The following is a 144,179-nucleotide window of genomic DNA, read 5'->3' as shown; positions in this document are numbered from 1 at the left end:
GCAACAAATATTTGCAAGTAAAGAAGTGGGCAAATGTGTATATAGTGGATGAAAGATGACACACAAGAGCTTCCACAGTGGGATTCCTTTTCTTTTTTCATTTATGGGGGAGTTGAAAGGACAGATGTTGGTATGAAGGGACAGGTATAGATGAGTGGGATTTGAGTGTGTAGTGTGAAATTCACAAAGAATTAATAAAAAGTGAAATAAAAAAAATCTTGAGAAGAGATCATCCTAATGGACAGGCTGATGAGCCTTAATCAGTAATAGTGCTATCAAAATGCTGCTGTGAGAAATCATGGTTACCATGGGGAATGCTATGCCTGTATTAGATGAAATCAACTCGAAGCAGTCTTATATTCCAAATCACCATCCCCCAGCTTCCTGTTCCCAACATCATAAGGAACCCACAGATTCTTTAACTCGAAATTTCAAAGGTGTTTTGACAAATAAAAACAAAAGCTAAATAATAGGGGATAGTAAACAAAATAATGATGTTTCCATGTTGTATAGATTAGCTTAAAAAGGAGTTTTATTAACATGGAAAATGCCCTTGATCTGAAATAAAATGTGGTTGAAAACATGATAACAATTGCATTAGTTGTCACTGGCCGCCAGAGAGAATATTGCATATGTGGTCTTCACAATTGTGGGGAATGGAAATTTAAAGTAAGGTTATTAGCAAATCTGGTTTTTGTTTAGGCTGCTGTCCAACCAACAGACATTGCCTCCGGGTTGCTCTGCATCAAGTAGACTCTCTTCTTTCTAGAAAGATGCCAGTCATGTCAAACTGGAGTTCTGGCTTAACAGTCGGTCTTGTCCTTCTTTTTGACTCTGTGATAAAATTCTGATTAAAAATGGCTTTGGGATGAAAGGTTTATTTTGTTTATAAAGTATAGTCTACAGTTAACAGAATTCAGGTCAAGAACTCAAGCAGGAACTGGAGACAGGCACTAAAGCAGAGACTAGAGAGTAAAAGGGCTTACTGCTTTGCTCACATGGCTTGCTCAACTATCTTTATTTTTTATTTTATATTTTTTGGATATTTTATGTATTTACATTGCAAGTGTCATTTGCTTTTCCCCCAAAGCAAACCTGCCTAGGGATAGTACCACCAACAGTGATGTGATCCTCACTATATCAGCAAGCAAGATCATGTCCCACAGATCTGTCCACACACCTGTGTAATGGATGCAATTCAAATTTCAGATAAAATTTTAGCCTCCCTAGTTTTACATTTGTCTCAAGTTGCAATAACTAACCAGGACTTATTTTAATTTAGCCATATCTTGAAAAAGAAAATGTATCAAAGACATCCTGATGGTCTGTGTTGGGATATCCAAATACGAATATAACATGGTATAGTTTGTTTTACTGGGATAATAATATGGAAAAAGGTATTTCTATGGCAGTGTATAAAAAGGATATCATAAAAGTTAACAAATAAGTGATAATATTAAGTAAGAATTTATAACAGAAGTAATGAATAAATTTTCAGCCTTGAAATCTTAAGGTTGAGAAAATACCATGTAAATAAAAGGAATTAGTTATTAAATTATACCAGTTATTATCTTTTTATTTTGTGGTTTTACTATAATCTATTTCATCATAACTTTTCTCTTATGACACAAACTATCAGCAAAAACAGAATTATTCTACTTAATAGAAAATTGTTTAACCTTGTAATTTGCAAGAATTGAGATACCCATAAATAAATTTCAAAGGGGAAGGAATATATATCTGAATCATATTTGAAATATAATATTTGCCATATTGTCTTCAACAGAACACATGTTCAATAACTGTATCTAAAGATGAAACACACAAATATCTCTAAGTCTTCCTCTGTATGAAGACAAAAGAAAGAACCCTCAGTTTAAGCCTGGGTAGCTCTATTCATCTCTAAGTAAGGTTTTCAGCTTATAGTTCTCTGCACTGGGTGTAAGCATGTGCTTATAATGCCAAAAAATAACTTTCTTAATATTTGTTTTGGGTACAAGAAGACATTCATTCTTCAGAAATTCTGACAGTCAGAGAGTCAAGAGAAGTTAAGATACTTAGGCCTACAGCCAAGACCAGCAATCAAAAGCAAATTGAAAGAAGAAAGAAAAAAAACACGAGTTTATTGGCATAAAATAGCTTTTTTTAAAAAATAATTTTATTTCTTATTATTGATATGGGAGTATGGAAAGAAAATGAAAAAGGAGAATCATGTAAAAAATAAGAGGAGAGAAGACATACTAGTGTGTAAATTTATGTGACCATAACAGGAGAATAACCCATGCATTTTAATATAAAACCTCAGTTTCTATAAACTACAACATTCTGTAAGTGTATGTAATGTTTCATTCTCTGTCAATTAGACAGAACAGTAAGAATTAGTAAAAGAAAGAAAGAATGGAGGTGGTGAGAAATTGTTCTCCCTCTGTCTCCATTGTCTATGTATCCAAGCTGTGCTCTAAACTATGTTCATATGCATACACATCATCCTCACTTTTGTAAGAGGGGTCAAAATATACTCCATAAGCATGTTACAGTACTCTATGTTACAATGCTGTTTACCTAAAGCCTTGACACACCCTTCTTACATAACTGAGTCTGTGTCTTTTTAGAATATTTGGTATTTCTTCTCCGCCCTGTCCTGATAAGCATTGTTCCTGACTCTCTCTTGTATAGTTGACTCTCACTTTATATTCCATACATAAGTGATATCATGTGTTATCAGTTTTCCTTCTGTGCCTTTTTCTCTTCCTTCTTTCTTCCACACTGTTATAAATGGGGATAACACATTTTTCAAAAACTGGATAGTTAATACCTGCCTCATAATTATGTATTATTTCATATTATGTATGTATTTATAGTATTTTATGTAATTAATTTATGTAATAGACTGCCATAGAATCAAAAATTTAGTTTTACAAAAACAAGAGCTATTGACATTTAAACAAGTGCATACACCCACAGATATCTGAAAATATATTCACTGGCAATTATAAATAATTCTGCAATGACTCTCAGAGCAGAGATCTATCTTCAGGGTAATGATTTTTCATTTCAGTTTTGTAAGAAAAAAACTAAAGGAAAGGTAAATAATGAGAAATTTTGGGATTTCAAGAAATAATTTTGCTAAAATTTCCTAACTATCCAAAATAATATAGTGTGTTAAACCTAATCTTTAGCAACATTGCAATGACTTTTTCTCACAAAAATAGGAAAAGTGATAGGAAAGTTCCTTAAAGTTTTCTGAATGGCAAAATAATCTTGAAAAGGGAAAAAAAAGTCAGAGGCACCATTACTCTCCAATTTCAAACACATTAAAATGTTGTAATTATCAAAACAGCATGGTTTGATCAAAGTTGATTACACAGACCAATGAATGAAGCACTCTGCACAGACTGAAAAAATACCCAAGCACACGTACTCAGATAACTTTTGGTAAGGCCACTGAGAAAGTAATAGGGAAAAGTCTGCCTTTCAGTGATTTTCAGAGAACTGAAAATCCACATGTAAATGATTGGAACTGATAATTGATAATGCTGTAGATATATAGGTAGATAGATAGATAGATAGATAGATAGATAGATAGATAGATAGATAGATAGATAGATAGATACCAGGACAAAACACTACCAGATAACAACATAAATGTAAGACAGACTCACAAAACACCTAATACAAAGCACAGAAGTGCTGTTTGCTCTTGTCCTTGGCAGTGACTTGTTGGTATTATAGGAAAAGCCCAGACAACTAAAAGAAACTCAATGAACAATAGCTACATTAAAACTAAATTTTCTCTTTTCTTTTCCAATATAAGCTTGCTATGACATAGAAGTTAGCTTTTAGCTCTTGATACTCCTGCTCTTGATCCTGAGTACCGGGGACGATAGCCATATGTAACTAAGGAAGATAACATAATGTAAAAAAGATAAATATCCTGTGGGCAGGGAGAGAATGTTGGAAATGATATCTGATATGATAATTCAAATAAATCAAAGAGAAAAAAACAATGAATTGTTTAAAATGGGAAAATTGAACTTCTCCTGTGACAGTTGCCTTCTGAGATGACTATCTCTTTTATGCTTACTTGAAGGAGTCTGTCTCTTGTAAAAGAGTCACAATCAGGAAATGGTTCTAACAGAAATCTAGTCACTTTCCTTTGTCCTATGTGACTATAACCTTCTAAAGGGCAGGTCTATTTAAATCTTACACTTCTTCAACTTTTCTAGTGGGCCGTATTTTTTATCCTAGTGCCTTAATTATGCTGAGACACCACTTGCCTTCCCACCCTCCTCCCAGCCTTCCCATGCCCTCAACCTCCTCATCTTACCCAGAGCTTGTCACTCTACCTGAGCTACCCTTTACATACCCACATAGTCATATTTTATAAGAATCCCTTAAAACAAAGATTCATGTGTTCTTTTTTCAATTGTTCTTTTTTGAATAGGTTTACAAACAGATGGCTTTTATACGTGTGCCATATTTGTGTTGGCCTTTCTCCTTCAACAGCCCTCATTTGTCTTGCTGTCTACTACTCTACTAGTGCCTTCCTGTCTGCTTGAGTCACCTATGTATTTCATTGCTTACTTTCACCCTTCTCGCTTAATGGTACTTTTCTAATACTCTCCCTAGTTTCATAAACGTACCACATCTATTTACACATGAACATCATGTGTAAAACTGAGAATTCATGGTACAGAGAACATGCTTTTATTAAGTCTGAGTTATAATGGCTTTTACTCACCACTTTCTAGGAAGTGGCATAGCTTCTATTGTCTTCCTGTGTGACTAACCTTTCCCTGTGTGCATGTATCACATTTGCTTTCATTTGTTCATCTGTTATCGACATCTAGACCAGGTACATTTCTTACCATTGTACCTGTTGTAAAGCAAGCAGAAGTAGGGATGTATGCGAAACTGTCTGGTAGGATGCAGAACACTTGCCTACATCCACTCAGCAGTGGTAAAACTGCTGTTCAATACTTATTTTTGAGAAAACTTTAATTTACACAGTTGCTACTCTAAATTTCACTTAAGTGTAATCTTCTTGAGCATAATTTTGGTTTTAAATAAAGAATTAAATATATATTTGGGGGTGTCGACATTATTATATTCGTATTGTTTTTAGTGTAATTTTTTAAGCCCAAGTAGTGTCTCCCTGTAAGCACATCGATCATCTACTGATACATGCTCAATCTTATATGGTCAACACCCCTAAAGAAGACAGACTCCCCCTGTCCTAGCATCCACCAGCTTTTAGTAGCACTTCAGCTAGGGATTGAGATGTACATGTTCCTCCTTAATCCTAAAATCTTGACAGACTTAATTGAAGCATGTATTTTGCCAATAACCACAGCTGATACAAGCTATGCAACTCCTGGGTCTCTACCCAAGAGACTATTTCCTACTACAGAGCAGCATGCACATCTGTGTTTATTCACTGCTATCTTCACAGAAGCCAGGAAATGAAAGATGCCCACATCTCTGAGTTGATGAAGGGACAATGAAAATGTGGTTAATGGAATGAAATTTTATTTAACAGCAATGAAAATGAAATTGTGAAATTAAAAGTAAATAGAAACATCCTGAGTGAGGCGATTCAAGTAACTCTTTCGTTCCATCAATTTCAGTATAGCACCTCTGAGGCTAGACCACCTCCTTCCCTAGGCTGCATAAGAACTGCATGGTAGGCCCAGGACTATCTGCTCCTCTGCATTTTACCCCAAATTACCTTCAAGCACAAGGATATTTTTAAATCTCTCTGATTAGTTCCATTTCTTGTGCGTGAACTAAAATAGATTGTAGAGTAACTTCAAACATTCAAGTGTTTCCTCTAATTCTTTCCCAGCAGAAGCTCGGGAGCTAAAGTGCTTCTTAAACAGATAAACGTGCATCATCAGAACAGTGAGTCAGCTCTGATTCAGGCTTAGTTCTTTCCAACACAAAGAGCTCTCCAGTCTGTTTTAGGCATTTGTGCATTATGCTACACTAAACATGTGCATAGTAAAATTCCACTCAGCTAAAATAATATCTGTAAGGAGGACACATTTCACATTAGACTGGATAGAAAAGTGCAATCACTCATTGATAAATCTTTATCAGGGAGATATCTTACAAAAAGAGTGACAGGAAAAGAGATTTTCTGACTGAAAATTGGGTTCAAAGTTGAGAAGCCTTTCCCTGCTGCCTTGCATCCCAAGAGGGCTCAGAACTCCAGCTCTGTGGAACATTGTTTGAAAAGCATTAGGACAATGTATTTTGCTCAGCATTGAACTCCAGGTTACATGTGACAATATAGCATGTAAATACCTTAATGACAGTTCAGATGATGCCTAATTTCATGACCCTATCCCTCATGATGCTAGTTCCTGGTAATAATTGTTTTACTCAGATTTTAGAAGGCAAAAAGGCTCATTTCTGCTAAATAGAATAAAATACACCAGCCATATCTGGCAGGCAGCAGCTTTTGCTAGAGTGTCATTACAAACCTTATATGTCCATTTTTTATATCCTGGCATCATCACTATGATCTAGATTTTAAAACAGTTATTGATACATTCTGCCTTTCTAGAATGAAATTCCAAATCTCTTATGCTATGTGCGCGCGCGCACACACACACACACACACACACACACACACACACACACACACCTGCCACGAAAATCTTTAGATAATCTTGTAATATAAAACGTCAGAATATTTTCAATCTCTGGTTACAAACTGACTATGTCAGAGCTAAGTGATCTCTCCATGCATGGGATATTGCTACATATATGCTTTATAAGGAATATTTTCTATTCCCATTGAACTATTCACTAAATATACTAAATGCAAATCATTCTTCACACCTAAATTAAATATCATGTATTTTGTAAAGTTTTTCTTAACACAAATATCACAAATATAAAGGCATTCTATTTCCATTAACATGATTATTTAGCATTTATTCTCCCTAGCAAACCCAGAGTACTGAAGGCAAGATTCATATTTTATTCATTTATGCCCAAAGTTTTATCACATAATATGTTAGTAAAAATAGATAATAATGACAGTGGTTATAAATGAAGTACTTCTTAAAATTATCTTGTAGGTAGCCATACTCAGGATATTTGATGATCAAGTGTTACTTGAATTTGTCAAAGACACAGAGGATGCATGCTTTTCAACCCTCCTCAACAACCAAATCCCATCTACCAGAGTGTTACCTATTTTACTTTTCCTTACAAACTGTTTATTGTAAAGCTAAGAATATAAAAATTGCATATCTAAAGTTTGGTTTGGATATCTTGTTTAGCCAAAATTTATTGACCACATTTGAGGCTTAAAATATGAAAACGATTACTTTCAAATTTTTCAAGGATATATATTTTCAAAAATTAAGGTATACATTATAGGTAATAACGTTCCATTTAGGTAATTTACTGTGAAACCTCTATGTTCAGTCCTAGAATGAAGAGTTGAGATTAATGTTATTAAGCACTACCAAACTATCATTAAGAATTTGATATAAGAAGAAAATATTACATAGTTTAACTATATACTATTTGAGTGCCCATATTTGAATCCACAATGTCTGCTCACTGATTAGTAATACTAGTTATAATTTAACCATTTGTTGCCAAAATCTCCTCATATTTCTTATGTGGATTAATAATAATAATATATGAACCCAACACTTCTTTTTTTTTTTTTAACTTTTAACTTTTTTTTTTTTATTAACTTGAGTATTTCTTATATACATTTCGAATGTTATTCCCTTTCCCGGTTTCAGGGCAAACATCCCCCTCCCCCCTCCCAACACTTCTAAGGTCCATGTAAAATGTTTATAACACATTATACATGCTTAATATGTTAGAAAATTATGGAGAAAAGGCTTTCCACCAACCTCTGTCCTCATATATCTTCATAAACATTTTTTCACTCAGTTAGCATTCACGGAAAACGTTCTCTGTGCCAGATGTGCGCTAATGAGATGGTTATGAATAAGACAGACTGTGCCATCATATTCTGTAAATGTTGGAGGTTTTTCTACACTTTGCCTTCTACTCAAATAATAACACAAAGACCTGTTATAAATTATTGTAACGTCAAGTATTATAGGCAGTCAGGGTTTTGAGCTATTCTATACTGACTATACTGCCTCATGGTGACTCCCTCCTGGCAATTCCTCCTGGAGACTCTCTCTTCAGGGACATGGAAGTTCTTCCTTATCAGCTCATTACTGACAATCACAAAATGGTGGAGAGCAGTGTTTTACACAACACTGAGTCAGGAAATGTTTCATAATAATAACAATATGAAGTCCTAACTGCACCCTTATCTCTGGGTACAGCAATCAGCATTTAAATACACAAAGCACAAAACATTCCCCAAATGTTCTAATTCCAATAAAATTCTATTGAATAGCTTATACTCTTTTTGAGGTAAAGTTGTTGGGCCAGGTGTTGAAAAAAAAGTTGGCTAGATGGGACTGGTGATGTCAATCCTCAGAGAATATTTTTAAAATTAGAATGCACGTGGTCCTTTTCGGGGAGAAAAGATGATTCAAAGATGATGCCTTGGTTAGTTGGCTAGAGCAATGAGCAAATGGTAATACTTTCATATAATGGAGGCCTAAAGAGTAGCCACTTTGAAAATTAAATATTATAATGTTTTTGCATATGCTAGTAATATATAGTTAGGCATTAGTGAATCTTGGATATCTTCACTAAATTGACTCACCTAGAAAAAAATATAATTGGACCAGGAGCAAATACTGTGTACACAGAGGATATCAACAAAATTTAGTGACTGGAAAAGGAGACAAAATTTCATAGATGTGTTAATTCTTGAAAAGCCACAGAATGTGTTTTCTTAGGAGGGTATTGAAAATTAAATATGACTACTGTGTTCTGCTGTGTCAAAATTTCCTTCTGCATAACAGTGCAATGAACTATGTATCACTAATATTAAGTGAATGTGTTTTTAATGATCTTACAATAAAACTAAAATCTTGAGAGAAGAGTGAAGCTGTCAAAATATAATTATTTCAAACTTGGAAAATAAACCAGTTACCGAAAATGCAATACTCATTGACTGATAAATGGTTAGTTTTCATATTAGAATTTGTATATAAGAACAGAGGAGAAGAAACCTTGGTAGAAAGCTCAGCTACCATTAGCCCTCATTTTAATCAGGAGCACCTGCTAGAGGGTTAGTTTGTCCTCTACTTAGAAGGAGATGAAGTCATTTAAATAACCAACAAAAGGGCATCTCCGTGAGATTGGAATGACTGTCCTCTAGAATCTTGTACCAATTGGCTCTTATACCAATCAAGCAGAGGGACAGCACCTGGTTTTGATCACACAACTTTAACAAATCTTCTGGAACCAAGAGTAAATTCTTTACCCAGAGAAGAATTAGGTATTAATCTTAAATTCATAGCCTACAAAGTAAATCATACCTAGAAATGGAGATGCATCTAGATGAAGATTAAGAAGTTAAAAATGAAGCTACTCTTTAATCCTCTCCAGTCACAGTTCATAAGAATAGAGCGAAAGCCATTCCAAACTCTACATGAGACGGTGACCATGAGGGGATTTATGAACACAACATTCTTGGGTTGGTGCTGATTTGATAAGAACAGTAAGAGTGATCCTGACATACCGTTAATAACCATACTGGATTGCTCCAATCTTCACACACACATACACACACACACACACACACACACACACACACACACACACACACACCACAGCACTCATGACTTCTGCCCTATAAACCTTCTCCTTTGATCTTGAATCCTTTCCCTGAGTCTATCACAGAAGATTATAGTCTACTAGACTTCACCATTTAAAACCTGCCTTAAACTGCTTCCCTGGGACGGTTGAGATATGCAGGCCGTGCAGTATCTCAAATTGTTCTGCCCTTCTAAGATCTCTTTGTTACAGTTCAACCAAATTAGTTGTATCTTAGTGAGGGGTCCAATGTTCAAATACAACTGAACCCAAATAAAGAAAACCCTGGTCAGAAGCAGAAATTAAGGGTGGCTACTGAGCCAAGAAACCTCACATCGCTCTCATTGTGTCTGTAGCCATGGCATTCCTATGACAGAGATGCCTCAGACCCAAAGAATCTCAAATGCCTCTTTGAAATCAGCCTGCTTTTCTGTAGTTATTATTCTTGGGTTTATAAGCGATTCTGGTTTAAGTTCTTATTTCCAATTTCTTCAGTGAGTATCTGTGTTTGAAGAAATTGTATATAATCTGAAAACCAGTCATAGAAACATATGCCAGATCCTGGGCCAAACTTGAACAGATTTCAGTGAATTGAAGATGAAGTATCTTCTATCTGTCCTTCTCTGAAGTCTAAGGTTACAGTGGAAAGATGCAAATCCAGCTCTCTTAACAATTCTGGACACCATGAATGTCAGAATACCGGCATAAAAATGAGACTCAGTGACCTGGGAACTCTAGGAAGGCATTTGAGATTTGAAGACAGAACCATTTTTCTTCAATTTTTTTAAAGGCTCCTTTTATATAAATCAAATTCAGGCATGCATGTGTTTCTCGAGCACTGAGTTTTCTTTCTAACATCTCACCAATGGAGGAAGCCTCAGTTTCCCAGAAGTCAGCTCAAACAGTATCTAATTGTATACATGTCATGGAAAGAATTGAAGCTTTGCCTTATGGGGACATGGCAGTGAGACAATATCTCAGACCATCTGGAAATCTTTGCCTTACTGCACTAAAATATATCATTTATATAAATATTATTTTATATTTGTTCTCTGTGTGAACCTGTGAACATTTCCAACATCATGAGTTTCAAAATACCCTAATATTGGAATACTCGTTTAAAACAAATATTTCATATCACAATGTTTTTAACACTGTAGAAGGGAAGTCTTTGCCAAGGCAAGTTGGACTTAGACATTAGCCCAAAGGCTAACCTTTTCAAAGATGTAGAATGTATTTCCAGATGTCTGAAGGAAAGAAATTTAATCTGAATAATGATAAGACTTTTGAGAATATTGTGCCTTTTTATAGATAGAAAAATTAAGGATATGGTTCATACAATAAACAGGTTGAATTATGTATAAAATTGTCTCAAAATGTGACTTGTATAAAAACTGGCTTTTATCACATATTTAAATCTACACTAGCTTCAATATCCATATGTTCTGACAAAAAAACAGCTAAAGTATTGAAAACAGTGCCATCATAAAAAAAATGACACATTATTTATTATCCTCTCTTTTTGTTTTGCCTAGTAACACAACCTTACTTCTATTCTGAGAATCCATGTACTCAATCACATGTCCATTTTCATTATATCTATATATAGTTATGCTCTTGCCAATAAAATGTAAGTGAAGTCTTGTATAAAAAAAGAGGAATATCAATCAGGTTAATCCTAATTGGGTCTTTTTATTGACCTTTTCTTGAAGCCAAAGACTAAGATATTAAAAGATAACCCAGACCTAAAAGGACATGCACGGTATGTACTCACTGATGATAGGTAATTAGTCATAAAGTTCAGGATACCAATGATACACTCCCCAGACCCAAAGAAGCTGAACAAGAAACAAAGCCCAAGCAAGGATGCTTGAATTTCATTTAGAAAGGGAAATAAAATAGTCATCAAAAGGAGGAGGAGGGAGGAATTTGGGTAGAAGAGGAGATGGGAGGGGGAGTCAGGATCAGGTGAGGAAGAGACAGTAGAGAGGGCCAGAGTGCTACAAGAATGAATGGAAATCTGCATCTGCAGGAAGGGGTTTGGGGTAGGAATCTCTAGGACATTCCAGGGACCTGGGAGAAGGGAGGCTTCCAGGAGTCAACGCAGGTGACCATTTCTAAGATACATAGCAGTGGAGATATGGAACCTGAAGAGGCTACCTCCTGAAGCCAGGCAGGACCCCCAGTAGAGGGATAAGGACATCAAGCTACCCACAAAACTTTGAACCCAAAATCTGTCCTGTCTAAAAGAAGTGCAGGGACAAAGATGAAGCAGAGTCTGAAGAAAAGGCCAAACAATTACTAGTCCAACTTGAGACCTATCTCAAGGGCAAGCACTTCTCCCTGATAATATCCAGGATACTCTTGTATGCTTTCAGACAGGAGCCTAGCAAAACAGTCTCTCAGAGGCTCCACCCAGCAGCTCTCTGAAACAGATACAGAGACTAACAGCCAAACACTGGACAGAGTTGGGGGACTTTTAGGGAAGAGTTGGGGAAAGCAGGTGTAGGAAATCATCAGGAAGACCAGGAGAATCAACTAACCTCAACCTTCGTGGGCTTGCAGAGACTGAACCATCAACCAAAGAGCATATATGGGCTTGAGTGAGGCCAAAGGCACATATGTAGCAGATGTACAACTCAGTATCCATGTGGGTCCCCAAGTCCTGGATCAGGTGTCATCTCTAAAGCTGTCACCTTTATGCGGAATCCATTCCCTAGCTGAAAAGCCTTGTCTGGCCACAGGGAGAGAAGGATGCACCTAACTTTCAAAGACTTGATGGGTCATGGTGGAAGGATACCAGGAGAGTGAGAGGCACCCTTTCAGAGGAGAGAGGAGCAGGATCTGACCAGAAGGGGTAGTGATCTGGGTGTAAAATGAATAGATAAATAAATGGTGAAAAAGTAAAGTATGGAAATCTTCACTATCTTGAGTGATAAAGAACCCATGAGAAGGAAAACACCATGTAAAATGTCACTGCCAAAGAAGTGCTTGACCACCTATTATCAGACTTAATTTCAACCCCGACTGGTTTATTACCTCATCATTTGCTGTCTCTTATGTGAATTAAGTCAAATTATAACTCACCCAATAGCCTAAGTTTAGTTTGTGGTTGTGGCACAGATCAAAGAAGGAAGTAAATGCTATAAATATTCCTGAAAAAATGATATGGGAAGCTAATGTCCTAACTGTGCCTTTAATTCTCACATTATCAGTCCAGAGCCTTTAACAATAACACAGAATGAGAAAGGTGGCTCAGTGAGTAAAGAGCAGTTGTTATGCAACCATGAGAATTTGAATTTCAATCCCCATTACCCAAAGGCAGGCTTGGGTTCCATTGTATCTGTAACCTAAAACTGGGAGAAGTAGAGACAGGTAGATTCCTAGGGCACATAGACTACCCAGTCTTCTTAAAATGATGAGACTCAGATTCAGTAAGACTATCAAGAGGAGAGCAATAGACAGAACACACAGCATCTTCCTCAGGCCTCAGGATGATGCACATTCAGGCAGGGGTATGGGCAAGTGCATGCATGGGTGCACACACACACGTGCGTACACACATACACACACACTCACACACTCATTCTGAGTGAGGTAACCCATACCCAAAGGGACAAGCATAGTATGTACTCACTAATAAGTCAATATTAACTAAATATTAAATAAATGAATTGTAATATTAAATAAATGAATTTTACAGAATACCGAGATACAGTCCACAGAGCTTAAAAAGGTCAACAAGATGAAGGACCCAAGTGAGGACACCTTGGGAGGGAGAAGAAAGCAACCATAAGGGGGAAAGAAGGAATGAATCTTGGAGGGAAAAATTATTTAAAAGTGTATGGGAAGAGGGGAACAAGATCTGGTATTGGGTTGGAGAAAAGGACTGAAGACCTGAGGGCCAGCAGAAAAAACTGTAACCAGGAAACCTCAGGAAGTAAGAGATCGGGTGGACCCTCCAGACTGTACCAGAGGAGGTGAGAGATTGCCTGGACTCAAAGGTGTGGTGGATCCTGATAAAATGCCCTACAGTGGGAAGAGAGCCCACCTCCAGCAGAGAGACAGGGCATCAAGTCAGTGATTGGGTTGCCATCCCACAGTCAAAACTGTGACCCGTATTTGTTCCTGTCTGAAAGAAGTGGAGGGTAGAAATGGAGAAGAGTCTGAGGAAAAGGACATCCAGCGACAGGTCCAAAGTGGGATTCAGCTCAAAGGGACGCCCCAAGGCCTGACACCATGGAGTGTTCAGAAAAAGGGAACTATCACGACTGCCCTCCAAAGGACCCACCATGCAGCTGAAAGAGTCAGATGCACATATTTGCACCCAACCAGTGGGTAGAAGCTGCTGACCCCTGTGGTCCAATGAGGGAAAAACTGAAAGAAACTGAGGAGGAGGGCAACCTTGTAGGAGGACTAGCAGTCTCGACTAACTTAGACCCTGAGATCTCTCAGACACTAGACCACAAAACAGGCAGCATACATCAGCTGAGATGAGGCCCCCAACACACATAGAGCAGAGGACTGCTGGGTCTGGGTTCAATCAGAGAAGATGCACTTACATTTCAAGAGACTGGAGGCCCTAGGGAGTTTAGAGGTCTGGTGGGATGGGGGTTAGAGGTAGGGAGTGGGGACATCCTGATGGAGAAAAGGGGCACGGGGAGGAGTATGGGATGTGGAATAGTTGGAGGGTAGACTGGGAGGGAAACAAAATCTGGAGTGGAAAAAAAAATAAATAAAAAGAAGGAATATATAAAAAGAGAGAGGGAGAAATTAACATTAAACATCAACTTCTCATTTATTTAAACATATATTAGCAGCTGTTAATTGAAGCAAGAGAAAAGACTACTTTTAATGAAAATTTTTAGAAAAGTTTATATAAATGTGTGTGTGTGTGTGTGTGTGTGTGTGTGTGTGTGTGTGTGTGTGTGTGTGTATGGAAGGTAAGCTCATCCCTTCCCTTTGCCACAAACAAGAGCACAGACACCTTTCAGAACTGTTTGCATCCACTGTGGTTGTATATTATACACATTGGAGAAAGAAGATTTATCAGTCAATTAATTCTTTTCATTTAAAAGATAACTGTCACCTAATGGAGACTGTTAAGAATATCCTCTCCTTTTCCGTAACTATGAAAGACATTTGCATTAAATGAGGAGGTTCTTTATTTCTTCAGGATTCATTTATGCCTGCTGGTTATTCCCCAGCTAAAGTCATAATCTTGTTTGCAACATCATAATCATTTACCCAGTGAACAATCAGTGTGTCACTAACAAAGAATTATGACTTTAGGTAAGGGATAAACTACAGGCACAGATGAACTCTTAGGAAATAAACATTGTTTTCATGCAAATGTGGCTAGTAATAAATAACTAGGGATGGAAATTATGATGAAATAGAATATCCTACAAAAACAAGGAGGTGGAAGCATGAGAGGAATGGTTTAAATTTTTTGATTTTTTAAAAATTATGGTGCACAAAGTGTTTATAAATTGCTGGCATCACTTTAGTACATAGCTTTAAAATATTAGATTATAAAATATGATAATATAAGGAATAATTGTTGATCATTTTTAATAAAGGTAGATCTGGAACTCTGTATCATTTAATCAAATTGCCATAGTAGATGAAAGTAGTTTTGATGGTGATTTTGTTTCCTTGTTCATACCAATTTGATCCTAGATTTACTAACAAGTTTATGATGGTGAGCTTTAATCATGAAACTAATATAATGTGGAACTATATGGAAAAAGTTGCAGTAAAGTATTATCTTTATTAGGTTGATTCATAGATGTATCTGTAGGGGATGTGTTAAATGTGTTAAGACATAGGCCACTGTGAACAGCACCATCTCCTAGATGGGATTCTCTTAGGATTAGAAAGATAGCATTTAGTTTAATGTTAGCTACTGGTTTGCTGTATTGGAAATCAGTCTGGAGGTTCCTCAGAAAATTGGACATTGCACCACCTGAGGACCCAGCTATACCTCTCTTGGACATATACCCAAAAGATGCCCCAACATATAACAAAGACACATGCTCCACTATGTTCATAGCAGCCTTATTTATAATAGCCAGAAGCTGGAAAGAACCCAGATGCTCTTCAACAGAGGAATGGATACAGAAAATGTGGTACATCTACACAATGGAATATTACTCAGCTATCAAAAACAATGGCTTTATGAAATTCATAGGCAAATGGATGGAACTGGAAAATATCATCCTGAGTGAGGTAACCCAATCACAGAAAAACACACATGGTATGCACTCATTGATAAGTGGCTATTAGCCCAAATGCTTGAATTACCCTAGATGCACAGAACATATGAAACTAAGAAGGATGACCAAAATGCGAATGCTTCACTCCTTCTTTAAAAGGGGAACAAGAAAACCCTTGGCAGGGAATAGGGAGGCAAAGTTTAGAACAGAGGCAGAAGGAACACCCATTCAGAGCCTGCCCCACATGTGGCCCATACATATACAGCCACCCAATTAGACAAGGTGGATGAAGCAAAGAAGTAGAGGCTGACAGGAAGCAGATGTAGATCTTTCCTGAGAGACACAGCCAGAATACAGCAAATACACAGGTGAAAGCCAGCAGCAATCCACTGAACTGAGAACTGGCCCCCGTTGAAGGAATCAGAGAAAGGTCTGGAAGAACTTGAAGGGGCTCAAGACCTCATATGAACAACAATGCCAACCAACCAGAGCTTCCAGGGACTAAGCCACTACCTAAAGACTATACATGGACTGACCCTGGACTCCAACCTCATAGGTAGCATTGAATATCCTAGTAAGATTACCAGTGGAAGGGGAAGCCCTGGGTCCTGCCAAGACTGAACCCCCAGTGAATGTGATTGTTGGGGGGAGGGTGGTAATGGGGGAGGATGGGGAGGAGAAGCCCATATAGAATGGGATGGGCAGGGGTTAGTGGAATGTTGGCCCGGCAAGGGGAATAATAATTGAAATGTAAATAAGAAATACTCAAGTTAATAAAGATAAGAAAAAAAGAAAGAAAGATAGCATTTCAACAAATGGTGCTGGTTCAACTGGAGGTCAGCATGTAGAAGAATGCAAATCGACCCATTCTCATCACCCTGTACAAAGCTTAAGTCCAATTGGATCAAGAATGTCCACATGAAGCCAGATACTCTCAAACTAATAGAAGAAAAAGTGAGGAAGAGTCTTGAGCACATGGGTATTGGGAAAATTTTTTAACAAAACACCAATGGCTTATGCTCTAGGATCAATAAATATGAATCCATAAATGTGTCCTCATAAAACTGCAAAGCTTCTGTAACATAAAGAAAGGACACTGTCATTAGGACAAAATGGCAACCAACAAATTGGGAAAAGATCTTTACCAATCCTACATGTGATAGAAGACCAATATCTAAAATATGCAAAGAACTCAAGAAGTTAAGACTCCAGAGAGGCAAATAACCCTATTAAAAATGGGGTACAGAGCTAAACAAAGAGTTCTCAGCTAAGGAATATTGAATGACTGAGTAGTACCTAAATAAATGTTCAACATCCTTAGTCATCGGGGAAATACAAGTCAAAGCAACCCTGAGATTCCACCTCACACGAGTCAGAATGGCTAAGATCAAAATGACAGGTGACAACAGATGCTGGGGCAGATGTGGAGAAAGAGAAACACTCATCAATCGTTGGTGGGATTGTAAACTGATACAACTATTCTGGAAATTATATTTCTGGAGGTTCCTCAGAAAATTGGATATTGCACTACCTGAGGACCCAGCTCCACCTCTCCTTGGCATATACCAAAAAGATACTCCAACATACAAAGACACATGCTCTACTATGTTCATGACAGCCTTATTTATAATAGCCAGAAGGTGGAAAGAACCCGGATGCCCATCAATAGAGGAATAGATACAAAAAGTTGTGGAATCTACACAATGGAGTACTACTCAGCTATCAAAACAATGACTTCATGAAATTCATAGGCAAATGGAATGAACTAGAAAGTACCATCCTAAGTGAGGTAACCCAACCACAGAAAAACACACATGGTATGCATTCATTGATAAGTGGATATTAGCCCAAAAGCTCAAATTACCCAAGATGCAATCTATAGATCTCATGAAGTTCAAGAAGGAGGACAAAAATTTGGATGCTTCAGTCCTTCTTAAAAGGGGGAACAAAAATATTCATAGTAGGGGATATGGAAACAAACCTGGAGCAGAGACTGAAGGAATCGTCATTCAGAGCCTGCTACACCTGAATAAACAGCCCATTTATATATAACCAACAAAATTAGATGATGAAGCCAAGACATGCATGCTGACAGGAACTTGATATAGCTGTCTCCTGAGAGGCTCAGCCAGAGCATGTCAAATACAGAGGCAAATGCTAGCAGCAAACCATTGAAGTGAGGGGAATTAGAGAAAGGATTGAAGGGGCTTGTAACCCCATAAGAACAACAATGCCAACAAACCAGAGCTCCCAAGGACTCAACCACTAGCCAAAGACCACACATGGACAGACCCATGGCTCCAGCTGTGTATGTAGCAGAGGATAGCCTTGTTGGGTACCAATGGGATGAGAAGCCCTTGGTCCTGCAAAGACTGGAGCCCCCAGTGCAGGGGAATGTCGGGGTAAGGGCAGGTGGTTGGATGGGGAGGAGAACACCTATATAGAATAAGGGGAGGGGGATGGGATAGGGGGCTTATGGTTGGGAAACTGGGAAAGTTAGTAAAAAAAATCCAACTTTAAAAAATAGATGGCAGCCCTGTGCTCACAGCCTCCTTGCTGCAACCCCCGCAATAGCTGCTGCTGCTCTGGCTGTCACTGCCTCCGAGAACATGGCTGTGCCTCCCACATATGCTGATCTTGGCAAGTCCGCCAGGGATGTCTTCACCAAGGGCTACGGCGGCTTTGGCTTAATAAAACTTGATTTGAAAACGAAGTCCGAGAATGGATTGGAATTTACTAGCTCAGGCTCTGCCAACACGGAGACCACCAAAGTGAAAGTCAGTCGAGAAACCAAGTACAGATGGACCGAGTATGGACTGAAGTTTACTAAGAAGTGAAACAGAGACAACACCCTGGGCACTGAGATCTCCATGGAAGACCAACTTGCTCGTGGATTGAAGCTGACCTTTGATTCACCTTTCTCACCTAACACTGGGGAAAAATGCTAAAATCAAGACAAGGTACAAGAGAGAGCATATCAACCTGGGCTGTGATGTGGACTTTGACATCGCTGGACCCTCAATCCGGGGTGCTCTGGTGCTTGGCTGTGAGGGTTGGCTGGCTGGCCACCAAATAAATTTTGAGACCTCAAAGTCCCAAGTGATCCACAGCAACTTCGAAATTGGCTACAAAATGGACAAATTCCAGCTTCATACTAATGTGAACGACAGGACAGAGTTTGTTGACTCCATTTACTAGAAGGTGAACAAGAAGTTGGAGACTGATGCCAATCTCGCCTGGACTGCAGGAAACAGTAACACTCACATTGGAATAGCAGCCAAGTATCAGGTTGACCCTATTTTGCAGCATAGCTACCTTCAGAGTTTAGTGTGCCTTTTAATGTTATATGTTGGGGGATGCAAGACTTGATAAATGCCACATTAGACCTCCAGGCTAAGGATGATTTGGCTTTAAGGCGTTTATCATTTCAGAGGCACAGCAGAAACTCCATTCCAGGAAGGGTCCGTTTTAGCTGTAGGCGTGGGTTGGGGAGGAGCTCCTCTAGAAATGCCAGGCTGCTAGTGGAAGCCAGGAATGTGTGGATCCTTTGTAAATCTGTATTCAGTCCACACATGAAGTTGTGACTTATTGAATATCGAATCCCGGTGTTCCGATCCATCTGAAGCATGTACACACCTACGTGAAAGGGACGTTTTTTTAGACAGATGGTCACGCCGTTCCCATCCTAGTCCATCAGTCACCTGTTTTAGTCTTTAGGGTGTGGTTAGATATTTCTTTTGTGACATTTTAGGGTGGAGAGGGTAGGCCTGATGGAGCCAGTCATTCAGGACTTAATTCTTCCTTGTGTTGTGATGTGATTTTCTTCCTTTATTTATTTATTTATTTATTTATTTATTTATTTATTTATTTTTCTTTCTTTCTTTCTTTCTTTCTCCCTTTCTTCTCCCTTTTCTTCTCCCTTCTTTTCTTCTCCCTTCTTTTCTTCTCCCTTCTTTTCTTCTCCCTTCTTTTCTTCTCCCTTCTTTTCTTCTCCCTTTTCTTCTCCCTTTTCTTCTCCCTTTTCTTCTCCTTCTCCTCCTTCTCCTCCTCCTCCTCCTTCTCCTTCTCCTTCTCCCTCTTTCTTTTTAATTCCCTTTATTTCGCCATTGCATCATAGTGTGAAATAGCTTCCGGGTTCTCCAACTCTGAGCTGAGTGGGTGATTGTGGTCACATCTTAGCACTAGGGATCTCAACTGACTCCTCTTGTAGCCTCACCTCTATTTTTACCAGTTTAACAGGTACATTATAGACTCTTCCATTTTCTGTGGAATTAGCTCCTCCCCTTCAAATGCTGTAATTAGAATCACTTAAAATAAAACTTGAATAAAATACTGAAAGTTCAAAAAATAGATGGCAAAAAAAAAAGAAAAAGAAAAAAGAAAAGGGAGCTGAGGACAGGGGACAGATAAGAAAGCAAGTGAACATATATGCACTCTCTGCTCTTGATGGCAGATGTGAGGTGATTAGCTATTTGAAGTCCTTACCTTACCTTCTATATGGTGACTGATATAATCTAGAAATATCCACTGAATCAAAACCCTCTTCCTCCTAAGTAAGGTAGTGTCTTACACAGCATAAACTGACCTGCAGATTTTCAGATACCATGAGCCTGTGCTCTGTACAGGACAGTACAGTGCATCTTGGTGGCCTTGTCACATTTAAACTATTGAATAAACTTTAATATCATTTTGTTTTTGTTATATAGAAGAGCAATATGATGATGCAATGTTGTTAAGGGTATTGCAATCCTAGACTTCTAGATCATAGTGTTTGAAATAAAGAGTTCGAGTCAAGTGTCCTTTTAGGGAAAACAAAAGCCTATAATAATGCTGAACATATAGTGGAAATCTGAGGTAATATCTCAAGCTGAAGGTAAAAGGTTAATATTTAAGATTTCTATGGGAGGGGTAGGCTTATACCAATAAGAAACAGGTTTGGTCTGCATGTGACAACTATGTGACTGAAATAGAAAATGGAATGCCAATGACTTGGGCTTTGGGACAGTGATCACACTTTGAGTCTGAGAGTGGAGCCTGGCTAACCTGTATTATGGCGGTAGCTTGAATGAGATACCACCACCCCCAAAGTCTCCTGCTTTTGAATGTTTTACCCCCAGTTGGTAGCTTTGTTTGGAGAGGCTTAGGGGTAGCCTTGTATATGGAACCATGTCACAGGAAGCATGGTTTGAGAATTTAAAGACTTACACCATTTATAGTTTTATCTCTGTGATCCTGCTTGAAGTTCATAATAGAAGCTCTCAGCTGCAGCTACAACTTTCACATCTGATGCCTCTGTTCTGCTGACATGATGTCTAACTCTCTGGAATCTCATGAGCTCCAATTAACTTTCTTCTGTAAGTCACCTTGGCCATGATCTTTTACCAAAGCAACAGAAAAGTAATAATAATCTGTAGTCTGTGGTGGTGGTTAGGCTGTCAATGATCAACATCCTCAGGAGGTAGAGGAGCATGGGTATTAGGTGTGTTGCTACCTTCTCTGCTTAGGATCTTGGTTTTACAAAATATAAGTCTGATAATAAAATTCCAAAGGCCAGTGTTTATGTGAAATCATTGGGGTACTTTCCTTACTGGATCTAGAAATACAATGTGATAACTGTCATATCACTTTTATGGTTGAAATGCCTCTGAAATATTAGGAGTCAACTCAGGTCTATAGTCAGAACTATGTGCAGTCCTTGAAAAGTAATTTTAAGCTTGAGCTTCAAAATGAGTGAATATATTCAATCTGCTACAGGCAAAAACTGGAATCTTACTGAGTTTTTATATTCTCATTAGTATAAAAGCCATAGAATTAAGGAACTTTGATAAGTGTGTGGATATGGAGAGCAAATGAAGGCATAAGAGAGTGTCTTCATAGTCACTCTTCAGTGTCTTGTCATGTCATATCATATTATGTTGTGGGTTTAAACACTCAGGACCCAATTGATAATAGAAGAGATTATAAAACTTTTAGAGCACAGGGCCTCCTTAGCAGTCATAGACTACTAGGGATGTGCTTTGAAACTTGTATAACTGGTTCTTATCTATCTTTGTTCCTGTCTGTACCATGAAGTGAGGAGAGTCCTGTTCATATACTCTCTACTCTGAATTCCACCATGAATTTTCAGTCATGACAGATAGTATACCCTGAAAGTGTGAACCAAAATAAAACGTCTTCTGTTTTAAGTGGTTTCTGTCAGGAATTTTCAGCAGAAATATGAAAAGTTGGGGGCCAAATTCTAATCTCTATATGACACATTCCATATTTCAGATTTTGACCAAAACTGCATTTATGATATTTAATACTTTAATTTTTTATTTATGTTTTGAGAGTTTCACTCTATTAGCAAGGCTATCCGTACAAAACCCATTACAGTGTTGCTTTTTACCTACAGATATAATACAATCACCTTCTTAGAGAAAGATTACCTTGTCCAAGAGGCCAGGATCTAGCTGGTCAGACTAGTACAATGATAGCTAGTTATATAGTAATGGCAACATATATTCTAGAAAGAGGGAGGAGAAGGTCCTAGGACCTTAACTTGGGATGAAATCATTTTGTCTCTTTGCTCTCTTCAACTACAAAAGTTCTTGAAATATGTTACTGTGTATACAGTATATCAGTTAAATAACTCCACTTTGACCCAAACAACCATCTTAGATGCTTGAAGCCAACTCTATCAGCAACTTGAGATGTTAAAACAATTCTAAGGACTGAATCTTATTAAAAAATTTTCAGGAAATGTTCAACATTAAAGCCCCTTTACCACTGTCCAGAAATGCATAACTGTTGTAAAATAATTAGCCACCTGCTTACTCTGGCTTCTGTAAATTTGCTTAGTTGCTGCGTGCAAAAGACTTGTGACTTTATCTCATGTCTGCAGAAGTGCATTTCTGCAGGAAAGTAATTTTTTGATTGTGGTTTTTGCCTTTAAAAGACCTTGCTAGTCCAGGAAAGAACAGGAATTCAAGGCCAGTACTTAAACAGAGTAAAAGTCATATATAGCAAACCAGTAGCTAATATTAAACTAAATGGAGAGAAACTTGAAGCAATCCTACTAAAATCAGGGACTAGACAAGGCTGCCTATTCTATCCCTACTTATTCAATATAGTTCTCAAAGGCCTTGCCAGAGCAGTCAGACAACAAAGGGAGATCAAAAGGATATGGATTGGAAAGGAAGAAGTCAAAATATCACAATTTGCAGATGATGTGATAGTATATTTAAGTGATCCAAAAGCTCCACCAGAGAACTACTAAACCTGATAAACACCTTCAGCAAAGTGGCTGGGTATAACATTAACTCAAATAAATCAGTAGCCTTTCTCTACACAAAAGAGAAACAAGCCAAGAAAGAAATTAGGAAAATGACACCCTTCATAATAGTCCCAAATACTATAAAATACTTCGGTGCAACTTTAACCAAGCAAGTGAAAGATCTGTATGATAAGAACTTCAAGCCTCGGAAGAAAGAAATTGAAGATCTCAGAAGATGGAAAGATCTCCCATGCTCATGGATTGGCAGGATTAATATAGTAAAAATGGCCATTATACCAAAAGGGATCTACAGATTCAATGCAATCCCCATCAAAATTCCAATCCAATTCTCCAGAGAATTAGACAGAAAAATTTGGAAATTCATTTGGAATAACAAAAAAACCAGGATAGCTAAAACTATCCTCAACAATAAAAAGACTTCCGGGAGAATCAGTATCCCTGAACTCAAGCAGTATTACAGAGCAATAGTGATAAAAAATTGCATACTATTGGTACAGAGCCAGGCAAATAGAACAGTGGAATAGAATTGAAGACCCAGAAATGAAGCCAAACACCTATGGTCACTTGATTATTGACAAAGGAGCCAAAACCATCCAATGGAAAAAAGAGAGCATTTTCAACAAAAGGAGCTGGTTAACTGGAGGTCAGCATGTAGAAGAATGCAGATCAATCCATTCTTATCACCCTGTACAAAGCTTAATTCCAAATGGATCAAGGACCTCCACATCAAACCAAATACACTCAAACTAAAAGAAGAAAAAGTGGGGCAGAATCTAGAATACATGGGCACTGGAGAAATTTTCCTGAAGAAAACACCAATGGCCTATGCTCTAAGATGAAGAATCGACAAATAGGATCCCATGTAACCACAAATCTTCTGTAAAGCAAAGGACTCTGTTGTTAGGACAAAACGGAAACCAACAGATTGTGAAAAGTTCTTCAACAATCCTACAACTGATAGAGGGCTCATATCCAAAATATGCAAAGCTCTAACTGCATAGGTAGCAATGAATAGCTTAGTAAAGAGCACCAGTAGAAGGGGAAGCCCATGGTCCTGCCAAGACTGAACCCCCAGTGAACTGGATTGTTGCAGGGAGGGCGGAAATGGAAGTAGGATGGTGAGGCAAACACCCATATAGAAGGGGAGGAGAAGGGGTTAGGGGGACGTTTGCCTGGAAACCGGGAAAGGGAATACAAATTGTAATGTAAATAATAAATATCCAATGAAATAAAGATGGAGGAAAAAATTTAAAAATGGGGTACAGAGATAAACAAAGAATTTACAGCAGAGGAATATCAAATGGCTCTGAAGCACCTAAAGAAATGTTCAACATCTTTAGTCATAAGGGAAATGCAAATCAAAACAACCCTGAGATTCCACCTCACAGCAGTCAGAATGGCTAAGAGCAAAAACTCAAGGGACAGCAGATGCTGGTGAGGATGTGGAGAAAGAGGAACTCTCCTCCATTGTTGGTGGGATTGCAGACTGGTACAACCATTCTGGAAATCGGTCTGGATGTTCCTCAGAAAATTGGACATTGCACTACCTGAGGACCCGGGTTTTCCTCTCCTGAGCATATACCCAAAAGATGCTACAACATATAACAAAGACACATGCTCCACTATGTTCATAGCAGACTTATTTATAATAGCTAGAAGCTGGAGAAAACCCAGTTGTCCTTCAACAGAGGGATGGACACAGAAAATGTGATTCATCTACACAATGGAGTACTACTCAGCCATCAAAAATAATGACTTCATGAAATTTATAGGGAAATGGAATGAACGAAGAAATATCTTCCTGAGTGAGGTAACCCAATCATAGAAAAACTCACATGGTATGTACTCATTGATAAGTGGATATTAGCCCAAATGCTTGAATTAACCAAGATGCACAGACCACATGAAGCTCAAGAAGGATGACCAAATTGTGGATGGTTTGCTCCTTCCTTAAAAGGGAAACAAAAATATCCATTGGAGGGGATAGGGAGACAAAGTTTAGAGCAGAGACTGAAGGAACAGTCATTCAGAGCCTGCCCCACATGTGGCCCATCCATACACAGCCACCAAAACTAGGTAAGATGGATGAAGCTAAGAAGTACTTCCTGGCAGGAACTGGATATAGATCTCTCTTGAGAGACACAGTCAGAACATGTCAACTAGAGAGTCAAATGCCAGCAGCAAACCACTGAACTGAGAACAGAACCCCCCGTTTGAGGAATTAGAGAAAGGATTGAAAGAGCTGAAGGTGCCCGCAACCCCATAAGAACAGCAATACCAATCAACAAGAGCTTACAGGGACTAAACCACTACCCAAAGACTATACATGGACTGACCCTGGGCTCCAACTGCATAGGTGGTACTGATTAATTGGTGCTTCGAAATTAGTGGTGGCTAAAAAGAAACCAGCATCACTGAGGTGAAATCATCCTGGGAAGTGTTTCGTTAGGATCATCGGAGAAACTGAGGACCAGAGGGAGATGTAAGACTTTCCCAGGGTACTGGTTTTGAAGGCATGAAGAGGTCATGGAGAGCAGCTAAGCCTTGACACTGTGAAGGACCAGAAGAGGATATCAGTAAAGGTATGATCTCAGGAGTAGTAGAAGTCCCTGGATTCACAGGGTCATGGAGAGAAGCTGAGAATTGGCACCATGTGGCAGGATCAGAGGCCTTGAAGGGAACCTAGGAAAGAATACTGGTAAAAGTGCCATACATGTGCATTGGAATTGGAGTGCAGTATTTTGGAAATGCCAGTGTAGTGAAATGGCTGTCGAGGATAGCAGCAATTATAAGGCGCTAATTCACCTTTCTAATGTGCAAATGTGCTGAGGTACACCATCTCAGAAGTCTGCACTGAACATTCTACTATTGGAGGACTTTGGTTTTGGTTTGCTCTGAATACGCCCTTGATCTTCCTTCTTGAAGTAAGACAGTATTTAATTTATTTTGTTGTTGTTGTTGTCATTGTTGTTGTTATTTTATAGGGACCCATGTTTAAGAGACTCAAGATATTTTTGAGAGTATTTATTTTATTTTAGAGCAGCTTAGAACTTTGAAAGTGACTTTGGATACTTTAAAGAGAACTTATAAAATGTTTGAATTTTTAAAGACATTGGGGCTTTTAATCCAGATTTCTCCCATCAAAAAAATAAATAAATAAATAAATAAAGGAACAAAGAGTGAAGCAGAGACTGAAGGAAACTGCCCCACCTAGGGATATATCCCATCTACTGACACCAAACCCAGACACAATTTCTGATTCTAAGAAGCACTTACTGACAGGAGCCTGGTATAGCTGTGCCCTGAGAAGCTCTGCCAGAGTCAGACCAGTACAGAGGCAGAAGTACACAGCCAAACATTGGATTGAGTGCAGGGACCCCAATGGGGAAATTAGGACAAGGTCTGTAGGAGCTGAAGGGTTTGCAACCTCATAGGAAGAACAACCCTATCAACCAACCAGAGACCCCCAGAACTCCCAGAGACTAAACCACCAAACAAAGAGTACACAGGGGTACTCATGACTCCAGCTGGATATGTAACAGAGGATTGCCTTATCTGGCTCACTGGGAAGGGAGCTTCTTGGTCTTGTGGAGGCTTGATGACCCAGGATAGGGGAATGCTAGGTTACTGAAGCAAGAGTGAGTGGGCAGATGGAGGAGCACCCTCATAGAGGCAGGGGGAGGGAAGAGGGGAAAGGGGACTTGTGGAGGGGAAACTTGGAGGGGGCATAACTTTGAAATGTAAATAAATAAAATAACCAATAAAAATTTAAAAATAAAAATAAATAAAATAAAAGAAAAAGATATCTTACATTTCATTGACCATCCCAAGGCAAGATGCTTTAAGATTTCTTTTCAAAAATGTACTGGAACTAGGGCCAATAGTTTATCTCCTTTATTTTAGGTTTTCCTTTTCCCTATTGCATCAACTTGACAGGTTTCCATATTTGCCATTATACAATGTCAAAAAGCACTGTAATTTTAAGCTCAGTTGGTGACACAGTGATGACATAGCCTTAGATAATACATGTTTTTGACCTAATCATGCCAAACATAATTGAGTAAGAAACATAAATAAGCCTATTCTGTCCTATGGTAAGTTTCATTGATATACATTTACCCATTACAGTGTAATCTGTAATATAGATGAGATTTTGGCATACAATATGCTATATGGAATTAAAGGACCTTAAGCTTATAAGATCACTAATCTTTATTGGTTTACAAGCTTAGAAACACCAGAGCCATTAATAATCTCCAATACCTGCAAAAGTTAATCACTCAGTTGTTTGGTTTATTTTGAGTACAGAATGGAAAGTAATGAACTGTTAAGCCCTCTTTGCCCATGGTAGTGTAATGACATTCTGCTTGTCAAGAAAATCTTCTTCTTCCTCATCTGTGCTGCAATCCTCAAGTGACAGCAAAGGCTGCATTTCATTATTTCTTCCAGGAGTGCTGAAATTACATTAGAAGATCAATACACAGCATATGGTACCAAGTTTCGGCTCTCATTTGTCTTATGATCTATACTACATATGTTGAAGTCATTGGAAGCAGGCTGAATGGGGCCATAAGTTTTGATGCTATTAGGATATACTAAACTTCGTCATGACAAGAAATTCTCATCATTTTCCTGCTTTTGAGAAACAAGGCTACAATTGTACCTAAGGGAGAGAACTTTTATGGGCTATAGTATTGTCCTTCCCTGATGATTTTCAAGGAACTTCTAAAACTTGGAGAGTCTTGGGTTATAGTTAAAATCATTCATCATGATATTGGGTGCTTAAAAGAATCCTAATGAACAGACATTCAATTAAATCATTGCTTAATGCACAGTAAATTAGGAGGATGGGGATAGTCACCCAAGATTAAAGAAAGTTAAAATTCAATGAGCCTAACTATTTGCCTTGAATTTTTGCTTAATAGTTTGTTCGTTTTGGATTTTATGTATAGGGAATCGGACCACCCAAAACTTTAATACATGCATATCTGTCAATGGTTGGGGGTGGATGGGGAGGGAACACCCTTATAGAAGGAGGGGAGGGGGGATAGGATAGGATAGGGGGCTTATGTCTGGGGAACCGGGAAATGTAAATAAAAAAATCCAATAAAAGAAAAAAATAAAAAAATAAATGTAGCTTGAATGAACAAAATTGTATATCATTCAGATATTTTGGTCCAATTGCCAGCTCATGTATATCAGAAAATATGAGCATGTTCACCCTGTGATGGGCATTACACTTTGATAGACTATTTTATCAAATCCAAAATAGCCCAAATCATCAATCCATAGGATTGTCTGTAAGTCATTTGGACAGAGAATACAAGTGCAAAGTGGGGTTAGGTGCTGTTCTTTTACTTGTGAATCCTGTTTTATATCATGTGTCCCCTTATGTTTTTAGTCCAAAAATTTTTTTGTGAAATGATGAGCACACATATTGAATTAGTAGAACTTTAGTAACTTTTAGAAAAAAGAGAAATTCCATAATATACTTCTTTTTAAAGTGTAAACAATTCAAGAGCTCAGGTAAATGATGCAACAGTGCAAATAATTCAAGAGCTCAGGCAAAAGATTTTCCCTTTCTGAAAGACTTTAGTTACATAATTTTAATTTCCTTTCAGCAAGAGACTTCAACCCAATCTGAGAGACTTAAAAATCGAGAGATTTTTATTTTGAATTTATTTTCTTATTTCTAAAAGGAGGAATCTTCCTTTAAACTTGCCAATGCCAACAATAGCCACATTTATTTCTTTGTTGAAGCGTTTGCCAATTTGAGCTACGTAGCTTTTAAATAAATACCCATATTCAAAGAAGTGCAAAATTGTGCAAATTAAAATGCTGGCAAAATTCTAGAATAAATTTTAAAGAAAAACCTTCTCAATGCTTTATTCTCTAACATTTACATTGGGTAAGAGTATACTTGTGTGAACTATGAAAATTTATCAGATTAATTAATTCAAGTAAGACAGCTGTCATTCAATATAATACTGGAGGATTATTATTTCCTTCCCTCTCTCCACACACAGTATATAGTAGAGAAATATCTTCTAAATAAAATAACATGCTTTTCTGGTTTTTACTAAATCACATTGTTAGGTCCAGACAAGATACAAACATTCTACAAAAAAATTGTCATAAACTCACATGTGAGAAAATTTCCTTTATATGATAAAGAAAAGAGATTGGAGCTCATCTACACCTGCTAGTCACCATCCTTCTGCAAAAAGCTGTAGGCTTAACTTACCTGGACTCAGTTCCAGAGGGCTCGCTCTCACATGGCATCTCAAGGAGGTCTTTGGACATCCGACTTAAAGTCAGGAAATTGTCATTGAATGCCTGAAACTGTTCTGAGGGTGTGCTGTGAGATTCTTCTGAAGGATCTGAAACATGTGATTCCATAGGTCACTACTGCATTCATTCAGGAAACAGGTGAACAGCCTATGATGCTGGAATTTGCCCAAACTGAATAAGCAACTTAGAGAGGTTCCACCCAGATTCGGCAACACACACTGTTGTTCTGCCATGGTTTTCTGCTTCCCTTGCTTAGGGGAACTGATGCTTTGTATTGAAAGAGTGGCCTGTGAACCTTAAGTCTCCCTTTTCATCAGCTGGCCTATGGGTCAGCACCTTAGGTGTAGACAAACAGTGCATGTAAAAGAAACAATATTTAGAAAACATTTATACAAACTACTCTAGATCAAAGTATGGAAATAAATACTCGTATGTTAGATCTCAAGGCATTTTTTTCTGACATTGATATAACTGTCTTTTTTCATATAGCTTCTCACATAGCCTAGATTGATAGAATATGTAGCCTGGGATGATTTTGAACTTTAGAGCCCTTTATCACTACAGCTGAATCTTGGAATTACAGATGTAAATCATTGTGCTCTGTTTATAATCTTCTGGAGCTTAAATCTAGAGTTTTGTGCATTTAGCACTCTAGCAACTGAACTATATCCCCAACCCATAAAGTCATCTAAATTATCATACTCTATACTGTGATGACTGTTTATGCTGTCACCATCACTGGGTGCTATGACAACTTTGACAAAAGCGTCAAATGAATAACTTCCTGGATGAAAGGAATAAACACTGACAGTATTCTCAAACTGGACTGAAAAACATTTAGATTTTGGTGGTTAATAGTAACTTACAGTTTTTCAGCAACCAGATTTCCCCACGGAAAGTAATTTACATTGTTCCCAATGAAAGACAGTCCTCAATATATTTACAGATTAAAACTTCCTTTAAATTATTTAGCTCAGTGATTTTCAAATTATGATACACTTAGATAAATTAAGTTTGAGATGAAGTTCTTTCCCCACAATCCCAAAGCAATTAGAGAGTCACCTAATCTCATTTATATTTGAGGACTCTTGATAAAATTTGCTATGAAACAAAAAAAATGCTAAAAGTTTGGGTTACATTAAAAAAATCACCACCCTCACTTGTTAGATAGGAAAAATGAAGACCCACAGAAAAGTAGTCGCACACCATACAATGAAAAATGATACTGGGGAAAATTCCTTTAGCTGCAAGTGGCTATGCTACAACTTCTAATTTTTACTTTTGTTCTGTTCTCTTCTCCTGCATTCAGACTTTAAGCTGAAAGAACACCACCAAATCCCAGAAGGCAGTACCAAATAAAAGACCAATATTACTGTAAAGTTGAGGGTTTTAGGTATACTTCATAGCTCAGGATGAGCACAAAATGCACAAAGTCAACACACAAAGATACAAAGTTGATACGTGACAGCCAAAAACAGAGGACCAAAGAATCAGAAGTATGATGCACTAATAAAGGAAAGATTAACCTAAATTCAAGTATTGCATTAGACATCTGTAATCCCATCACTAGGGTTTTGGAGGAAGAATGAGGAAGATCCTTAGTTTTAGGCATGGCTAGAGTGTGTAGCAATCTTCAGACCAAGCTGAACTATATGGCAAGACCTTGTCTCAATTACATTAATAATAATTAAAAAGGAATTGGCAGAAAACACACATTAAGATCAAAAATATTTCACAAGTCTCTTGACAACAAAAGAAGTAACTACAACAACAAAACTAATCTCAAAGATCCAAAATAAGAAACAAAATTAAATGACCACATATTCTTCAATTGGATCTTATCCCTTGTCCCCCCCAAAAAAAGGAGTGAGCTCTAATAAAAGCTTCAGGACAGTACTGTTAAACATGTCTTCTGGAATAGAGAAGCATCTTCATCATATTAACTGCCTTATTCTGAACACTGCAGCACATATGTGAGATGTGTTCTTGAACAGAGAGGTAGACATTGATGATTTCTGGCTAAGTCACAAAGTTTATAACTAACTTCCAAATGGATCAAAATATACAAGTGCACAAAAGGCATTCTTTGCACTGCTCTCCCTTTCCCCACCCTTTTCTTCCTTCACTCTCTCCTTTTCCATCTTTCCCTCTTTTCTGCTCTTTATCTTAGGACATATATACATCCAGGAATTGGTCACATTTTTCTTCCACACATTTTCTGAAAGTTTGAAGTTTCTTCAAAAAATTTGTCAATAATAGTGAAGGAAGAGTGAAAACCATATCATTAGAGAATTTGTCCTTGAAATCCTGACATAGATTTTGAGCTTTATAAACCGCATAATAAAAGCAGGTGGAAATAGAAAGCATGCAAAGCAACCCTGATGGCAATTCTTGGCTATCAACCTGCCTATATTTGGAATTAATCAAAATTCAAGTAGCTGGATACATTGGTAAGGGAATTTTCTTGATTGGATCATCTGAGATGGTAATATCTTCCTACCAACTGGGTCACATCTTCTAGTGGCAGCCTATATCAAGGAGAGGCTTTTGAATTTTTCTTGCTTGTCCACATGCTCAGTAGAAAATTTCTTTCTTCACTGGCATTAGAGCTCACTTCTTTCCAATTTTGGCCTATTCTGAAGACAAGCTTCAAGAACTGAACAACAATCAGAATTTTGGACTTTCTGTTGGGAGACTGTCATTGTGAGAACCCCAAATAATGCAATAACTAAAGGATATATTGGAAAGGTATTGTTAAAACAGGATCCAACTTAAAATAGGTTCCCATCAGGAGAAAACAGAATGTAACAGAATCCAATTCAAAGATACAAAAGCAGAGAATATTTTCTGAAAATGAAGAATTTATTCTACAGTCAGAAAGAACAGATTCCATTGTAAAAAAAAAAATCTCCCTGATCCTGTCACTAAGTATCCAAGAACCTAAGACAAGATAGGACATAAGCCTAGTTGAAATATGAACAAAATAAAATGTATAAAAAAACTTGAATAAATAAATAAAAGATATTCTCCCAGGATAGAAATGTGAGGAAAAAGTGGTGAAGTCACAAAATTAAGAGAACATAGAATTAAGTCACAGAAGAATGGAGAGCCAGGAATATTCCTGTAGATTTAAAAGAATCTGGAGTCACTTCAGTAACATATCCACAAAGCCTTCTCTGCAGGGAAAAGAAAAAACCAACTAGACTATTAGGCTCAACCAAACAATGCTAAAAACAGATGTCTATTATTTTATAAAGGAAAGAAAGTTCAGATCTACTAATTACGTACATTCAGGTCATTTATTATAATGGACATGTCTCCAGGACCTGGCAAGCTGGTTTCCCAGGCCAACCTCTTGCCCAGGAAGACTGGCAATGTGAGTTTGATCTGCAGAATCTTTGTAAAGGTATAATGAGGAATGTGGCTTGGCAAAGTTGTCCTCTGCATTCTGCCCTTGCCAGGTCATACTCACCCTCCTCCTTTCCTGCATATCGTCCGTAAACCCAGACACACACAATAGACAGAGAAATATTTCAAAGATATTTTAAAGACACATCATGTCAAAAATACCATTATCAAACTTTTAAGATGAATGAAAATGTTCTCGATCGGACTTAATCCACAGGAATTTTGAGCAAGAAAGAAACAGGAAGGTAAGCTTAAGATAAATTATGACTCACTGAGATGTATTTATTACTCTCTTGACTAGCATGTGTATTAGCTTTTCATGGCTCAAAATCTCCATGTCAAGATGCAGGTCAGAGGCCCGTATCTTCCAGTCTCAAGATATAGGTACCAGGTGTGCCTTCCATTTCTGGATTGTAGTTCATTCCAGATGTAGTCAAACTGACAACCAGAAATAGCCATTATGGCATACGATTCAAGAAAGTGAGTCTCAAATAAGGGATTCAAATAAATTAGTTTCATTGTTTGTTTTAGAGATGAATTAATCTGGTTTTTTTTTCAGTTTTCTTGAGTTTTAAGAAATAACACAAACTTTAGAATGAACTGTCAATATTTTACTGTTTTTTGACTAAAATGTGGCAATTTTCTATAGTTATCTTGGCAGCAGTATTCTGGTGAAAATACTTTGCAAACATCTATACTTTCATTCTATTAAGATTTTAAATATGCCCCTCTGATTACAATTTAAAAGTACTGTGCAAAGTAGCAGTAATCTGTTTTTAATGAAGTTACAATACACCTCCTTCCTTTTAATCTGTACCTCGATCTTTGGGAAGGTGTTTACTTCAAGATTGAAGCATTCCCTTTTGTAAGGAGGAGGGAAACTCAAAATGCTGGAAGATGATTATGTGCACTGTATATTCTGAAGCTGCTTTCTGTGCCCAGAGATCTAGTTGCAGTCTGGGCATTGTCTTTGTCATTATTACTGAAGTATCTCCTGTCTCAGTGTTTTGTAAAAAAATGTTCTCCTTCACCTCTAAGAGGATAATAAAGATCTGATCAGCCTATGGCTCTGCAGGAGAGTTAAGACAGAACTTCCTATCCAATGAGGGGGACCCAGGTGGAGGGGTCACCCTGGGGGTCATCATGAGGGAGTTGCTGTTAGGACAGGGATGGAGCAGGAGCAACCATGGTGAGATCAAGATGGAGGATAACAAGGCACATGGCCAAGGTGGCCAGGTTAGAATCGATGAGTATCTTGCCTAGCTATCGTGCCAAATGTTATTATGAACTATAATAGGTCTCAATATCATTATTCTGGAATAAGGGGGAGATAGAAAAGCCCCAAATAATACTTTTACATCAAAATAGATGAGAAGCTCACAAGACTCCTAAGAACTCTCCACACTTAACAGAAACAGTAAGGATTTTCAGTAGGAGTATGAGCAGACGACTTCCTCAGAGAAGCTGCCTGCAAGCTGAGCAGAGAATTACAGCAACAGAACTTGAATACGCATTCATTCACGCCAGGTTGGGCTTTATTGTGTACAGAAGTCACCCAGACTTCTTAAACCCAATTAATCTCCTTGTTTCTACAAGAAAAACATGAGTGGGACCACTTATATGGTCTGCCACTGACTTCTCTTGCTGGGGTGAGTATAAATATACCCCCTAGTTAGGGTGTTTTAAGAATAGTAAGATTTTCTGAGGGTATGGTGTTTTTGTTTGTTTGTTTGTTTTTTGTTGTTTGTTATCTTAGTGGGGTTTGTTGGATTTTGTTTGCTTTTGTTTTTTTTTTCTTATTGCCTGAAGTTTTCAAAATTGAGTTGGATCATGCTTAGAAAAGCAGCAGAGCTGTCTAAACTTAGTAAAGGAAAAAGAGGGCTACTAACATCAAAGAGACAGAATAGAAGGGTTGGGACAAGAGTGGCCTCTTCATGTAAAGTTGGTTTCAAACTGTGAATGACTTTAAGAAGTTTGCCTCCCTGATGTTTTGTTACTAGCAGACAGTAGCAGTGTTCAAGAATGCAGGAGCTATTTGTCACACTCTTTGAAGGTATTCAGGTTAGAAATAGAATGACCAAGTAGACTTCCATCCTAAACTGTGGTCTGTTACCCAGCAGCTTGGGCACTGGGGCATCATCTCAGTCCTTGGGCCCTTGTTAAATAATAGAGACATACTCAGTAAGCACATGGAGAAGATATCAATGGATCTGTCCACGTGTTCTAGATTGGGAACAGCTGCTTAAAAGTCACAACAGCTCAATTCCTACCCCCACCCCACCATAAAGGATTGGCAGAAGATTTCATAAAGCTGAAGATATTAAGCTTCCATTAAATTGAAAGAAAGATGAATAAAGAGCTTTTAAAATTATTTTTCATTATAGTTTTAATGTGTGTGTGTATTTGAATACACACACAAACACACACACACACACACACACACACACACCAGTGCATACATGAGGATGTCAGAGAAACAGGGAGAACTCAAACATATGTGTCCCTGTGAGTAATTTCTTCCTTCCTTTTTTTTTTGTTATTGGATTTTTTTGTTGGTATTGTTGGATTTTGTTTTGTATTTGTTTATTTTGTTTGGTTTGAGGTAGGGATTTCTTATACAGTCCTGGCTATCTTGGAATGCTGTAGACCTGACTAGCCTGGAATTCAGAGATTACCTGCCTCTGCCTCCCAACTGCTGAGATTAAAGTTATCTCCATCACCCTGCTGGGATAATATTCTAGTTGCCATATTTGACCAATTGGCTTTATACACTGAAACATCCTGCTGGCCCCAAACATGAAGGTTCTTATGTCACAACTTGTTTATGTGTTTAGGTTGAGGAGGACCACATACAATTACTTAAAATATGGGGTACTAAATGTTTTTGTGTGGTTTGGGGGATATCTAAGGAAATAAGTTATAGGGGAAGAGAATGCCTTTCTGTTTGTAGAGTAAGACATCAAAATGAGAAGGAGCCCACCCTTGAAATTGCCTAGAGGGCCAAATCCAAAATGCTCAATTGTACAGAGACCTAGAACCAAACATGACTGGTAAAAAAGGAAGGAAGGAAGGAAGGAAGGAAGGAAGGAAGGAAGGAAGGAAGGAAGGAAAAAAAGAAAAGAACCAACGGAAAAACAACAAAAATCAATCTATGTAATCATTTTAAATGACATTCTGCTGTACTCATAGACTGGTGTCTAGCCCGAGTCTGATCAGACAGGTTTCATCCAGAAACTGATACCAGATACACAAACCCATGGCCAAATATTAGTTGGATCTCTGAGAATTCTGCAGAAAAGACAATAACAATTTATGGAAATCCACAGAATCAACCGCTGTGGGCTCACAGGGCCTCACATAGACTGAACAGACAACCAGGGTGCTTGCCTAGGTCTGACCCAGGCCCTCTCATATATGTTACAGTTGTGGAGCTTGGTCTTCTTGTGGGTCTCCTAGCAGTAGAAACAGGGCTATCTTTCTCTCATTCTTTTGCTTCTTTTTATAACCATTTTCCACCACTGCTTACCTCATTCATCCTGATTAGGAGAATATGGGCCTAGTCTTATTGAAACTTGATGTGCCATGTTTGATTGATAACTATGGGAAGCATGACCTTTGCTGAAGAGAAACAGAAGTGTACTGGGCATGGAGAGGAGGTCAGAGAGCAAAGGACTGGGAGGGCAGAGGGGAAAGAAAACTGCAGTGTGCAGTTAGGAAGTAATATATGAGAGAAGAATAAATAAAATAGTAAAAAGAAAAGAACTGAATCAGAGTACAGAGCTAACATTTTACGAGCAAAATCTAACATTTACCTGCAGGGTTTCTCAGTATATTTAATTCTTTCTCCAAAGTGTCTAAAGCTTGTTGATCAACAGTGTTGCCTCCGAAAAGCTCATTCTGTTCAGTGACGTCAATGTATTCAATTTCTGAAATTTCAGAAGCAGCTCTGGATGGAAATTGAGGGTCTGCACTCTTTGATCGGGTATAAGAGGATAAAAGGCAGCTGGTGTCTTTTTGATCAGAGTTGGAAGCAGGAATATTTGCTGTTGATGGTCTCTGTGATTTCTGGCCTACAATAAGAAAAGAAAGTAAACAACTGCTTTCAGATCCCAAGTACAAATGAGGTAGGGTGGCACATGTCTTTAATCCCATAATCCCTCTGGAGGCAGAGGCAGGAGGATTTCTCTGCTTTGGAAGTCAGCCTTGGCTGGCAGACATGGCTACACAGAGCAATCCCATATTGAAGAAAAAAAAGAAAGAAAGAAAAATAAAGGAAAGGATAAAAGGAAGGAGGGAAGGAAGGAAGGAAGGAGATCCTACATGTGTGTGTGTGTGGGGGTTGTATACTTGTTTAATTTATAGTGTGCATACAGGTGCAAAGGTTTACACATAGGCACACATGTTAGTGGAGACAGGATTTCTCATGATCTGGAGCATCATCCAACTCCTTTGAGAGCAACTGTCTCTGTGGTCTACGTTTACCAATTAGACTCCACTGTTTAGCCACTGATCCCTAGTGTTCCTCCTAGACCCACCATCCCAGGAATGGGAACACAAGCACATATCATAGTGCCTGACATTTTACATGGGATCTGGGGATCAAACTCAGGTCCTGGTACTTAGAAGGCAAGCACTTTACAGACAGAATCATTCCCTGTGCCCCACCCAACATTGCACATTAACAATGCTAGTTACATCCCTGCTGAACACAAACCAATAGAGTGCATCAAACAATATTGGAAGGAAAGACAGGTTTTGATTGTCAGTTATTTGAGCTATCCACAATTAATTAATCTCAAATTACATCCATGGTGATAACTCCTCTGGAGCATTTTCTGCATTCAAGAAAAGAGAGCCTAATTTTAATAGCTGTTAAGACAAAATATTATATGACAAGTCAACTTCAGACTAGTGTAACACACACGCTCTATTCTTGTCTACCCAAAGCTGGATGCCCTTACCTGATCCTGAAATTCTAGGAAAATTCTACAGTCTGTCTTGAGAGGGAGAAAAGTTATATATACATGGTATGTTCATAAACAACTAATTTTACTTAACAGGATATTTATTTATTTATTTATTTATTTGTTTGTTTGTTTATTTATTACATTTGAAGATATATAGTCTAGTATTGAGGGCTAGGCCAAGTCAGGACTTTTCCTGAGGTCCCAATGCATGGAAAAGGAACTTAGTTCCCCAACTAAATCCAGATACAGGCTTGGCAATGCTTGGCATGTCCTGGGGCCAACACCTTGGGGAGCCGCAGTTATAGATCATGAACAATCAGCAATTCTCATTGTATGGATGAATTTGGCTGGCTTTGTCTCATTTTTCTTTTCAGAAGAACTGTATACAAGGTGTTATACTTTTTAAATATTTTACTGAAAATAGATTTTTCTCTTATATGATACATCCTAACCACAGTTTCCCTCTTTCCACTCTCCCTACTTACCCTGCCATCTCCCGGTTCTTCCCACTACCCCTCCATTTCTCTTGCAGAAAAGAGAAGTTTTCCAAAAGATGACCGCCAAACAGGACAAACCAAGATATAATGAGACAAGGAAAAAGTCCTCATTGTGAGGTTGGAAAAGTCATCACAACAGGAGAAAGGAATCCCAAGAGCAAGCAAGAGTCAGATACACCTTCTCCTGATGTTAGAAGTCCCCAAAAAGCGCCAATCTAGCAGCCATAACATATATGCAGAGGACCTGGAGTAGGCCCATGCAGGTCCCATGCTCACTGCTTCATTCTCTGAGAGCCCATATAAGCCCTGCTCAGTTGGTTCAGAGAACCATGTTCTCCTCACGTTCTCCATCCATTCTGCCTTCTCTAGTTGTTGCTTCCTCTCTTCTGTAGGGTTCTAGATAATTACTTGGTATAAGACATCAGCTTGTGCAAAAATGCTAACTGTAACTTCCCCATCTGCTTAATCTTTACATGCCTGGCCCTCCCATTTAGGAGCTTGTCACTGACAGGCTAGTATCTAAAAATATGGATTTAAAAAGAAAATGAGAGTTCATGTTGAAATTTTATAAATTTGAATTCATTCTCTAAAGCTACTGGCCCTTCTGTGACACGGTCCCAGAGCAGACACACTCAGGTTACTGTTCTTTCACGGTTCAGACAGAATTGTTTGCATTTCGGAGGTTGGCTCAGTTGGTTTCTTTAACATGCAATCTTCTGCTACAGAAAGAATGGGAAAATTTTAAATTCCATGGAGCATAAGTAATTCAAAATTTTCACTTTTTTGGCAAAAAATTCTTCAACAAAAGCTATGGGAATTTTGAAGAAGTATTAGAGTCAAAGATTCACTGAACATGTTTATCGCTTTGAGTTACCACCAGATTTATAGAAGTATTTCAAGTTAAACAAATAATTTAAAATGTAAATTTATAAGCTCTTAAAATGATCTTCATGTAAGTTTTGAGATATGCTGCTGTTATTCTTATAGAAATCATGATTGAACATTTCCTCAAAACATTGTGTCACAATGCAAACTCAAAAATTTAAATTAAAAAAAAATTGGTTATGAAGGTCACCCTATATAAAATAAAGAGTAACTTAGTCTCTTTTTCTTCCTTTTATTCTATGTTGAATGTAGTAGATATCCTCAGAAGCCCCCAGATGCAACATGTAAATAGTTAATTAAAACTCACTAAGAAAACACACAGAGGGTATGGATTGTGATGAACATTACAAAAACCAATTTTTAAATTACTTTGCTAAATGTAATTATGAATAAATTAAGTTTCTGACCCTTTTGTGACTGTGTGCAGAACAATTTCTGAAGAAAGGTAATCACCAGGCATTTGCCTGTGTATTGATTCTTGTTAAAAATGCCCTCATTATTTTGATGACCAAAATTGAAAGTGGTTTTCCTTTTATAGAATGTGGGAAGACGCCATATGCCATTCAAAGCCAAGAAGGAACAAGCCGCCACTCCTTCATCAGGTTCACCCCAGCAGAAAAACAGCTATTGCAGGAATTTTTTACAGAGCACAAATGTCCTGGATCTCTGGAAACATTTCTTTTTTCTGTGTCATGAAGCCTCATCAAATGCAAAATTTAAAAACATTTATGTTTCTCATTGAAACAGCAAATAAAAAGAAGGTGTTATTAGTAAGACCTGGGATTCTCACAACAACAACAACAACAACAAAACAGAAGTGAGAAAACAGTAAAATAACACAGAGGCCCTTCAGAAAACTCAGAGAGGACTCTAGTAGCTGCTGCTTTCAGCAGCATCTGGATTCCACTGAATTTGAAGCTAATTGATCCCAATTGAAAGAAATGTGCCCAAGGGATAGATCAGATATGCTAGCACAAAACAAAAGGCCATACAATCCCCCATGCTGGAAATGGACTCCACTATTGTTTGAAGTCACCAAGACACAGAGACTTTATTTATTTATTGCTCCTTCAGTTTCACATCTCATTTACTTCAGAATTTAATTTTCGAGTGCCAGTTGAAACCATCATCCCATACTAAGAGACACATGCAAACACACACACGCACACACACACACACACACACACACACACACACACACACACACACACACACCATCATTGAAAATGTAGTATCTGGGAAAGATTAATTTGATTGATTCCAGTCAGATTCTAGATATAACCAATTCCTTTTGATGATACCTTAAAAACACATGTTCTATACTTAGTACCGAAATTATGATAAATATTGAAAAGAAAAAATATGATGGTATTAATGAGCACAAAACCACTAATGAGATTATGACACATACATCAATCACCAACTAATAGTTAATGTAATTGTTACTACTATTCTATATATAACACAGTTATAAACATGAATCAATTATAGCATGTCACTTGCTACGGCACTTTTTTCTGTGCAGGTGTAGAGGTTGGTAGTCAGTATAGAATTCCTTCCTCCATCATTCATATTTTTTGAGACATTTCTCAAGGAACCTGGAATTCACTGATTCATCTTAGACTGGCTGGCCAAGCAGGCCCCAGGGATCTCTTTGTTTTTACTTCTCTAGTGTCTGGATGATGGCCATGCTCCACTGTCCCTGACTTTTATTTGAGCTCTGGGATCAAACTCAAGTCCCCTTGCAAGCATGGAAAGCAAATTCAAATTTTTCTACTGGGGCATTCTCCAGCCTTCTTGCGTAGCATCTTAGCAACAAGATTTTTATCAAAGGATCAAAGAGTTTGATCAATAAGTAAATTGGCAAAATATTAATTATTAGAATACTTGTTATCCTGCATGCTTTTAAGAATTACTGTTAAAAATGAAAATGTGTTCTCAAAGGCTTCTAGGAACACAAAGACCATTAGCTGAGCAGCATGGTTTTGTGGGTAAAGTGCTTAGCTGAGCAGCTAAGAACCTTATTACATGTTTGCACTGACTGAGAAAATCAGTTTGTGATCTGACGTATGATATAACCCACACCTCATCTTTAAAATTAGAATTTAAAATACAGAATTACACAGTGAAATGTCTTAAATTCCATCCAACTCTGAGAGCCTGTGAATTAATACCTCTTTCACTTCGATGATAAAAATAATTTGTTAACCTCTAAATCTATCAAATACTGTGCCACAATTAAAGTACTCAAAATGAATCAGACATCACCCTTGCTGTCAATTTGCACTCCAGAATACTAGAACCAGTCTCTATCTCTGAGGAGTATGCAAGTTCCTTCCTGCTTTCTAACAAATGAGCATGAGGAAATATAAGTTAAACATTAAGCTTATAGGAGAAAGAAATAACTGGGTGAAGGACCAGGGGAGCAACATTATTTAGAGTGGCCTCAAAGACCTAACTGAGGAGGTAGAATCTGATCTGAGATTGAAAGTAACCCCATGGAGCCTTAATGGGTTACAGAAGAAGGGTTGAGGAAGCTTCAGCCTGGCCAACCTTGATTATGATGACAGCAGGAATTAGCAACCTCCACCTTCCAACCTGGTCCAGCTCTCCCAACCTTAAGCAGGAATTTACAACCCTGACAGTGATCAGGCTTCACTACTTGTCTGAACTTATAGTTTTGTTTGTTTGTTTGAGGTTTTGTTTTGCTTTGTTTTTCATCCAGAACCTAAAGTGCCTTAGTATGTAGATGAAATATCTTCCACCACCCATATCCTAGTCACACAAACCTTAACCCAGAGACCCTGGACTCCCCCTGGGTGTGTTCATTGCCTGGGTTCATGCAGATCGAGATCCTGCACTGTATCCACTCACACCCAACTAAGCTTCACTCCCTTCTATCCAGCTAAGTGTGCAACAGTACTGGCAATACCGATGGAGAAGTGGACACTGAGCGAGCAGCACAAACTCAAGAATTCTGAGGACAGAGTGGAATTCTGCAAAGCATCCTGAATCAGAGGGGGAAGCATTTGCTTAGGCTAAAAGTAAGAAGAGTATTGTCTGTCTAAGAACAAAGAGAAGACAATGAGAGAACAGGATGGGACGAGATGCCATGAGGAGAGGTGTGGAGGAACTTCAGGTACAGTCATTCATCAGAAGGAAGGTTTTTTTGGTGGTAGTGAGGGGTGGGGGCGTGCATTCCATTCCACTGCTAGCTGTGATATGCTTTCAGGAAACTAAATGTCACGATCTTTGCTCACATTAAAATACAAGGCCCGGGCTGGAGAGATGGCTCAGCCGTTAAAGGCTAGGCTCACAATCAAATATATAAAATACAAGCCCCATAAATTATAACATAGGTAAATAATTTTCTGACTGAAAATCTGAGTAAATCACTCACTTATTATAAACAGTACTACTGGTGAGAAAGTTACGAGAGCTTTACAAAGAGTAAAAATGAAATTGGAGCACAAGCCAAAGTTGGAGAGCTAGCCAGGGCTCACCTGGGGAGTGCAAGTTGAAGAGCTTAAGTTTGGACTGAGTTTTCAAAGTCATTTACAAATGACTTGATCTTAACTACTGCAAATCAACTTGGTATGATGATGTCCAGCTGAAGGTGTTCTACAGTGTTAAACTTAGAAACACAGGAAATGTTGAGGGAGGTTGAATGAGAAAGACTTGCCTCTAAACATGTATGTATTCTATGGTTTTTACATCCACAGATTTAAGGACCTTTCAGAAATTAACATTCCTACATACACTGGCATCAGTTCAGAGTATAAAATTGCTGTAACCTGCTGCACTGCCAAGAACATTTAGTTTTATTTCAGGCCACTAACTCTGCTGCCAGATTCATTTCCCAACTCTCTTAACTGGCCATTGGTATTACCTTTTAAAAGCTCAACTAAATGTCATATAATCTCTAATATCTGACATATCTATTTTAACATATCTACTTCCAAAAAAGGTAGCACACACAGGCCTCTATTTTAGTTGATGTATTATAATTTAATTTGTAGGTTCTTATATTGAGCAGCCTTATCAAAAGAAGACTTTGGAAGAATCTACAGCAACACCACAGAGAATGATTGACAACTGCAGATTATCAGGTGTTTTGCTTATAAAGATCAACATTTCTAATGAGGAGATCAACAGATTTCCATTAGAACATGTTTTTTATTTGTCGTGGACATTGGCATCTGACAACATCTGGATGGACTTCTGGGTCAGCTGGCAATGGCTGGTGTCAGACATGTGTTGCAACAAAGGGTTTTCATAGTAAATTACTCAGTGATGCATCTGCCCCAGATAGATATGTAAAAGCATCTGGCTATTTACTTAGGAAGATTTGTCTTTGTAACTGAGTTCTTACACATGTGCTTAAATTTATTTTCAACAGTATACACTGACTTGAAACACAGTTCCTTCTCCCTGACCAGAAAGCAGGAAGCAGAAAACATGAGGTTTCTTTTAAATTTGATGTGATAAGTATCTAATTATTAAACTCCAAAAATTTTATCATAAATGGATGGTCTGATACAAAAAATATTATGTCTGATGGTGAATAGACAGAAGTTTATGTAGAAAATATCTAAGCTAGCAGAGAAGACTTATTTAGAGAATTTAGGGCAAAAGAGACTTATAAATCATATGTATATAAGAAACTCACATGTAATTAAATTTCTGTCTTGAAGAGAGGCTTTAAGCCAAAGCAAATGGCCCATTTTGTCAAGTATTCTTCATAAACTGCACTCTCCCTGAGATAAGGAAAGTGCTTATGCATCCTTTCATCCCCAGACCCTCACATGGTGTTAGCATGCTATACATACCAGTGTTTAGTTGACTTAATTCTTTTACCTACATTTATATTAGACACAGAAAAAAAGCAGATATACTATAACATATATGATGGAATAAGAGAAATAGTCTGACCATTCTACTAACAATGCATAAGGTAAATATCTGTGATAGATACCCAACAGTGTTTTATCTGTGTACACATAACGCAGAGAAATAAATGTAATCATAATCTTTAAAAAATAAAGTTCCCAGCATGAAAACAGAGCATTAGATTTAAGATTAAATGATATTGATCTTGCTTCTAAGATGAAATCTCATTATAGTTCAGTTACTTCACAAATGGGTACAAATCACCATAATTAGATCTCTAAGTCTCCATTGGATCCCTCCTCTCAGACCTTGGGGAATCCAATAGAAATAGAGGTATAAGGAGTCAGAGGGATGGAGGACATCGGGAGAACATGGCCCACTAAATCAACTAAGTGAGGCACATATTGGGTAACAGAGTCTGAAGCATCAAACATGGAACCTACAAGGGTCTACATCAGATCCTCTGCATATATGTTGTATCTGTCAGTTTGATATTTCTGTGAAACTCCTAACAGTAGGAGTGGGTTTGTCCTTCACTCTTTTGCCTGTTTTTGAGATTTTCCCCCTGTATGAATGCCTTGTCCAGCCTCAGTGTGAGGGCTTTTGCCATGTTTTATTTTATGTTGTTTTGTCTGTTTGGTTGTTGAATCTTGGAGGTATGTTCTTTTCTGAGAGGATACAGAGGGGTTGCGGATCCTGGAGAGACAGGAGGTAGGGGCAAGGAGCTTGGAGGAAAAAAGGGAGGGGAAACTGTGGTCAGGTGTATTGTATGAGGGAAGAATCTATTTTCAGTTAAAAGAAGAATCAAGTAAAAGAACATGAAATATAGCACAAAAACATAGCTAATATGTAAAGATATTCTTTGAGGATTGCTCAAAACATAGCATGTGGGCTACATTTTTGATATAATTCACCAATATGTTGCTATGGAAAATAAATAACTAGGAGTATAATTTATCTTTGAAAGAAGTAATGAGTTTATTTGGTGGCTTGATTATCTTCCTTTATCTTTTAGAGTACAGTATAACTACACAAAATTTTCAGATGACTAATAACTTGGCAAGAATCAAACAATGAACTGCAGTGAGCCAGCAACATGGCACTTCCTCCTCCACATTGACTCTACCTGTCTTTTGCTGTTGCACATGTGGAAGTGGATTTTCATCACTCTGCTGATCCTTCAAGACATCGGTACTACCAGCACACCCACTTAAGCTGCTCACAGGGACCCACAGTTTGTCTTCTGACACTGAAAAATGATAATGCATAAAAGCATGAAGTAAGTTAAGTCCCACTCCCATAAATATTCAGGGAACACAGTAGAAGAGAACATGGAGAGAATGTTACAGCCAGAAGACATGAAGAAGGACTTAGAAATGCTCTTATCCATATGATGCACCCATTGCGATCATGGACTCTCAAGAGCAGCAGTTGTCTGCACTAGGATTTCACAAGACTTTACACATTTTCAGTGAGTTATAGATAGAACAGGCACTCCAGCATTCCTACTCCTTCCTGGAAATTCAATGAGAGACTTGCTCCAAAATAAAAAAAAAAAGGATGGGAAATGTATAGAGAAATCACCTAATGCTGACGTCGCCTTTCATATTCACATGGGTACCTATCTGCACATGCCTATATTCCATGCATCTGTGTGCATGTGAATGTGTATGTGCACACAACAGACAGACAGACGCACAAATAAATATCAAATAAATAATTACATACATGAAAAGTAAAAGGTAGTAATATCAGTACTATAATCCCTTGTACTATTCAGAAATTCTTCTTGACTGGAGAATTCCCTCCACAAAGGACTGGGAAAGCTCACAAAAATTAGGAAAATAAAACAAAAAAAATCTTCAAATTTCTTGAAAAGTTGGAATTTTCAAGATTCCTGAGCATTCCTTCCCAAGGTTATAGAAATACTTCTGGAGAAAACTGACAGGTCAAGTAGCCAAGAGGGCACTCCTGGACTGCTGATCTGCCTGAGTCATTGGAGAGCTACTGTGGTTTAGGGATTGCAGATCATCAATCATGCTAGTGTGATGACATTCAGTGATAACAAATAAATACATTAGCATATAGTAAGTCTTAAAAAGAAAAAAATCATTTTCTTTAAAAACAAAATATGTTAACAGTGATTTTCCCAGGGTCCTCTAGAATTTTGAAAGTTTGACACATGCAAAAAGAGAAGATGAACATACAGTGACTCAGAAATTGTAGCCTTATATTCTTATACTTTAATCTTAAAACCATAGATTCATGCATATGATAAACTTGGAACACTACTAAGTGAAATATGCTGGTCTACTTATATGAATGAGTTAACCAGAATAAGAAAAATAATACAAGGAGAGAGAAGAATGCGAGTAGTCAGGCACTAAAGAGAGAGGATAAGAGTTTAATGAGAATAAAGTTTTGAACTAACAAGATATGTCCTAGAGACGAATGGCACTCTTGCTATATTAGAATATGACAATAAATAGTACCACTATGCTGTACACTTAACAGCAGCCAAAAAGTAGATTTAAGTTATTTTTAGCATAATAAAAAAGGTATCAAAATCATGGAAAGAAACTGAAATTACAGATAAATCTTAGAAATTTAGGAGACCTGGGTAATTTTATGATTTGTTATTATGACAAATTTTAAGAAACTATCATAAAATTCTTAGCTTATGAAGAGATTCAAAGAAATTTACTATTTGTGATACAAAATAAATAATGCTTTCAACTTCTTCACATGATCCTTTCAATATTATTATTAGTCTTTTCCTTACTTTGTAATATCCTCAAACTTGTCAATTCACATGATTTCAATACTTTCAGATAAACAAAGAAAATTCGTAGTCACTGAACAGAAATGCCAATGATATTTTAAATGGTGGCAGATTTTATAATTGAGTTACTATTTGCTTATAGTAGCCCAAAGATCATGGTTCCTGATCTTAAGTTACCTGTGGATGTTATCTCAGAACATGAATGACTGCCTTTTATGCTTGATGATGGGAGGGCATTTAGTCTTTCATTTTTATCAGCAGGAAAGAACTTCTTAGGTCCTTGATAGCGTTCATTTACAGGTTTTCTTCTGAGGGCTACTTTTCGTAACTAGAAAATAACATTTAACACTTTATGTTCTAGCTCATTAAAACAAGGTCATGCAATCATTCATTCATTAAGCAACTTACTATAACTTTGACACCAGTTTTGCTGTAGTAACTTTTACACTGTAATATGGAGACAAAAATAATACAATATTTATATCCGATTAATACAAAAACTAATTATAAACTGAAAGTTGTTATTAATCCAAGTAGATTGAAAGTCAAAAACAAGTTTTTCCAGGTGTACTCATTCCTTTATTTTCTTCCCTTAGAACCGTGCCTTTTCATCCATCCTAATGCTATGACCTCATGTTGTGGTGAACCCAAACCATAAAAATATTTTTATTGCTGTTTCACAACTAATTTTGCTATTGTTATGAATCACAATGTATATCTGATATGCAGGATAACTAATGTACTAGCCTTGTGAAAAGGTCATTAGATTCCCAAAGGAGTCACAACCCATAGTTTTAGAGCCACTGCCTTAATATATTTTCACATGAAGTATGTTGAAATGAGGAAATGCCTCAAATGAGTACATATGCCTCTGAACTATTATATGTGTTTATAAACAATTTCAAAGATGAAGTAAAAGGGAAATGAGAAATCTGATGTGATGATGCATATAGATGAACTTGAAATTAACCAGATACTCAGCCAAAAACAAATATACCAAAAACAGGGAAAACAAAGAGAAATAACTTGTGACATTGATATAGTAGTAACCTAGAAAATCTACCCTGTGCCCATTAGAATTAATAGATATTACAACACCCAACTCACTGTTCAGATTATGATTGTGATTAAAAAATAAAAACAAAATATGAGCACTTAGAGAATAGGAGGATTTCTGTGAGCTCAGGGGTAGCCTGGGTTACATAGTATCTTACAGTTTCTATTTTTGGGAAAAAACACCATGACCGAAACAACTTAGGAAGGAAAGGATTGATTTAACTTTCACTTCCATATCAAGGTTGACCATCAAGGATGACAGGACAGGAACTTAAGCAGAGCAGAAAAGGATCTCAACTTGAGAAAGAAGCTGATACAGAGGTCACAGGGTAGGGGTGGGAGTGCTCCTTACTGGCTTGCTCCCTATGGCTTGCTAATCCTATTCTCTTTAACAATTCAGGACCACAAACCCAGGATGGCATCATTGACAATGGACTGCCCCCACCCCACTCCCAATAATCACTAATAAAAAAAATGCATTAGGGGAAGAGAGATGGATTCTCAGAAGTGTGGACAATCCTGAGATCTCATGGGAGAACACCACTTCTGCTCACATTACTGTCCTGAGAACAACCTGTCTGGTGACTCTGGAAACAGGAACATAGGAACACTCAGCTGCAAGAAACTTCCAGTTTCTGCCTGTGCCCAGAACTCAAAGCCAGTCATCAGGAGCACTGACAAACCTGAGAGCAAAGGAAAGACCAACTCTTCTGCTCCAAGTGACATGACCAGAGGTTTCAGGACACATAAACCAAGAGCATCTCTCTCTTGCCAGATCCAGCTGAAAGGAAACAGGAGCACTGACACACAGGCTTACAGGAGGGTCAGGGCACTGTCAGAGAAAGCAAGACAAGCTAACACCAGAGACAACCTTGTTGGTGAGAGAAAAGCACAGGAACCTAAGCAACAGAAACCAAGGCTACTTGGCATCATCAGATCCCAGTTCCTCCACCAAAGCAAATACTGGATATCCACATACACTGGAAAACCAAGATTTGGATTTAAAATCACATCTCATGAAGATAATAGAGGACTTTAAGAAGGACATAAATAACTCCCTTAAAAAATACATGACAACAACAGGTAAACATGTAGAAGCCCTTAAAGAGGAAACACAAAAATCCCTTAAAGAATTAGAGGAAAACACAACCAAACAGATGAAGGAATTGAACAAAACCATCCAGGATTTAAAAATGGAAATGGAAACCAAAAATAAAGCACAAAGAGAGACAACCCTGGAGATAGAAAACCTAGGAAAGAGATCAGGAGTCATAGAGGCAAGCATCACCAACAGAACAGAAGAGATAGAAGAGAGAATATCAGGGGCAGAAGATACCATAGAAAACATTGAAACAACCTTAAAAGATAATTTAAAAAGAAGTCCTAACCCAAAGCATCCAGAAAATCCAGAACACAATAAGAAGATCAAACCTAAGGATATTAGGTATAGAAGAGAACGAAGACTCCCAACTTAAGGGTCCAGTAAATATCTACATCAAAATTATAGAAGAAAACTTGCCTAACCTAAAGAAAGAGATACCCATAAACATACAAGAAGCCTTCAGAACTCCTGTCACAAAATGGTCAAAACACCAAAGACACAAAGCGAAGAAAGAATATTAAAAGGAGTAAGGAAAAAATGTCCAGTAACATATAAAGGCAGACCTATCAGAATTACACCAGTTTTCTCACCAGAGAATATGAAGCCAGAAAATCCTGGGTAGATATCATACAGAATCTAAGAGAACACAAATGCCAGCCCAGGCTACTATATCCAGCAAAACTCCCAATTAACATAGATGGAGAAACCAAGATATTCACATGACAAAACCAAATTTACAAAATATATTTCCACAAATCCATAACTACAAAGGATAATAGAAAACGCCAACAAATGTAGGGAAACTTCACTCTAGAAAAGGCAAGAAAGTAATCTTTCAACAAACCCAAAAGAAGATAATCATATAAATATAATTGTACATCTAACAACAAAAATAACAGGCAGAAACAATCACTATGGCATAATGTCTCTTAACATCAACACACTCAATTACACAATAAAAAAAAGACATAGACTAACAGACTAGATACATAAGGAAGACCCAGCATTTTGCTGCATATGAGAAACACACATAGGTGACAAAGACAGACACTACCTCAGAGTAAAAGGCTGGAAAAAACTTTCTAAGCAAATAGTCCCAAGAGTCAAGCTGGAGTAGCCATTCAAATACTGAAAAAAAATCAACTTTCAACCAAAACTTACCAAAAAAATAAGGAAGGATACTTCATATTAATCAATAGAAAAATCCATCATGATGAACTCTCAATCCTGAATATCTATGCTCCAAATGCAAAGGCACATATTTTCATAAAAGCAAGCATACTGAAGCTCCAAGCACACATTGACCCTCACACAATAATAGTGGGAGATTTCAACAGCCAACTCACATCAACAGACAGATCATGGAAAGAGAAAATAAAAAGGGACACAGAGAAAGTAACAGAAGTTATGAACCAAATGGATTTAACAGATATTTATAAAGCATTTCATCCTAAAAGAAGAATATACCTCCTTCTCAGCACATCATGGTACCTTGTCTAAAATTGATCAAATATTCAGTTACAAAATAGGCCTCAATAGATACAAGTGTATTGAAATAATGCCATGCATCCTATCAGATCAGCACAGACTAAGGCTGGTCTTCAATAACATCAAAAGACAGAAAGCCCACAAAGACATGGAAGTTGAACAACGTTCTACTCAATTATAACTTGGTCAAGAAAGAAATTAAGAAAGTAAAGACTTTTTAGAATTTAATGAAAATGAAGGAACAACATACCTAAACTTATGGGACACAAAGAAAGCAGTCCTAACAGGAAAACTCAGCTCTGAATACCTCCAAAATGAAACTGGAGAGAGTATACATTAGCAGCTTGACAAAACACCTAAAAGCTCCAGAACAAAAAGAAACAAATTCATACAAGAGGAGTAGATGGCCATAATTAATCACACTGAGGGCTGAAATCAGCCAAGTATAAACAAAAAGTACTATACAGGAAATTAACAAAACTAGGAGCTGGTTCTTTGAGAAAATCAACAAGAGAGATGAACCCTTAGCCAGATTAAACAGAGTGCACAGAGAGTATATCCAAATTAAGAAAATCAGAAATAAAAAGCGAAACATAAGAGAATCTGAGAAAAATTTTAAAAATCATAAAATCCTAGTGCAAAAGCCTACATTCAACAAAACTGGAAAATCTGGAGGAAGTGGACATTTTCTAGACAGATACCATGTACCAAAGTTAAATCAGGATCAGATAAACCATCTAAACAGTCCCACAACTCCTAAAGAAATAGAAGCAGTTATTGAACATCTCCAAACCAAAAAAAAAAAAAAAAAAGCCCTGGACCAGATGGGCTTCATGCAGAATTCTATCAGACATTCATAGAAGACCTCATACAAATACTGTCCAAACTATTCAACACAATAGAAACAAAAGGAACACTACCCAAATCCTTCTATGAAGCTACAATTATGCTCATACCTAACTCATACAAAGACCCAACAAACAGAGAGAACTTCAGACAGAATCCCCTTAAAATATCAGCACAAAAATATTCAACAAAATTTTTGCAAACCTAATCCAAGAACACATCAAAATGATCATCTATCATGATCAAGTAGACTTTATCCCAGGGATGCAGGGATGGTTCAATATATGGAAATCATTCAAAGTAATCCACTGTGTAAACAAACTAAAAGAAAAACCCACGTGATCATCTCCTTAGATGCTGAGAAAGCATTTGACAAAATTCAGCATCCCTTCATGTTAAAAGTCTTGGAAAAATCAGAAATTCAAGGCTCATAACTAAACATAATAAAAGCAATACACAGCAAACCAGTAGCCAACCTCAAACTAAATGGAGAGAAAATTGAAGTAATCCCACTAAAATCAGGGACTAGATAAGGCTGTCTACTCTCTCCCTACTTATTCAATATAGTCCTCGAAGTCCTAACCAGAGCAATCAGACAACAAAAGTACATCAAAGGGATATATATTTGAAAAGAAGTCAAAATAACACTATTTGCAGATGATATCATAGTATATTTAAGTGACCCCAAAAGTCCCACCAGAGAACTACTTAACCTGAAAAACAACTTCAGCAAAGTGTCAGGGTATAAAATTAGCTCAAACATATCAGTAGCCTTCCTCTACTCAAAGGATAAACAGGCTGAGAAACAAATTAGGGTAATGACACCCTTCACAATAGTTAGAGATAACATAAAATGCCTTGATGTGACTCTAACCAAGCAAACGAAAGATCTGTATAACAAGAACTTCAAGTCTCTGAAGAAAGAAATTTAAGATCTCAGAAGATGGAAAAAAACCCCATGCTCATGGATTGGCAGGATTATTATAGTAAAAATGGCCATTTTGCCAAAATCAATCTACAGATTCGATGCAATCCCCATCAAAATTTCAATTCATTTTTTCATAGAGTTAGAAAGAATAATTTGAAAATTCATTTAGAATAACAATAAACCCAGGATATCAAAAACTGTCCTCAACTATAAAAGAAATTCTTGGGAAATCACCATTCCTTATCCTCAAGCAGTATTAGAGAGCAATAGTGATAAAACCTATGTGGTATTCATACAGAGACAGGTAGGTAGATCAATGGAATAGAATTGAAACACAGAAAAGAACCCACACACCTGTGGCCACTTGATATTAGACAAAGGATCTAAAACCATCCAGAAAAAAAGAGAGCATTTTCAACAAATAGTACTGATTCAACTGGAGGTCAGCATGTAGAATGCAAATTGATCAATTCTTATTGCCTGTACAAACTAAGTCCAAGTGGATCAAGGACCTCCACATAAAACCAAATACACTCAAACTAATAGAAGAAAACGTGAGGAAGAACCTTGAACCCATGGGGACTGGAAAAATTTCCTTAACAAAATACCAATTCTCTAATAGCAAGAATTTACAATGGGACCTCATAACACTGCAAAGCTTTTGTAAGGCAAAGGACACTGTCCTTAAGACAAAATGGCAACCAACATATTGGGAAAAGATCTTTACCAATCGTATACCCGATAGAGGGCTAATATACAAAATATACAAAGAACTCAAGAAGTTAGACCGCAGGGAGACAAATAACCCTATTAAAAATGGGGTTCAGAGCTAAATAAAGAATTCACAGCTGAGGAATGCCGAATGGCTGAGAAACACCTAAAGAAGTGTTCAACATACTCAGTCATCAGGGAAATGCAAATCAAAACAATTCTGAGATTTTACTTCACACCAGTCAGATGGCTAAGATCAAAAACTCAGGCGACAACAGATGTTGGCTAGGATGTGGAAAGGAGGAACACTCCTCAATTGTTGGTGGGATTGCAAACTGGTATAACCACTCTGGATATCAGTCTGAATTTTCCTCAGAAAATTTGACATTGTACTACCTGAGAACCCACCTACACCTCTCCTTGGCATATACCCAAATAATGCGCCAACATACAACAAGGACACATGTTCCACTATGTTCATAGCAGGCTTATTTAATATAGCCAGAAGATGGAAAGAACCCTGATGCCCTTCAACAGAGGAATGGATATAGAAACTGTGGTACATCTACACAATGGAATATTACTCAGCTATCAAAAACAATGACTTTATGAAATTCATAGGCAAATGGATGGAACTGGAAAATATCATCCTGAGGGAGGTAAGACAATCACAAAAAAAATACACATTGTATGCACTCATTGATAAGTGGATATTAGTCCAAAAGCTCGAAGATGCAATCCACAGACCACATGGATAACAAGGAAAAGGACCACCAAAGTGTGGATGATTCAGTCCTCCTTAACAGGGGGAACAAAAATATTCATATATATATATATATATATATATATATATATATATATATATATACATATATACACACACATATATATATATATACAGCCCCGAAAACTAGAGAATATTGATGAAGCCAAGAAATGCATACTGACAGGTGCCTGATAATAGTTGTCTTCTGAGACACTCAGCCAAGTGTGACAAATAGAAAGGTGAATGCTAGCATCAAACCATTGAACTGAAAACAGGCTCCCTATTGGAGGCATTCAAGAAAGTATTGAAGGAGCTGAAGGGGCTTGTAATCTCTTAAGAACAACAATACCAACCAACCAAAACTCACAGGCATTAAACCACTACCCAAAGCATACACACAGACAGACCCATGGATCCAGCTACATATGTAGCAGAAGATAGCCTTGTTGAGCACCAGTGGTAGGAGAGTCCTTTGTCCTGCCAAACTTTGACACTGCACACCCAGTGTAGGGGAATGTCAGTGTCGGGAGGTGGGAAGGGAGGTGATTGGGGAGGGGACACCCTTATAGAAGAATGGTGAGGAGAATGGGATAGGCGGCTTATGGACGGGTAACCCAAAAAGGGAATAATATTTGAAATTTAAATTTAAAATATCCAATTACAAAATTCCTCAAAGATTGGTCTCATAGAGGCATATTCCGGATTAAGATTCCCTCTTTTCAGATATCTGTATCTTTTTCAAGTTGATATAAGAATAGCCAGAACATATACTTAGCTAGACCCATTTTTTAAAGTATGAATCCTAGGAAGAAACAAGTAATTGATGAGCAAGACCTTTGGATAGATTTCAGATACAGTGATAGTAATCATCAATAATTAGTAATTCTGTGATCAATAGAATTAATGTTCAAATATACTTTGTTGCAAAAGATTTAATACCATGAAGTGATATTTATAACTCCAAATGCAGATAAAGATGGCATTTAAACATCCTAAAATAGGCTGGCAACCAGCAATGCATGGCATTCAGGAATCTGACTCCAATTTCTAGGACATTGTTTATAGCACTCCCAGATATTGATCAGCTCTAACATACACTGGTCATGCCATTGCCAATCTAAAAATCATTTTCTAAACTCTGAATTTAGATTATGGAAATTTACTATGGTGATACTTTTCTTTTTACTATATTTTCTCAAAATTATAAAGTTCACTATAGACAGTTTCAGAACCAGAATAATAACCAAGGACCTCCAATTTTCACTCACAGTATAGCCAAAAAACCTACTGCATGGTTCAAAAGGTAGTTTTACTTTCCAAAGACAAAATTCCAAAATGAACAACCTTACACTTAATTTGACTTTTAGGAAACATCGCAGCCAAAATTACTCTTTATTCTTGAATGTGAATTTTATACTTTAATATAAGATGATTTTTGCCAAGGAAATTATCACTTTGCTAATCAGGAGCTTATAGTTAACACATTGAATATCTGAAAGCAAGAATCCATTCTTCAAACTGTAACGCACCAGCACTTCTGATGGCTAATCTCAAACACTCCCATGATTGAACACTTCTGATGGCTAATCTCAAACACTCCCATTATTGAAGAGACTCCTGGTAATACAACAGCAAGCCAGTCATAAGCAGAGCACACTTAACTTGATCAACGCACTATATACTCTGCTTCTTTACATTAATATTTCTTGCTCAGGGGATTGTGTTTCCAACATTGAAACTTTGGAAAACACAATCAAACCATGGCGAATGACATCTGTCTCTTTAGATTCATAAATTCATTCATAATAAACTTTTATAAGTCATATTTATAGAAAATCCATGCCACTTTTCAGAGTTTTGAATTATTTGAATAATACATCAGTATAATAACAGTTTAAAATTATATTATATTTCACTTTGATTCAATGTATAAATGTCTATACTTTTTCTTCAGGCACATATATCTAGAATTGTCTTATTAATCTTTTTATATAAATAAGAAATTCTAGCATTGGTATAACTTAATTTTTATATCTTATATCTTTTTTATCATCACTATTTATTTATAAACACATTGAATTTACCTTATTATTTATTTTCCATTACTTTTGTGCCAGGCATGTGATTCATTGCTTTTCACTTAGTTTCTTCCATTCATGACTATATATTCTCCTTTGCTCAAAGTGGCTTTATACACTAGTAAACTAATTTAAAAGTATTGTATTTTGAAAATGTGTTTAAAACACTTGAGCTATCAAAATTATTCTTTATCTGAGTATCAACTGGACATGACTGTGTAACCTAGTAAATATTACAAGACCACAAACAATAAACTTCAAATTTGAAATATGGCTCTAATAAATGTGTGTTGCCTTAACAAAATAAATGACAAAATTTGTAAGCAGAAACATGATAAGGAACCATCTGTACACATTTTCTAGTAATTAACTTTTCTTTCTGAGAAGAAAGAGGAGACAGAGAAAAAAACTTGGTAGTTTAAGAGTTAAACCATCTGTGAACCTTTTATGGTTTTATGGACACTGACACAAGACACCACACAATTTATTCTAAGGTCTGGCTTTATTTTTTTCTTCACAAATACATTTGATGTTAGAATGCTGCCATTCACATCAGTACCCTGAGCCATTTTCTTTCTTTTTGGTGTTAATCTTGTAATTTTTATTGGATATTTTATTTATTTACATTTCAAATGTCATCACCTTTCCTGGTTTCCCCCCTGGAAACCTCCCATCTCATTGCACCTCGCCCTGTTTCTGTGAGGATGCTTCCTACCCAACCTCCCACTCCAGCCTCTGCACCCTGGAATTCCTCTATACTGGGGGAGTGTGTCCAGCCTTCACAGGACCCAGGGCCTCTCTGCCCAATGGTGTCCTACAAGTCCATCCTCTGCTATGCGGCTGGAGCCATGGGTCCCTCCATGTGTCCACTTTGGTTAGTGATTTAGTCCCTGGAAGCTCTGGGGAAGGGATGTCTGTTTGATTAATATTGTTCTTCCTATGGGGTTGCAGACCCATTTAGTTCTTTCATTTCTTCCCCTAACTCCTCCGTTGGGGTTCCCATGCTCAGTCCGATGGTTGGCTACCAGCATCTGCATCTGTATTGGTCTGGCTCTGGCAAAGCCTCTCAGGAGACAGCTGTATTAGGGTCCTATCAAGAAGAACTTCTTGGCATCAGCAATAGTGTCTGGGTTTGGTGTCTGCATGTGGGTTAGATTCCCAGTTCAGGCAGTTTTTGGATGGCCTTTCTTCAGTCTCTGCTCCATTCTGTCCCTTTATTTCATTAGAAGGGAGCAATTCTGGAATAAATTTTTGGAGATGGGCGGGTGGCCCCATCTCTCAACCAGGGGGGGGGCGGTCTGTGCTTAACCACAGGATACAGTCTCTACATCTGATAGAAAGCTAATAACCTATATATACAAAGAAATCAAGAAGCTACACTCCAGAGGACCAATAACCCTACTAAAAAATGGGATACAGAGCTAACGAATAATTCTCAACTGAGGAATCTAGGATGACAGAGAAAAACCTAAAGAAATGTTCAACATCCTTAGTCATCAGGAAAATGGAAATCAAAACAACCCTAAGATTCCACCTCACACCAGTCAGAATGGCTAATATCCGTGAGCCATTTTCCACTGAGCACCGTAAGGATAGATGAGGATAGATTCACTGCCCACAGAACAACTGTCATTCCCTAAGTGTAGGATTCCTTCCCTATATGAATAGATACATCAAACCATCATCACAATGTTCTGCTGAAAGTGGGAACATGAATTCTCATGTTTGTTCTTTGTTGAAAATAGACACCATAATCTACTGCTTTCTTCAATGGGACAGTTGGAAGACACATTCATGTGAAGTGGGACCTTAGAAGGGGAAACTGCTGCTGGGTAATTTTTGTGAGTTTCATTCTGGAAAAGAATTGGGTTTACATTCTCCTTGTACATCAGGGCATCTCTAGGAATGATCAACATTAGTATATATCTTTGGAAATTGCAGGCAATGGGTTAGGTACATATACACCTGTGCAAAATTATAGGTTCAGTGTTCCATTTCTCATGTCAGATACCTTATTGACCTGCCCCAAATCTACCCTGACCAGTTTTCTATCATCTTACTGCGCATGATATTATTTCTCTTAATACCACTCCCATTCCTCAGTATCTGAACAAATGTCCAATCTTGGATTTTGAAGAAATCTCAATTCCATTTTCATGTTTCAAAGACACTGTGTTTTCGTAGGACAGTTCCAAAACAAACAGCAACAACAACAAAAACAATCTGAGCCAAAACAAATGATCATGCGCTCATTTCATTCCCCCATATGTTATGATTTTTGGTTCAGTTTAGAATGCATAAAATGACTGTAAAATTAAATTTAAGTACTAATAAAAGGTTGGTTTATCTAATTTCCAAGGATTTTGTTATTAATAATTATAACTACAGAAGACTTCCTATATGTAAAATAAAGATTCCAAAACATTTTGCAATTTGGCATGAGTACAAGAATGAGCTTCTTTTTCTTTCTCCACTATTTCCTCCTTAGCCATATTCATGAAAAAATGACTTTCTTTACCTACATTACAGGTAGTGGTCATTTTCTCTGCACCTGAACTGATATCACTCCCAATAATAAATGTATATACATGTGTGTGTGTGTGTGTTTGTGTGTGTGTGTGTGTGTGTGTGTGTGTGTGGGTGTGTGGGTGTGTGTGTGGTGAGTGTGTGTGCATGCATATATGTATGCACTTACATATGTAAAAATATGCAAATATATTATAGAATGCACTATACTCTATTCTTCATAATCACCATTTGAAAAAGCACCATTATTCTTGATAAGTCTTTGTGGTGGTTCTGTAGTATCATTTGTTACATAAAAAAAATGCTTGTTAAAATGACATTTATCTTTTAAGAATTTGTTAAATGAATGCTCCACTATGTTTATAGCAGCCTTATTTATAATAGCCAGAAGCTGGAAAGAACCCAGATGCCCTTCAACAGAGGAATGGATACAGAAGATGTGGTACATCTACACAATGGAATATTACTCAGCTATCAAAAACAATGACTTTATGAAATTCATAGGCAAATGGATGGAACTGGAAAATATCATCCTGAGTGAGCTAACCCAATCACAGAAAAACACACATGGTATGCACTCACTGATAAGTGGCTATTAGTCCAAATGCTTGAATTACCCTAGATGCCTAGAACAAATGAAACTCAAGACGGATGATCAAAATGTGAATGCTTCACTCCTTCTTTAAAAGGGGAACAAGAATACCCTTGGCAGGGAAGAGAGGCAAAAGATTAAAACAGAGACTGAAGGAACACCCATTCAGAGCCTGCCCCACATGTGGCCCATACATATACAGCCACCCAATTAGACAAGATGGATGAAGCAAAGAAGTGCAGACCGACAGGAGCCGGATGTAGATCTCTCCTGAGAGACACAGCCAGAATACAGCAAATACAGAGGCGAATGCCAGCAGCAAACCACTGAACTGAGAATAGGACCCCCGTTGAAGGAATCAGAGAAAGGAATGGAAGAGCTTGAAGGGGCTCGAGACCCCATATGAACAACAATGCCAAGCAACCAGAGCTTCCAGGGACTAAGCCACTACCCAAAGACTATACATGGACTGACCCTGGACTCTGACCTCATAGATAGCAATGAATATCCTAGTAAGAGCACCAGTGGAAGGGGAAGCCCTTGGTCCTGCCAAGACTGAACAGCTAGTGAAAGTGATTGTTGTGGGGAGGGTAGTAATGGGGGGAGGATGGGGAGGGGAACACCCATATAGAATGGGAGGGGAGGGATTAGGGGGATGTAGGCCCGGAAACTAGGAAGGGGAATAACAATCGAAATGTAAATAAGAAATACTCAAGTTAATAAAGATAAAAAAAAAACAGAAAAAAAAAGAATTTGTTGTATGTAACCTCTACTGTCAGTTTCCATATTCGTCATTCTTTACCTATCACCTTAAGAAACAGCACATTTGACCGTCAGTAGAAAGTATCCTTTTAGTATGTAGTATATCAAAACATCATTTTTTCAAGAACGTCCTTATAAAGCATTAATGCAATGAGTATAAGGTGTATTTACCAGTGGTGGTTTTGTAGTCTTTGAATCTTCAAAGTTTGACCTCTCATTTTGTTTACTGCATCCCAATGATGTGTTGATGTCTTGAGATGAAATCTCCTCTATGAAAGATGTAGATAAATCTATAGTTGGCAAGGAACCCTTGCTCTCAAGTGACATGCAGGAATCAACAGGGTGTTTTTTATTTTGGGGGTCTATATTTTTCTCTGTTTCATTTTTCTCAAAAGAAGTGGTATCTCCTATTTTTTTGAACTCATCAAAATAAATGTCAGACTTCACAATGTTGCCAAAATCTGTGTTTGAAAAATCCATAAATACATTAAAAATAATTGATTATGTTGTTCAAAAACCAAAAGTCCAACAGTTGGGGACTCCAATGGTTAAAATGTTTTATATATAAATCTTGCTTTATAAAACCTTGTTTACACATTTCCATATTCTACTTTATCAGTTCAAATTTTGTTAAGGTAGGGCAAAGGGAGTCAATTGGATAAAATAGCAGTAATGAGGGCGCAAAAAGAAAGTGTGGCAGGAATATCTTAGTCCCACGATACAAAATGAGCAAGGCAATATTAGCCATTTCCTCATTACATGTGACCAAGTCTCCTCATTTAGTTCACTCTTTTGTACTGGGCTGCAGGCAGGAATCATCTGCTGTTCTTTAAAATTGTCAGTGTATAGCCTGACCTCAACCAATTAGACCCTGAAGTGAAGCTCAGGCAACACAATCTGTCATCCCCTCCTATCAAACTCTGTATGTGACTAATTTGAAGCCAGTGTGGCAAAGAACTAGACAAGATGCTCTGAGGATTCAAAATATTTTAAGGATTTTACCACCAAATTAATTTCACTGTAAAGCACACCAACCATTATTTGTATTGGATAGAACTTAAACTGTTAAACTCTTACTTTTGTTCCAAAATAAATACTGCTATTTGATGATAGATTATGTAAAATAGTAGAGAATTTAATAAACACTTCTCTGGTATAAATTCTAGGTTATAGCAACGAAGTGTTGCCTGTCATTACCCAATAATTATGTAACATGAGGAATATTCCGTATAATAGTCTTCATATGGAAATTATCTTTCAAACTGGTATAATTAATAAAAATGAGAAATATTATGAAATGAAATAAACATGTGTAGGAGATGTACTCCTATAATAACATCAGGCTGTAAATATGGTATAATATCAACAATGCTTATCCCATAGAAAGATCCAAATATAAAAATATGATATGATAAAATAAAAGATGGCATCCACATTGAAAATTTTATAGATAATTTCAATAATATTTTGTAAGACTGAAAGATACTACTGCTGAAAACCTTTTAGCATGCTCTGTAATGAATCCTATTAGGAGTACAATGATAGAAGCAAGGCAATAGGAGAAAATATTTGGGAAAATACATCTGAGAATGTGTATTATACAAACTATAGACAGAACTCTTAGAATTCTATAATAGAAAAACAAACACAATGGACAAAATGACAACTAAAATGAGCAAAATGTGAATAAATATTTCATTAAAATGACACAGAGTGGGTATATGATATATACAGAGATATAGGTTGAAAGCCTATCACTACCAACACACACACAGGCAGAGAGAGAGAGAGAGAGAGAGAGAGAGAGAGAGAGAGAGAGAGAGAGAGAGAGGCACACATACCACATGTTCATATTCATACACCCAAATCATATACAAATAGCAAGTAAATATATCAAGAAATGTTAAATGTCAGATTTCACTTTGGAGCTGGACATTGTAACCACATTAAACACTGCAGCAAAAGGAATTCTCTTTTCCTGTGGAAATGGACAATGTCTCAGTACTTTGGTAGAAATGTGGCTTCAGTATGAACTGTCATCCACAGGCTAATATGTATGCACACTTTGTCTCCACCTGATTGGGAAGGTTATAAAACTTTTAAAAGGTAGAGCCTTCAGGGAGGGAGAACAGCAGTAGGTATGGGATTTGAGATTTTATAGCCTGGCCTCACTTCTTGTTTTTCATCTCTACTCCCTGTGTATATACTAAATGTGATGATTCTGATCCTCTGACTGCTGAGGATCCTGCTCTCACATCTTCTTTGTCACCATGGACTGTATCCTTTCTGTGACTCTAATCTAAAATAAATTCTATATTCCCAACCTTCTTTGAGTATTTTATCAGAGTAACAGAATATTAACTCATACTTGGGTTTTAGAAGAAGCTATCCTCATAACTGCTAAAACTTAGACACAGAAGAATATTTTTTTTATAGTTTAATGTGAGTGCAGAGGAAATCCTTTGGTGCTTTGCAATTTCTGCTTAACATTGATGTAAAGAAAAAGCATCTCTAAACAATAAACATGTTTAAATATCTTTGATGTAAGAGACAACTATTTGCATTCACAATTTTCTCAAAAACAATTGAAAGGGTGACTTTAACTTGGCACAACAATACCAACTAAATGTGAGTTCAAAGTGACAAGTTCCAATGTGCATATACAGTTCACATGGGCAATACCAGGACTGGTAGGACTGCCATGAAGGTTCTGCTGTTCCTCATCTTCTGCTGGCAAATCAGGTTATCAAAAGATTTAAATCAGTTACTTTATAAAAATGCCCACGTGTATGGATCATCTTTTTCAGAAAGATATACCTACTGGTTTCCTGAAAAATCTTAGGTTTATAAAACAGAGTGTTTGAAAAGAAGCTTTAAAATGATCCAGTAACTAAATCATCAATTAGTAAAAGCATGTCAGAGAAAGATGACATTTTAAGGTGACTGAGGTTCAAGGGCAGATATGAAAATTGACTACCAGGTCAGGGCATTGCAGTGTGACTCTCTAGATAGTGATCTTAAATCTTAATTCAGAAAAGCCCAAAATTTCCATACAGCACTCAGATCTACAAAGTTCAAATATCTAGAACGGAGGATACCACAGAAATAAAAACCAAATTTTTAGGCTTAGGGTTTCTAACACAAACTTTACATCCAATGTGAAATAAGGAGCTGTTTAATTGTACAGGGAGACACTCATCACACTTTTACCACTAAAACTTTTTCTGTGTGACTTCAAAATTCCAGTTTACTTCATAATAAATTGTAAATAGAATTACATTGACTGTATTTGCTTATAAATACAATGCTGTCATCTGTTGATTGAAAAGATTATTTTCAAGAGAATTATATACTTTCAATCGATTTTCTTCCAACTCCTCATTTTTTGTTTTGTAATGAACAGAATAATAAGCAACATGTTCCTCAACCACCACAGCTATTGTTTTTATTAAATTACTAACCTTTATTATTAAAATATATTAAGCAGAGGACAAAATGTTACCTTTTAACTCATCCTTGTGGTGCCCAGAATTTGTTCTCAAACACATACTTAAGAGGTCTGCTTTTCCCTTGTTGAAAATAAGGTGGTGATGGATATCATTTTCACCTGGTAAGCAAGTCTGATAATCCGGAAATGTAGAACTTATATGTTTAGGGACAAGCACAAAGAGAGTGTTGAAAGCAATGGTTCTGGCTCACTAGTTACATAAGGTTATAATTTAATACTAGTTTTACATTTTTGTAGACATTCTATAGAATACAAACAAGTGCCATTATAGACAAAGACATTTGGCATAATTGATTGCAAGTATGTTGCAAAAATCTCAATCAAAATTTCCTATTTAATAATATATACATATGTTTGATGTATTAGATTTTTCAGGAACATTTTAGTTTCATAGAATTACAATCATGGTGTCTCAGGAATGAATCTGCTCCATTCAGTGGCGGAAGTTAAAAGTAGTACGTAATAGTACATTTCAGTTATCAACAATGGATATTATCTGTGTACCCGGCTGTACTGTTACATTCACTCCAGACTAAGCAACACATGATTTCTATGAAGATAATATAATCGCAACACTCATGGATTACAGTTAACACAAACTGTCACTTGTGATTCAAATAAAAAGATAGGACAGTCTTGGATTTACCTTCTAATACTTTAAAACTAATGCCAAATCATAATGGGAATTTTCTTTACCGCCTTACTTGACACAAGAAGATATTGGATAATGTATATTAAAAAACAAAATAGGGGATGGTGAGATGATTGTATGTAGGAGGAGACTTCTTACCAAGTCTTGTGACCCAAGCTCAATCCCCAAAAACATATATGGTAGAAAAATTGAACCCATTCCTACAAGTTGTCTTCTGATATTTTCTTTACATGCATATATGTATGTGTGTGTGTGTGTGTGTGTGTGTGTGTATGCACCAAACTATAGATAACTAAATAATTTCTTAAAAATAGCAAGCAGAAATGTCATTCATTCATTTCCTTAAAGGAAAACAACTGCATCTCTGCTGTTCATTATTTGAGACCCTACATCCAGACAAATATTTGTCTGGGATTCAAAGGCACCACTTATACTTAGAGCTACTGTGATATACTGGGAAGGGTAGAAGCTGGTCTTAACCAAGGTCTAGTAGAAGGGTTGAACAATAGGAGTTGGATCCCACTACTGAGGCATATTGAGCATTTGTTATTAACAAGAAAAATCCAACAGTTCACAGAAAGGGATTACTTTTAACTTTACTAAGACAAAAGATAGTTTTGAACAAACATATGAAAATGACAAAAAGCATACAAAATTACAAATTGCTACTATACTTCTACTGACAATCATGTATTAGTTCTTGCCTAAAGAACAGTATTAGAGAAGCTCTTGAACCTGATCATTTATGTAAGTTCTTATTTTAGAGTTAATAAAGTACAGTCAAAATGTTTTTATTAGAAAATGAGTTAATATACATTATATCCAACTTGGAAAGCTATTCTAAAAGCTAACAGTCACTAAATTCCTAGGAATAACTGCAACTTTACTGTTTTATAAATGACTAAATTAAAATATTGTGTACAAATTGCTACAGGACTCAAGTAACATTAATAAACACTTACAAACCATGAATTTTCCAGCTAGAGAAATGGATGATATTGGCATGGCTATACTTCAATGTTATTATTATTACTTCCAGCTACACTGTAGCTCAGATCTACCCTATTGCCTTGTGTGTGCATGCAAATGCTTTTTTATTCTAACCCAACCCAGCCTGTTATGATTGGTGTTTAAAAAGGAAACAATCAGAATGGAAAGAACTTACCTTAGTTGACTCTCTGAGTCAGCCAATTCAACTCTATAAGGCACAGCAACCCCTGGGTCTTCAAATTCTGCTCCATGAGTCTTAGTAAATGCATGTTACATAATGTTAATATGTTCAATAAATTCATTATACACTAGTCAGTTAATTGTGGATATATATGTGTGTGGATGTATAATTTTTATATATTTAGATATTTGCATATATTTAGATATTCTTATTCCTATTTCTATATATAAATTATATTATATATAATAGATATATAGTTTATTCTTACAAATGACTCTCTAGTTATAACATACATCTTATAGAGGAACGAAATTCACCTGTTTTTCCTTGAGAAAATTTAATGTTTTGTCAGTTTTTATAATAGGCAAATTTGTAACAAATAATATCAATTTATGTAACAACTGTCAATCCTAGTAGATTAGTGACTATTACTTTCCCAGTTTTCTTATTGCCATATCTACAATTTATTCTAAGAATCAAAATTTTATTGAATGATGTGTGTGTTTGACTAATATTTACCACTATTTAAATGATAAATAAAACGTAAATAGAAGAAAAGCCATAGCAGCTACCAATCCAGCAGACATAGAGGAAGCAAGATGTGGACTCTGCATTCTCATCATTTTCTGAAATAACTATCCAAAATGACAAAAGTATTTTGAAGAAAATGGTAGTTCAGCTACTAGGTAAGTAGGAAGTCAATTACAGGGACTGGATCACATCTAAGTCACTTGGTCTGAGTTCTGCTTAGGAATCTCTGGTTCAACTATAACTTCCAGCAATATACTGATATTATTTTTTTAAAAACTCTTAAATAATAAATAATATATTTTCATTTAAAGAAAAATAACATTGATATTTAAGTAATTACATTTTACACCTACATATATTTAAATAAGATATCACGTAATGAAACTGAATCATTTATGAAAGGGTGAAAGAATAAAGAACTATAGAGGCACAAAACCCAAAATGTAGGAGCTAACATAACAGAACACTTGCATTTCCTCCATGATGCATGCCTCTGAAAACTGGAAATATTGTTAGTACGTATATGCATTATCTAGAATAAAACATATAGTTTGCTATTTATTGACAAAGGGTAATCAAAACATGAATTTTTTTCTTAAATTCTGATGGTTTTTACAGATATCTTAATGACGAAAACATGAAGCCATCGCTATTGCAAATTTTCTATGGCAAAACATTGACATGATCATTATATACTTACACTATCCAGTTCTACTATTGTTAGAGATGGTGGAGGTCTTTCTACTTTCAATTTCTCTGCTGGCATAAAAAGGGGTGGATATTTTACTTTGATCTCTTCAACTAGGAAATAAGATTGGAAAATAATATTACCAGAAAACGTGTCTGATGATTTGCTGTCTAGATATAATACTAACAGTGTAAGAACAGTTTTTCATGAATCTACACAAAGAGCGAAACACTAAAGATTCCTTCAGCTCAAACAATGTATGCATTTTATTGCAGTTATCTTTTACGAGAAGCTATTTAGATTCAAGCAATGTACTATAGTAAATAAAAGAAACTACGGTTTCATTGTCTATCTCAGAATAAGACATGGGCAAAAATTAAAAGCATGTGTCAATTGCTGCTTGGTTATACGATTTTAATCAATAAGTGTTAAAAGGTCTAATCAAAGCACAACTGACCATCACTATCAGAGTCATTTTCTTTCTGAGTGTACAGCGTCTCTGCAATGGCTTCACGCGGATGTGGGAACGTATTTGGTAGCATGGTATGAAGTTGCTCCAGGGGAGTTCTATAAACAACGAACATGCAATTAAAAAAGAAAATCATCTTAATTGAACGTTCCCAGACAAGATGTTTTACTTAGATAAGTGAGAATTCAAAATTAATGCTGAAATTTTGACCATAATATAAACTCACAGGTTAGTGTGATTAATACAATTTGAATGTGATGAAGGATTTTTTTTAAATCAATTCCACATCACATAAGAAGTTTGTCAACTTCATACTGTGTTTTGCTTAAGATCAAGACCAATGTAATGATACAGTTATTCTCTCAAAAGCCTCATGGAATCCAAAGAACATGTCATGCTGTTGACAAGGCTAATTTACAAGTGTATGCTTTATCTCACACACTTGGCACTGTATTTTGATGAGTTCTAAGGCAACCTGAAGGCATTTATCTAAACTTTCAACACATTGGTGGAGAGGTAAATTGGGTCCCATTATAAGAATTTGAAATGGTATGTCTGTGGAATCTGATACCTAATTAACATCAATGGTGGATGTAGCATGCTTCAAATGGGAAACATGAAGCTTAGGAATTCTGAGACTTCAAAAGTGTGTATTCAAATGTTGCACTGACCACAGATTTGTGAGGAGAGAGTTCACTTTTGAGTCAAATTAAAGTAGCTACACCATCCCCGTAGATCATGCAAACTCATATCGTTGCCAATGTAAAAGACAAGTAAAAGGAAAGGGTGATACTCTTAAACTCAAAATTTACACATTTCATTCTACTTTTAGTACATTCAAAAGTAGTAGACACCAGATTAAATAATCTCTATTATGATGCTCATTAATAAGATGATATTGGGGGGGGGAACCTACTAGTTTTAGTCAGAGAACACAGCAAGAGGAGTAATTTGAGTACCCTGCCTCTACAAGCACATATTCCTAATACGGTCTCACTTCACAGTACCTCATTTCCCAATAGTAAACGTACCAGCTGCATGTTGTAATATATGGTATAAATCACATAAGTACAAAATATTTTGTGTTACTCAGCTTTACATTTTAAAATGTTCTATGAAAGAATAACTACTTTCAATCAGAATTTAACTAAGTTAAATACAAGAATATTAAATAATATAAAAAATCAAATGGAAATTAGCATTTGGTCACCATAAGCTGCTTTCTAGTTTATATTAGTTTATTGTGCTAATAACTCTCTATATAATATATATAAATGAAAATAAGCTATTAACCAAATAATTCATGAAGCAAACATCTTTGTTTGATATTTTTAATCTTTATTTTATAAATAAAGACTTATAGAATTCTGATAACAGGATTAAAGAGTAGGGACTCTACATGCATATTTATGTTATATTAAAGACACGAAAGAATACCAACAAAGTTTAAGTGATTTGCCATGAATAACCAACTAGCTAACCATTTATGAAATCTTGACTGGTTATTCCAACCCCGACACCACCAACAAACCATACTACATAAGTAAAGGTAAAAATACTTTCTACAATAGTAGTTACTTTTTTTGTCTTTGAAGTACTTTCATTCAGTGTCTCTCTGTGTGTTCATGTATTCACATGTCCATGTACATGTTGTATAAACACATATATGCATTTGTATTCTCATGTGTATGCGGATGGTTTTGAGACGGCTGGTCATTCATTGGTGATGATATTTTAACTGCCTTCCACTTTATTGTACACAGTTCTCACTGGTCTTGATCTTGCCCAGTATAGGCTAGCTTGTCTGGCCAATGAGTCTCAAAGGTCTGCTTGTGTCTGCTTTCCTGGCATTAGGATTAAGAATATTTGCTACTGGGCACATTTTTTACATGGGTTCTATGGAATAAATTTAGTTTTCATGGTGGTAACACAGACTGGTTTATTGATCCTTCATACCCAGACTTACTGATATAAATCCATTTAAATATAAAATAAATCTGACCAGGAGCTTATGCCTGAGAGTTCAATCCTCAGAAAAGTACCTACTGTTATTTTTATTGGATATTTTACGTAGGTGCATTTCAAATGTTATCCTCTTCCCCCCTTCTCCCATACCTCTCCCCTTCCCCCTGCTTCTATGAAGATGTTCCCACTTCCACCCACCCACTTGCACCTCAACACCTTGGAATTCCCCTACACTGGGGAAACAAGCCTTCATAGAACCAAGGGTTTCTCCTCCTATTGATGGCAAACATACCATTCTCTGATACATATGCGTCTGGAACCAAGGGTCCCTCCATTTATATTCTTTGGTTGGTGGTTTAGTTCCGGGAGCTCTGGAGGGAGAGGGGGAACTCTGGCTAGTTGATACTGTTGTTCTTCCTATGGGGTTACAAACCCTTTCAGCTACTTCAGTCCTTTTGTCTAATGGACATAGAATGTGTCTGATTTCTAAACACAGATCTCTCTCCCTGTAGATTAATGCAGTCTTCAATCCTCATCTAAAACCCTTTGTATAGCAAACAACAACTAGAACAAAAACTCAAAAATGTTCAAAATGTAGAGAATACATATCTGTGAAGTGCTCATGCATAAATGGAATATCTATTTAGATGCCCTTTCTTCCCAAGTCTAAGGGAACAACATGAAGCAGAGTCAGACTGTAGAGAAAACTGGGAAGAAACAACATATTCTGAGCAATACAGGATCACTACATACATAAATACTTAACAACTGTGGTTGTTTACAAAAGACAGTATAAGATAAATCCAGTCAACCTGTCAGTTGGGAAGGGAAATGGTAAGGGAAAGGAGCACAAGAGAAACTATTGGAAGTTGTGGCTGATTGGGGAGGATGTGTTGGTTTTATTGATGGAGATGGTCTCTGGTAGGGCAACTATGCTCCAGTAGATGCCCCCACACCCATAGTCATTGGACCATAACTAATTAAAGAGAAAAGAAGAGAGATAAAATACTTTCTTGAATAATTCCAATTTTTAAATGAAAGAGAACTAAAAATCATCAGTGGAATAACAAAGAAGAATTATGACTAGGCTCAGAAAGTAGTCTCAGACAGAATACTACTCACAAGAAATAATATCTTTGAGAATGTTCCAAAGATGAAATGGACTCACTTAAAAAATCATATATATATGTGTATGTATGTGTATATGTATGTATAATAGAGCATGGACCTTGTGATCACACTTTGCCTGCAGGATAGTTTTATTCTTCAAAATGTTCGTGAGCATCATGGCACCCATGTTTCTTAGGAGGCAGTAGGACTATAGAAATTCTGTACTTAGAGTGAGGCTACTTTGTCAAGATTGTCAGAGACATCTCTGAGATGTAACAAATTGAGTTTATATAATACAAAGTCAAAAATTCTATAAATCTATGCATTGTTAAAATTGGCAATGACAACCAAAGGGTATTAAGGGAATACAATTGGAAAGAGAGAAGTCAAAGTATTGCCATTCACAGATGATAAGATAGTGTACATAAATGACCCCAAAAATTCTACCAGAGAACTCCTACAGCTGATAAACACCTTCAGCAAAGTGTTTGGACACAAAGTTAACTAAACCAAAACATGACAAAACAAAACAATACAGTAGCCCTCCTTTATTGAAATGATAAATGGGCCAAGAAAAAAATTAGAGAATCAACACACTTAACCATAGCCACAAATAATATAAAATATCTTGGCATGACTCTAACCAAGCAAGTAAAAGACCTGTATGATGAGTCTTTGAAGAAAGAAATCGAGGATGATATCAGAAGATGGGGAAAATAGCTCATGTGTCTATTGCATCTATTCAATGCAATTCCCATCAAAATTCAAAAGAGCAATTTTCAACTTCATATGGAAAACAAAAATCTCAGGATAACAAAAACAATCCTGAACAATAAAATAACTTCTGGAGGCATTACCATCCTTGATCTCAAGCTGTACTACATAGTAGTAGTAATAAAAACTGAGTAGTATTCGTACAGAAACCAAAAGGTTGATTAAGGAGTGGAATCAAGGACACAAAAATAAACCCACCAACCTGAGGGCACTTGATTTATGACAAAAAAGGTAAAACCATATAATGGAAAATGGAAAACTTCTTCAACGAAAGGTGCTTATCTAACTGGATGTCTGAATGTGGAAGAATGAAAATAGATCCATGTCTGTCACCCTGTACAAAACTCAAGTTCAAGAGGATTAAAGGTCTCAACATAAAACACTAAATCTAATAGAACAGAAACTTGAAAATAGCCTTGAACTCATTGGTACAGCAGACAACTTCCTGAACAGAACACCAATGGGAATGGTTCTACCAGAAGACCCAACTATACTACTAGTGAGCGTATACCAAAAAGACATTCTACCATCCCACAAAGACACTTGCTCAACTATTTGCATAACAGCTTTATTTGTAATAGTTAGAAACTGGGAAAACACTAGATGATTCTCATGTGAAGAATGTATATAGAAAATGTGGCATATCTATATAATGGAATATTATTCGGCTAGTAAAAATCAAAAACATAAATTTTGCTGACAAATGAATGGAGTTTGAGAATATTATCCCTAGTGAAGTAAGACAGTTCCAGAAAGACAGGTACAGTATGTAGTACCTTATAAGTGGACATTAATCAAAAAGTGTAGGACAACCATGCTTCAATCCACAGACCCAAAGAATCTGGAAATAAAGGGGCTCCAAGGCAGGATTAGTGAATCATACTCAGGAGAAACTAAATAGTCATCAGAGTTAAATGAAGAGAGGGACTGGGTAGGAGAGGTGAAGCAGGAAATGGGAATAGTGATCTTGGGGGCAGGGTGAGAGGGTTTGGATTGAGAATGGAAATCGACTCTGGCCATCTCTGTTGACAACCTGGAGGTCTGGGACAGGAGAGAGTACTAGGAGTTTGTGCAGGTGACCTTTGGTTAGATTTCTATCAGAGGGGGATATAGAGACTGATATGGTCACCCCTATACCCAGGAGGTCTTCCAAATGATGGATGGAGCTATCAGTACACCCACAAAGCCTTCAACCTGAAATTTGTCTTCCCCCAAAAATGTGCAGGGATAAAGACGGAACAGAGACTGGGGAAACAGGGATCCAATGATTGCTGCTACATGACACCCATGTGAGAGAGCCAACCACTGACAGACACTATTAGTAATAACCTACTATGCTTGCAAATAGGAACCTAGCATAACTGTCTCCTGTGAGTATTCATCAGGCAGCAGATGGAGGCAGATGCAGAGACCCACAGCCAAAAACCTGGCAGAGCTTTGTCAGTCTTGTGCAAAGTGGGGAAGATAAGTGATCAAGTCCACGGGAGTACGGATAACACAAGAAGACCCAGAGAGTTAACAAACCTGGGACCATGGGGGTTCTCAGGGTCTGGTCTGCACAACCAGGAAGTATGTAGGAGCTGGACTTAGACACCCTACACATTTGTCGCAGATGCACAGCTTTGTCTTCATGTGGGTCCCCTAATAAGGGGAGCAAGGGCTGTCTCTAACTCTGTTCCCTGCCATTGTATTATATTTCCCTCTACTTGGACTGCCTGGTTGCGCCTCAGGGGAAGAGGATGTGCCTATAACTGTTGGGACTAGATGTTCAGGGTAAGGTGGTACCCAAGCCAAGCTCCCCTTCTCCTCAGAAGTGGGAGAAGGGATACTGAAAGGGTAGGACTGGGTAGACAGGAGGGAGAGGGGCTGTGATTGAGATGTAAAATGAGGCCCTGGGTTCGGTCCCCAGCTCCGAAAAAAAGAACCAAAAAAAAAAAATGAATGAAAAATTAAATATAAATAAAAATTTAAAAAAGAAAGATGAACTGATTATAATTAATTAAAGTGAGTGGAGCAGAGACTAAAGGAAAGGCAACCCAGAGACTGCCCCACCTGTGGATCCATCCCACATGCAGCCACCAAACCCAGTCACTACTGGTGATGCCAAGAAGTGCTTGCTGACAGGAACCTAATATGAATGTCTCCTGAAAGGCTCTGCCAGAGCCTTACTGATATAGATTAAGATGCTTGCCCCCAACCTGGACTGAGCACAGTAACCCCAATAAAGGAGATAGAGAAAAGAATGAAAGACCTAAAGGGGTTTGCAACCCCTTAGGAAGAACAGCAATATAAATCAACCAGACCCCCAGAGCTCCAAGGGACTAAACCACCAACCAAAGAGTATACATGGGGGGAGCCATAGCTCCAGCTACATATGTAGCAGAGGATGGCATTGTCTGGCATCAATAGGAGGAGAAGCCCTTGGTCCTGTGAAGGCTTGATTCCCCAGTGTAGGTGAATGTTAGGATGTTGAGGTGGGAGTGGGTAAGTGGGAGGGGGAACATCCTCATAATAGTAGGGGGAAGGGGAATGGGAGAGAGAAGAACCTGAAAAGGGGATAACATTTAAAATGTAAGTACATAAACTATCCAATAAAGGTTATAAAGTTAAAGATCTAATCAATTTTAAATTAATTTAATTTTAAAAATGTTTTTATTTAATACATTTGTAAGTCTCAAATATCTATACTAAAACACAGCAAAGCCATTTTAAATTAAATCTTTGTGTATTGTATACTTTTGTTATTATTTTTAAATTCCATACTTAATTTTTGTCTTTTCCAAGAAACATCATTTTATATTTCTCAAGATTAAAATGCACCATTTATGTGTATATATAAATTTAAGTAATTAAAACTGTTGCTAATATAGTTAAAGCTTCATGGAATTTTAAAACTGCTTTAAAATTAGTCATGCAAATATGAAATAGACTTAAAAATACTGACAAAATGAAATAAAAATAACTTCTATTTCATAAGAAATGGTAATATTAAAATTCTACTGAATACCTTCTGTATTTTTTAAGCCATAATTTTTCCATGTACGACAGACTGTCTTCTGTGAATTCGATATTAATTGGTTCTGCCCAAATTTTCAAATTAGTTTGTACTTCACATTCTTCCACCGATTCTACAAAAATAAACACTGCACATAATTAATGTAGCCAGGCCTATGAACTCTCATATATTTTCTTTAGATAAAAAAATTATATCAATTGTTAGGAAGGGTTATTCTTTGGCATTTATCCCTGTAAAGTTAATTATTATAGTGCTATGATATATGATATTAATACAATACTGAGGTTAAGATGTAAATAATTACAAAGGCTTTTTAAAAGTGGTTTTAATAAATCATTCTTTGGACATTTTTTTCAAAATCTCTAGAAATAAAATGATTTTATGATTCAAAAGCTTTCCATATGAAATATTATCTTAAATGAGAAAGGTAAATACAGAGTACTTGTGCATTCTACCCACACAGCACTGCATACACACCAAATATATTATAGCTTTCTGATAATATTTACACATTACAGGGAATAGAAAATAATTTATAATAAATGTTATCTCATTCATACTGAGAATATTACCCCCATGAACGGTTGCTTTTGATGCCCCAAATACTATTATTTCTGAAGCACCACAAACCAAAAACTACTCAGAGCTATTTGAAACTGATCAAGCTTTGGCCTAATCCAGAAGTGGTAGACACTCTCACCTCCAGATACTGTCCTCTATGTAGACTACAGACAGCACCAGTATAGAATGCTCCAAGAAAAAGAGGAAAGGGAAGTTGTAAAGCTTAAAAACATTTTTTAAGGTATTCTAACACCACAACACCACGCTACTCCTAACCTCATATTGCAGACTTTAGTGATTAGCATTCAGCAATAGTCAAATGCCAGCAGCTAAATAAACCAGAGGAACTCAGTTCCCAACTACCCAAGAGTATTGTAGTATTGAGAAAAAGAAAGAGTGGAAATTTGGAGAGAGTAACGACCATTATCTACGACATAAAAGAAGAGAAAGAGTTAAGATTATGAGTGTGAATTATGAAAAGATCATGATAGATGATGACCTGAACCTAAAAGAATGGGAGCAAAAGAGCTGAACGGTGGAGGAAGGGAGGTTACCTAGATATTTTTTTCAGAGAGAGGAAGCACTGTACTTGAGTATTGTACTTTATTCTAAACAAAGTTGTAAGAAGTGCAGGGCTAAAACAAGTGACCTGTGTTTTACTTTTCTCCATTCATTAATGGCACAATCTCAGAAAACAAAGAGAAGATGTGGTCTTCATGTGTAGAAAGAAGTGTTGTTTCCCTAATTACCTAATATAAATAGTCTTCAAACTGTCAAACGTCCACAAAGTACAACAGCTAAGGTCATTTCATTATTAAAGATCATTTAACTAGAGATATGTCTGCTCCTGACAACACCAACTTCTTTGTCCAAAGAAGATTTGAACATCTTCACCTGCAGGAGAGGTTGCTTTCATGGCAAGACAGCCACTGGGTACAAATTGCCCATTTCATCTACAAGCAATACTGTCCAAAAAAAGACACACTTTACAGAATATTCAACTACTGACTTTGTGGAGACAGGGTCAGAGGCCCTTCAAATGTCTGCTTTATAGGTCTGTCAGATGCTTTATAGGTCTGCTATAGACTGATGCTCCAACATTTTGAGGAATGAGAGACTGTCCAGGTAGTCAAGCTATCTCTACAAACTGGTTAAGATGTGAAAACTATTTGCACATCCTAATATTTGGTTGTTCTCGGATTTCTGATGGGGTTGGAGACTAGTTTAAGTTTCATACTCAAGTTCAAGTTGCTTAACATAGAGAGATGTTATAGAGTAGATGACATGGTTTCTCAATGTAGTTACAGGCTAAAATTCTAAACATAATCCAGGGGTAGAATCATAATTTTTTTCAGTAAAGAAATACAGTAGAATACTTTATCTAATTGACAAAGCGATAGACTAGATGTTATTGTACTTCATACTGTGTAATTTACTTAATTGTTATGGTTTTGTTCAATTTGTATATGGGAGAAGAGTTTGGTTTGGTTTGTTGTTGTTTGGGCTTTTTGGGGGGCTTTTTGTTGTTGTTTTTGTTTTGCTTTTTTATTGGACAGAAAAGGTGAGATGTAGAGGGAAGTATTGTTTCCCTAATTGATTCTAGATAGTGTCAATAAAAAAGGCAGAAACCAATTGCTGGGCGAAAGGAAAAAGGTGGGACTTCTGGGTCCCAGGAGAAAAAAAAGGGATGCAAGGAAAGGGGAATTCGGACCAGGCTTTGGAATGATGGACAAGAAAGCTACAGTCATATAGGTCTTGGGGCTCCTAGAGTTTGTTACCTCCACGAGGTGGGGCCGAAGAGGTTGGAGGGAACTAGCTGATAGGATCTGGACAAGAAATTCTTCTCGCAGTCATTGAGTTATCTGGCTTGTTTTAAAATAATAAAACTGTCTAAATATTGATAAAGCCAAGAAGGGAATTCTGACAGGAGCTTTATATAGCCTTTCTCCTGAGAGGCTCAGTCAGAGCATGACAAATACAGAGACGAACGTTAGCAGCAAACCACTGAACTGAGAACAGGGTGCCCATTGGAGGAGTTGGAGAAAGGCTAGAAGGAGCTGAAGGGGCTTGCAAACCCGTAAGAACAACCAACCAGAGCTCCCAGGGACTAAACCACCACCCAAAGAATATACATGGAAAGACTCATGGTTCCAGGTGCATATGTAGCAGAGCATGGCCTTGTTGGGTACCAATGTGAGGAGAAGCCCTTGGTCCTGCCAAAACTGGACCCCCAATATAGGGGAATGTCTGGGCATGGAGGTGATAAGAAAGAGTGGTTGGGGAGGGGAAAACACCCTTATAGAAGAAGGGTGAGGGGAGGGGATCAGGGGCTTATGGACTGGAAACTGGGAAAGAGAATAACATTTGAAATTTAAATACAAAAAATACAATAATGATAATAGTAATAATGATGATGGTGGTGGTGGTGATGATGATGATGATATAAACAACTGTTTAGTGTTTTCTATCCTCAGAGGTGAGAGGGCAGCTGGGGCAGATATTGGATGCTTGGCAAAAATAGCTTGGAGGGGCTGGGAGAGCGATCTTCCCTCCCCACCACCTCCACCCCCAGGAAACATGGTCAGCTTACATTGACAAAGCTGAGAAAAACTGGTGGCAGCTGATCTCGTAGCCTAGCCAGGAACTCGAGCAGAACTCCTGAGTAGGCTAAAGCATGTTTTTCTGCTGTTGTTTTGTTTTGTTTTGTTTTTGAATATTTTATGTATTTACATTTCAAATGTTATAACCTTTCCCCGTTCCCCCCTCTCCCATAACCCCCTCCCACTGCTTTTATGAGGGTACTCCCCAACCCACACCTTCCCGCCTCTCAAACACTGGCATTCTCCCACTGGGCATCAAGCTTTCACATGACCAAGGGCCCCTCCTCCCATTGATGCCTGACAAGCGGCTGAAACCATGGGTCCCTCAATGTGTATTCTTCGGTTGACGATTATTTTTAAATTACATGCAACATTCATGTGTTCATCAATGTCTGTGATAATCGATTCTAATAACAAACATCTACTGCTAGGAGAAGAATCTTCCCTATACATTCAGCAAGACACTTTGCTCCTCAACTGAGGGGCATAAAGATGCACGAACTGTGGCTTCCAGACAGAAAGATCTCATGAGTTTTGTTTTACCACATTGCTTCTGGCTCAACAACCTTCTCTTCTGAGAATTTGGGTGAGATTCTCTACCACTCATTCTTTTGAAAACACAAGCATTTTTCTTAACATACAGCACTGGATGCCTGAAGAATCTGAGGAATACCCAGGAGACCAGAGTAGAGGAACCCAAGCAAGCCAAGAGGAAAATGTCAACAGGGAGGTCAGAGGGAGAAGAACTTTAGCTCATATAATGGCCTCTGGCCAGCAAAAGCACCTAACATTCACACTGAAGAAAAGAAAGTTTTGGTTGACTGAAATGAATTAAGGTAGAAATCAGTGATAAAAATATCTGAGAACTGGGGAAGTTAAAGCACACTACTCTGCTAAATAGCCATGGAACACAAGGATGCTTAATGTAATTCATAATAAAAGCTGCATGTATTAAACATAGTACTTATCTCCATTATTTGAGCATAATACTAAGTGCCTGGCAATATTAAGTGTTGGTGATAATGAAATTCAACAGAAAACTCGTATGCACTTCAGATTAAAATGTTGCAATGGAGTATAAAATGTTGAAAATAGTTTTCGTAATAGTTCATCTTTATCTAGTTTACTTGAGAACATATATATTCCTGACAAACCAGCTAGTTTTCTCTCAAGTGATGACATACTTGGAAATGTATATAGGGCATACTTCAAGACCTACACACACACAAACAAATTATGGTAGTAATATTTGACATGCTCAAAATGGGAAATACATTTTAAAAAATCAACATTGAAACAAACATAGTGGAACATTCACATAAAATAGATTAACAAACATTGAGAGTACATGAATTATAACCAATCACATTTTTGTGCATGAATTCCATATAAATAATACTGAGTCATATGAGATATAAAAGAATATAAATAACATAATTCCATACACACACACATTCACACACAAACACACACACACACACACACACACATACACACACACACACACGAAAGGAGGAGCTGGAGAAAACAGAGAGCAGTCATATGACAAGGGAGAATGACAGATGCTTATTAGTTTTTTCCTCCATGTTCTGTATAAAATTCACAATCCTTCTGTTATACCCATTTTAATATAGAATATAAAAGCTAAAATGAAATTAAAATACTTAAAACCACACATCATATTACTAATAAAATGTTAAATATTTTTCAGAGAATCAAAATTAAAAATGCCAATAACAGTCCTTCTTGTAACTATTTCTACACAGGAGTTTCATTGTAAGGAAGAATGAGAATAAGTGATAAAAACAATCGCTCCATACAAAACATTTCAACTTTTATTTCCAAACATCCATCAGCTTATCATAGCACTTTCCCCCAACTACCTATCCTAAATACACCTTAGTCTTTGCTGGTCTATCACAGCAAAACAGAAAATGAAAATAACACAGAAAATAAAAACATTTTCTCTTTTCAAAACTCTTAGTTAAATATATTCTTCAAATTCTGTAAAGCCACATAATCCCTTTCTTTCCTGGGATTCCCATTCCCCTACGAAAATGTTAGACAGAAGACATCTGCCACACACCACCATTTATATGTGGGTTCCAATCAGTCTCATCTTTGTGGTGTAGCAATGGCAGAATTACTTCTTTAACTGTGCTCTAACAAAGCCAGGAAAGTGACACTTCATGGTGACAAACTTCAAAACATCAGAGAGTAGTTTGTTCTTCCTGTTGTAGGGGAAACATGACAGGAGTTTCATAGATCATAACAGTAGCCGGAAGGAAAAATACCCAAACTCATGAGGTACTGTCTCCTAACCAGGATCATGTTGAACCGTGTATAAATTATTACAGGGAAATATTAAGATTAGAATTTCTAGAAAATATGACACATGTTAAGAGAAATGAATTCTGGGGCTGGAGAGATGGCTCAGTGGTTAAGAGCACTGACTGCTCTTCCAGAGGTCCTGAGTTCAATTCCCAGCAACCACATGGTGGCTCACAACCATTTGTAAAGAGATCCGATGCCCTCTTCTGGTTTATCTGAAGACAGCTACAGTGTACTTATATATAATAAATGGATAAACCTTAAAAAAAGAGAAAGAAATGAATTCCATGGATGTAGCTACACTTTTCTCATAGTGATATGATACAATATTCTCTGGGGATACTATGGTAATAAATAGGGATTACATAGGACATATACTATAGGCCGAATAAAATATCTGTAGCAGAAATATATTTTCATGATAGTAAATCACTATAGCTTTTAGGATAAAAAAATATTCACTACAACCATTCTATGTGTAACCAAATTACCCTAATGACATCCATCTAATAGCCAATCACTGGCTCTTGGGAAATAGAAGGAAACCAAGGTGTTGCCATCTGCACAATGCTACAAAACCTGAGGGATATTGTAATTAGATCATGAGAACATCCTAGCCCTGACTCATTTCAATGATAAACAGGTATAAGTGAAATAAACTCTTTCCACTCTAACTTTTGGTCACAATGTTTCATTGCAGCAATAGTAACCTTAACACAGCTTCCATGTGCGCAGAACTCATATAGCTCATGGAGGAAAACCATGAATTATACTTCTACTTCTTATTATATCTGGTGACAGAAATAGAAAAAAATGCATTTACTGAGCCTAGCATTACCACACTAGAGCTAGCAGTCTAGGTGTGACATATTGTTTTCCTATTTCTAAATTTGTGTTCACGAATAGAAGGTTTTATTGCAGCACAGCAATACATTCATGTGCTGTCTCTGACCTTTTCCTTTCTCTATTTAGAAGATTGGCGACAGGAACCATGAACTTGCTTACAGCAAAAGCTTGTCAAGTTCTGTAATAGATAAAGGGTGTCTTTTCAGTTGTAAATGCTGTGATACCTTTTCAAGTAAAAATATAGAATCTACAGAGCAACTGTGATTAGTTTGATAAACTTTATAATGGTCTGAATCATCCACTGAATGCTGGATGCTGCACTAAATGAGGATTGATGACATTTTTATAATTCCATAAAGTATTAGGTTCAGGCATTTCATTTTAGCATATAAATGATTAGGGAAGGAAGAGAAAATTCCAGGATCTACTTATGTACTAACCTATCAATTTTTATATCACCATTAAGTCTTTAGGGTAAGATTCTTTCAATAATTTATGTCTAAGGAAATAAGTCAATATTGGACCCATATTTCTAATGAAGCCAATATGAGAAAAAATTAAAACAAGTTATCATCTTTCACTTTATTTTTAATAAACCAGTATAGGCTCAAAGTTAAGAGTTTAAGAAGGTTTCTGGAGCTCAGGGCATTGCCTTTTGTTTCATTGCATGCCCTGGGTAACTTTTGCTCCCATTCAGGCTGGTTTAGGGTTGCCATTCCTGCCATGAAACACTATGGCTAAAAAGTGAGTTGTAGTGGAAAGAGTTTACTTCACTTACACGTCTCTGTTAATCATTGACAGAATCAGGGCAAGAACACAAACAGGACAGGAACCTGGAAACAGAAACTGATGAAGAGGTCCTGAAGGGCTGCTGCTGAGTGGTTTGTCTCTTGTGGTTTGCTTAGCCTTCATACAGAACCATCTTAGAGGTAACCCCATTCACAATGGGCTTGACCTTCCTACATGAATCACTAATTTAAGAAATGCCCCATAGACTTGCCTTACAGGCCAATCTAACGGAGGCATTTGCCCAACTGAGGGTTTTTTCCCCTCTCAAATGATTATAGTTTGTGGCAAGTTGACACAAAAATTAGCTACCACAGTTTGTTGAATATGCCATAATGAAACCCATTGTTTCCTATTTGAACCTAGAACTGAGATTAAAAACTTTCAGAGAAATAGCTTTTGTAGATGAAAAAACACACTGCATGTACAGTTCTATTCTTCCTATGAGGTTCATTGTGGTCATACGCTCAACCTTCAAGTTACAGCTGAAGATTTCCATGCAAAAACTTGTCTCTCCGCCCTTTCTATTTATGATGCGATTTTGGAGCCAGTGCAGTTTGGGAGGTTGAGATCTCACCAGAAAAAGTAATTCTCAGGGAGGCATGCTGTGTGGTTTCTATCAGCACCTATATCCTGTCTTGGGTCTCATGCCTGTTTTACAGTGATGTAAGAAATGAGGACTCCAGCCATCTGCTCCTGCTGCTTTGGAGTCACCTGCTGCTGTATTTCTCCTACCTTGATGGGCTCTATTGTCTCCAACTGTGAGCCAAGATAAATAATTTCTCCTTCAGGTTGCTTTGTTGGAGATTTGTCCACACTGAAAAGAAACTTACTGATCTAAGGCAAACAAAGTGTCCTTTGCTGACCAGCCCCACAGACTCTGCCAACCTGAAACATTGCAACAGTAGATCTCAAATGAAATAGTTTTCTAACCACTGTTTCCTTATAAGAAAAGAAAAGTTTTGACTTCAATCCCATGATCTGAATTTACATAAAAACCAGGTAAATATCCACCCATGATCAACTCCGGGCTTTATAAATATTAAACAACTCACCATTGACCACCTAGTGTGTATATTAAGCTCCCCCGAGAAGCTGTAGCAAAGTGTTCTTCATTTGGTTTTAAGTCTTGCATTTGTACTGTCAGGAGTGGAAAGCAATGAACACATCTTTATTTTGTTGAATGATTACTTGAACAATATCCATACCTGGTTTTTTTGCGTGCACATCCTCCTCCTTGTTGTCCTCCTGATGCCCAGCTCTCCATTGTGTTAAGGCTTCTTGGAAGGACTGAGCAGATGCTTCTTCATCAAAAGGCATTTCCCACATGGCCTTGTACATTGGATTTCCATCGTTCCCTCCTTCTGTGGCTGTAGTTTCTACCTAACCAGTTAAAAATGTAGCAAAGACTGTTTATTAAATTACCTGCATATTATAAGGACATGAAAAAAATGCAATTAACTCAGAAGGATAGATTTTTATATAACCCTCATTTAAATGCTCTATTGTGTTCTTTAAAACTCTATTGGCAGTTATAAATGGTCTGCTCAGAAGTTATCACTGTAAGATCCTTTTTTTTTTTTTTATTAACTTGAGTATTTCTTATTTACACTTTGAGTGTTATTCCTTTCCCGGTTTCCGACAAACATCCCCCAATCCCTCCCCTCCCTTCTTTATGGGTGTTCCCCTCCCCATCCTCCCCCCCTTGCCGCCCCCCCCAACAATCTAGTTCATGGGGGTTCAGTCTTAGCAGGACCCAGGGCTTCCCCTTCCACTGGTGCTCTTACTAGGATATTCATTGCTAACTATGAGGTCAGAGTCCAGGGTCAGTCCATGTATAGTCTTTAGGTAGTGGCTTAGTCCCTGGAAGCTCTGGTTGCTTGGCATTGTTGTACATATGGGGTCTCGAGCCCCTTCAACCACTTCCAGTTCTTTCTCTGATTCCTTCAACCGGGGTCCTATTCTCAGTTCAGTGGTTTGCTGCTGGCATTCGCCTCTATATTTGCTGTATTCTGGCTGTGTCTCTCAGGAGCGATCTACATCCGGCTCCTGTCGGCCTACACTTCTTTGCTTCATCCATCTTGTCTAATTGGATGGCTGTATATGTATGGGCCACATGTGGGGCAGGCTCTGAATGGGTGTTCCTTCTGTGTCTGTCTTAATCTTTGCCTCTCTATTTCCTGCAAAGGTATTCTTGTTCCCCCCCTTTTTTTTTTTGGTTCTTTTTTTCGGAGCTGGGGACCGAACCCAGGGCCTTGCGCTTCCTAGGCAAGCGCTCTACCACTGAGCTAACTCCCCAACCCCTCTTGTTCCCCTTTTAAAGAAGGAGTGAAGCATTCACATTTTGATCATCCGTCTTGAGTTTCATTTGTTCTAGGCATCTAGGGTAATTCAAGCATTAGGGCTAATAGCCACTTATCAATGAGTGCATACCATGTGTGTTTTTCTGTGATTGGGTTAGCTCACTCAGGATGATATTTTCCAGTTCCAACCATTTGCCTACGAATTTCATAAAGTCATTGTTTTTGATAGCTGAGTAATATTCCATTGTGTAGATGTACCACATTTCTGTATCCATTCCTCTGTTGAAGGGCATCTGGGTTCTTTCCAGCTTCTGGCTATATAAATAAAACTGCGATGAACATAGTGGAGCACGTGTCTTTTTATATGTTGGGGCATCTTTTGGGTATATGCCCAAGAGAGGTATAGCTGGATCCTCAGGCAGTTCAATGTCCAATTTTCTGAGGAACCTCAGACTGATTTCCAGAATGGTTGTACCAGTCTGCAATCCCACCAACAATGGAGGAGTGTTCCTCTTTCTCCACATCCTCGCCAGCATTTTGCTGTCACCTGAGTTTTTGATGAGTTTTAACCATTCTGACTGGTTTGAGGTGGAATCTCAGGGTTGTTTTAATTTGCATTTCCCTTATGACTAAAGATGTTGACCATTTCTTTAGGTGTTTCTCAGCCATTCGGCATTTCTCAGCTGTGAATTCTTTGTGGAGCTATGAACCCCATTTTTAATAGGGTTATTTGTCTCCCTGCGGTCTAACTTCTTGAGTTCTTTGTATATTTTGGATATAAGACCTCTATCTGTTGTAGGATTGGTAAAGATCTTTTCCCAATCTGTTGGTTGCTGTTTTGTCCTAACCACAGTGTCCTTTGCCTTACAGAAGCTTTGCAGTTTTATGAGATCCCATTTGTTGATTTGTAAGATCCTTTAAATCCAATGACTTTATTTTATCCCTGGTCATCCCTTCTACAGATGTTCTGGTTCTGTACATATTATTTATCCTTTCTCCATCTCCAATCCTCCGCTACTTGCAACCTTCCCACATTACAGCAGTTTTCTTGATACAAGACAGGGTCTCATTCTCTATGTAGCCAAGATTGGTCTCAAACTTGAGAGGTATCTACTTTGGACTCCTGAATTACAAAATTATAGGCATGAAATCACACCAGTTGATATGAGTATAGATATGTATGTATCTGTAATTTTATGTATTCTAATATAAACCTCATGTTCTTAGTGTGTCGAAAACTTTGGCTACTCTGAAATACAAATTCTCTCAGCATCTACAAAGCTTTGGAAGAATCTTCTCCTTCCTTGTTCTCTACTCTTACCTCCTCAGTCATTCACTGCTCCAGCTAACCTTACGATCTTGGAGACTTGAGAACTATTATGTACATGTCCTCATCGGAACTTTACACTAATTGTGAGCCCTTTGCATAGTTTTTTCACAGCCATTTTGCTCATGCCATTCAATTTCTCCAATATTACCTTCCTACAGAATTCTCCACTAGGACTAGTTACAATGATTAACTCCTCTGAGACCTCTTTTCTGTTTGCTTGCTTGCTTGTTTTCTTCTTTAGCTTATTTCTGAAGAAGTTTACTCTACAGATCCCATACAATAAATCTTGTGTGAATACTGTTTTATATCATTTCATTAGTACATCATTAGAATATAGTAGCTTCCCTTAACAAGTAAGGAAAACGGTCAATCAATTTCGTGAAAGTGACCCTAACCCTAACTATAACATAAAAGTTTGTGTAGCACATTGTGTGATCAGTAGTTAATCTAAATAACTGCCAGATTTTAGGATCCATCTTCCTTTTTACACTGCTGAATTTGCTTGTCACCTCAACTTTTATATTTTGAATATATAAAAAATATACTAAAAACAAATTCTAACTAATACAAAATTGATATGTTACGTCCTGGATTTTCCTTGAATGTTTCTCTCCAACCTTCATACAATTCCTGACATGGTCAAAATTCTCAAAAGTCATATTGTCAAAAATTTTTTTCACCAAAAACAATAGTTTTCAGTGGAATCAAAGTAATCTTAGAATTAGTTTTTTAGTCTAAATTTGTTCAATTACTAAAAGAGTTAAATGCTAATTAGCAACATGATAAAATAACATCCCCAAATGTGCATCTGTGGTGGGAGATATAAACAGCAGTCACTGCACATAGGACAGGAGATACCCTCCTTTGTCTTCCTCAGTTTACCTCAGAGCTCTTCTGAAGAAGCAGGGCTTTGGGTTTCTGCTGACTTTTACTGGATGCTTCTGCAGGATTATTTCCTTCATTGGGTGGATTTACTTCCTTTATAAATTTATGAGCAGCATCTAACACGTTGGATATGATTTGACATTTTGGCTATTAAAAAAAAGAAGAAAAGTACTGTCAAGAATCTTAACGTGGGAGTCTCAGTAATTTACAAACAACAAATCAAGTTGTCAGTGTTGTATGACTTGTTAAATACAATACAATTTATATACTTTAGTTTTATTATTTATTTTTCAGATAATAATATATTACTTCCCTCTCCCCATCCCTCCCTTTAAACCTTCCCAGATGCCCAGATGCCACCTATTGCTTTCTTTCAAATCTATGACTTTTTCGTTTAATGTTTTTTCATGAATACATTAATATACATATATATATGTGTGTGTGTGTGTGTGTGTGTGTGCGTGTGCGTGCGTGCGTGCGTGCGTGCGTGCGTGCGTGCGTGCGTGTGTGTGTGTGTGTGTTTTTTCAAGGCTGAAAATTGGGTATAAGGTAACCACTTGTGTTTCTTTCTCTTTTTTATTATTATTTTTATTTATTCTTTAATTCTTTAATCTTTTTTACAGTCCAACATTTATCCCCCTCCTGGTCCACCCTTTGATTGTTCCACATCCCACACTGCCCCCACCCCCACGTCTCCAAAAGGACATCACCACCTCTCCACACGACCAGACTTCTCCACTACCTGGGGCTCCAAGTCTCTCAAGAGTTAGGTACATTTTCTCTGATTGAATCCAAACCCAGCAGTCCTCTGCTGTATATGTGTTATGCTGGTTATGCTGCCTGTTTGGTGGCTCAGTGTCTAAGAGATCCAGGGATTCCAGGTTAGTTGGGATTGCTGGTCTTGCTATAGGGTCGCCCTCCTCCTCAGCTTCTTCCAGCTTTTCCCTAATTCGATCACAGAGGTCAGCAGCTTCTGTCCATTGGTTGGGTGTAAATATCTGCATCTGACTCTTTCAACTGCTTGTTGGGCCTTTCAGAGGGCAGTCATGATAGGCCCCAGTTTGTAACAACACCATAACATTAGTAATAGTGTCAGGCCTTGGGACCTCACCTTGAGCTGGATCCCATTTTGGGTCTATCACTGGACCTCTGTGTCCTCAGGCTTTTCTCCATTTTTTCCCTGCAGTTCTTTCAGATAGGAACAATTCTGGGTCAGGGTTTTTGACTCTGAAATGGCGACCCCATCTCTTCACTTGATTCATTTTCACCACGTTCAGTAACCTTTAGTTGCCTGTATTTCTTTGCACATGGTTGGGGTCTAGCAGGCTTTCTCTCCATGGAGTTTAACTCACTATTTTGATTTTTGCTGTTAAGCTCAATTTTAAGCATTCATCTTGGTAAGACTTTAGGCCTAAAACTTTTGACATTACTAAGAGATACAATTCCACAGCAAACTCTCTGATTCCCTGGCTCTCTCATTCATTCTTTCTTTCCAAACTCCTACAATGTTCCCTGAGCTTCTGGTGTAGGAGTTGTTTTTTATAGGTTCATGTATTGGGGCTAGACTTCTGACTTCTAAATTTTGATTAGGGATGGTTTCTTGTATTGTCCCTGTCTGTTACAAATAAAAGTTTCCTTGATGAGGGGTGAAGACCACACTTATCTGTGGATAGTTAATGAATACTTAGAGTATAGTTATGGAGAATGCTGGCTTAATTCCATGATAATTGCAGGTTCTCTTCCAAGGTCTAGGGCTCCTCTAGTTCTGAGTAGTTGGATAGGATTCCAGTACCCGGAATGATTTCCCTTTTTTGGGCAGTCTTATGCCCAAATAAAGAGCTGCTGTTACAGCCAGGGTATTAGTGCCACTACTGTACCCTGTGTTATAGTACTAAACTGCCCCTTATTGTGCTTCATGGTAATCATAGCTCGGTAGAACCATTGGTTGCTTCCCTCCTTTGGAAGCTAGTGTGCTGCCTTCTGATATCAATCATCCTAACAGTAGCTACTATCTACTGGGAGAAATAATTGAGTCTCATACTTTTCTAAGCATCTTTAAAAAATTTAATGATTTAGTCCTCAAGAAAACTCCAAAATGTATTGTTTTTCTGTTTTAGTAATAGAGTAATTCAAGCTCAGAAACTTGAAGTAAGTAGCTTAAAGTCACATCGTTAGTAGCAAGCAGAGCAGGGAGGTGTGTAACCCTAAAGATTAACAGCCTTTTCACTATGCTACCCTCAAAAATATTGCTGTGCTACTTTATAGACTTTATGGACAAAAGCAAACCAACCAAACAGCAAACAAACAAACAAAAACAAAAAACCCTAAATATATCATATTTATAAAGATTGTAGGTAAGTTGTAATAAGTTTTCTTTTGTATCAAAACATCTTTAGGAAACACATACTGTCCTGAGGTAGACAGCAGGATGTGCTCAGTCTGGACTTCCCTAAGACGCCAAGTCATTCCTCATTTGCAGTCTTCACACTGAAGAACCTACAGGAAATCCTTTCCTATTTTATCTTTATCTTCATCAGCTTTGTCTGCATATGGTCTCCTCCTGGAACCACTCCCCGCTTTTCTAAAGGGCCCTGTATCCTCCCCCTTCTATGTTATTTCACCTTGAGCTCATTACCACCACCTATTATAAGGATTATACATCATCATGTGATGGACAACCATCTTGCTATATTAAGAAGCTCATAAAGCAAAGTGTGCCTTATAAAACATCATATGGCTATCAGAGTGTCCACTAAATAGTGTATGGTTAAAATAATGTATGGAAAGAGGCAAATGAGCTTGCAGAAGAGTTTAGAACAACTTAAAAAGTCATGTTAGAAATAACTTTGCCCCCCCCCCATGAAGGGGATAGAAATTTCACAAGAAGACCAACAGAGTCAACTAAGCTGGAGTTTAAGGGCTCCTAGAGACTGAACCACCAACCAAAGAGCATGCACGGGTAAGACCAAGGTCTCTGGCAAATATATAGCAGATGTGCAGTTAGTCTCCATGTGGATCCCCCAACAACTGGAGTAGGGGTATCCCTAACGCAATCTCTCTGTGGAATTCATTCCCCTAATTGGGATGTCTTTCCTGGCCTCAATGGGAGAGCATGTGCCCAAACCTGCAGACACTTGATGTGCCAGAGTGGAAAAATAACAGTGATGGCCCCATCTTTCAGAGGAGAAGGAGATGAGGGTGGGAGGAGAGACCTATGAAGAGAGACTGGTAGAGGCAGTGATCAGGATGTTAAATGAATAAATTAATTAATTAATGGAGAAAAATTGCCTAGGTCCCCTTAGGGGATGGCTCTGGTCAGGGGAACATTGAGAAGGTCTGAGTGGTCTCCTACCAGCAAGTAGGCTGATCCATCTCATGACTCTACAGAATTCTGTATCTAAATTTAAACTAAGTTTCAAAAGCAAAGAACAGAGTTTCCAGAGGCTCTCTAAGAAACTTAGTATCAGCAACCCAAAAACATGGATCTCATGTATCAGAAAATATCCAGAGGAAGAGTATAGCAGGATTCAGAAGTAACATTTTTTTCTAATCTTCTGCCATGGCAGTATTCCCACATAAAACTTTTTATGTAGTAACAATCTAAATAGATAAAATTACATTGGAATTGCTCAGGTATGACCTTTTGCAATTCTATTAAGATGCACTGCTGTCTGAAATAGTAATAAATCAGTGATTACAAATCAAGAAGCATTATTTCACACTGAACTCATAGACTACTCATGAAACATGACTCTGTTCCTTACACACACACATGTTGGTGCTTGCACTGTGCACAGACATGTGACAGTCACTCCACATCGCTGCCCTTCCTGATGGTTACTACAGAAATCTCTGCAGTCTTTGTTTTAAGAGACATTCACTGTAGTGAAATGCCTGTGAAATGAAAACTTTAAAATACTGGAAAGAGAAATTGAAGATTCTTTATTCTAGAACATGGGAAGATGCCCTATGACAACAGACTGGCAGAATGAATATTATGAAAATATTACAAAACCAGAAAAGTTCTACAGATTCAATAAAATCCTAGAAAAGTTTAAATGATAGTCTTCAAAGATACACAAAAATATTTTACTGTTCATACAAAAGCTCAAAAATTGTCAGGAAGCCCAAGCATCCTAACCAACATAGAGTTTGATTTCATATCATATTCCAAAATCATTGTACCAAAAGCATCATAGTTCTTGGCATAGCAAATGATGCATAGATACAGTAAAATAGAGGAGCTAGAAATAAATCAACACAGCTACAGCCACCTGATTTTAGACAAAGATACCAAAAACAAACATTCGAGAAAAGACAGCCTGTTAATGAAACGTTGCTGACAAAAGTAAACAAAATAAAAAACGTGGATATTCACATCAAGAAGAGTGAAGATACACACCTCCCTTTAAAAACAAAGCAAAGCAAAACCACAACTGCTTAATTACATTATTTGACAAAGAAGGTAAGAAGAAATTACTATCCCCTCATATTAAAGTCTCAAAATATATAGATTCTTCCTAGAAAAAAACTACAGTTAACATTTGGAAACACATTTCTGAAAACTTTTATGTCTATTTAGAGGTACACAATTAAACTTCTGACACAAATCATATCATCCATTTAATACAAGCACTTCCATTTTTATTTTATTTTATTTATTCACTTTACATCCTGCACACTGTTCCCAGTCACCCTTCCCACAATACTCCCCCCACCCCCATCACCTTCTCTCTGAGAAGATGGGGCTCCCTGGGTATTCCCTCACCTTGACATATTAAGTCTCTGCAAGACTAAGCTTTTCTTCTCCCACTGAGACAAGACAAGGCAGCCCAACTAGAAGAATATATCCCATATAAAACAACAATTTGGGGGATAGCCTGTACTCCAGTTGTTTGGTACCCACATAAAGTCCAAGCTGCACACCTGCTGCATATATGTGGACAGGCCTAGGTCCAGCCCACTTATGCTCTTTGTTTGATGGCTCAGTCTCTGAGAGCCCCAAGGGTTTAGATAGTTGATTCTGTTCCTCTTCCTGTGGATATAAACTTGAGTGAAGTAACCCAATCTCAAAAGGACATTAATGGTATATACAGAGATATGATTGAATATAGAATACCCCTGCTACAGTAGGTTCAAATGAGGAAATTTTAAAAAGTCATAAAAATGCAAATGGAGGGGGTGAACTGGATGGGAGAGAGGATGGTGAGGGGAATGGAATGGGAGGAGGTCAGAGTCAGGGATATGGAAAGACAGGAGAAATGACCAAATGGCCATGAGAATTACAGAAATCGAACTGAAAGAGATGGGGGTCATATGCAGGATATGACACAGATATAATGGAGGTCCCCAAGAATCAATCGGTGTTGCCTTAGTTGTTACCTGGAGCAGTGGGGATATGGAATCTGAAAAGGCCATCTGCTATAGCCAGAAAGGAGTGATAGAGACAACAACCCACACACAAGACCTTCAGCCTGAAAATTATCCTGTCTACAAGAAATGCATGCATGAAATAGGCAACCAATAATGAAATTATAAAATTAGATCCAACTACAAAAGTCTATATTCAACAAAACTGGAAAATCTGTAGGAAATGGACAATTTTCTAGACAAATACCAGGTACCAAAGTTAAATCAGGAACAAATAAATCATTTGAACAGCCCCATAACTCCTAAAGAAATAGAAGCAGTTATTAAAAGTCTCCCAACCAAAAACAGCCAAGGTCCAGATGGGTTCGGTGCAGAGTTCTATCAGACCTTCATAGAAGACCTCATACCAATACTATCCAAACTATTCCACAAAATTGAAACAGATGGAACACTACCAAATTCCTTCTATGAAGCCACAATTACTCTTATACCAAAACCACACAAAGACCCAACAAAGAAAGAGAACTTCAGACCAATTTCCCTTACGAATATTAACACAAAAATACTCAATAAAATTCTTGCAAACTGAATCCAAGGGCACATCAAAACAATCATCCATCATGATCAAGTAGGCTTCATCCCAGGGATGCAGGGATGGTTTAATATACGAATATCCATCGATGTAATCCACTATAAAAACAAACTCAAAGATAAGAACCACGTGGTCATTTCAGTAGATGCTGAGAAAGCATTTGACAAAATTCAACACCCCTTCATGAAAAAAGTCCCGAAAAGATCAGGAATTCAAGGCCCATATCTAAACATAGTAAAAGCAATATATAGCAAACCAGTAGTTAACATCAAACTAAATGGAGAGAAAATTGAAGAAATTCCACTAAAATCAGTGACTAGACAAGTTTGCCCACTCTCTCCCTATTTATTCAATATAGTACTAAAAGACCTAGCCAGAGCAATCAGACAGAAAAGGAGGTTCAAAGTGTTACAAATTGGAAGAGAAGAAATAAAAATATCACTATTTGCCAGTAATATATTAGTGTACTTAAGCGACGACAAAAGTTCAACCAGAGAACTACCTAATAAACAACTTCAGCAAAGTGTTGAGGTATAAAACTAACTCAAACAGATCAGTAGCCTTCATCGACTCAAAGGATAAACAGATAAACAGGCTGAGAAAGAAATTAAGGGAAAGACACCCTTCACAATAGACCCAAATTACATAAAATATTTTGGTGTGACTTTAATCAAGCAAGTGAAAGATCTGTATGACAAGAACTTCAAATCTCTGAAGAAATAAATTGAGGAAGATCTCAGAAGATGGAAAGATCTCCCATGCTCATGGATTGGCAGGATTAATATAAGAAGGCCATTTTGCCAAAAACAATCTACAGATTCAGTGAAATCCCCATCAAAATTCCTACTCAATTCTTTATAGAGATAGAAAGAACAATTTGTAAATTCATTTGGAATAACAAAAAACACAAGATAGAGAAAACTATACTCAACAATAAAAGGGGTGTCACCATCCCTGACTTCAAGCAGTATTGCAGAGCAATAGTCATAAAAACTGTATGGTATTGGTACAGAGACAGGCAGATTGATAGTAGAATGGAACTGAAGACCCAGAAATGAACCCACATACCTATAGCCACTTGATCTTTGAAAAAGGAGCTAAAACCATCCAATGGAAGAAAGATAGCATTTTCAACAAATGGTGCTGGTTCAACTGGAGGTCAGCATGTAGAAGAATTCTTATCACCATGTACAAAGCTTAAGTCCAAGTGGATCAAGGACCGCCACATCAAACCAGATACACTCAAACTAATAGAAGAAAAAGTGGGGAAGAGTCTCAAACATATGGGCACTGGGGAAATTTTTCTGAACAAAACACCAAAGGTTTATATTCTAAGATCAAGAATCAACAAATGGGACCTCATAAAACTGCAAAGCTTTTGTAAATCAAAAGACACTGTCATTAGGACAATAAGGGAACCAACAGACTGGGAATAAATCTTTACCTATCCCACATCTGATAGAAGCCTAATATCCAAAATATGCAAAGAACTCAAGAAGTTAGTCTCCAGAGAGCCAAATCTTCCTATTAAAAATGGAGTACAGAGCTAAACAAAACATTCTCAGCTGAGGATTATCGAATGGCCAAAAAACACCTAAAGAAATGTTCAACATCCTTAGTCATCAGGGAAATGCAAGTCAAAACAACCCTGAGATTCTAACTCACACCAGTCAGGATGGCTAAGATAAAAATCTCAGGTGACAGCAGATGCTGGCAAGGATGTGGAGAAAGAGGAACACTCCTAAATTGTTGGTGGGATTGCAAACTGGTAAAACCATTCTGGAAATCAGTCTGGAAGTTCCTCAGAAAATTTGACATTACACTACCTGAGGACCCAGCTATACCTCTCTTGGGCATATACCCAAAAGATTCTCCAACATACAACAAAGACATATGCTCCACTATGTTCATAGCAGCCTTATTTATAATAGCCAGAAGCTGGAAAGAAATCCCTTCAACAGAGGAATGGGTTCAAAAAATGTGGAACATCTACACAATGGAGTACTACTCAGCTATCAAAAACAATGATGTCATGAAATTCATTGGCAAATGGAATGAACTAGAAAATATCATCCTGAGTGAGGTTACTCAATCACAGAAAAACGTACTTGGTATGCACTCATTGATAAGTGGATATTAGCCAAAAAGCTCAAATTACCCTAAATGCAATATACAGACCACAGGAAGCTCAAGAAGAAGGATGACCAAAATGCAGATGTTCCCACTCCTTAAAAGGAGGAAAAATATTCATAGGAGGGGATATGGAAGCAAAGTTTAGAGCAGTGCCTCAAGGAATGGCCATTCAGAGCCTAAAACACATGTGGCCCATATATATATAACCACCAAACTAGATAAGATTGATGAATCTAAAATATGCATGTGGAAAGGGACTGAATATAGATCTCTCCTGAGAGACAAATCCAGAGTATGTCCAATACAGAGGTCAATGCTAGCAGTAAACCACCAAACTGAGAGCAGGACCCCCTTTGGGGGAATTAGAGGAAGGATTGAAAGAGCTGAAGGGACTTGCAACCCCATAAGAACAACAATGCCAACCAACCAGGGACTAAACCATTACCAGAAGACCATACATGGACTGACCCAGGGCTCCAACTGCATGTGTAGCAGAGAATAGCCTTGTTGGGGCACCAGTGGAAGGGAAAGCCCTTGGTCTTGCCAAGGTTGGACCCCCAGTGCAGGGGAATATAGGGGAGGACAATAAGGGGGATGTATAGGGGGAATACTCGTATGGGGGAGGGGAAGAGGAGGGAACGGGGGCATATGAACAGGAAACCAGGAAGGGGAATAACGTTTGAAATGTAAGTAAAGAAATATATAATAATAAATTTAAAAAAGAACATAGTAAACCATATGTTTCACTATTGGACAGAAGTTTTAGAGCCAAGGAATATGATTTACTGCCAGTATTTCAATGTTCTACCACATCCTTCTCTGATCCCCATGATTTGATGATAAGATTTCATCTGGTAACAATTCTAAATTCTCACCTCAACTTTTCTTCCCCTTAGAACGATATTATCTTTCAAATTATATTCAAGAATTATTCATCACTCGGACAATACAGCATTAATCAAAGTGAAAAGAGCTGATATTTTGTAGGATTTTGGAGTGGATGACAGGTATTTTGTAGAAGTTAAGGTCCAAGAGCAAAAGTTTTATTTTTAATATCATGGCACACTTGATAGCATCTCTGTGCTGAAGGATGGTACCTTCCACTGTCAGCTAAATACTCCTCAGTGCTCAGTAATAAATACTAATGATCGCATTGACACAGCCATGAAAGTTAACACACAGCCCACACCATCTTACTTTGCATGTTTGAAAGCAGAACTGGGAATGCCTCCACTCGTGAATTTTTGCTTATGGTTTGAATTGGTGACAAGAATGTCACTATAAAATAATGTGGGGCAGATTTTAAATTTGCAGTTCTGGTGATCCAGTCTCCAAACCATCATGTACAACCACTTCTATACTAACTCTCCTTCTAAAGTGTTAACTTTCTCTGGTTTTCTACTTGCAAAGGTTTAAAAATTATTTATTGTAAACATAGACTTCATTCTAAATTCTCTAAAATTTGGCAGAAGAATCTAACATAGATTAAGATTAATAGTTCAGGCAATACACACAAAGAAAGAAAAAATGTATTTTAACAACTCAAAGGTATTATAAATCAACTAGTTTCAATGACTAATAAATACTGATTATTTGAAATTAGGACTAACTATATACACTTTTTTCTGCAAGAACACGTTATTGTCCTTTGTTCTGCAAGAACTAAATTTACCCATAAATGGATATAACTGTGATAGTTTATGTATTTGTCAAGTAAAAGTGATGCCTTTGAAAGATTTTGAGAAATTCAACTTAATTTTTAAGTTGGGATAGGGAGCAGTTGGGGGGAGGGAGACCAGGAAGGGATGAAGACTGGACTGTAAAAAAGGATTAAAAATAGAAAAAGTTAAAATTACTTATTTAAAAAAATACTTTAATACATTGTAAACAACTAAATAATTATGAAATATATAGAGAGTTACTTCCAAATTTCAGTTACTAAAATATACCTCTGTTCTTAGATCAAACTAATTTGTTCCGATAAATTTACCTTTCCAGATCAACTTATTAGAAATATATTTTCATAAAAGTAGACTTTACCTTAACTGAATAGTTTATCAGAATTTAGGGAGGAAATCAATGCATGATTAGTCAAAAGTTTCATCTACTCTATCCTAAAGGAAAATATCAAGAACAAGCTAGGACAAAAAGGCCAAAATTTCCATTCGGGCAATTAGAAAAAAAAAACAGAATTTGTAGCAAAGTCCCTACATACACATACACAAATACAGAGCAATCCAAATATTCAGAGTGAAACAGGTGGCATGAAATGACTTACAACAGAATCTGAATTTTCAGTAGTAAGAGTGCTCATTGGGGGAAGCGTGCTTACAGTGAGAGGAAGAAGACCTTGAGTTCAAGTCCTCACATCCCATGTAAAGGGACAAGTATCATCACAGACGTGCCTGTGAACCTTGTGCTGCAGGAAGACGGAGACAAGAACACTGAAGTTTGCTGCCCAGCAGCCTCACTGTGGATTCAGTGAGGTACTCTAGTTCAAGAGAGTGTATGCATGCAACACACACACACACACACACACACACACACACACACACACACACACACACAGAGAGAGAGAGAGAGAGAGAGAGAGAGAATTCAACAAATAAAAACAGAGAAAATAATCTTCCCTTGAAAGCATTGCTCTTCATGTTGCTAAAAATACTGTGACAAGTGCATAAGGTGTATAGCAGTCCAAATTGAAACTTTTTCACTATTCACAAACAAGATAGTAATCAAACCCTGGAAATACAAAAAAAAATGTGAAGATAGATCCAAATTTATCAACTTGCACCCAAGCCGAAGTTCATCAAGGACCTCACCATAAAACCAGATACACTGACTCTAACAGAAGAGAAAGTGAGAAATAGCCTCAGACATGTTGGCACAGAGTACGATTTCCTGAACAGAAAGAACACCAATGATTCAGTCTCGAAGATGAATAATTGATAAATAGGACCTCATGAAAAGCTTCTATACGGTCAAGGACAGCATCAATACTACAAAAGGCAACCTACAGATTGGGAAAAAATCTTCACCAACCCTATGTCTGATAGAAGGCTAATATCCAAAATATATAAAGAACTCAAGAGCTTCCACAAAAACCAAATAACCCAATTGAAATGGGATACAGAACTAAACGGAATTCTCAACAGAGGAATCTTGAATAGCCAAAAACTCTTAAAGAAATGCTCAACATTTATAGTCATTAGGGAAATGCAAATCAAAATGATTCTGAGATTCCATCTACACCAATCAGAATGGCTAAGATTAAAATCTCAGGTGACAACACATGCTAGTGAGGATGTGGAGAAAGGGGAACGCTCCTTCATTGGTGGTGGAATTGCAAACTGGTACAACTACTCTGGAAATCAATCTGGTGTTTCCTCAAAAACCTGGAAATAGTTCTACCTGAAGACCCAGGAAATACCACTCTGGGTCATGTACCCAATATATGCTGTACCATGACACAAGGGCACATGTTCTACTATGTTCATAGCAGCCTTACATATAATAGCCAGAAGCTAGAAGCAACCCAGATGGACCTCAAGAGAACAGTGGATACAGAAAATTTGGTTCATACACAATAGAATACTATTCAGCTTTTAAAGAAGAGAGGACATCATGAATCGTGCAGGCAAATGGATGGAACTAGAAAATATCATTCTGAGTGAGGTAACCCAGATCCAAAATGACGTCCATGGTATGTTTTCACTGATAAGTGGATATTAGCCAAGAGTTATAGAATATTCATAACACAACCCTCAGAAGTTTAACAAGAAGGAAGGCAGAAGTGAGGATGCTTCAACCCTACTTAGAAGGAGGAACAAACTAATTACAGGAGACAGAGAGAAGGCGGGACAGGGGAGTGAGAGAGAGGGCAGGATCAATATGGAGGGTGGGAACAGGAGAGATCAGAGGACCAAAAGAATGAATGGAAATATGCAGCTTCTGGGGGTGGCAGTGGCGATGGGGGACCTTCTAGAAAGCCCCAGAGACCTGCAAGGTGAGAGATCCCCAGGACTCAATGGGGGTGACCTTAGCCAAAATGTTTAATGGTGGGGAGAGGGAAACAGAAGAGTAGATAGACGGGGCCCCAAGCGGAGGGCCAGAGTTACCAACCAGCTGTCAAAATATTTGACCCAGAAATGTTACTGTTTAGAAGAAATGCAAGGAGGAAAATGGAGCAGAGATTGAAGGAAATGCTGACCAGTGACCAGCTCAACTTGGGATCAGTCTCACTGGTGGACATCAAAGTCTGACACGATTACTGTTGCTATGTTGTGTTTACAGACAGAAGCCTAGCATGGCTCCCCTCTGAAAGACTCTACCAGCAGCTGACTGAGACATATGTAGATACTTACAGCCAACCATTAGACTGAGGTCAGGACTCCTATGGCAGAGTTAGGTGTAGGATTGAAGATGCTGAAAGAGATTGCAACCCTGTAGGAGAAGCTACGGTCTCAACTAACTCTTAGAGCTCCCAGAGACTAAGCGATCAACCAAAGAGCATACACTGGCTTATTGGAGATCCCCAGCATACATGTAGCAGAGGACTGACTGCTCTAGCCTCAGTTGGAGAGGATGAACCTAATCATGCAGAGACTTGAGGCCCCAGAAAAGGAAGATGCTTTAGGGGACAGGAAGAGCACCCTCTCAGAGGCAAAGGGTAGGGGAGTAGGAAGAAGAACTGGGGGACCAGGAGATGGGGCAGCAACTAGAACATAAATAAATAAAATAATTTAAAACAAACAAACAAAAACAAAAAACCAAAACAAAGTCATGTGCCTGAACTTTTTTATCAACTTCAAATCTAAAGCAGAACTTAGACTTTAAAATGCACCTTTCTTATAAAGTGCTGACTGGTATCTCTCAGGTTTTACTAATTGCTGAAATATTTTTCCCTTAAACTAAGAAGATAATCAAAATGATCAAAAGCCTTGACATTTATAGTTTATTTATGTGTAACTTATTACAAATGTAATCCATCATACAGCCGATAAATGGTACCTGATAAATACTATCCAGATTTGATATTTAATACTATCATAAAGTTACAGACCATATAAAATAAAGCACATCTCATTCAGTTAAAATATTTTTTGAAAGGACAAGATGACATGTGAATGCAATCGCTCTAAATATAATGTATTTTCAAATATGCAAGCATCCAGTCTCAGGAAAAGAAAAGCATAATTAGTGTCTAAATAATTGTACCTTTCAATTTTTTTATTGCATCAAGAACTTCTTCTTATGGAGCAATCTTTAAGGCAGGAGAACCAAAGAAAGCAACATGGGGAATTCACACCTGCAGTCTTGCTACCTATTTGCAGTTTTGATGCCATATAATTATGTACTATATTAATTATCTTAGCAAGTACTTGCTCTTGTTTTCAACTAATATTACATGTATAACGAATGCATTCAGCTGAGTTACCTGCTTTCAGTAATTACTCACATTTGAGCTACACGAAGAACAAATGACTTCATATTCAATTATTTGAATAGCAGAGTTTGAGACACAGCAGAATAAAGTGATCAAGAAACCTGTCATATTTGGGTTTAAATATAGTATTCCTCTTGCATCACCACTGAGCAATTTTATTCTATAGAGAGTGATGAGCCGAAACTAACTTAACATAAACCACTGTAAAGCTGTCAAACCTTAGGAAACAACATAAACCTTATTTACATAGAATAAAGGCTCCCAAAATACCCACCATTGTGTCATCAAATAAAAGTTTTGATATTTGGTGAGATATCAAAGATTGCCCAAATAATATTTTTATTATCTAAAATTTGAATAAGAAGGAAATAGAAATTGTTAAATGCATGACAATTATAATCTGAAACTTGCATTTACTATTCTATAAAAATTTTGCAAAATGTTTTAATATGCACACATGGAAAGAGCCCTCTGTGCACAAGATACTTCTGTGACTATCAGAACTGTAGAATTTGCTCATCTCTTAAAGTATCTTTACTTATAATTTTATGTTTGGGAATTTTTATCTGTATACATAGTTGTACAACACATGTGCCTGTTGACCACATAGGCTAGAAGAGGGTATCATATAGCCTGAAATTGAAGTCACTGTCTGTTATGAGCTGTCATGTGAGTACTGGAAATCAAGCCTAGAGCCTCTGGAAGAGCAGCCAATAATCTAAATGGCTGAGCCGTTTCTCCAGTCCTAAGACCTAACTCATCTTTGAACTTCATTGAACTCTTATCTCTGCTTTCCCTCTTCTATTACTCATTAGTATTCATTATTGTATTTTGACTATTTATTTATCTGTTTTGGTTATCACAGATCAATATACTCATGCAATGAGAAGGCATTTATTCTATGCATTTATTCATTACTTATTTTTCTCTAGCTCCATGTTAAATGCCCTCGCCTCCAAAACACACTATTTAAGGGAATAAGGTTACTTTTGCAGCAATCAATTAAGTATGTTGTTATAATTAAGGTGATAATGCACCCATGAATGTTAACATCATCAATCTTTATAAATTAATTATGTGAAGATATTGCTTAACAATTTCCTCAAGAAAATTATGAAATTGCTGAATATAAATGTTATTTTAAATAACTCTTTGAACTTATAATTAATGTTACTTGGTTTCATAAGCATTAAATGTAAATGGCATAAGGAAAAGGTTAGAATTCAAGGAATACTTTCTATGAACAATAAAATTCGGTGCACATAGCACATGCTACAAGCAGAAAAGTTTTTATATTGTCATTGACTTTTCTCCACAGTACTGTAAGTATCTGAGTTTGCCTATATGACTTTATCTTAAGACACTCTTAGCACAAACATGAAAGACCACTCTCTTTTCCCTTTGAAATTCACTCAAGACTTCTCCACATTAAATCCATTCACTGCAGGGATCTTCTCCACTGCATTGGGTGCTCTACCTGTCACACTTATAATACATTCTCTAAATCATCCATTGCTCTGAAATGATAATAGAAGCCCTACTTTTTTTCCTGCCTGCATTTCCAATTCTCCTCATTTCCTTTTCCCAAACTTTCCTGTCTAAGTAAATGATTTGACTGATAAAGTCACACTCTTGAAAGCATGAGAGTCTAACCAAAGATTCTTAGAACCCAAGTGAGAGCCAGGTACAGTGATTCATATGCAACTGTAGCTCTAACTCTTGTGAAACAAAGGAATGACTCCTAGGAGCTCCTGAGCTATGGAGTCTGGCCTATCTAATAAATTTACTGTCTATGGGAGATACTGTCTTCAAACAAATTAGTAAATAACATGTACATATGTGATTCTGGTTCCAGGAGACTAAGTAGAGCAATACAGAGAGACCTTTTCACCCCCTGCAACATATATACACAAAAGTAAAGCAAAACAAACAGAACGAATAAAAAACTTAAATTGAAAATATCTTAACATTATTGACGATAGCCCCAAATATGAAGGCAACACAAATAACCATCAAATGATGAATATATGGATAAACTCTGGTAAGGCCATGTAACAGTGTTGCTGCTTGTCCATAAAATTAAGTGAAATACTGAAGCACTATGACAACTAAAGGTTAGAACATCACAGTAAGGTAAACTGATTGCAAGTTACATATTTTTGCAAATCAGGCTAATCTATAAGAGAGAGAAAATAGAAGATCATTGGCAATGAATAGGAATGCCGGGAGCATGACAGTAACGGTGAAGGACCATTTGAGTTCCACATTGACCTCAAATTTGACCTCAAAATTAACTAGACCTACAATTTCACAAATCAGCAAGAATGCAAACATCCACTGAACTTTACATCATACATGGTTAAACCTATAATATCCTCTCTGTGAAATTATATCTTCTCTGTGAAAAACAATCCTATCAATTGTTCCCAGAAAAGTATTTTTATTGGTCTTCCTATCAGTCTAATTTTGAAATTCTGAGTGCATGATCAAACACTTAAAATGAAACATTGACCAGGCATTCTGCCGGAGTTAAACTGTCAAACTCTCAATGCTCTCACCAAGCTGGGCAGCAGTTAACTCAGAAGCAGGCATAATGGCTTGCCAGCAGGAAAGTTTCTGTCAGTGTTTGTTTGGGAGGGGCCCTATGTCGGGGTCTAGGCAGCAGCAGAGTCTTGGTATGTATAAGATGCCTGACTTTTGGTTCTTATTTTCCAGGGAGCCAATGTGCACTCCATGGCTTCTAAAATCCCACAGGGGCTGTAGCAGTTACAAAGCTCTCTGCAGGTAGGAGGCTCTATTTATCCTACATCTGCAGTTTTTCCCTGAAAAAATAAAATTTGGCTTATACAAGTCATATTTACTATAAATATGCTTCAGAGGCACCTTTTTCGACTTCTCCAAGAACTACAAAATTAACTAAAGGCCAAATTTGACACACATGAGGGAATTCTTTTGTAAAATTTTCACCTGTAAAGTATATCAATATTTATATTCTTCATTGAATTTTGGCTAATACATTCTTTAGCTTTCAAAATAGAGAGAAAAATAAAATTTTGCTACCTAAAATCCTTATGCTATTTCAGGGATGTGATCATGTCATTAGGAATCCATTCACATTTTTATTCCTTCAAAAATTGATTTCTAAGGGCCAGATACAGGAACTGAGAATTCTGTCACAAATAGATGTGGTACATTTCTTATAGGAGTTGGAATTTTATCAGAAGACATGGAAGAGTGAGGAACAAATAGTAATATGACTTTTTTAAGAATCCCTTAATTGAGTTGGTACAAAGTGATTATTAGATTAAGGTGAAATGAACTTAGCCCTGTCATATTAGAATAAGCACCATTCATACCCAAGCAATAGTAAAGAAACAACAGTACCCAGCTATCAAATATATTTTAAATATTTTACTTTTCCTAGAAGTACTATGTATGTACTTAGTACTAAGTACATTAATATGTATTGGTTTATATTATTTCCAGAATCATTTTGTAATTTGCCTGTAAAATCTTGTGTGCTTGTGATAATTCCCTTTGAAGAGTAACTTCTAGGTGTCTGCCTCAGTCTACCTTATTGATGAGTTTAGAAGAAGACTCTGAGCAAGCTCAATTCAATTCCTTCATGGGTCCAGAGTAGAACATGTTCCAATTTAGGCATCAGTCAACCATCTGGGTAACTCTACCCTCCCACAGATATTTAGACAGCTCTAGGAGTAACAATAAGCTCATGGTCTTAACACCCATGCATGACTGGTGACTTTTACTCTGTAGTACAGCTGCTGTTCCTATTTATCCCTTCACACTTGAATACTGACTTCTCGGTTTCTATGCACTGACCTTTAAAAATTCTATCATTCCCTAAACCTAAGTCAATAACAAGCTTTAAGTTTACTCTGAATTCTACATTGTCATGAATTGAGTTCTCCTCAAAAATAATTGTAGAATTTGTCTTCCAGAGTCTTACTAAAGAGGGTTCAGGAAACACCAACTTAAGGCAAGATAAGAGTGAAAATCAGGAAAAGAATAATATGATTACCTCAGTGCGGGAATTATAATGGTCACCAGAGTTGGTCCAAATTGAAACAAATAAGCCGGTTGAAATTGTTTCAGGGAGACAGGGTGGGGATTATGATATGGGCTGTAGGTCTGCCTCTAGAATCCATTCAAATGTAAACCCCATGTGTGTTGTGCTGAGATGCAGTACCAAGTGAGATCTTTACATGATGATTATGACCAACCAAATCATTTATCAATAGTTTCCCTGGAATTTTATTTTTGTACCTGTAGCTATGTGATGGTCCATACAACCTCAGTCCTCTTTACTGTCTTACCTGCCACAAGGCCCTCTTTTCCAGTTGCAGTCCCTCGAGTGTGGCCCCTCCAGCCTCAAAAGCTGTGATCTGAATATAGTGTTTATTGCCTATAAATTATACAGCTTGTGTAGTATATCAGCAGAATACAAGCAAATGAAGCGACCCCTTTAAAATAGTGTAAAATTGGTAGATGCTATAAGAAAGGAGAATTCTTGGAGTGCATCTCAATACAGCCCCACCTCCAGCAGTTTTCAAGCACTTAAGGAAGTGTGTCCCTAAGCTAGAAATAAAGGAATCTGACACACACATCACACTGGTAATATGCATGTGTACGGCAAATGGCCTTTGTAAGACTACCCAAGTAATTATGATATTCTCCACAATGACTAATCATTATACCAAAATATATCATTTTAAACCTTATTGGGACAGTGATAAAGTGAGCCTAAATTCAGATAATGGACAATGTCAACTTAAAAATGTAAAATATAATGAAGTTAATAAGCATAAATTGTATTCTGGTACTGAAAGTCATTTAATGAGCCATTATTTCCATGCATGTTAATGCATACAAACATAGATTCCCAGTCACACTCATGTTTATATAAGCACACCTTCCCTTGGAGATAAGATGCTTTATCCGAGACAATATCAATTTCTACCCTGGATAGTCTCTTCTTTTTTTTCTAACCACCCCCATTCTGAGGTTTCATCATTGCAATTAAGCGAATCTCCATTCTAATTAAGAAAAGCTACTTACTATAATCTATCTATTAATGATTTACTTAATCCAACCTCCCCAGTGAACGTCTTACTTCACAGTAGAATGCCTTTTGTGTTTTCTGCAGCCTTCTATTTCTTTGATTAGTGTTCTTCTTGTCTGAGCATTTATGTTAAAAAGGAAATAAGGATGCTTGATATATTAAGATCTTATTTTTTCATTTTTGTTGGTTATCTTATTTATTTACATTTAAAATGTTATGCCCCTTCCCAGTTTTCCCTCCACAAACCCCCTGGGCCCTCCCCCTGCCTCTATGAAGATGTTCCCCTACCTACCCAGTGACCTAGCACTGAATCATTGAGGCCCACGGGGGACTTCCCTCTCATTGATGCCAGATAAGGCGATCTTCTGCTACATATGCAGCTGCAGCCATGGGTTCCCCCATGTATACTCTTTGAAGGGACCCATGACTCCAGTTTGAGAAAAAAATGAATTTCAGTATTGACAAATAAAGTATTTCTAACTGAAGAAATACAATTTTTGTAGTTTGCAACTGCTCCCATTATCTTTACACTTTATTCTGCACATGATTAACTATTTAACATGGCTTGAAAAAGGCAGGAATACCTGACATATTTCAATCATTGCCAAGTGTAGATAAGTCATAAATTAAACAGAATATCTTTTAACATTAGTGTTAGTGCACATGGGAGTTGTAATAAACAGCTTGCTTTTAGTATTCTAGGAACTTTAATTTTTAAAACTACATAGCATTTTACAAATACATGTAATGACTGAATCACAATATGAATTGATATGTAGAACAAGGATTTGTATGGTTTAAAAGCATCAAATTTGCTTATTTATTATAAAACTACAACGATTACCATAGATTAAAGAATCTAAAATATAGTAAATGGCTATTAGTCAAGAATGTTTTCTCCTTACATAGCAATTTATTTCTATAGCAATACTTAATATTTTTATATCAGCTATCTGTCTCAAGTCTCAGATTAGGTATAAATTTCATGGTCAATGAAATCACATGATTATAATCACTACCAAAACGATAAAACACAAAAACAAAAATATTCATGAATGAGATCTACAAAGTAAAGATATCCAAATTAAAACCATTTGGATACAGGGTTCAAAGACCAGGGGGAAAAGCAAAAATGAACAAGAAATAACAGGGAGGAGACAGACAGATACATACACAGAAAGACAGAGAGGCTGAAGAGAGGGAAGGAGGGAGGGAAGAAGGAAGGAAGGAAAGAAGGAAAAAACAAGAAAGGGAGGAAGGAAGACAGACAGACAGGAAAGAAAGAAAGGAAGAAAGGAAGGAAGGAACAAACAAACGAACGAAGGAACGAAGGAAGAGAAAGAAAGAAAACAGGCAAATGGGCAGAAGGCAGGCCAGCATGCAGACTTCCCTAGACTTGCCCCATAACAGCACTGTTATCCACAGACTGGAGGGCAATAGGGGTGATATAACATGAATGCAGAAGAGACAGTGTTCTCCGTATTAGATGGCATTTTTGATGCATCAAAACCTTCCGAGGAGGCAGGGTGGCCTCTTTGATTCAATACAGATGAAATTCATCCATCCTTACTTTTAGAAACAAATGTGTTTTCTCAATTTCAAATTCCTAAGAAGCTTAAATATCAATTTTCTATTTGTGGCTTAACATTTCCTCATCTGCAGTCAGAAAGTGCTTTGGCAGCAGTATTTTATGTGTTCTTATCACGCACACACACACACACACACACACACACACACACACACACACACACTCAGAAAAGAAAAAAAGAATATGGTGGCCGAAGTGAGAGATAGGTTCATTGGCTTTGTTTGGGTAATGTTTCTCAAGGCAGAGGTACATGGAACCACCAAATGAGCTTGCATATATGCAACGAATATCTATAAATTATATATTAATAAAAATGCAAAAATAGCCTGCAGATTGCTGTAAGTGCTCTCTGCAAAGGCACTATGGAGCCCACAGGAAATTTACATTTCAAAATAAGTATAATCTAGTTTTAAAAATGTATAATAGTTAATATGTGCATAGTAAATGCTTTCTCACTTTCTTGATTCTACATTTAGAATTTCACAAGATTTGAGTCTGAAAAGATCAGATTAATCTAAATCAAGTTATAGAATACGCTTCAATGATTCTGATAGGGAAATGTAGACAAAAAAAAAAAAGACTCAGTGTTGAGAAGGTACTCTCTAGTGTGGGTTGTTTTGATGAGCATGATTTGACCCGCATTATATCCACAAATCAACAGAAAGTCATATCCAAGTCCTATGAAGGATGTGTGGGGATCAGACAGAGGGGAAGTGGGAAGAGAAGACACAGAAAAAGAGAAGTCATTTTGGATACATTAAGAAGCTTAAGCACTGAGATTAAAGGAAGAAGCTGTGGTTCACTCTCCTTTATATCTGCATCACAAAGCTTCATAATGTTTCTATTCATTGAGTGAATTGTGTTGAATGAATAAACCATCCAGGGGAAACTTTCTATTAGGAACTTATAGTAAGGTCATTGGTATTGACATTCATCACGAGGAATGCTTATAGCAGTTACATTTTAACAGTTGGGCTCCCTTTTGTAGACTAATTTTGATTTCTTGAGGTACTCAGTTAAATTGTCCCAAAGGTAAGGAGTGTTTTGCTTTCCATATTATTTGTCCTTTCTGTTTGCAAGCTCCAAACAATGCATGACAATTCAAAAGTAATGTACAGGGGTTGAGAAAGTAGCTCCTTAAGTAGTATGCTTGCCCAGGAAGCCAAAGACCCTTAAGGCCAGGCATGGTGGAATACATTTGTAAATTGGGTGCTGTGATGGTGGAGAAATAAAAGATCCCTATGACTCCTGGATTAGGCAGCTCAGCATGAGCAGCAAGCTTAGTTTCTTAGGGAGAAACAAAGTCACAAAAACAGGGTTGCAGATTCATCAAGAATGACAGCTTCAGCCTAGTCTGTACTGCCTTTTACACAAACACACACACACACACACACACACACACACACACACACACACACACACACACCCGGGGTGGGGGTCTGTAATGGCACATAAGGCCTATCTATTAGATGCTTTATTTTCCTCCTCATAATGGGTCAGAATCTTTAGGAACTAGATATATTTATACTGAAAGGACAAGTAGATTAACAGAAAGATTGGAATCTCACAAACGTGTTTCCAAACACAAATCTGGTCAACTCCTTTTCATTCTCTATGGGCTACTAGAATCTGTAGCTATTAAGTCACGTCATTGATTCTCATTTTATCTCCAGATTCTTACCATCAGGATACCAGCCATATTAACCTATGTCTATGTAATGTCACTATCTAGCATAGATCCAGTTTCCTAGAATACACTCCAGCAACAAAAGGAATTAATTTATGACGAACGATTGCAACATTTATGCTAATCAGTGTAATGCCATCTCTATTACCTTACCACGTAATTTCTTTACATATGAAAGCTTTAAAGGCGTTTATTGGGACAAAAGTTGAGGCATTTTACAAAGTTGTCAATATAGTTAAAACAGCAAAAATAAAATTCTGCCTATGGAAAGAAAAGAATGCCCTAAAGAGAGGAGCTTATCTAAATAATAGTGCAAAAAGATGAACGAATGTTTACATAGCATGAAAGGAAACACATTTCTCTCCATAAACTAGCTAGAAATAGCACTTAAAATAAGTCAATTCCTAATAATACTGTGATGGATGAGAATATTGTCTCATCTTAATATTGTAATCAAACTAAGTATTTGAGGGACCATATTAAATGAGTTTAAATGCCAAAATAGAATCTAGAGTAGCACTCAGTGAAATAATTTTAAGATACATGTCAAGGATGAATGTACACAACAAGATTTCAAAAATTAATTTTCTGAATTCTCTTAATAAGATGTTTAAATGCATATCATTTGTTAAGTGGTAACATCTTCGGAATGGAAGCTAAAGAATCTTACCTGTAATAGAGTTGTTCTGTGGAACTTCAGTGCCCCCTTCTGGTGCATTCTAGCAAAGCAGCCTGAACAATAGTCTTCACCACATTCCAGGCATACCTTTAAAGACACAGGCATGTACACATCATTCTGCACAACGACGGCCCAACTTTCAGAAAAGATTTGCACAATGGTGTTATTATCCTCATGTTTATTCCTCAAACTACACAGATGTCATGGGAATGAAAAAGCACTGAAATATTAATGTTTAACATAAAACGACTACTATCGGGGTTGGGGATTTAGCTCAGTGTAAGATTACTTACCTAGCAATTGCAAGGCCCGGGGTTGGGTCCCCAGCTCAGAAAAAAAAAAAAAAAAAAACGATCACTATCATGATATGAATTATAAACAAGTACCATTTCACAATGACCGTAAGACAATTAATAGGACCTAGTTAGTCCTCGACTGGCAGAAGTAAAACAGCATTGAAAGTTCAAGCTGTCATTTTATGATAGCTTTTATTTTTATACATATTGACAAAGGCTGAAAATAATATACATAATGTTCCTTTCAAATATTTCAATATACTTCCATGAATGTGCACCATTCGTGCACATTCCTTGTATTTCCTTAAAATATAGTTTTGAAAAAGATTTGTTCACAAAGAATAGAAAAAAAACAAGATGTATTGTTTGTGATGAGTAGGATGGTCGTAGGCCATGGCCACTAATATGCTCATCATCGAGTTTCCTGGTTTTATGAAAGTGTAGTGTTTGAACTGTGCAAAGTTTGGGCATGTAGTATACCTATTTCCGTGATGTTGGTAGGAATCCCTTCAGAGAGGGGGGAAATAAAACTTTACTCTGAGTGAAGGTACTATTATGAAGCTACAGTTTTGCTTCAACACCTTCACAGGGCAGTGAGCTGTAGGGTAAAGAACTAAGAGACTTCCTTTGTTTCAGTTTGGCCCAAGCTGAGAACCATAACTGAAAACATGAAAAAGTGAGTAAATGGAAGAAGGCAGTGTATGAAAGAAGGTCTATGTCAAGAAATAGTGAATATTACTGAGAATGAACAGAAGTATTTACCATGGTTCAAATCTGGTTTTGTGTCATACAACATGGATATTGTAGGCTTTCCATTGGCTTGTATTATCTAGGTCAAGTCTTGATATAACAAAGTAATGATTGATGGTTGAAAAACTAATAACATCCTTAAGAAAATAAAACATATTTTAGGTAACTATATGGTCTATTATTAATTAAACATAATGTCAATGGGTAGTGAGAACATAAAATTGAAACTTTTTATTTAGCAAGAAAATAGAGACAGCCCCTAAAGTCTAAGGAATCATAACAAAAAGTCCTTAATTGTGCAATTTTGAAGTGTAGCATAAGTGTTAAAGATACATCTATGTGGCACCCTTATCATACAAATGACTATCTCAAAATGTATTCTGCATGATTTTCTTGAATATACCACTTAATATTTCACTGAATTTCTCATAAACGTTTGGCATTTTCTACCACATAATATGATACAAAAAAAAAAAAAAAAACAAAATTGGGTGCAGCATATATTTCCTAAGCCAAGTATTTATTAACAGATGCTTAAAGAAAACAGCCCAACAGATATTTGTAGACTGAAAGATCAAAGCTAGAGTTGCCAACTTAGCTCGCATATTTTGTTATACAAGCATATTTAGATTTAAATGGGTTAGAATGACTGCCAACTGGAAAATCTTTTTAGGCAGTTTGTGCAACTGGCAGAAACTTACTAACTCATAGATAAGGATTCCATTCTGCTGCATAGCTTCCTCAGACACCAGGATGCACTTTTAAAAAACTATCAGGTTGATTTGGCAAATTCCAAATTGGCTTTATTAGTTTTCAGAACTCATTTCAATCTAATTAAATCATCTACATATGCTAAATTAATGTTACTTGACTTCCTAATTTTAGCATAAAAAATAGCCTAAAGCCACTGATATGTCGTTTTAAATTATACATTTGGAAGTGTTGGGTTTTGCCAATATTTGTAAAAGCGCAGAGTCTACAGGTGACAAGCTAATGACAAAATCATTTTAGTTGTTGTCTCCTTTATATGTATCAGATGCAGTGGCAAGCATTTTATTAAATTATAACCATCGATACCTTTGTGACATAAGGTACAGGTAGGAAATCATCTACAGAAGAACAACGTAATTAATAAGGTCATGGAATTTACAGGGGAGGTGACATACACAACTCTAAACTGAAAACCACTTAATCTAACCAAGGTAAAACAGGTAGGATACGAAACTACTACAAAGAAACATATGGGGAGTGGTGTCCAACCTTTCAAAATTATGACAGGACACTGTGTTTACTGTAGAGATGTTTTTGCATATGTATGTGTTGCTAAGCATGAATGGAAGATAAGAGGATCCAGCCTGTGTATGTTATTGAGTTGGTGGCTCAGCCTTTGAGAGCTCTCTGGGTCCATATTAGGTCTTCCTGTGGTGTTACCATCCCATCATCAATCTTTCGTTCAACTCTTCCATAAGGGTCCCCAACCTCTCTTCAATGTTTGACTGTTTGTATCTGTATCTGTTTCAGTCAACTTCTGGGTAGAACCTCTCAGAGGACAGTTATGCTAGGCTCCTGTCTCCAGACACGTGTAGCTAAGTCTCCATGTGGTTTCCTAACAACTTGGAGTTCATTCTCCCCCTGAAAGCTGTAGCCTGACTGTGTATCCATTCCCCAACAGAACTGCCTTGTCCATCCTCAGTTGGAGAGGGTGCCTGTAATCCTGCAGTAACGATGTGCCAGGGTGGGGGAATACCTGGAGGATCACACTCCAGAAGTGAGAAGGGTATGGGGAAATAGGGGAAGGGACTATGTGAGGGAGTACCGGGAGGGAGCCAGCTTTTGGAAAGTAAACAAATTTGTTAAAAATGTAAATATAGAAAGGAAAAGAAAAGAAAGCAGATATGATTTTAATTGATGCTATTAAACAAGAGCAAGAGAATGATGTTTAGTGACTATATATAGATACTAAACTTATCTGTTATCTATCACATAGAGAAACAGTGATGAAAACAAACAGCACAGGGCTGTGCTAGTGGGTTCAGGAGGGAGAGGTTTGATTAAGGGCTGTGATAGGTCTATTTCACTTGCACTGTAGTGTACTTACAAGGAGAGCAGCTTTGTTTTCACACTGTCCACAAACTTTTCTTTTAGTCTTTGGGTTTTCGCTTCCAGTAGAATGTGCCATTTTGTAACTAACTTGTTGTTTTGCTGGAGCTAGAAGAAAAAGATGTCAGTATCATCAGTCCAAAGTATGGTGTTTGCTTTCTTGATTATCAATGTAATGAAACTATGAGTGTTTCCAAATTCTCACACAGCACTTAAGCAGTAGCAGCATAAGAAGTGGATGCAGGCAAGTCTGATGTGTTTGTTCATTGGAGAGCCTGTGAAAACCCCTGTGGTATCATGAGTAAGGGACCCATGCATCCAAATTCTGTCTGCTTTGCTTTGACCCCCATTGGCGTGAGCATCCATCACTACACAATACTGAGAATGTTACTTTTGATAGGTTTCTTATGTATTATTCTCCTTTCCATGAATACAAGTGAAGTCCATTTAGAAAACTTCTGAATAGACCATGGTATACATTTATAATACTTAGTTACTTAACTTGTCATTGCAACTAAACACACTTGCCTAAAGCAATTTAAGAAATGGAGCATTTTGGTTTTGGCTTTCCATTCTAGGTGATAGAGTTTTAGTAAGGAAGTCATGCTGGAAAGAGGAGAAAAAAACATCTTATGTCAGTCAGGAAGCAGAGAGAGATGCATGCTGCTGCCAGCTGTCTTTGTCCACTTTTTCAGTCTATGACACTAGACTATAGATTTGAGCCATCCATATTTGGTGTGCATCTTTCCAAATCAATTAACCCAATCTAGATAATCCCTCAAATATATGCCCAGCCTTTGTGAGTATGTTTCCATGTAAGCCTAAATTGTAGCAACTTGACAATGGATTTGTCACAATATGTTTGTATATTTATATTGCATTGTATAGGGACCTTGAATTTAGCCCATCAAATTATGCTAGCATTCATGTATAAATATTGTGTTGCTTTGAGATCTCTGTACATTCAAATACTTTTTAAGATGTGAAGCAACTTTTAAATACGTTTCATGTCCTAGAGTGATTATCATAATTTATAATTTTATGCTGCTAAATTTCCTACTTGGTTTAAAGATTATATTGAAATGTATAAAGAAAAGTTTTTGCTTTTGGAGAGAATTATTAGTTTTAATGATATTCTAAGTTGATATCTTGATGTAAAATATTGAATAAAACTTATTTCGAAAACTAAAATAACATCATGTGGTAACTGAGCTTTATTCTACATGAATTATTGCAGTTTATAAAATCCCATGTGAAGACTTTGTGAATATATATGGGATGAGAAGAACTTTAACTTTAGCATATAATTAAAAAGGTGCTCACCTTGAATCTCTTCCTTAAGTAACTTCAATTTCACTTTTCCAGCAGAGAGCTGCATTAATGAAACAGATGTCATTTTCAGCTACACACTCTCTTATCCAAAAAAGTTTAATTATTAACAGAATGTCAGATATCTGTACCAATTGAGTACATCTTACAAAATGTATTATTTGAAAATAATACAGAATTAAAAGGATAATTAAAAGTATTCTAAATTTAATTTTTCATTAAAAAGAAAATAATTAAATTAATAAATATCATATATATATATATATCACTTTTGGTTTTATTGTTTTTGATACAGGGTCTCACTAGGGAGCATAGGCTAACCTCTAACTCATGATCTTCAATAAATTGACACTACAATCATGAGTCACCATGCCCAGTTTTTAGACAAAATTTTTCAAAATAGACCAGGAATATTTTTCTTATTATATAAAGCTTCAGAGGCCAATGCAAGAAAATAACATAGTTTGAGTATAACAATAACTATTATATGTCAGCATGAATTGGTTTGAAGAAAATATTAGAATTCGTATTGTAAAGGTTTGGAAGTCGCATCTTCCTTCTGAAACACAAGAGTCTGGTATTTGTACAGACTGAATCTATACCAAATTCTGACTGAGCCATTTCGTTCACATAACTGCAGAATCCAGTGGTGTCGCCTTATTTGTACACTTCAGAGAACCACATTTAAGCATCATGGCCTTACCTATCATATGTATTATTTATAATCCCCGAATTGTCTATGTGATTGTTTACATATACTTGAGAAAGTACAAGTCAATGTTGGGTATTCAATATAGACAATCCCTTGTAACCTTTGGATCTTAACACTGTAGGCAGCAGAAGAGACCCGATGACTGAACATACTCTCCTGGATCTTATTAGAAACCAGCATTTAAAGTCCACAAGTGAGCACAGAGGATGATGTGCATTTACATAGACACTGCCGATTCATGCCCAGCTTGCAATTTGCAATTTGCATGCTCAATTGCCCAATTTGTACATGAAGATATGAGAACAATGGCCGCCTCTATATCGATAGCTACACCAACTGCAGTCATCTTTGAAAATTTAGGCCTAATTATTCTCTGTGGTTTTGCTTCAATGAGGCACTTATTGTTCTCATGCTTTGAAGTAGCTGTTCAGATGTTTTCTTTACCAAACATAGCAGAAAAGAAAGTAGAATGAAAATAATCAACTTTTATATGAAACACACTTTTATGTTTTTAAGTGGGCAATGTTATATAAGTAACAGATAAATTTAACCTCACTTTTTATAACTGAATTAAACAGTATGGCTACCTTAATGACACACTGAATTGCAATGAGATCAGCCTGGCTATGAGCTCCTTAGGATGATTAGCTATGTCAGGAAGTAAATTATTAAGAAAATTTTATAATTTACTTTTATTACTATGAGTAATATTTGTCTGTTCTATAAATGTATTCATATTTACTTCAAATTATCCTAATTACATAGAAATATTCAAGTGAATAAGCTACAAGCTCCTAGTTTCAGTCTAATTGAATTTTGTCATTAAATCTGATTTTTATGCTTGAAAAATAATTGAGTGATAAAGTAGCATTGCTGGATGGACACTAACGCACACATGCATGTTTACATGCTTCTGGATATCTGAAACAATAATTTAATACAATTATTGCTGTGCCAGCAGGCATTGAACAAGAGCTTCCCAATGCCGGGACAGTTTAACTGGCCCTGCCATCCATAACGTCTGAGCAATTGGGGTAGACTAAGCTATGCTCTGTTGTCTGCAGGCATCACAAACACCTGCAACCTGGCAGGGCCCAAAGTGCCCTCAACAGGTGCTTTTTCAACAATCTTCATGCTCAACCTGCCTCCTGAAAACTTGCCATCTCTGCTTACTATCTGTGTATGCTGACCCTCTTACTGTTCCATGCAATCCTGTGTAAAAATCCACTTAATTATTTGTACTTGATATCTCTCCTAAAAATGTTTTACCATGGAGTTCACTTTAACTGAAGCTCACTTTGGTGGTCAAAACTTCTCTTGAAAAATATCCTCAGAAACTAGTTCTCTTTGAGGGTTTTGTTCTTGTTTTTTGTTTGTTGGTTTGGTTGGTTGGTTGGTTGGTTGGTTTTTTGGCTTTTTGGTGTTTTTTTTATTTTTTTTTGGAAGGCTGATCTCCAAAAATTCACTATGTAGCTGAGGATTGCCCCGACCTTCTGATCTACCTTCTCCATTTCACAAAGGATGAGTGCCATCAAGTCATTTATGAGATGCTCCAGATTCGGATTAAGCTCTGAGTTCCCTACATGTTAAGTAGGCACTCTCCAACTGAAGCACTTTCCCAGACCAACTCTTCCTGATTTTCTTCCTTTTGCTCAGCTCCACTGGGATGTGGCGAGGAGGATCTGCATCTTTCACCCAGGATTCTGTTTCGCCATCATCATTCAGCAACTCATATCCACTGAAGATCTCCGCTGTCTACATATTTTATCAATGTACAAGAGGTTTCTCTTCCACTATATTATCAGAAATCTACCCCTTATTTCTCTCCATCCATTTCTCATTAATAACTCAGCGCACACATACCTGACATCCAGCACTGAAGATCCTCCAACACTTTGGCACCTAAGTTCCTCTAGCTGCCCCACCATTGTAACTAAATCTTGCAGCTAGACATCATTCTAAATGTCCATACCTTCAAAGTCCCAAACACAGATGTTCTCAGTGTCAAGCATGATTATGTTTCCCTCAACTCTCAGCTCTCTCTTTCTGCCTATTATTGTGATGAAATAATGCTATGGGGTTTCCTGGAAACCCATGCTGAATAACCCACAAGGTACATAGAACTTCTCAGCAGTCAGTTCAATCCTTTGCTGCTCAGCCCCAGTCATGATTCCCACAGCTGCTACTCCAAAACCCCACTCTCAAGAATTCTGTCATCCTCTTTCCTATGCTTCACACCTGACAGCAAGTGCTGTCACCTTCAACTCTGTGAGAATGTTGAAAGCCTCTTACAGTATCACCTGTCAGACCCAAGCTCTAGTCTTTGTGCTTACTTCCATCTGCGTTATTTTTTTTGTTTTGTTTTGCTTGCCAGAGGGAATACATTCACCCTTCCCCAGTAAAGGTGTCTTTAATGAAACACCTCAAAAACCTCAGCCCCAACCACTGTCATATTCTGTCATCTGCATTTTTAATTTCTGGCCTACTCACATTTCCACTCCTCATCCAATAAACTGACAACAGTCCACCAACTTAGTAGAGAGAACTTAACTCTGTCCTTGAGCCTACTGAACCTTTATGGGTTCTTGTTCTTGTCTTCACTACAGTGGTTTTGTTCATTATCTCCCATTCTTTCATTTTTGAATACTTGAAATATTTGGTTGTACTGATCTAATGATGGCTAAATAATTAAACGCCAGCCTTTTAATATTCTCATGTTCCATAAATATGCATTGTAACAATTCAAAATGGGTTCATTTATAGCATCCCTTACCTTGCTTAGAACTCTAAATGTTACAAATGTCTTATGAATGCATAGCAGAGGTTCAAAGTGGTTGCATTGTGTAAGAGTTCAGCAATGACTAAATGAGTGAGAATTTTAATTTATAAAGCCAATACGGAGTTTCTCCCCCTCAGCACAATTGACACCATGGGGTTCTGTATTGCACTGTAGCAAGTTCAGCAGCAGTTCAGGTCCTGCTCATCATCTCCAGAGCCAAGCAGAAAACCTCTCGATAGTAAAAGTAGAGAAAAGAAATCTTCAGAGACTGCCAAACACCCCCAGGGAAACAAATTTGCCTCATTGGGAACCACTGCTCTAACTAAAGCTTCTTTATCACACAATACTTTGGATGTCATTAGCATGTCCATGTGTTCTAACTCTCCCTCCCTTTAATCTCCTGTGAAATCCTAAGACTTTGGCTCCGTTCCTGCCCTTCTGATAGATCCAGGCTCTCTTCCCTGGATGAAAGCTGGGAGATTATTTTAGAGCAAGGCTAACAACCTGATGCTTGACATTGAGCAAATCAGTTTATTTCTCCGATGTGAAATTATTTCGTCTGTGAAATCACAGTCATAAGTTGAATCTTGTGAGAGATAGAAGTGCCTGCTGCAGTAAAAAGCCAAGAAAGAGAAGCTCGTGGCCTGCATAAACGTACTGAGTAAATATTCAATTCTGAAGGCTGTGTACACTGCATACAAGCTTATCTTTCCTTTGGTTTAAGTCTTCATAACTCTCTTGTTTATGTAAATTCTTAGTGATCCATTTACTCAGCTTTACCTATCACGTGTGAATTCACAGAAAAACCTAAACTTCTACCACGGACTTTTCTTCCTTCTTCATTCAGGCTCCCTCCTACTTTATACAACCAGAATTACCTATTGTGTCTTTTACTTCCTCCTTTCCTCACTGTATTTTGATGTAATGTTTTTCTTTATATTTCTTCTGTCTCCATTTCAATTCAGATTTCTTTCATTTGAGATCTCTGGCCTTTTTATAACCTTCTACTATCCCTGGATCTCTGTGACCCTCTCTGTCTCTGAGGCCTAGAGCAGCTCTGATCTCTAGGGGCACGCATAATGCCCGCAAAGTGACTGGGAAGTAGAAGAAAAACACTTAGTTCTACTTTTGTTTATCTTTACCTTAATTCCCACAATTAGTATTCTATTATATGTCCTGTAAATTGCTATGCACATAAATAAATAGAAGTATATACGTAGGAAGCCCAGGTTCGTCGTCTATTCATTTCTTCTGTATTTCATGGTCAAAACTGGGTAGAGACTACTTGTTTTATATTCTGTTAATAACAAGTAAATGGGCATCTGGAAAAGAAAAATCATTGTAAATCATTCTGCTAACACTAGAGTCTTTCTGGCCAAGTGTTTCAGGAGAACAGAACCCTATTCATCAAGTGAAGTACATCAAGGTACCTGATACTAGGATCAGAAACTTCTACCTCATTTCCGGCCTCTAATTTAATGATATCTACACTTCTTCACTTTTGCCCTCTTTTGTAATTAAGTTGCTTGTAGAAACAAAGAATTTTATTCATTCTTCAAATATTTCCTTTCATAAACTCATTAACTAACCTATTATTTTGCATGTATACATTACCATATACAAAACGTTTATTTAAATGTTCTATATTGACTCTTACTAAAAAATATTTGATTTACCTTGCTTTTTACATAATAGATGAGGACTTCCATAAAAACAAAGAGTAAACCACTCAAAGTTCAAACTAGCACTTTTAAAGGACCATTGCACACAGGTCCCTGATCATGTGTTTGGTAATCACGACTAGCAGTTTTTCTATTCTGTTCAGTTTTGTTTTGCTTTGTTCTTTCCTTTTTGACTCAGGGTCTTAGACTATAACCAAGGCTGGCCTCAAGCTCAAGACAGTCCCCCTGCTTCAACTTCTTAAGTGATGGGAATGCAAGTATGAGCTACGATAACTGCTGACAGCAAAGTATTTTTTAAACATATTTACAGTAAAATATCTGAAATGCAACACAGGACAGTACTGTGGGAAGATAATGACCAGTTAAAAGTGGCTTATAAATTTTTAACCCCAGAATGAAAGAAACCCGCCACACAAAAGAGATGGCACTGTATAATGAAATGCTTTTTCTGAAGCCAAAAAGTACAGAAGTGCCGAGTAAGATATTTGTAGGTGCCAAATGACCCAATGAAAGTTTAATGATAGGTGTATAAAAATAAAATGCTGTGTAAGTTAAAATTCACGAAGTCACGAATCCTGTACCAAAGAAATAGAGAGGAAAAGTTTTCCTTACATAAAGACACGTACCTGCCTGCAATCATAGATGTAAAATGTTACAATGCACACCAGAGATAAAGTAAATCTGTAGCTTGAAAAGTGCCATGCAAATATTTCCTTGAACATTTTCATTTGTGAGACCAAGAGTATATCAGCTACTATTATTCAAGAGGAACACAGTGATATTAAAGAAATAAGAAATAACTTGAAGCCAGGACCAAAGCCTACAATTTGTCATATTATATTATATTAGTGTTCGTGGAAATACAGAACAATGTCATTGTATTTTATATACTTTAATCCTCAAATGAATGAAGAGATTGTATCTGAAATTCAGAGAAAGACAGAATGCAAAAGTTCTCCTCAAAGTTATTTTAAAAACCTTTAAAAACCTTCTGAAACATTTTCTGTATGTAAATTTTTTCTGTACAAAAGACAAAGGATATATGAATAATTAAAGCCTCATAGTAACCTAAAGACAGAGACCTAACATGAGGTTACTAAAGCAAGAGGAGTGGATCCTTGAGTATGGGGAGAATGGGAAGCCTGAAAACATCCTCCATGCCTTCTTGTCTGACAAATGGCATCTTTCTTACCTTAGTAGCACTCGCTTTACTTTGTGACATTCTGCCTGATGGGTTACGCAATTTGCTCACATTTCCAGATTTCCAGTGATATCCACTTGCCCTTCAACAGACAGAAACCAAAGTGTAATTACTGAAAACATCCCCCCTTCTAGTGAAAACAAATATGCTTACCTGTATTTAGGAAATATAAATTTGGGTGTTAGCATGCTAAACCACGATGACCTAGAAAGAAGATGTTAACCATTCCCTGCTTTGTCACCAGAGATCCACTTTACAACTCCTCTATATCTGTGACTTATGGAGTGATGATTCAGAACAAAATGTTCACACACTGGTGAGGAGTTACATTGCCTGGCATTTACAATGACTGACTTTCACTAACTTATAGAAAACTTTAAATGTGGTCCTATATACAGTTTTTATAACTAGGTATCCTCAAATAAAAATGGGAACAAAACAATCAGCATGCTCTAATATACAGCAGATCTGCTGGCTGATGGATCTTGAAAGACTTCGAACAAGTTTCCACATAGAAAATAACACAGATTACAAAGAAAGCATGTTTTAATGTTACAGTTTTAAAATTGGGATTTGTATACACACACAAACACACACACACACACACACACACACACACACACAGGCTTGCATCCATTAACACATACATATATCTAACACTAGCAGAAAAAAAAAGTAAAAGAAAACCACCATCACTGAACTGGAAAGGAATGACTACTGATCATTATTATTAAAACAGAATACATGCCTGCCTATCTTCATGACAGTCTGAATGTCTTGATTAAACCAATGTTCCACTTACTAAGGGACATTTATATAAATGTCATGCTAATTTCTTAAAGAATCAAACTCTAAAAATAAATATTACTGAGACTAATAATACATTTGATTATATATGAGTTGTTAATGATGGTTTTTGGATATTGGATGGTTATCACTTTGAAGACCAAACAGAAATTTATATATATATATATATATATATATATGACATTTAATATAAGAAAATACATATGAAATGTATTGTTTCATGCTCCGTGGGAGATCTATAGTTAAGTAACATGTATTTACTCAATTATGAAGATGCCAAACACACCCATATATTCCCACAAAAACTTGTACAAAGATTATATATTTGTGAGAAAGAGAATTTTAATCATTGAGTGGTTTTAGGAAATGGCTTGGTTGTGATCCTAGACTTAAAGAAAAAAAAAAGATTTTTTTTAACCATGTAATTGTCAGTTTCTTTTCACATATCTGCTTTACTTGTTGTTATTACAAGAAAATAAAACTTGCAAGGGGCAATATGCAAGCATAATACTAAGTAGAGTTCATCAATAATATAAAAAATATCAGCTGTTGCTTGCTTAAGCTATTTTACATATACCTACAGGTTTAAATAATTCTGATGTAATTAATGCATGGACACAGTTGTTCCTTCAGAGTTACACTACACAATTCCCTAAACATCAGCCTTGATTGCAATGGTTTCATAGCAAAGAGTCAAGTTTGCATTGATTTCCTGTATATTCCAAACCTTAAGTCACTGGGGACTGTAACACAAGAGGAAGCCATTAAAAGAAAACAGCAAAGAAAGTTGAGAGAAAACAGAAGCCTTGCCAATTTACTGTGCTACTTGTAATTATCAGAAAGAAAAAAAAGTAAAAGAATTCAATATTCCATATTCCTCAGAAACAGTTAAGGGTCATCAATCCACCGAATGTTTTCACTAGAACAGCAAAAGTTATACAGAACAGTTCTTCCTATAATTCAGTTAAATTAACTCAATGTTTAAATCAACCCAATATTAGAGATGTTGTATTTATATTTCTAAAGTTCTCTGGAGCATTTACTCACATAATGTCTTCCTTCCCTTTGTTCCATGTGGACTGGAACTCTCGTAATTTCTTTTCCATATTTTGGTTTTCCAGTTCTAGCTGAATTTTCTCCATTTGCAGTTCCTGTACACCTCTAAAGATGCAAGAATTGAGTAGTCATTTAGAGAAAACAAACAAACAAGCAAATTTTATAGAATTGTCTGCTCTTAAATTGCAGTCATCCTCTGCCTATGCACATTTTGAAGTCTATTTTTAAAAGTCAGTATTTGCCTGCTATTAATATTCTCTTGAAACAATGTTTCTCTTCAAATCTTAAAGTTAAAAGCATTATTTGTTGTATATAGTAGCCATGTTTTATATATATATAAAACATATATATATAGGCATATGCATATATATATATATATGCCTGCAAATGTCTGTGACAAATAGAAGAAAGTTTCCGTTATTTTATTCATTTTGCTGTTCACATGGATCATAGCATTGTAATTAAAACTGCCATTACTCTCCATTTGCTCAGTCACTCATGTAGTACAGGGATAGAGATTAAGCATGAAGCTTTGTACCTACTAGGTGAGTACTTCACCACTGAGGTGTTTTATATCCTAAGCCTAAAACAAGTATTTTCTTTCTACAGAAACTCATTCTGTTGAACAAACAGCTTAAAACATTTTCCCTTTCTTTCTTTCTTTCTTTCTTTCTTCCTTCCTTCCTTCCTTCCTTCCTTCCTTCCTTCCTTTCTTTCTTTCTTCCTTTCTTTCTTTCTCTTTTCCTTCTTTCTTTTCCTTCCTTCCTTCCTTCTTTTCTTCCTTTTTTGTCTTTCTTCCATTTTTGAAACAATACCTCTCAGAGACCTGTAACTCACTAAGCAGGAACAACTAGCTAGGCAGAGAAGCCGAGTGGTCTGCCTGTCTCTGCTTTGCCCAGCACCGGAATCTTAAGGATGTAACACTGCACCCAGTTTTTGTTACATGGATTCTCTGGACTGAAATCAGATGGTCAGGCTTGCACTAATTCAGCGATCTCCACAACCTTCAAAGATTTTCTTCATAGTACCTGAAGCTCCAACCTCCTGTTAGTCTTAGTTCCTGACTATTCCACAACTAGAAACCAACCCAAGCATCTAGATTTTATTATCTGTTTTGAAATTGAAATTAAAACGTTCCCTACATAATTATGGATATCTATGTCCTGATGCAAACTCCAGAGTCATGGAGATAAGAAAGAAGATTAATACACAGACAAGCCTGTCATAAAGAACAGATGCACCAAGCCTTTTTCCTCAAGTGGAAGCAATCCACAGCGATATCTCAAACTGACAGGCAAAGTCTGACGAACGGTCCAGATGAGCTGACTTACGTACAAACACAGAGACTTGTGACTTTAATTACAACTAAAAGACCTGGCTCATGTGACTACATGTAGAACTGTGAGGGGTGAAAGGAGGCAAGGCACAATTCACAAAAGATACAGACTGGCAGGAAATTCACTCAGGCATGGTATAACTGCACTGTTATTGAGGGAAGGAACTGCTGTTGGAGCTTCCAGTTCTACAGGCAGAAGATATACCATGCCATCAGAATAAAGACATTTCTTGGGGTGAACAAAGTTTGACCTAAGATGTATAGGATTAAAGAATTCGATCAGTCAAAGGGAGTTTGTAGGCATGGAGTTCCTGGAAGGAAAAGAAAAGTGTAGACAGAGGAAAGAGAAAATAACAGGTGACTAAAGGAACTGAAAGTTCCTTCTGCAACTCACTAAGTGCAAAATGGGAAAACATCAAGAAATGGGTCTATTGGGTCACTGGTGCCCTGATCACAAAGAATTTCAAGAATATGACAGGAATTGAGAGTTGTTTTTGGTGAACAGTGAGGATCACATCAGGATTACAAAACACTTGACCAGACTTGTGTTTATAAAGATCACTCTGTATAACAAATTAGAAGTAGAAAGGCTTGGAAATAAGATAGACAGCTAAAATATATCACCAGAACCCAAATTGTAGTGACTATGCTAATGTGAGGACAGACAATTTGAAAAAAAATCAGAATAGTCGACAAGAATGAGAAAATAGTTAAGTAGACTTGTAGACTGACCAGTAGCAGATGACACAAAGGCACAAAATAATTTATGTTTATGCACCTCTGCTAAAGTTTCATCTTACAGCTACCAAAGGAACTCTCTCCCCTACACAAGTTGGGTAACTGCTCATCTGACTCTGTTCTCATATATATATATATATATATATATATATATATATATATATGAATGAATAACAGGCATTTGCTAACTGAATAGTTGCAGAATAGATACAGAGAAATATCACTACCTTAAAATAATAAACATACCCTTTCCTTGCTCTAAAAAAATCAAAACAGTGGCACTAAACATTTGATGACTTTAATAACCACCAAAACAACAATACATCTATATTTGGTGACAACATGTGTTCTCATGACATTTTCTAATTTCTTCAATAGTTTTCTACCGAGTGACTTTGTAGTGAAAAATGTATGACTTTTGAAAAACACTGAAGACACCAAATAATTGCAAGACTCTTGATTTAAGCTGAGAAACTCAGAAACAGGAATTTTAAATGGGCAGCATTTCCGCAGCACATTTGGTCTGGCTGTAGTATTTAAAGAAGACTTCCAGTGACACAGGTAGTCCACAAGGGAAATTGCAAGCATGTCCCTTTAATACTCATGGAAAAATCACAAAATACTAAGGGTACTCAGAAGTGATGTCCATGACACCCAGAAGTACTTGGCATTGCCTGGATGGATTTCCAAGTATATTTAGAACATTCCTTTCATTCCTGGTGTGGGATCTTCGACATATTGTCCATGTTCAAAGACTCTCACCCTAATGGATTCTTTAATCTTAATTCTGTTTTAAATTCTAAACCATAATATCTCTCTCTCTCTCTCTCTCTCTCTCTCTCTCTCTGTCTCTTCTTATACTGATCTGGAAAGAGACTTAGTTGTTATGCCCAAATGAGTTCTGAACCCACATGGTAGGGTCAAGCAGCTAGAACATGATTCATACAGTGAAAGACAAAACCAAGGACATAAGCAAGGGGCATTTCATCTCTACAAAACAAGGCAAAGGGATCCAAACACAGTCAGAGTACAAGGACTTTTTCCCATTTGATATGAGGAATGGCTTATTTTATGATGACCACATAGAACAGTTTCAATTGCCACTAGCAACCTCAGAGTTGCTTTTGTGTGCTGATATATGTATGTATACTCTAATTTTATAAAAGTAGAAGTAAGTATAACCTTTTCTTATATCACTTCAGTAGTTAATACATCTAACTTTCATTAATTACTTCACACTTCAGTTATTGTTAAATATTTTAGTAGTAATATCAAAACTATGATAGACCTTTAATTTGAAAACTAGTATGTTATTAAGATGAATTTATTATAAGTTAAAACAGAACAATGTAACATAATAGAAGTAAGGTTTTTATGAAATTTGACTTTTACCTACCTCCTGTTTAAAAAAAAAAAGTTTGATTTGCCACACATAGACACTTTAGCAAGTATTTTACTTTAAAAATATTTATGTACTTACTTATATTTTAGTTTTACAGAACTTCCAGGTTTCCCCCAGGGAATAACTACAAAATCTTTGGTATTCATGATTATTTGTCTCTTATTTGAAGTCTTTAAATTATTGTAGCTTTGGAAAACTTCTGAAAAATAACAAAAAGAGAGTCATCCCAGAGTTAAAGCAGTTACAAATTCTAAAGCACGCACATAAACTGGTAAAGCATCTACATTATTTTGTTTTGTTTGTGCAATGCTGAAAATTGATGCTAATGCTAAGACTTCTGATATGCTAAGCACATGCTTACTGACCCACGAGTTCAACCCCCATGAAAATGTTCATATATATAATATATATGAATAATATATATAATATATATTATATATATTATGGGTTACATAAATATAACATTTGACAAAACTGATATTTCACTGGTATCAACAGAAATAACAGACTAAGACAGTAACAGGCATGATGGCAGACATTTGAAATCGAACTCAAATTTAGCCTGGATGACAAAGAAAGTCCCTGCATCTCAAAACAAGAAAAGAAAAGAAAACCAGAAAGTATTAGTCAAAAGTAAATAATCCATTCTTTCCAATAAATAAAGCATGCATTTTGGTACTATATTTAGGTAGTTCAAAAGTGTATATCACAACAACATTAGGTCAAGAATAGAAGCCATATTTGATCACAGTCCCTTAAAGTTATATCATGTATTGACACAGTAGCTATAATAGTTTGTATATGTTTTCACGATGACCAACAACTTATATATGAAATTCTTAAAATTTATTCCCATTTCACAATGCATAACTCTTTATCAGTTAATCAGTCTTATTTGAAAGTAAAAAACATGTTTAACATAATGAAAAATGAAAAAACCCTTGAGTCACATCCAAATATGATTTTATATATACATTTTTATATAACAAAAATTAAGGTGTGTAATTATTTCTTAAAGACATCGTGATATTCATATTCATATATACATATATTCGTATATATGTGAATATATATATATGTATATATGAAATATATTCTAATATTCTCAAATATGTATATATGTCTCTGTGTGAAACTTTAGTAGTACTCTTTTGCTAAGACTAGAAATTAAATATTTCAAATACAATTTTCCAGTAAGAAAAAATACAAAGATTTCTTTCCTAACTCTGAGTTAGCTAGAAAATTCAATTATTCAGAACAGACTTTTTTACTATCTCAAATATTGATTTTGAACTAACTTACTCTGTAGTGCTGAACTACGGATTCCCATGCACCACTACTCTTTCTCAGAAAGAAAAATGTTATTATCCAGAACTAGAGATGTATGTGATGAAAACTACTTGCCTAACATGCACCAAGCTCTGGATTTGAGCCCAAGAACTACATAAAGCAGATGTGGTTATTTATACACTCAGGAGGTGGGAGTAAGGAAGTCAGAAGTTCAAGGTCACCCACAGCTTCCCAGTTTATTCAAGACCAGCCCATGCTAAGATCTTGTCTCTGGAAAAAAAATCTAAATGTCAAAAGCTCGTTTAGAAATATTGCAGTGGCCATTTAGATGTCCAAACAACTTATATTCCAGGCCTCCAGTAAATATATACCAAGACTGATATATTCATGGCACTATATTGAGAGGTAAGGAGGGTCGAGACCTAAAGAAATTTGTTTTTTGTTTTGTTTTGTTTTGTTTTGAGCTCAGATGGCTTACAGTCAAAAAAGGCATATAAACTCACATATAGAAGACATATAACAAAGGAGAAATATTAGGGGACATAAAACTTACAGACATAAAATAGGCAAGAATTTGGACTGGTGTGCATTTAAGTTTTGAACCATAATGCCTTATAGATAAGAACATGAGATGAATAAATTTTCCATATTATAGGGAAAGGAAAAAAGCTCTTGAATGGGATTAGTGGTAAGTCCAGTTTGGATGATGTCCAGAGCATGTGGGGCAAAGGGGATGTAAACCTGGGTCCAGAAAGAAGTTAAAGCTTTCTATTGACTGGTTTTTATTTCCCAGCCTTGAAAGTCAAAACCAAGGACATCAACTCCAGCCTAGTCATTATCATCCTTTGCCTAGTACAAGCATGGAAAGTTGAACCTTCAACAAGGAAAAATCAGTCAATAATTTTTGAGAGAACAACAGAAGATAAATATTGAGAGTTTGCTAAAAGAATTGAGGACAGTACTGACACAGAAGTTTCCCTGCCCACATGGAAATCCACATACTCAATCAACTTGTCAGCTTCTTCCTCTGCAGAACTGTCTTAGAATAACACCAGTATAACCACCATCACAGTGACTTTGGAATGCTTCTCCTAAAACTGTATGCAGATAACTGTGCCTTGAGAGGCTCTACCTAGCAGCTTTCTGAGATGGATACAGATACCTACAGACAAAAATTGAACTGAGGTTGAGACCCCTATGGAAGAGTTAGGGGAAGGAGTGAAGGCTCTCGAGGAGATGGCAACCCCATAGGAAGAACAACAATATCAACTAACACTGGAAGCTCCCACCATCCAAAGAGCAAAACAGGTTGATCAGAGGCCCCAGATAAAGGACTGCCATGTGTGGCCTCAGTGGGAGAGAATGTGTCTAATCCTGTAGAGACCTGATGCCCCAGGGTGGGAGATTAAGGTGACTGCCTGCCCTCTCAGAGGTGAAGGTGAGGGGACATGGTAGAGAACTCTATGAGGGGGAACTGGGAGGGAGTGGCATTTGGGATGTAAATAAATAAGTTAATTTTAAAAACTTCAGAGTTAGTCATATCCAACAAGCATATAGGTTTATTTGATTATGGGGAATTGATAAAGAAAGATAATGAGCATGACTAGGTGCTAATACATCTCTCTCTCTCTCTCTCTCTCTCTCTCTCTCTCTCTCTCTCTCTTCCTCCCTCCCTCCTTCCTCCCTCCCTCCCTCCCTCCATCTCACACATGCTCACGCGCGTGCGCTCCTGCACACACAAACACACACACACACACACACACACACACACACACACAATCAATAAAGAGAGGGAGAGAGAGAGAGAGAGAGAGAGAGAGAGAGAGAGAGAGAGAGAGAGAGGGGAAGAGGTTTCTTTCAGAAATATTCCCAGACAATGAGATAATGAGATAGAGCCTATCTCCCTTTCTGATGTTAATCAGGAAATCAAACTGCTGGCCTCTTATCTCCACTTGATAACATTATAAAAGCTTATAGTTTGTAATTGTCATCCAAAAGATAGCACAAGAGGGTCCCCTGAGTTAATGTTTCTTGTTAATCAAAATAATCTATGTTGACCTAATTTCCTTTGCACATCGGGATCTGTGTGTGATGCAGCTTTCTATGCACGTGCATATGCAGGAAGTTTAACTTCTTCACAAGCATTGATTTTATCTATACAAAGAGTGAAAAAAGGCATTCAAATCCCATTAGAATGAGATGATTTGGATTTACAGCTCTGATGATAATGTGATTTAACCAATAAACAATCTTATTCTGAGGGGACTTCACTTCACCGAATGCAGTTAGTGAAGCTTCCTTTCAATTAAGTGTTTATCAAGTCATGCACATAAGCCAATTTATTGTATGCATAAAAATGAAAGATTATAATGGTGAGTCATGCTGTTCTGTCTATTTCTTTGGGTAAACCAACAGAGGATTAGTCATCTTTCTCAGGACAGCAAAGCTATAGCAATGTCTGAATCATAAATAGCAAGGCAGAAAGCTTGAGGCACGAAATAAAATTACAGGATACAAGTAACTTCTTTTTGCTAACAATCTGTTTATTAACTTACTTATTTTATATGCATATGCCTGAGTGTATGTTTATGTACCACCTGTGTGCAGGGCTCACCAGAAGTCATCAAATGTCCTAGAAGTGCAGTGACAGATGGTTATAAGCCACCCCACATGTATTTTATTTACCTTGTTGGGTTGTTTCTATAGTTTTCTCACCCTAGATCCATTTTGACCCATATAGGTATGCAACTAATACAATCTCAGATTTACTACTGAAGTTTAATCGTGGCTATCCACATGTTTTCATTTCAGAAAAGAACACTCGTTTGCCACAGAGTGGAAGAACAGAATATTGAATGATCTACTGGTGGAATGAGAACTTTGAGAAACAAGTGTCTCCAGCAGGACTGTCCAGGCTTTGACCTTGAGAAACAATATTATAATCCAATAATATAACACTCAAAAACTGTGTATTGAGACACAACAAAAACTCAAAAACTCTCATAGTGGTTTAAGTAAGCTTACAATTCAAGCTATGCTCATAGATATCCTTGGATACCTATAGCCAGCAGGTCAGAGATGAACACAACATACTGTAACTGAGAATGTTTTGTAAGTTAGTTGATACTTCTAATGACTTGGATAGCCTTATATCCAAAATCTTAAGAACTATCACTAAGCTTTTGTGTTTATTTTCTTACTTTAAGACATGGTTTGAAAGTTTTAAAGCATTAGAATGTTTGGGGGAGAGTTAAACACCTTGAGGTCATTAGGAATATGGTACTTGAGAATCTAAGACACATGAAAAAATGTTAAATAAAAATAAATTTGATTTAAAAACACTTTTTGAAACTACTAAAGTAATATTGAATTTAAGTTTAAGTATATCTGATATTAACATTTACTAAATTCATGTTGAATCATAAAAATTTTAAGGGATGAAATGACCATACAGGGTCTTCAGCCTAAGAACCTCTATGTGAGCAGCTCACTGAGAAAACTCATACAGTGTTTTCCCAGCACAGGTCCTGAATTCAATGTGGTCATTTGACTTCAAGTCTTTGACAGTCTTTTTATCAATTCAGGATATATGACAAGATACAAAACTGTATACATATAGCCCAATATTTCATGCTTTACATTAATTCAGTTCTAAACAACTAGAAAGGTTTGGATATCAAAACAAGTTAGTTTTTAAAATTATGAGAAAAAGTACTGAATTTAAGATACTTTACTCAAAGCCAACATATCCTTTTAAATAATATGGGCTTTGTAGACTTAAGCTCTTCCCAATTTGCCTAGAAAGTCTATTAAAAAAATAACAGTAAAGAAATTAACAGTAATTGTGAATTCAATGACAAGTAAAAACTTTAAATTATTGCAATCAACAATGATGATATTACATCTTTAAATTAAGACTTTCAGAAACCAAGCCTATAACATTTTGTCAGCAACATGTGGTTTCACATGATCTGCTGTTATCTGGCTGTTTTCCTAATAATGTTTTGGGCATTAGAAAATTAAACATGTAAGAGAGCCAGAATTATTGTTCTATTACTTGTTCTGTTACATGTCCTGACAGTTTCTCATAGGATTTTAACTCTACTTCAGTTTTATACACTCGGCATCATTAATCCAAATAAACCCCAGGTTTTTATAGGTAAATACGCTTTCATCTTCCACGGTCATCATCTTTAACACATTAGAAAATTGCCAACTTAAATTTTTATAGTGGCATATCTAAAATATCATTGAATACCTCTCTGGAGTCAAGTTTCTTCTCTAATTCTGTAGGGCCAGTAAGACGACTTAGCGATTAGAAAGAAGCTCTTGCCAATAAGCCTAAGACCCTAAATTCAAGAATAAAAACATACAGGGTAAAATGAGTAAACCTACTCTGCATTCATCTTCTTACTTCTACATGTAACACACACACACACACACACACACACACACACACACACACACTCTGCAAAAAAGTTTCCAAGAAAAAAAGAGATTTCAAAGAATTCTCTATACCTCATAAATATGGTCCAACTACTCTGCCTGAACCTTAAAAATTTTTAATATGCATCACCTTCTTTAGTCTCTTGTTATGTTTTTATTATTCTGTTCTTTGACCAGTTTGAAGGCCTCTCTTCTCTTACGGTTTTTTTCCACTAGGGGGAGGGAGACTTCTTTGGAAACTATGTGAAACTCATTTATTATTATTGTCAATATTTTGCATAATTGCTTAAATTGGTGCTACTTTCTGGGTAGGCCAGGTATTTGAGAGGAATCTTTCCATCAATCTTTGCATATCCATCAGTTGTCTTAGTATTTACATATCTCATAGTGTAGATAATAATGCACTAAGTTGTAAGTATTTCATTTTTCTATTTTAACTCATTGCACAATCTTATCTAACAAGAAAAGCATTAACTCTCTCCTCCCACACAACAAATCTACTACAAGATATTGATTAGCAATCAATAAATTATATCCAATATCTATGTTTAGTATGAAGTACAAAAGAACAAAATAACATGTAGTTATTGTACCAGTCCTCTCTGAATATTTGTTCTAATGAAGGAAATAAAAACATGCAAAAAAAAAAACCAAACAAACAAGATAACTACGAAAAATCCTAAGTGTTTTGGTAGAAGAAAAGATAGGTACTAATTTCAGGTACTTCCTTTGTAATACACTGGCAGTATTATGGAAGTCGGGGCCCACTTGGGTGTAGTCTGGAAGGTTAAGCAATAAGATTAGGAAAAAAGTTGAGATCACTTTAGGCAAAGAATGTGCAGTGTTAGCCCAGTATATCTTCACTTCCACAAAATATTTTAACATGACTTGCCAAAATTTCTGTTAATACCTGTTTTTGTTTGAAAATAACACGAAAAGCAAAGAGGAGGGGGAAAGAATATAACACCCACTGCCTCAGATATTTCTGGAAGCAGGAATCCTACTAGACTGGGCTCCTAGAGGGAAGTGGGTCAGAACAGACATCCAAAAAGAAAGAGGCAAAGGAATTATGTGAGATGGTTTTTCCAGTAACTACAGATTTCACAGAGTACCAATGATTTCAAAAGATAAACGAGATGAGCATTTGAAAAGAAGGACCTTGGGAATCCTATAATTGATGGACACTCGGCTTTCCCTATCTGGGCTTCATCATAGGTACTAGTCTGCACTGATATCATTGACCAACGTCTTTTATTTAGAAACATGTAACTCCTGGGCCAGAGTCAGGTCTGGAAGCAGGAGTCTGACAGAGCAAGGGTCTCGCAAATATCTGCTGTACCTAACCAATGCTCTCCTCTCAATCCCGCCAGGTTCCATTTCTTGCCTGTCGCTCCACAGTCTGCACGACCCAGACACAGCTCCTCACCAGGCTCTGCATCGTACACCCTTCGCCTGTATGCACCCTTAGTCCTCTCCAACTCACCTGCGACCCTTTTTGCAGCAGCTGCTGCTGCCACCACAGCCCGCAGCTTCCGCCTTGGTCTCCTTGGTTACCGCGACTTCGGTAACCGTAGCAACCAGAATGCTTGGACTCCGCACTGCTGCTGTCCACCTGCAGAGGGGGGAAGAGAGTCTAGTCTATTAAGTGTAAGACAGTGAAGGCCCTAGGAAGGAAAATGCCATGAAATTCAATAGCTATGTATGTGTCCTGGTAGCTCAGTCTGGATTGATCTACATTTACCAAACTGCTACAGCACTGTAAGTACGGATCAAAGATTCCTACATGTTCCACTCAGCTCATCCTCCTAACAACCCAATTTATATATATGAACATCAAGGCACAGAAAACTTAAGTAATTTACAACAAATTACAGAGCTAGATAGCAGACCGACAAAATTAACTCTAGATCTTTGACTTCATCCATGTTTAAAGTTGTATTGCTTTTAAAAGACTGCCAGGAAGAATAAACAAAATTCTAGTTCTCATGGCAAACCCAGAACTCCTTGTTATACCAAACACTTGATACATCAGGCTGTTTTTTTCCATGTAATAAACAAATATACTCAAATAGCACAAACATACAAAATGGCTTTTTAACATTCACTGTGTAGAACACATTCTAAGTATCTCCTTCCTACCCATGCCAATGCCCCTACAAACCTCTTTAACATCCATATTCATGTCTTTTTTTGGTTTTTTTGGTGACCCAGTAAGTTAAACCAAGGCCATTTGTGTGTTTTGAAATTATGCACTGGTGCTTGGTGGGCTGCACAGTGAGCACATAACTAAAAACAATGACTGCATTCCTCCCAGAATCGCAGTAGTTAATAATTGATGAAGGAGAGGAACCCTTCTGTCAGAATGGTTCTATGTTGACAGGACCAGTTTTGTACAGACCAAACCAAAGTAATCACAAACCAAACCAAAGTAATCACGGTCGTGGGCTCAGGTTTACAATGAAGTACGGTTGTTTGGCCCGGACAGTGGTTTGCATAGCTCTTCCTATGATCTTCCAGCTCTCACATCCTTCCAATCCTCTCTTCTAGAACATTCTCTGAGCCACACAGGAAGTGATTTAAATAACTTGTTAGGGATGAGCTGCAATTTGTCACTTGCTCTCTGCAAGTTGAACATCTGTGAGTCTTGGAAATGACTACTGCTTACAGGAAAGAGACTAAGGCTGATGGTAGCACTCATTTATAAGCAGAAACATAGGTATTTGTTAGGTAGTGTGGCACTGTCTTAACTTAGCTAAACAGTAGTAAATTCCTCCTAAGACCTATGAAGTTTCCAGATACGTTTTTATTAGACCAACAATGTGCTACCTTCTGTGAAGGTGGCCTCAAGTTTAATCAGAAAATTATTGGTTATCTCTGTAATAGTCACACCAGTATTACACAGATGCCTATACTCTGAGGAGTAAGTTGGTAAATTCATTTACAGAGTTTAGAACTGAATAAGACATCTCTTACCTTTTTGTGCCACTAGCCTTCATAGCACCTTATAGACTCTGAACACTAGTCAACAGTTAGGAAGTTTCCATCTGTTTAGTTTTATTTCTCTATATCTCTATACCATGAAAACAGATCAGTCGTACTGTAGCAATAGGAGTTTATCAACTGATAAACTGGCAGGCCATAAGCTATGTGGTTGTGAGGGCATCTGGGATCTCCCTGACAAGTAGTACTCATAAAGAAACATTACACACCTAATACTGGGTTTTGTGTTTAGTAACTCATAACAAGAAGCAGCATTAACCAGACATGTATGGGCTCTCATAATTGTTTTGTCACATGGTTATTTTAATTACATTTTCATTAGATTATAAGATAGTAGGTTTCTATATTGCTGTTCATATACTTTTTATATTTTTAACTTTTTTTTAAATTGGATTTTTTTATTTACATTTCAAATGTTATTCGCTTTCCTGGTTTCCTGAACAAAAACCTTCTATCCCGTCCCCCTCCCCTTCTTGTATAAGGGTGTTTCCCCACCCACCAACACCCCCTTCTTGCTCCCCCAACATTCCCCTACACTGGGGGTCCAGCCTTCGCAGGACCAAGGGCTTCTCCTTCCATTGGTGCACAACAAGGCCATCCTCTGCTACACATGCCATGGATTAGTTGGAGCCATGGGTTAGTCCATGTATAGTCTTTGGGTAACGGTTTAGTCCCTGGGAGCTCTGGTTGGTTGACATTGTTGTTCTTATGGGGTTGCAAGCCCCTTCAGCTCTTTCAATCCTTTCTCTAATTCCTCCAATGGATGTCCCGTCCTCAGTTCAGTAGTTTGCTGCTTGCATTCACTTCTATGATTCCTCCTCTTTTTATTTTTATGTCCATTGATATTTTCCTTACATGTATGTCTGTGTGAGAGGGTCAGAACTCCTGGAACTGGAATTACAAACAGTTGTGAGCTGCCATCTGGGTCCTGAGAATTGAGCCTGGGTCCTCTAGAAGAGCAGCCGTGCTCTTAGCCACTGAGCCATCTCTCCTGACCACTGTCTTCTATTTTTATTTAACCTTTTTCCAAGTCCTTGTCTCCATTACCCATTCCCTATTCCTCTCCTACTTAAACTTTTCTATCTCTATTTTTTCTGTCTTTCCTTTTACTTATATTCAGGATTCCTCCTTCCTTAAGGAATCACTCCAAAAGTCCCCTTTCTATTTTTTTTTTGACTCCCACAGATACTCCATGTTAAACACACAAACCTAAAGATTGAAGCTAAGAACCACTTATGAGAGACTGCACATGGGCCTTTGTGTGTCTGGGTCTTGGTTAGCTGACTTGAGTATAAGGTCATTTCCAGTCCCTTCCATCATTTTTCTTTACAACTGAGGAAAATCTCATTATGAAGATGTAATACAATTTGATTTTTCATTCATTGATTGAGGGACAACTCTAAGTTTTTTCTATTGTCCAGCTATTTTGAATAGAGTAGCCATAAACACTGATGTGCCAGTACCTTTCCAGTAGGACTCTGAGTACTGGTATATCTCAGGAGTGATATAGTTGTGTCCTATGATAGCTCTATTTCTAGTGTTTGTTTCCGAGAAACTTCTGGGCTATTTTCAGAAGTGTGTATACTGATGTCTGAGTATCAAACAAGTGTTTCAAAAAAAGAGGCTGCCATAGTGATCTTATTTCATTTTAGTTTTGGCTTCTTTGTGGGTTTTATTTTTTTTTTCATTAAATCTCTGTATTTATATGTTCCAGGTCAAAAAAAATTGATGGATTCTTCAGCCAGTTCCCCTGTAACCTTGTACACTTAGGTACATTGCATCCATCACAGTACTCGACAAGTATTGTTATCCATTCAAGTTGCTGTGGTAACCTCAGCACAAGTGCAGATAGACTTGAAGTTTAGGTATGATCCAACAAAAGCCTATTTGGTATGTCACCATATTATACAGTCTCTCTGGTCTAAGTGTCGAACAATATAAGTGTACACATAGGCCATTCACCTTGCAGTGCATTAAGTAAAGTAAATAACACCACTCATGTTAAGCCTCAAATTCCAAGCTACACCCATAGCAAATACTTATAAACAGTAAAAATCATGGCATGGTACTGAGAGTCATTATTGCAGATTCAATGGTGTGACTTCACCGCTCCTTCTGTTAAACCCAATAAAAGGACAAATTTTAAATGGGCAGATAATACTTTTTATTTTCTTGTGCACAGTGTGCTTCCTGGAACCTTATACTCTTCAAATTACCAGCAAAGATAATTTCAACATTAATTCACTAGTTGAACTCTTTTGTGTCTTCAAGTGCTTGCTAATAGTCAAATGTAGGTACCAAAGTATTTTGTTGAAAAAGTCATTTCCTGTATTCATGCATTTCAATTTATTTTATGTTACTTTTTAGTGTGTATAGATACATGCTTCATGACAATGGACACCAGAATAAGACATTGGATCCCCTGGAACTGGAGTTACAGAAGGTTGTGAGCCTTCATGTTCATGGCGGAAATCAAACCTCAGTCCTCTGAAAGAGTAGCAAGTGTTCTTAAACCCTGAGCCATCTTGACAATACTATATTTTACTGAGGGCAAAAAGGTTCTTCACCATGCTATAAGGAAACCTGCTGTAGAGGAAATATAAAAGGATTAAGGCTCTACAATTGATTAAGAACCAGAGAAAAATCTGAACGTAGGATGACAGGACAACATTGTCCAATCATGGTACAATAACCTTTGAATAAAGAAAAGTAAACAAACTTCAATTCTGTCCTAATATACAGTGTATTTCCCATAAAATTCTCTTCATATTTGTAAGCTATCACTTTTACTTCAAAACAAAAAGCATCCTTAGAGACATTTAATGACATAATAGCAAAGTTAAATTCACACAAAAGATTGTTAATGAATTCTGAAACTTTAAAACACACAAAATGTTCTGAGAATTCATTTCAAGTGCCATATACATGAAAAATTTTAAAATTACAATAAACACTTAAGGTGTATATCTCCTTGTAAACAGAAGCTGGGGATGTTCTCTGTCAACCATTCACATGCACACATATATATTCACACAAACATACAAATAATAAAGACAAAAGGCATTTGCTAGGAAAAGCAGAATTTAAATCTGAGGTCAAACTGACACATATTAATGAAAAAATGAATGATTTTTATTTTTATGGATTTTATATAGGTAATCTAATATCTTATAATATCTGTAATCACTTTTGTTTTAGTAGGAAGAATAATAAATTTAGTGATTAGAAATCAAAACAAAACAAGACAACAACAACAAAAACTTTATTTTCCGGGAACCAGAGGCTAGAATGTCTGTAGGATGACTGGAAAAAAAGTGATTCCTACTAATAATCTGTTGTCCTTTTAGGAAGGAGCCTAGCATAAGTGTCATTAGCAAGTCATCAGAGAAGCTTCACCGAGCAAGTCATAGAAACAGATGCAGAGACTCACAGCTAAACATTGGGTGGAACTTGAGGAACCCTGTAGGAAGAACTTTACGAACCAGAGGGACCAAGGACACCACAAGAAAACTCACAGCATCAATTAATCTCACAGAGGACTCACACCGATTGTATTGACAATCAGGGAGCCTGTAAGGGACTGAGCATGGCCCTCTCATATATGTTATTGTTTTGTAGCTTGGGTCTTTGTTGTATTCCTAACAGTGGGAGCAGGGGATGTCTCTGACTCTGTTGAATGTTTTTTGAATCCGTTTCTCCTGGGGGGTTGCCTTAATATAGGGGAGGTGCGAAGTATTCTATTGTACCTTACCATGTTTGGTTGATGTCTCTGGAAAATGGAGGAGTGGATGGGAGGAGATGGAGGGTGGTAGACAAGGAACTGCAGGGAGAAAAGGGAGGGAAAGTTGTGGTATGGATGCAATATATGGGAGAAGAATAAATAAGCAATTTAAAAACCTTATGTACAGATAGGGAAGCAAAACCAGAACTGAAATGTAAGCCATGGGTTTTCATTTGTTTGTTAGTTTTGTTTTTTTACACTAAAATGTTAAGACTTGTCTTTCAGACAAAATGAAATAAACCACATGAAAACAATGATACCTCTGAGGTGATGGTCCTCTCTCCACTTAAACAGTAGATTCACCTGACACTGCAGTCACTTCCAAGATATTTTACCACATCTGGGTCTGGAGTGCAGTGGTCCTGAGTACTTTTCCAAAGCATGCTTCAGTGCGCCATTTGAAAGAACAGATCTGAACACAAGTTGTTGAACCAGAAATGTTCCCTTCAAAGAGGTAAAACTTACCCCAGAATTCAGAAATTAAGAGCAAAGACTTGGTGTCTGTGAAATGGCTCACCAGGTAAAACAGATTTCTACTGACTGTGAACCAGTGGTCAATATTCTGTATTACATACAAATCAGCAGAAGAAAATAAATTCCAAAAAGATGTTCTTTGACCCCATGAATATGCATGACACAAACAACCACATAAGACTTACCAATAATAATAGTAATAATGATAATAAAATAAAAAACAGGTACTAGCTGAATTCAAAAGATATTTGCATAAAAGACACAGTGTCTCTCTCCCACATACAAATGTATATCATATATACACACACAGAAAGACACACACATGAACACACACACATACACAAAGAGAGACAGACAGACAGACAGAGAGAGAGAGAGAGAGACAGAGAGACAGAGAGACAGAGAGATTGCTTGCTTGCATGAGAGAATTCCTACTCTTTAAGTAACTTCATTTGTACTTGGTATAACACTGCCTGAAAGAAACCTCTGTCAAATAGGAGGACCTTTCTGATTAGTCACAGGTGATGAAAATCCCTAGCTATATATTACAATGCCTTACCACATCACTAATTAACTGTATTTAGCTTTAAGGACTTTCCCCTTTGCAACAGTGGGGCCTACAGAATTCAGGGAAGCATTCCATCCAGGACCACTGAGAAAAGTTTTCATCTGTGTTTCTTCTCTTAAATCTGGCTTGTGTCCTATTACTACTGTCTTCACTACAACCTCAGGAAAGGGGCTAATCCTAGTTTACTGTCTGATGCTCTCCGTTCAGCTCCCCCTGCAGATACCAGCCCTGCCCAATCTCTTGGAGCATCTCTACTGCCTCCCTGTCTTAGGTAGGGTTACTATTGTGATGTAACACCATAACCAAAAGCAACATGGGGAGGAAAGTTTATTTCTCTGACATAACATATGTAACATGCCATCATCCAAAGTAGTAAAAGCAGGATATTAAGGATGGAGGAACCTGGAGGCAGAAGCTGATGCAGAGGAGGAAAGTAGCTTGTTTCTTCTGGTTTGCTTAGTTTGCTTTTTAATAGAAATAAGGACCACCTGCCCAGGTATGGCACTACCCCCATTAATCACTAATTCAAAAGATGCCCTATGGTTTACCTACAAACCAACCTTATAGAAGCATTTTCTTTTTCTTTTAAAGATATTTTTATTAATTAATTGACTTACTTTACATTATGATCATAGTTTCCCCTCTCCACTACCCTCACAATCCCTCCCTTCCCTCTCCTCCCAGACATCCTCACACATGCTTTCTCTCCTCAGAATAGGCTTAGAAAAAGGGAGGTTTCCCATGGATATCAACCTGCCTTGGCAAATCAAGGTGCAATAGGGCCAGGCTTATCTTCCCCTACTAAGGCTAGAAAAAGCAGCCCCGTTAGGGGAACACTATCCAAAGGAGGGAAACAGAGTCAAATATGGCTCCTGTTCCTGCTGTGAGGAGTACCACAAGAAGACCAAGATACACACTGTTGCCTACGTGTGGAGGGCCTAGGTCCTTTCCATATATACTGAGTGTTTTGGTAGTTCAGTCTCTGTGAGCCCTTATGAAACTTGGTTTGTTGATTCTGTATGTTTTCTTGTGGTGTTTTTGACCTCTCTGGCCCCTAAAATCTTTCTTCCCCCACTTTTCATAGAATTTCCCAAGCTTCACCTAATATTGGGCTGTGGGAATCTGCATCTGTTTCCATTAATAGGTGGGTGAAGCATCTCAGATGAGTTAAGCTAGGCACCTTTCTGGAAGTATAGCAGAATATCATCCATTGTGTAAATGTACCACATTTTCTTTGTTCATTCTTCAGTTCAGGAATATCTAGGAAGAAAGAATGAGAGAGAGAAAGAACAAAAGAAAGAAAGAAAGAAAGAAAGAAAGAAAGAAAGAAAGAAAGAAAGAAAGAAAGAAAGAAAGAAAGGGAGAGAGAGAGAAGGAGGGAGGGAGGAAGGGAGAGAGAGAGAGAGAGAGAGAGAGAGAAGAAAGAACAGAAGAAAGAGAGAGCAAGTAAGCAAGCAAGCAAGGAAGGAAGGAAGAAAGAAAGAGAGAGAGAGAGAGAGAAAAAAAAAGAAAGAAAGAAAGAAAGAAAGAAAGAAAGAAAGAGAGAGAGAAAGAAAGAAAGAAGAGGAATGAAAAGAAAAAGACAAGGGGAGAGAGGGTAAAAGAGAGAGGTATAAATTTGAGGGAAAGCGGCATGTGGAAGAAGTTTGGACAGAGGAAATCATAATCAGAATATATTTAATTTTTAAAAACCTAATTTTGATAAAAGAAAATAAAACAAAAGTAAAAAGGAGTCTTTGATTTGAAGAGAGCAAGGAAGGGCATATAAGAAGGTTTAGAAGGAGGAAAGGGAAGGGAGAAATTATGTAATTATATTATAATTTCAAAAAATATAAAACATAAAAAAATCCTTATAGTTCATTTTATAAAAAATATTCTCAAAATTATACTTCTATCTGTCTCTGATGACAGAAAATTTTAGCAAATAAATTTCTGTAACACAAAAAAATTATAACTGATTTTGTACCAGTGGAGGAGAAACATCAAATCACATGATAAATGTTCTATTTCAGAAGTGCATAAGATACTTGACAAGTTGAATAATTACAGAATCTTTAAAATGTCAATATCTTTATGTAACCAGCAATAGTTAACACATGTTCTATTCCAGGTACTTTCCTAAGAAGAATGCAAAAAAGAAAGGACATTGTTTACACTATGGATGAACTCAGATGAGAGTCCATAAACACTTATGTATAGTATGCACGAAGTCCTACAGGTTAGAATTACACAAACACCACATGATTCCATAAAAGCATTAGTAGCAATTCATGGGATTTCAAAGTAGTTGAAAATGTTATTATGCCATACATATAAAAAGGACAATCTGTGCTGGGACCAGATTCAAAAGCACTTCATCCACAATGAAAGCCTCAAGTCATTTCAACTCAGAAAGATATTCATCTCAAGAGCTGTACAGAAGCATATGCCAATGGTGATTTTGATGATGTCCTGTTACATAGTAGATGGACACAAAAAAATAATTATATAATCCAACATTAAAATGGCCTAAGTCCACAATAATACAATGCAGAAGGTAGAGACCACGTGACCAAGCATGCAAATCCTCAGCAGGGTTTAAGGAGTGAAGAAATGTGGTTGGCTCTGATATTGTATCTGGATTTTATTGCTGACTCAACTGAGAAGACAGTACTGAAAATCAAGCCGAGGACAACAAGACAATGAACAAGTGCATATACAGTGGGCCCATGGAGAAAGGGAATTTATTTCAAGTTGAAATTTTTTTTAATTTTATAAAATAAGTAAGAAATGATTAAAGTATAGGCCTATTTATTTGAAAAATGATGAGGGCTTGTAATATACCTCAGTGTCATCAGCATAGAGATAGTTACAAAAGCTAAAGGAGGATTTGAAAATCTGATAAAAAGCCTTCAAAGATGAAGATTATGTCATTGAGAAAGATGTGTACCTCAATACATTCACTTCAAACTACGAATGGGCTTCATCCTAAATACCTTACTGCAAGTTGTTCAAAAATAAGGTTAACAATGTGGCTGAAATTTGTTAACATCTAGGAGAAACAAATACTGTTAGTCACGAAGTCCAGTACTTCTACTCTTGAAAGCGATGCTTCCTTTAGTTTGAGCTAATTTTTTGATATAAGAAGGTGAACCATATAGGAATGTATCCCCTCATAATCTTTACAACATTAGACACAACCAGAAATGTCCTTGGATACCTCTAAAAAGTACACTGTAGCCTTAAGCCAAGCTTCTTCCTGGTGTGCTGCAGGTAATGAGCCTGTCTCTATCCTCTTATCTATGGTTGTACTTTTCTGCTTTGCACTGCACAGCAAGAGAAGAATCTTTCTTTTATAGTTACACATTCATTAATGTCATCCTTAACTCTCTTCAAGTGTCATTCATACTTTCATGCAGACAAGCAAAAACATTGCCACATGGTCACAAAAAGGATCCAGAAAAAGAAAAGAAAGGAAATAGCACCATTCCCTAAGCCTGTCTTGTGAATGCTTCAAGTCTCCTAAGCAAAATGTTTCAATTGTTTGTGAAAATGAAACCAGACCCCTTAAAAGTATAACCCATATAATGGCATCTTCAGAAAAATCAACTACAAAAGAAAGCACTTTTTATGAACATTAAAGCCTACAATTTAATATATGTGTAGCATTTCTTATTTCCACTGAGGAACTTACAAACAGCTACCATGAACATCAGTAATCGCAGTCTGCTATAGCAGGCAGCAGTCTGCTCTGTGGACTCCTCTGTGGACTCCTGGCAGTCATGCTTGGCCTCATGACCCAGCCTGTCCTCATCAGGGCTTTCTTGACAGGTGTCTACAGTCTGCTACTCAGGTTCCCTCTTCCGAGAATGTAGAATTGAGACTGCAAGAAACTGGTGAGGTAGCAATGTTCTGACAAGTTAAATCAAGTTAGTCAGAGGTAAAACCATGGATAAAAGGGGGGAAATAAAAAGGGAAGAAGGGCAGGAAATAAAGTTGGAAGACTCATAAGATCTTATGCAATACATTCCTGGGTCCTTAAGTTCTCTTGTTTTATTTTCCCTTTGTTTTCTCTCTCTCTCTCCTCTCCTCCCTCCCTCTCTCTCTCCCCTCCCTCTTCCTCCCCCCCTCCCACCTGTGCATCTCTGTGTGTGAGTTTGTGTGCACGTGCACGTGTGCGTGTGTGTGCATATAACTGTGTGTACCCTCAGAGGCTAGAAGAGTGGGTCAAAGGCCTTAAAGCTTGATTTATTACAAGAAGCTTTCGACTGTATGTCATAGATGCAGAAAATATAACTCTAGTTCTCTCTAAAATCAGCAAGTGTAAGAACCACTGTGTCATTTTTTCATCCCATCCCATCTTCATTTTGTTACTTGGACAATAATATACTGGTTTGTGTTATAAAGAATCGGGTATAAAATGACCACAAAGAGAATGATACAATAGTAATGTTTTATAAGAGGCAAGTCTAAGAAGAGATTATTAGAAAATCTTATCAGAACATTATCTATGGCTATCATAATTTTAGATTAGAATGAAATTGCAAATTGGCATGCTTCAGAAGTCATCTGCTTAAACTAAAATCTTCAGTTTACTTTTTAATCAGTTTAATTTCTCAGTTTATTTGTCTTAAGTTTAGCTAAGCCTGTTTTGCTGTGTGCAATTATTTATAATTGATGTGGCTTTAAGGAAAAGCTAATTTTAAAAAGGGAAGGCTTGGATTTCAGAGAAAAAGTCACTCATTTCTGATCCTTGCCAAGTTTTAATAACTGTATCTTCCTGTCTTCTAGAGATTTATGCACTGCTAGCTATACTTCATTTGGAAAATTTGCATTTTTCTCTTATGCACTCAAGCTGGGAGGCACAGAGCAAGAGTTACAAGGCTTCATTGACGTAAGATGCCTGACAGTAATTTTCTTTCATCAGTTTTTATTGTTCTACAGTTATACTCCCCTAAGATATAGTCTTCATTAGATTTTGGTAAAACATTTTATAACAACAGCTTTAACTTCACAGTTTCTCAAAAGAACATATCAAAGAAGTTGCTCTAAATCACTTCACAGAAGAATACACCGACTGTTTCACCTCTTCTACTGGAAGGGAGCACTACACATACATGGACCCATTTTTGTAATAATTCAGTAAAACGTTAAAGCATCTGTCTTAGTTTCCTTTCTACTGCTGTGATAAAATATCCTGACAAAATCAATTTCAGTGGAGGAATGGTTTCTTTTGCATTAGATTTCAGTTTACAGTCTACCATTGCAGTGAAATCAAGGCAGAAACTTGAAGTAGTTAGATGTATTAAGAGTCAAAAGAGCATTTCCCAAGTGCACTACTCTCTCTGTTCCTATGCAATCCAGGAAACAAATTCAGGGAATGATGCTACCCACAATGGGCTCATCATCAAATCAACTAATGAAATCACAACAGTTCGCAGATACTCATACAAGTCAACCTGATCTAGGTAACTCTTCAGCTAAGTCTCACTTTCCAGATGATTCTAAGTTATGCCAAATTGCTTGTTAAAATTAACCATCATAGCACTTATCATAGATAATTTGAGTAGAGGAAAGGTTGATTCAGACCTCAATCAAATGATCATTGAAATCCAACTCAGTATTCTATCAGATAACATTTATGATAGCAATGAACAAGATAAGTATATTCTGTACATGAAAAACACATGGACTTGCTTTTGTCATAGCAGACAAAACAAGAGTTCAGAATATTTACTAAAACTGAGAACAGAAAGAGGAAGAGTACTTACTCAAGTATTGGGGATTAAGAAATATTTCTTCAGCCTTTCTGCTAACTTTTCCACTGGGGTCCCTGGGCTCAGTCCAAAGATTGGCTGTGAGTATATGCATCTGTTCTAGTCAGGTGCGGGCAGAGGCTCTCAGAGGATAGCCATCTTAGGCTCCTGTTAGCAAGCACATCTTGTCATTGGCAATAGTGCCAAGGTTTGATGGCTGCAGATATAATGGATAACACAATGGGGTGGTTTGATGTCCCAGAGGAGGGGAATGCTAAGGGTTGTGTCAGGAGTATGTGGGAAGTGGGACTACCCTCATAGAGGCAAATGGGAGGGGAAGAGGTTGGGGGTTTTCTGGAGGGGAGACCAGAAAAATGGGAATAATATTTAAAATTTAAACAAATAAAATTATTAATAAATTTTAACAGAACAAATATTTCTTAGCTTAAAAAAGCCACACACACACCACAACAACAACAACAATAACAACAACAAAACTATCTAATTTTGATCCAGCTGGTTAAGAAGAACCAGAGTGGTTTGTTGTTGATAAAATAGTGAGTCTTCTGTAGATAGAAAACATGTGCAAACCTTCCTGCAGTAAATTAGAATATGGCCAATTTAGATTTCAATATAATTCAGTGGGGTAGTTTATGCTTCCCATGTGAGGGGGACTTGGATCAATATCACACAAAGCATATCAGAAACATGTATCTTATGAGGAAAAGACAGGAAGACTGAAATAAATAATCCACGATCTGGAGCAGCATGACACTATTCAATGGTGAGTTCCTGAGAAAGCTATAACCA

The 144,179-nt window shown here is 37.0% G+C and overlaps 1 protein-coding gene and 1 pseudogene across 1 annotated transcript; one reads left to right on the top strand and one right to left on the bottom strand.

Moving 5' to 3' along the window:
* The first annotated feature begins 18,511 nt into the window (after window positions 1-18,511).
* On the top strand, window positions 18,512-19,304 carry LOC116895834 (annotated as a pseudogene).
* An 8,104-nt stretch (window positions 19,305-27,408) lies between these two features.
* Zbbx (zinc finger B-box domain containing) lies at window positions 27,409-118,812 on the bottom strand. The gene is made up of 17 exons (XM_032898239.1): window positions 118,728-118,812; window positions 112,357-112,405; window positions 111,032-111,141; window positions 107,879-107,974; window positions 85,310-85,459; window positions 82,003-82,177; window positions 73,662-73,782; window positions 66,794-66,903; window positions 66,349-66,449; window positions 65,112-65,191; window positions 63,289-63,428; window positions 59,958-60,055; window positions 47,109-47,259; window positions 45,276-45,398; window positions 36,723-36,980; window positions 29,456-29,591; window positions 27,409-27,665 (listed from the first exon to the last, which is right to left on the bottom strand). Exons 1-17 carry the CDS (start codon window positions 118,755-118,757, stop codon window positions 27,539-27,541), a joined length of 2,055 nt encoding a protein of 684 aa, XP_032754130.1. The 5' UTR covers window positions 118,758-118,812; the 3' UTR covers window positions 27,409-27,538.
* Between the last annotated feature and the right edge of the window lie 25,367 nt (window positions 118,813-144,179).

This window comes from Rattus rattus, chromosome 3 (genome assembly GCF_011064425.1).
Source record: "Rattus rattus isolate New Zealand chromosome 3, Rrattus_CSIRO_v1, whole genome shotgun sequence".
NCBI classification, from domain to species: Eukaryota; Metazoa; Chordata; class Mammalia; order Rodentia; family Muridae; genus Rattus; species Rattus rattus.
The sequence above is the reverse complement of the archived record's forward strand: the minus strand, read 5'-3'. Positions and strand labels throughout refer to the sequence as shown.

Excerpts from the sequence above, each read along its gene's own strand:
- Zbbx (XM_032898239.1), bottom strand. The coding sequence starts at position 118,757 with ATGTCACAAAGTAAAGCGAGTGCTACTAAG. Across the intron at positions 112,406-118,727 it reads GTAAAGCGAGTGCTACTAAG|CTCTCTGCTGGAAAAGTGAA; the intron begins GTAAGAAAGATG and ends TCATTAATGCAG. Across the intron at positions 65,192-66,348 it reads CAATAGTAGAACTGGATAGT|ACTCATGGAGCAGAATTTGA; the intron begins GTAAGTATATAA and ends GCATTTACTAAG.